The sequence below is a fragment of the Parambassis ranga genome, unplaced genomic scaffold (genome assembly GCF_900634625.1).
Source record: "Parambassis ranga unplaced genomic scaffold, fParRan2.1 scaffold_27_arrow_ctg1, whole genome shotgun sequence".
NCBI lineage: Eukaryota > Metazoa > Chordata > Actinopteri > Ambassidae > Parambassis > Parambassis ranga.
This window is the reverse complement of record NW_021144800.1, coordinates 803,586-947,764: the sequence shown is the minus strand read 5'-3', so window position 1 is coordinate 947,764 and position 144,179 is coordinate 803,586. Positions and strand designations below refer to the sequence as shown.

The window sequence follows — 144,179 nt, the reverse complement described above, 5'->3', positions numbered from 1 at the left end:
TGAGAGCATCCTGTCCAGCTGCATCACTGTGGTACGGAGCCTGCACCACCACCTGCAGGAAGACGCTTCATTGCATAGTGCTGCTCATAGCTGAGAGGATCATCAGCGTCCCTCTCCCCTCCCTCCAGCCGTCTCATCCGAAAGGCCCTCCGCATCACAGGAGACCCCACCCACCCTTTACACCGCTTCTTTAGTCTGCTGCCATCAGGAAAGAGACTGCGCAGCCTCCGGGCCAGGACCAGCAGACTGAGGGACAGCTTCATCCACCAGGCTGTCAGGAAGCTGAACTCTCTCCCTGCTGTGCCCCACTTTCTCCCCCTTCCCTCTACAAAAGAACCCCCCCAAGTTAGGAACTCTGTGCACCAGCCACTTTACCCTGTGCATTCTCTTGCACCCTAGTCATGTCATCCAGTCTCATATAAGCTGCTATAACTTAAACCATTCCTGGACTGTTTACATTATGCCAACTGCACTGTCTTGCACTATACATCTTCTGCACTCTTACTGCATTGTGCCTTCATTTTTGTGCCTTGTATTTTGTGTGTGCCTCATTGTAGGTACATTTTTTTACACTTACACAAGTTTTTAGTTACATGTTATATATGGAGTGAAGAGTAACGCAATTTCAATTCTCTGTATGTCCAGCACATATAGCAGATTTGACAATAAAGCTGACTTTGAATTAAAACAAGTGATTTGTAAAAAAAAATTCACCCCCCATACAATTGACACTAGAAGAGAACCTATCATTTGAGACCAGAATGTTTTTTTGTACCAGGCTGTAAACATGTTCATTTCTGCTGTGAAGTTGGACATTTTAACATGGGAGTCTATGGGTAATAACACACGTGAATTACAATTTTTCACACATGTCGTAAACATTCCAGACTAGCGGTTAAGACCTTCAAAACTCAGTGTGTAACATTGTTGGTAAAAACTGTTTGCTTTGGCATGTTTGTAGAGAAGATTGAAGTAAGGCGTCTGGACTTGTAGAGTTTTCCTGAAGAGGTTTCGCTGCTCATCCAAGCAGCTTCATCAGTTGTTGATCTGTTGGTGGGGAAACATGGTTTATATGTGGTTGCAGACCTCAGTGGGTGGTCTGGATAAAACTCACAAACAATAGCACTAAATGTTTCCATAATTACCTGTGATGATCTGGCTGCCTGTGCCAGGTGTGTCTAATGACTGGCTAACGACTATGAGACTGCTGGTAGACAGCCCATTGTTCTTGCTGTTAGCATGTGACTTGGAGTGAAACTTCCTGGGAATGGATGAAATAACTGCTTTGTATGTGGTAGAAAGATGAGGCCACCACCTCGAGAAGGTTTTACCAGCTTAACATAGATGGCTTCCTTGACTTCCTCTCTGTCTAAAATGTGAACATTGTTGTCCTCAAAGGAGTGTCCTTTGTCTTTGAGGTGGAGGTGAACAGCTGAGTCTTGTCCTGAGGAGGTGGCTCTCCTGTGCTGAGCCATTCTTCTGTGGAGTGGTTGTTTAGTTTCTCCAATGTACAGATCAGAGCATTCCTCACTGCACTGGACTGCATATATGATATTGCTGTGTTTCTCCCTGGGAGTTTTATCCTTTGGGTGTACCAGTTTCTGTCTCAGGATTGTCCTGCAGTGGAGACTGCAACCTTAACACAGCGCCTTGGACGAAAAGCAGACTTGCAGAATGAAAGGCAGCATTTCGGAATGAAAAGCATTCCAGAATGAAATTCAAATTTCCGGAATGAAAGGCAGTAATCCAGAATAAGTGGCAGCATTCCAGAATAGACATCAGTATTCTGGAATGATAGGCAGAATTCCCGAATAACACTGTATAGTGGAACAGAAGTCAGCAAGACATCATTCTGGAATGAAAAGCATCCCAGAATGGAAGAAAGCATTCCCAAATGAAAGGCAGAAATCTAGAATGAGAGCATCCTGGAATAGACATCCATCCACCCACTCCAGAATGATAGGCAGGATCCTGGAATGGTAGACAAAATTCTGGGATTAAACCCCTAACCCAACAGCGGCCTGTGATGTCATGGAAGCGTGCGTTCCAAAATGGAAGGCAACATTCCAGGACAAAAGTCAGCTAACAGAATGAAAAGCAGATTTGCGGAATGAAAGACACCATTCCAGAATGAAAAGCAGTCCATAATGAAAGACAAAATTTTGGAATGAAATGCAGAAATCCAGAATAAACAGTAGCATTCCAGTATAGACATCAGTATTCCGGAATGATAGGCAGAATTCCCGAATAACATCATAACGTCATTTAATCAATAGGGCTCGACCGATTAGCTCGATCCCCATACGGCCAATCTGTGTTTTCATTGTTGAAGCGTGGACATGCCTGTTTCACTTACTGTGTGCTGGTTGGTACATTGGACTCAAGGATTGGTTTTTGAAGACACTCCTCCAAGTGGTGTCTTCAGTTCTGCTACTATTCTGGTTGGGAATCTGAGTTTTATGTGTTCAGGATCTCTGTGGGTGGATCTTGCAGGAAATCAGACTTTTAATCTGAGGGCCCAGGGTTCAAGTCCCTCTTCAGGAGCAACACTATATATTCCTAACCAGAAATCTTTGTACATATCTTAACCAATGTCAAACTAAGAAAAACATGTGCTTTGTGTTGTTCTTCCACCAACTGAAACATGAAAAGCAAGAAGTCACATGTGGCTCGTTGGTCTAGGGGTATGATTCTCGCTTTGGGTGCGAGAGGTCCCAGGTTCAAATCCCGGACGAGCCCTGATGTGTAACTTTATTTCATTGGAGACAACTCCTTGTTGTTGACTCTTTACAGTTCCTCTCTAAACTACCACACAGCTTTGCAAAGCTAACAAAGTTCTATTCTATTCAGACTCATCCCAATCCAGAGCAGTTGTTCCACAGTAACACCTGCAGGAGGACGTCATCACCCAGTATGTGACCTGCTCTGTGAGCTGTAAGGTCTTATACAGACAGGTGTGTGTCTGTCCTCATCAAGTCCAATCAGTATCATCAAAGACAGCTGGACTCAGATGAAGGTTAGAACCATCTGAAGGACGATCAGAAGAAATGGACACACCTGAGTTCAATATATGAGAGTCACAGCAAAGGCTCTGATACTTAGGACCATGTCATATTTCACTTTGTCTTTTTAATACATCTGCAAACATGTCAACAACTCTGTGTGTTTCTGTCAGTATGGGGAGCTGTGTGGACATTAATGAGGAAAAATGAACTTCAATGATTTTAGCAAATGGCTGCAATATAACAAAGTGAAACATTTAAGGGGGTCTGAATACTTCCTGCACCCACTGTACACATAACAAATGAATGTGACTGAAACAACAGCTCTGTGTGTAATATAAATATACAAACTAATGTGATTTGATCAGAACATTTTAAAAGACAGTGATGATCTGTTCTTATTGTCTAAACAGGAACAGTTGAAGCACAGCTTGCAGCCCCTGTATCTCAGGCTTCTCAGCTTCTCTTCAGATGTTTGGACGTTTCTGCTGGAACCTCTCATTTAATGACTCACATTTAGAACTTCTGACTTTATGGGGAGGAGGGATTGATTTTGGAACGAGGAGGCTGCAGCCTGCGATTCCACCACTAGATGTCAGCATTGCACAGCATTGGTGGTTCAGTTCAGATTGAGAGAATGCAAAGAGTGTGCAAAGCTGTCATCAAAGCAAAAGCTGGCTGCTTGGAAGAATGTCAAACATCAAACATATTCTGCTTGGTTTAACACTGTTTGTTCACTACATCATTCCACATGTGTTCCTTCATAGCTCTGATGTCTTCAGGATGAAGCTACAATGTAGAAAGTCATAAAAACAAAGACAAACCACTGAGTGACTTTTGACTGGTACATTTAAAATGTCATCATATGTCCTAACCAGCAGGGGGAGCACTGATCATAAACTCTCTGTTATTGTCATGTGTTTTTATGGACGATGATGCTGGCTGTTGTTTTCTTGCTTCTCTCTGTAAACCAGCTACACCAGTATTACTGTCTTAAGTTGGAATGTTTATGACACCATCAAGTGATGATCCTGTGTCAGGACCTTAAACGACGAGGATGGGATTCGAACCCACGCGTGCAGAGCACAATGGATTAGCAGTCCATCGCCTTAACCACTCGGCCAAAGCTGGGGAACAATAGTCTGTCATGGGGGGGGAAGAAAGGAAAGAAGGGGGGAAGAAGGGGGAAGAGGGAAAAAGAAGGAAAAAGAAGGAAAAAATGAGGAAAAAATGAGGAAAAAGAAGGAAGAAGAGGAGAAAAATGAGAAAAAACGTGAGAGAAGGGAAGAGATGATTTTTATTTGGACATAAATGATTTTAAACCTGTTTTTCATTTTTATATTAATTTATGCTTCGACCCCAAGGTTCCCGGTTCGAGTCCCACAAACGCCAAATATTAATGCATTAGATTTGGACTGATTTAAAAAAATGTGTAACTGGAAGTGCTGTGTACATGAGAAGTCTTTGCTTAATGCTGTTGTGTGACAACACAACAACACACTTTAACACCGATTTTGCCGATTATTAACCTTACGTTACTGATACATTGATATTTTTATGTCTGCATTTGTGGTGTGTGGTGAGATCCATCATCGCCCTCTACACGCCCACACAACAGCATTAAGCAAAGACTTCTCATGTACACAGCACTTAACAGACTCTAATCTCAACACAAAAACACACAGAAAACAATACATTACTCACTTTACCAAACTTTATTTATAGTTGTCACAAGCATTTTACAGAGTAATAAATTATAACAAAAACAATTATTTATAAAAATAGGTCTGGCACAGTGCTGAGGGTATTTGTCCGAGGGGTCATCTATGCCTCTCTCATATTATTTTTTTTGTTTTATGTTGTCCAGCCACTGCTCTTTTGGGACAGTCTGCTGTTCTGTACTGTCCACACTTCTTACACGTGTTGTGCAGTACTTTACGCTGCAGTGTACGTGCAGGAGCAGCAGTAGTCACAGGGGCAGGAGAAGGACAGGCTGGGGCAGATGCTGGGGGCACATTTGCATGGGGCAGAGGGTCAGCTGCCACGACTGGGGAGGTCCAGCACCTGCATCAGTACCATACTGTCCTGCCTCTTCACCCTCTTGTTGTGCCACTGCACCAGAGTAGTGTGGTTAACGTCCACCAGCTGCATACTAGTCTGCTGCATGACAGCCCCATTACACAGAATAAGCTGCCTTATTTTACGGTAATCCTCCAAGATGTGGTCCCATCTGGAAAATGTGCTTGTCCCCCTTTTCTTGGGACTACGGTGGATAGCACAGAGCCTAATGAAGATCATTTCCACTAGACGACAGCAATCTGGCCACTGAGCCAGTGGTGCAGTAGTGGTGAGCGCTTGTCGCTCTCCACCCCGGGTGTAAAGTCCTGCCTCTTCTTTGGCGACCTAAACCTGCCTGTATTCAGCCTGCTCTGGTGCCTGGCAGCAAACACCACCCTTTGCTTGCTGTAGTCCAGAAGGTTCTGCCACGACGCAACAATGGTGCTGACCTGAGGGAGAGCAGAATGACAACACAGGCACATGAGAAAAGAAAATATAAGCGTGGACATGTATGACAGGCGCAGAAGCACACACAAACATCTGACCTGCTGACTGGTGAGGGCTAGAGAGGACTGCTTCCTCAGCTCCACCAGATACTCTGCCAAGCTGTCAACTCTGTCTATGCCTGGCACACCAGCATCAACCACAGCCTGGGGGAAAAACAGAGATGAGAAATATAAGAACCCAGAAAGCACAAATCACACAATAATATTTCTTAATAGCAACTAATGTTACTACACATACATGTGCTTTGACATACCCAGATGCTGAGGATACACCAGGCTGTGGCATGGAGGTGGTGGTAGCCTCCTCCTCACAGAGGATGAGGACTGGTGGTCCTCCTAGCCACCAAGCTGGGCTTTAATGCAGCAGAGTGCACCCCACCAAAGGGAGATTTAGTGAACTGGAGAGAGAGGAGCAGGACACTGAGTGGCAGGCTGGTAAAGCAACATTACATGATGTAACAGACACAGCATTTGATGTTATCTGTGTGTATTGAAGCAACTGTCACTCATTAAACTGCATGATGCTATATAATAATGTCCATAGTAAGTAACAGGCTAACACTTTACCTTCTCATAGAGGTCATGCCACCTCTGCTGCCTAGGAGCTGGCCTGCAGCCTCCAGCAGGGCAAACACCTGAGCTGGCAGCCTGCTCATCCACTCATCTTCTCCCATAGCCGTGTGGTTATTGCTCATCTAAAGACACTGACAACAATAAAAAACGCTGAGCATGCAATAATGAACAACGCGCTGTGACGCCGCTGCACTAAATAAACAGTTAATATGCGAATACATACGCGTCCACAGCGATCATGTAATATAAAGAACACGTGCTCCTGGTTTTCAAATAATGTACGGAAGCGCTGAACTGAATTATGTTTTCTTTATGTCACTATAACGTGATCTTATCACGTTATAACAAGCTAGCGGCTCATCGCGTCCTGTCATGCTATAACGGGATGAGCCGCTGTTTTACAACGTGACAGCGTCTTATCACGTTATAACGATACAAGACGCTGTTGTAATCCGCACGTTTGCAGTATTTACTTACTTTTTAGACGCGTCGAATCCTTCGTCGTAGACGACCGACTGACTGGAAGCGGTTGCTATGGACTCGCTACGTCATCCAATGTAGAATGGAAATGCGCGCCGCCATTGGCGCTGTCGAGCGTCGTCGCGCCGCGCGATTGGATGAAATCCAATCTTACATTGGACGGCGGCGTACGCGATAGGCCGAGGAGATTGGAATTGGACAGACTGTCGTGAGCCAGGTATCGGCCACCTCGTCTGTCTGATTAATATGTGTTCACAGCTTCGAGCGAAAATACGCTGCAAAACTTGAAAGAGGTCACAGCTTTTGCCTTAAACATAAGCATCTTGACAAACTTTGACAAACATTGAAGGCCAGTTTTTGGAGTAGTTGTTTGGTTTCTCCATTGTACAGATCAGAGCATGCCTCACTGCACTGGACTGCATATATCCAGGGGTGGACTGCATGTTTCCAGGGGTGGACTGCATGTGTCCAGGGGTGGACTGCAAATATCCAAGGGTGGCAGTAACTGATTACAAATACTCAAGTTACTGTAATTAAGTAGTTTTTCTGGGTACTTGTACTTTATTTTTAAGCCAGCACTTTTACTTGTACTTAAGTACAAATGTAACAAAATAATGTACTTTTACTATTTACTTACTGTCAGCCATTTTGTGTCTGTTAAAACAGTGGGTGTTGTGGCTAACAAAATCTAAACCGGTAGATAATTAGCTGCCCCTTTGTAATAATATTGACACTTTTTCTGCTAATTGCATTATGTAATTGTTGATCACAATGAGAGGTTAACAGGAGTACAGGATTACTAATGAATTTTGAGTTCATTTGGATTTACAGCTGTATCATTCTGCACCAGATGAAGCACATGATCTGAATCAGGTTGTGTCAGAGAAAGGCTGAAACCCTGCAGCACCTGTTTCTGTCTGCTCTGACCATGCTGCCTTCTTCTCCAGTCTGCTCTCCAGTGATGTTGCTCCTTCTTCTTTCCCTCCGATTGAGCTCTGTGCTGCAGCCATTGCGACAGCCATCGCACCTCAGAGTGATCCAGCAGTGCCTCATGTTCAGCAGCATACAGTGAGCTTTAATCTCTGGATTGACAGACTTTATCTGCGCAATAACTTGCAGAACAGAAAGTCTTCCAAAATATCTCACCAGTCAGATCTCTGTCCACCTGTACGGTCACAAAGCCAGGGGCAGTGACGCTGTTTTCCGGGATGTCTGAGTGCAGTCCTTTTTTTCTAGCTCTCAGGACAGGAGCTGTATCCACCCTGAAGGACGGCGCCACAGGAAGTTAAAAGGCACTATGACTCTGGTGGGACTCGAACCCACAACCTTTGAATCACTTCTCCTGTGTTTAACTAGAAGTCCAATGCGCAGTGGGATAGCAGGGTTGTCCAATAACCGGAAGGTTGGTGGTTCGATCCCAACTCCTCCCTAGTCACTGTTGTGTGTTCTTGGGCAAGACACTTCACCCTAGCCTGTGGCGCGCCTTGCTAGTCATTGTATGACACTGCTTGTGCAGCAGCCGTAACGAATTTCCCTCTGGGATTAATACAGTATCTAAAATAAATAAAAAAAAAAAATAATAAAAAAAAATTTACTGCTGTGAGAGCCGACAGAGACACGAACACTTGTGGGAAGAGCAGAGGTGGGGGGCTCAGTGTACTGTGTTGTTGTCAGGACTTGGAACTGTTAGCCTGCGGCCATATTACTTGCCGAGGGAGCTAAGTCATGTGATCGTGCTCTGTGTTTACGCCCCACCGAGCGCGGACGCATCAGCTGCCTGTGAGAAGATACACACAGTAACAGCAAGGCTGCAGACAAAGCACCCCGAGGCGTTTATGGTCCTGGTTCACCTGCAGCCACAGTACACCCCCCTGGTCAAAAGGATGTCTAAAACCACACGTTCAATCAGGAAGTGGTCACCTGAGGCAGAGGATGGTCTGAGGGACTGCTTTGACACCACTGACTGGGATGTAATGCTAAAAACACATGTTGAGGACATAGGGGAGCAGACTCACTGCACTCAAAAAACTGATTCAAGCCCCTCTTAGAGGTGAAACATTATTATTTTGTTTGTCTTATGAAAATGTTATTAATTCCAACAATACCCAAATATGTTTAGCAGATGTAACATAAATATATATTTGCTTTGACTCCCGTGGCCCTCTCAAACCAAATGAGTTCAACTAGCAGAGCAAGAGCATGAGCAGGAGATCAGCCTCTGTCCTACCCGCCATCTGCCTCTGCTTGAAACTACTGTTGGTAAGTTTTCTGTCTTCTATTTAGTAAGTTTATTATCTTTATGTGAAACAATGTGCATGCCTTAAGATAAATGGACCTTGAGTTTAGGAAGAAGTGTCAGTCATTGTTCATGTTGGGGTAGACAGGCTACAAACAGCTAAGATTAGTTAGCATTCGTTGTAGCTAACGTCTATGGCCGCGTCATATAGCTGTCAGAGGTAAGTGGTGAACACGGTTAGTACTTGGAGTTTTCTACACAGGCACGTTGAATTCATCCTTAACACACTGAGAGCGCAGCTCGCCGCCAGCTAACACAATCCAAAAGTGCTTGGCTTTACTTTTGTAGTGTAGCTGGCAGGCTAACGTTAGCCCAGAGCTAACGCTCTGTGTTAGCCTAAGCAGCACTTGTATGCAGGGGTACAGCCAGTGCTTAAGTGTAGTTAATGTGAAACAATACAGTCGCGATTTATTGAAGTGAAGCAGTCGGCATATTTTCACGATATATTTTATTTTTTATATCGTTTTTGTCTGCTGGTGGGTGCCTGCTCCCCTGCGTGTGTGTCTGTGCTGCTGGGTGTGCATCGGGCTGGAACTGTGCCGTACGTGACAGACAGCAGGGGAGACCTGTAAACGTGCTGAAATGACTTTGTTTAGTAAAAGGAAAAGGTATAAACGTGTTCTATTGTAAGGGGACCACCTGCATGCAGATGTACTTTAATACGTGGATTAGGCTACTACTAAATCCATAGGCGTCGCTACCATTATATCAGAGGGGGATGTGTCCCCCCCACATTTTAAAACGGCCCGTTTGGACCCCCCCACATTTAGTGAGTAGGAAACTCCACCTAATGCTGTCTCGATTGCTCGTGAAAAACTCTGTTCCACTAAGTTCGTAAGAGAATAACCTCACCACTGAAATCCACTCCATGTTTTCCTGGTTACCACAGCGCTGCAATACCGTTACTATAGTAACGGACCTAACAAAGCCAGTGGCTTTCTTCGAGCGAGCGTAAAACACCGTAAAGAGAACCGTCAGTGCTGGTCGACGCTGGAGGAGGTAACGTCAGTGTCATCCCACAAAGTCCAGCTCATGCTGAAGCCTGACTGTTTGTCACATGGCCCCAGGTGACATTAGGTTGATGTTAAAGAAACTTAGAAAAGTTGGGAGGAAGCTGCTGTTTACTTCCAGTTACAGTAGATGGTATTATTTGTCTGATGACATGTTGTTGCCTTTTCTGCTGCCTCCCCACACACAATGGACATGAGGAGATTCTAACAAAGACACGGAGAGTTAGAGTTGTTTTCAGCATTAACCCATGTTGTAATGAGGCCATGTTAGCTCCTGTTAGCCTGCTAGCTTCAGCCTCGCCGAGCCAGTGCACAGCCACCTGCTCATATTCTTATCAGCAAGAATAAAACACATGTGATGGACCGTCAGGACACAGTGGAGCATTATATGAACAGGGAAACACTGATGTAGCAGATGAGGCAGGGCATCATTATAAACACATCCACAAGGTTTGTTGTGAATTCAGCAGTTTTATAAGCAAATAAAAATAAGGACATGCATCTTTTTGTAAGTTAGTATTTTTAGTGTTTCAGTATTATCTGCATTAAGCAGTTTGGTTCATTTTTCTATGGGATTTGCCAGTTTTTTGTCTCTGTAAATGAGAGAAGGCCTCAGATATGGAGGCTGTTAGTGTAGCAGCACCAGTATGTTTGACAAAACTGTTGTTTCACTTGTAATTAGTTTGTCACCGAGTTTTTGTTGAATCTGTCTCTGAAATAGTCATTAAGTGTTTACTTCTGTAGGTAAAATAGTTTAACAACCTGTTAAAATCCACAGGAAATCTCAACTACTTCATATTATTACTATATATACTGATTAGGGTTGGGCGATATTGGCAAAAAAATTAATCACGATTAATTGTGGCATTTAGCCGATAACGATTAATTTCACGATTAATTGATGACAGTTGCACTTACATGTTTTTGACTCTAAATTGGCACAGTGTTCTAGCATGATACCGACAAATCATCAGTCAAGTTAACTACTTCATTCTAACAGGCTAAGCTGGTGATTAGGCACCAACCAGCCATGGAAATATGTATTGATAATATTGAGGCACAAACTGCTTCAAAATAATAATGAAGCAAACATTTAAAGTAACTTTGTCCTTCAAATGTTTTTATCTTAAGGTCACAAAGCATGTCAACATTAAAATTAAACAGACAAATAGACAAACAAAGTTCAGAAAAGTCACATCAGTGATTATTAAAGTTAAAACATGTGTCTGCGCAAATGAACCTGTGACTGGAATATGTCCCACACTAGTGCATGTTTTCACTCAGACTGTAGAACAGCAGCAGAAAAAACAAACAAATAAACAAACCGGACAATTTCACATTTAAATGTGTGTCTGTGCAAATCAACCTACGTTACGTTCTTCCAGCGCTTCGTTTGGTCGTAAGCAGCACAATGACTAAACGTACCGCGGATTCTCGGCTGAGTGGAAGTCTTTCCAATATCTGCTGGAGGAGACTTCGCTGTTGTAATGTTTCCTATCTTGCCTGTGGAGTCCGTAAATAAAGATCGGAGTTTATTCATTTGATACGAGCAAAAATTCAGTTACTATAGCAACAACTAACGCTCCACGCTTCACCTAATGCATGTCGCGGCACTATATACAGCTGTAGTGTAGTGTTGTGTCCTCGTTGCGCTTTCTTCGTGCTCGGGCTTATGGTGACAGACGTTGAACTTATGTTAGAAACGTGCTGCTCCGCATTATTTAACTGAACACCACTGCCTTCCACCATTATTGTTATTGTGGGCTCACATGTGCGCGGGTGATGGTGAGACTACGCCGCACAAAAATGCATCATCATGACGAGGCACTAATCGCCGTAATCGATAAGTGGCAAATATTAATCGATTACAGTTTTTCTGACGATTAATTGCACACGATACGATTTTGCACAAGCCTAATACTGATGTACTTTTTTTCACCACCCACCCACAGAAGGTCCCCCCCCCCCCACATTTTTAATGCTTCCTACGCCACTGACTAAATCATATTTTTACTTGTCAACAGTAATTAATTAATTGGTAATTAATTAATGTAAAATGAAAACTCACATTTCTTTATAGCCATTCAATTCTGTGTGAGAGTAACTACAACTAACAATACTGTTTTGTGCTACTACTGTTTTCAAGGTGAATGATGACTTCTTGCAGATCACCACAAAGCCGCTGCATTGAAGTTCATGGCCCAGCTGAGTTGACATTCCTTATTATTGCCGAGGGGATCACTGGCTTAAAATGTCTACATGCAGCCTCTACTTTCACTCCTGCCTTACAGCCCCTGTACTTCTTCCTCAGCTCTCCCTGGACATTGGTCCTCAGTGCAGTGCAGTTCTAGAATGATTGCTTCTAAGAGTTTGAGCAGACAGCTGTTTACAGGGACTAAGTTGGAATATGAACTTATGTGCTGTAAATGTAAACATGAAGCAGCCATCCTATCTACTGAAGTTCAAAGATGAGGGCTCGTCCGGGATTTGAACCCGGGACCTCTCGCACCCAAAGCGAGAATCATACCCCTAGACCAACGAGCCATGTGTGACAGCTTTTTTTTCATGTTTCAGTCAGTGGAAGAACAACACAAAGCACATGTTCTTCTTAGTTTGACATTGGTAAAGTTATGAACAAAGATGTCTTTTAGGAATATAAAGCCGCTGCATTGAAGTTCATGGCCCAGCTGAACCACTTCTCAAAGAAGCTTCTGTAAGTTTCCCAGAACAAAGGAGGAACTTCAATATTAATGAAAGATTCACATGTTTATGTGATGCTCAGGATCAACATGAGTGTTGTGTGTTTGTGTTTTTTAACCCTATAGGAGGACAGCTTACACGTTCTGAAGACAGGAGCCCAGCGATGTGGGGGTTTCATCCAACTTAATTTGGTATATTGAAATGCAAAGGTTTATGTCCTGGAGGAATGTTATGCACCTTACTGTTTCTATTTCTGCTGCATTTATTGGATGGAAAATTCAATTTAATTGAGTTCAGCTGATACATGACCTCATCAGGTGACTGCTGCTATGACCTAAGATAAGATAAGAGATAAGATAAGATAAAACTTTATTAATCCCGAAGGAAATTCTTGTGCCAGAGGTATCAAGTTACATTAAATGCAGTTAAGTACAGAGTATAAGTGTCACTATAATCCAAAATAAGAGTACAGTACGCAGTATGAGCACAATATATGATACATGGATACAAATATGGAGATGTAAGGTGCTAAGTAAACATAAATATAGACCAGTGGAGGGAATGACAGTGATGCCTGACATGATTATCTAGCGCTTCTCCCTACAGAAAGGGGAGGAGTTATACAGTCTGATGGCCACTGGCAGGAAGGACCTCCTGTGGCGTTCTGTGCTGCTCCTCGGTAGTCTCAGTCTACCGCTGAATGTGCTCCTGTAGGACAGCAGTGTGTCGTGCAGGGGGTGAGACGTGTTGTTACGAATACTGAGGAGTTTCCTCAGTATCCTCCTCTCTGTCACCTCCACCACAGACTCCAGCTCCACTCCCAGCACCGAGCCAGCCTTCCTAATGAGCTTGTTGAGTCTGTTGGTGTCGGCCGTCTTCATCCTGCTGCCCCAGCACACTACAGCGTAGAAGATGACGCTGGAGACCACCGAGTGGTAAAACATCTGCAGCATGGTCTGGCAGACGTTAAAGGACCTGAGTCTCCTCAGTAGATACAGGCGACTCTGTCCCTTCCTGTATATTGCCTCTGCGTTTGTGGACCAGTCCAGTTTGTGGTCAATGTGGACACCCAGGTATTTGTAGCTGTCCACAATGTCCACGTTGGTACCCTTGATGCTGACCGGGTTTGGGAGTGTCTGGTGCTTCCTGAAGTCCACCACCAGCTCTCTTGTCTTTGTGACATTCAGTTGCAGGTGGTTCTGTCCGCACCACTCCACGAAGCTGTCCACCACACTCATATACTCCGCCTCCCGACCTCTGCTGGTACAGCCCACAATGGCAGAATCATCCGAGAACTTCTGCAGGTGGCAGGACTGTGAGCAGTGTCTGAAGTCCGATGTATAGAGTGTGAACAGGAATGGAGACAGTACCGTGCCCTGGGGTGCCCCCGTGCTGCTCACTATCGTGTCCGAGACGGTGTTCCTCAGCCTCACAAATTGTGGTCGACCTGTAAGATAGTTAGTGATCCAGGTGACCAGTGGGGTCTCTACCTGCATGTCCAGGAGCTTCATATTCAAAAGGGCAGGCTGCACGGTGTTAAACGCACTGGAAAAATCAAAGAACATGATTCTAACAGTGTTACCTGCCTCCTCCAAGTAGGTGTGTGCTCTGTGCAGCAGGTAGATGATGGCGTCCTCCACTCCAATACGGGGCTGGTAAGCAAACTGCAGGGGGTCCAGCGATGGTTCCACAACAGCACGCAGGTGTTTCAGGACCAGCCTCTCCAGAGACTTCATCACATGTGAAGTCAGAGCAACTGGTCTGTAGTCGCTGTGTGTGCTTGGATGTTTGGTCTTGGGCACAGGAACAAGGCATGTTGTCTTCCACAGGGCAGGGACAGTCATCAGGCCCAGACTCAGGGAGAAGATGTGCTGGAAGACCCCACACAGCTGTGTGGCACAGTCCCTGAGAACTCTGGGGCTGAGTCCATCCGGTCCTGCAGCTTTTCCCGGTCGTAGGCGACTGAACTCCCTCCTCACATCTTCTGTGGTGATGGTAACTGTGGACACAGAAGAGCAGAGAGAGAGATCTGATGGGGGAGGGTGGGGGGTTGTTAATGGAAGGTGGGGTAAGGGGGGCAGGGTGATGTTATTGATGGGAAGGTGAAACTGGTTAGTATGGTTAGGGGGAGGGGGAGGAGGAGGAGGTACATTGTTGTTATAGACAGGTGTTAATGGTGCATCACAGGGAGGGGGAGGGTGGTCAGGGAGTGGACTATCAAACCTGTTGAAAAACAGGTTCAGCTGGTTGGCCTCCTGCAGATCTCCATCCATCAGCTGGTCAGAGATCCTATTGTGGCCGGTGATGGTTCGCATGCCACTCCATACCTCCCTCAAGTTGTTCCGGGCAAGTTGGCTCTCCAGCTTCCTCCTGTAGCTCTCCTTGCCCTCTCCAATCTTCTCCCTCACCTCTGCCTGGGCCCTCCTCATCTCCTCTCTGTCTCCACTCAAGAAGGCTGTCTTCTTTCTGTTGAGTGATGCCTTGATGTCCTTTGTTGGTTGTCAGCGTTCCTTCCATTCCATTGCAGCAGCATGAAAACAAGGTCCTGAGCAGCATAACAATAGATAAAGTAGAAATAAAGACTATGTACAGAGCAACCATAAGATATGCAGATATACAGATGAGAAATGTACAGAGATGTATTATGTCCTGTTATGATATCATGAAAAACTCTGAGTATTACACTGTAGGTGAGGATGTTATTGTCAACTATGCCTGTTGACATGACAAAAACTGAAAGAAAACTAGAAAGTGGTAAGTGCTCTTGTTTCAAATGTGATGTGCACTGTACCACTGAAGCTCGTCTGTGAAGTGTAGTGCCTCTGTGTGTATGTCACAGTGATGTTAACAGAAGTCAGATAGGTCTGTTAACACATATAAAACAACTTACTGAACAACAGCATAGATATGAAGGTGAATACATGTCCCCTCACATGTTCCTGACATCTAGTGGTGCCATCGCAGGTTGCAGCCTCCTCATTCCAAAATCAATCCCTCCACATAAAGTCAAAAGTTATAAATTCACCTCATTACATGAGCGGTTGTGTGTAATGACGCGGCTCACCAGCAGAGGGCGTGTGACGGAGCAACAAGCAGAAACTACAGAGGAGAAGAGACACAACAAAGATCGGAACAGACACACTCAGCTCTTCTCTCTGAGACCATGATGATACCGTCACATATCATCACTGCACATGTTTTTGGCTGCACGTCTGGAAATGAGAGGAGACAGAACATTATCATACATGTTGCATAAGTAAAGTCACATGACATGCACCACTGTAAATAAAGGAAACCACATATTTTTAAGACACTTAGAGCATAGAGCCCAAGAAATAATATAATCTAAAGCTCACAAGACACAAGTCGAACAGAACAGAACAGAACAAATACTTTATTTATCCCAAACTGGGAAATGTTTTCTATTGCAGCAGCAATGTACAGGGTCAGTATCATCCTATCTGGTGGTAAAAGTCTTTCTCCCCGTCGGGGAATCGAACCCCGGTCTTCCGCGTGACAGGCGGAGATACTATCCACTATACTAACGAGGAATGCTGACAACCACCATGTGTCACAGCAGCAGCCACCTGGTGCGGTCATGTGTCAGCTGGGGTGTGACGGAGTGGCTACGTCAGTAACTGTGGGCAGACTGCAGGTGTGTGTGCACCCAGACACACACAGGTCCCAGCTGAGAGCAGCCGGACCTTCCTGTCCTCCTGTCTATCGCTGTCCAAGGTGAACCGACACCACCAGACCACAGGGCCATTATTTATTTAGCAGGAAAGAAGAAGATGCTCTGCAGCATTCAGGTGTGTTAACACAGTGCAGAGAGAGGAAGACATGAACAATGGTGTCAGAGCAGCAGCTGTTGCTGCATCAACCTGGAAATCAAACTGTTTATATATATGCACAAACTGTACGTTCATAAGTCACATGACATGCACACTGTAAATAAAAAGGAAACCACATATTTTAAGACTCTTAGAACACAGACAGAAGTATGAATTATATATGGTTACAATCAAAAATAATTGAATGCAAATAAATGATTTTGTGGAATTTAAATCAAAACCTAAAAACACCAGAATCAGCAAATCACATGTTTGCATTACAGTGGTCCCTCCTATAACCAGTTCACCTCTCACCTTGTTTTTCTCTTACAGCTCATTGAGTTCTGGTCCGGATAGTCCGTAGACCAGTGTCAGTCCATCTCCAGAATGCAGAATGCTGCTGAAAACAGGTTTGATCTTTGGTTTCATTCTGTAATACTGGACTTATTTCCTACGAAGGTTTGAACTCTGACAGTGTTTAAACAGAGAGAACGGAGTTTAAAGTGTGCAGTGAGGGGTTCACAGCCTTAAAGCATCTAGAATAATCAAACATGGAGCTGACTACTTCCAGAGCTCCGCTGTCATGGCTCTGCAGGAGGCCAGCACCTGGTCGGCCTGTTCGAGGACACCAACCTGTGCGCCATCCACGCCAAGAGGCTCACCATCACGCCCAAAGACATCCAGCTGGCCCGCTGCATCCACGGAGAGAGAGCTTGAAGTGTCCGCGGCTCCTCAAACCACAGCGGCTCTTTAAGAGCCACCTCAGTGTCCTCTAAAGAGCGGCTCCTCATCCTCTGCCTCTGCTGCTCATCACTCTGTCTGATGCACAGAATAATCAGTCTCTTCTGAAATAAATATCATCTTTTATCTTTTGTAAGATGCAGTGTAATAATACACATGTTGAACTCTTCAAGATGAATAATGGTCCGTCTCAGGGACATTTATTTATTGGTTGGTTCAAGGATGTAATATCAAACTGACACCGAGGAATATTTAACAGGAAACTATAATAAATGTTTTACAATAAATACATAATATCATTTATAAATAGCTTTAATAAGTATAGGTTTATTATGTGTAAAAGCATGATGACCTATGGAATGATAACACTAAAAAACTCTGCTGCTCCAGGAACGGTACAGGCGGTGACTCCTGCAGTCCGCCATCAGACTCATCATGTAATTTAACCACAGGGATTAATAAAGTCATTCTTGAAAATATTCATGTATTGTTTCTATAGTTTTATATGTTTAGTAAATATAGGTTTATCACTGCTTTAGTATATAAGTAAACACATGAACTAACACTAACAAAACAAACCCCAGTGAACCAGGTGGAGCTGTGCAGTGTGCAGCAGCATGATCACAGAGGTCCTGTTTGAACGGGCAGTGAGGATGAGCTCTCTGAGTGGGGGCTCTGGGCTCTTGACGCGGGTTCTTCTCCACATCGTATCCTCCGGCAGCCAGAGCCTTCTGGAGGGCGGCTGCAGACACGCCGCTCCGCTCCTTGGAAGCGGCCACAGCTTTCACGATGAGCTCGCTGACGCTGGGGCCGGACTTGTTCGGCTTGGAGACCTTCTTCTTCTGCGCTTCGGCCGGAGCGGCGGCTGGAGCTGGAGCTTCTTCTGCCATGTTCAGTTCGTAGCTGCAACACAAGCACAGTCAGAGTGTAGTTATGATCAGCTGAGAGCGGGAGGCGGTCCTTGAACACACCATGAGAACCGCGGAGACTCAATCCAAGGCACCAGAGAAGTAATAAGCGTCAGTGCTGAGTTACAGCGAGACTCAACTGGTGAAAACACCGAATACGGCGCAATATGGCAGAGAAATTACCAGTGAGTCGGAAAAGCCACAACCAGAAAATGTCTTGATGCAGAAAGATGTGAGACAAGAGTGGTTATCGGTACGACTTCACCTGGCGACGACTGACCGAGCAGAAGCGGCTACATGCTACGCAGCGGTGGCCACAGTACTTCCAGACAGGTAGGTATTACTATTACTATAAACACATTACATTACTGTAATGTGTTTATAAGTACTTATGTGTTAAGTAAGTTTTACAGAAGATCAAAGGAAGACAGGTTTACTGAATGTATTGAGAAGTGTGTCATTTCCCTACTTCTCATAGACTTTTGTAATTCATTTCCTCTGTTAGCTGTTGTCTGCTCTTTGGAGACAGCTCTGGTTGATATCAAGCTAAGGTTGTAAATCTAGATCTTGATTGAAAGGATGTGTTCATCCCCTATGACCCCATTTTATGACCCACCCTTCCTGTGAGTTTGTCTTCCTGGTCACCTCCAGAGCAGCGTCTTCTGTCATAGACCTGCTGCTGTTTTCATTGTTCAGTTTACTGCTGCTCTCTTTATGCTGTAATTACTGCACATTGTGTAATTGTGATATTCTCTCCACAGCTCTGTGATCTTATGGCCAGACGCTGCACCAGACCAGTCTTCACCTGCCTGAGGACAGCACGTGATAATAATGATCACTGATTTTGTTCATATATATGTAATGTATTTTATTTAAATCCAAATACAGTAAACTGTTGCCAACATATCTGGTTTTCATTATTTGTGCAGCTTTTTAAAATAACAAAGATTTAATATTTTCTGTAATAGACAACAAACACAGTTGTTAAATGAACAGATATTTATTTTAATTTTTTTAATTTTAGATACTGTATTAATCCCAGAGGGGCGCCACAGGCTAGGGTGAAGTGTCTTGCCCAAGAACATACAACACTGCTGTCCCCAACATGTCCTCATGTATGATCAACAAAAAAAGAACAGAAGCACCAAACATGTTAGAACCTGAAGAGATAACAGGCCAGTTCTAGGTGTGGGGCGCCTTCCTTCTATACAGGCCTGTGTGTGTCAGCATGAGGATGCACCAGTCACCAGGTTGTCCACAGCATCATCTGAGCCTGCAGCTCCCTCAGAAACAACAGCTGGCTGCACCTGCTGCAGGAGGACCATGGTGAGGAGGTCTGAGGTCAGACTTGGTTCAGACGGAGCTCCAGCAGCTGGTGGATCTGCTCCAGGCTCAGGATTTGAATTCTGACCTGTCAATCAGTAAACAATAAACATTTATATGTTGTCAATAAACAGAGCTTTACTGTCCTTGACCAGGTCTTACATACAGTATGATTGGTGTTCAGACTAAAGTAGAGCAGGCAGGTGTCTGGTGATGTGAAGTAGCTGAATATCTGTAGGGAGCACAGACTGCTCTGTAAACACCAGAGGAAATGCACTGAAGAGTCATAATAAAGATTCAGTGCTAACTGGCTGTGTAGCATCGCTGCCCTTGTTGGTTTTAGCAAATCTAACCTGCAGTAATTGCCACGTTTGATGATGTTATGTATTTATTCTTGCTGTAACTCAGCACTGACGCTTATTACTTCTCTGGTGCACAGAGCAGGAAGAGAGTGACAGCCAGCCGATAGTTCCGCCAGGAGGCCTGCATGATGTGTTTAGCGTCTTATCGCTTCCACAAATTATTAATATTCTCCCTTTTGATGCGACACTGTCTACAACTTTGCCTGGTGTCAGTGTTTTGCAGCCAGTCACGTCAATACGATAGATAGCGCATGTTGAGTTTAACGGACACACGTCCGACGTTCCCTGAAGGCACCATGGCCGAGCTAAGGCCTCAGCCCAGAGCGCGCTCTGCCTCAGCATCATTGTCCTGCTGTCACTCAGGCTGCCAGGTGGTGAAGAGGCTCTGTCACTGGGATCCAGCCTGGATGACGTTAGCCTATATGCCGGCTCCCAGGAGCTTGGGCAAAGCACCATGAAAGACAGTTTTGTGAAGCTCACCCTTCGCTCCAGTAAGTCCCTGCTGGCTGAAAAAGCCAGGGCAAGAGGAGCCGTCTCTGTGCCCGCCTTCCTGGGACATAGGGTGATCTGGACCCTCTCTGGCAGCGGACGCTGCTGTGCGGATCAAACCGGGCCTCCCTCACGATGTGGCCTGTGTGCACACCGACGGCGGGGGCCGGTTGGTCATGGTGGACCTGAAAGAAGGCAGCAAGGATCTAAGAGTAATGAATATATATGGAAACAATGATGAAAAGGGAAGGAAAGATTTACTATGGGAAAAACTAAGTAAATGGGTATCGGGGAATTGCATCATAATTGGGGATTTTAATATAATAATGACAACAGAAGATACAGTAAATATAAATAACAACAAATTAAAGAGTGACATGAGCAGACAAGAATTACTAAAGTTAATGTCGGAATATAATTTAATAGATTTATGCTAAACCCGGGAGGTCGGGACTACTCCAGGAGACAGCTGGTGCGGGGGAAGCTGAGACAATCCCGAATAGACTTGGTACTGGCGTCTCCTGGAGTAGTCACAGAGGTGGACACCGTGGATTACATGCCTAACAGGTGGAGCGATCATTCCCTGCTTCAGGTTCGCATGAGAGGAGCGGGCAGGCCCAGAAACGGCGGTCTGTGGGTTCTAAACAATAAAATCTGAGAAAATGAACATTTCAAAATAAAGATTAATTCTTTTCTAAACGAATAAAATATGAAATAACGGAAACCGAAGACTTATTGAAATGGTGGGAGGGTGTAAAAAATAGGATAAAAAAAACTGTGGTAGGAACAACAGGAAGAGAACGAATTATTAGAAATAATAAAAATCGAAACGAAAAAAATGGAAGAAAATCCGGATCGAAACACAATCATACTCGCAATAGCGCAGGCAAAATTGCACAATTTAACGGTCAACAAATGCAAAGCAGCGGCAATAAGAGCAAAAGCAAAATATCTAGTGGAAGGGGAAAAATCTACAAGTTACTTTCTGGGGTTGGAAAAACGAAAACAGGAAAACTCTTTTATAAAATCGATAGTAAACAGTGAGGGGGAAATAATAACGGACCTGGGAGGGATTTTACAAACGGCGCAGAATTTCTATAGCAAATTATTCCAAACTGAAGAAACAGATCAGGACGAAAGGGAAAAAATATAAATTACCTGGAGAAAAAGCTAGACGAAGCAGACAGGGCCTTCTGTGACTCCGACCTGACAATACAACAAATCACAACAGCCATAAAATCACTGAATACGGGGAAAAGCCCAGGATGGGACGGACTGACAGCTGAATTTTACCAAGCGTTCAGTCCTAACCTGGCCCCCATCCTATTTCAACGAAATAGAAAGAAGAAAAACGGAGAATTTTGCAAAAGGAATAATAACAATAGTGTATAAAAAGAAAGGGGATAAAACAAACTAGAAAACTACAGACCGATAAGTCTTTTAAATACGGATTATAAAATAATGGCGAACATTTTAGCAAACAGGCTGAAAGGGTCATTGAGGAGGTGGTGGGTGAGACACAGGCACATGGCGTGCCGGGCAGAGACATTTCTGACTCTGTCCTGGCCGTCAGATGCCTGGTCAAACACATGTGCACAACGGGGGTTTTTATTGAGTGTAGATTTTGAAAAAGCTTTTGATCGTGTGGAGCACACCTTTCTATGGCGAGTCCTAGAGAGGCTGGGCTTTGGAGAGCGGTACATTAACTGGATCAAAACACTGTACAGCGGAGCCACTAGCTGCGTCAAAATAAACGGCGCGTGCACGGGCGCGTTTCCGCTGAGCAGATCGATCAGACAGGGCTGTCCGCTGTCTGCCATGCTCTTCACCCTGGTGACAGAGCCTCTGGCAGAAGCGCTCAGACGAAATATTAGAGGGATTAGAGTGGGAGAGTCTGCGTGCTGCAAGACTGTGCAGTACGCAGACGACACAAATGCCACGGTGGTAGATAAAGATAGTGTTAATGAGGTGATGGGCACGATAGATTCTTTTTGTAAAGCATCGGGTGCAAAAATGAATATTAATAAAACACAAATAATGATGTGTGGGGGAGCACAAAGCACACGCAACACATGGGGGTTTCAGAATGCGGGAGAGGAAATAAAGATACTGGGGGTGTGGGTGGGGAAAGATGAAGGGAGAGCAAATCAAAAACATTGGGACATTTTAACAGGAAAAATCAAGAACATAATTAACCTGTGGAGGCAGAGACAGCTGGGGATAAAGGGAAAAATAACTGTAATCAATTCACTAATGATGTCTACCATGAATCATGTCCTGGCTGTTTGTCCTCTGTCCCCACAGCAGGAGAGCAACATTAACAAAGCCATCAGCAGCTTCCTGTGGAGGTCTAACATGAACCAGGTCGCCCATGACGTCATGATACTTAGTCCGGTTCGGGGACATTGTCGACCCGGCCGGTGGCATAGAAGCTGCGGGGATCCTGGCCATCCTAAGGAGGGGGAGAATAGTTTTCAGAAAAGGCAACATTGTTGATGTATGTGATAAACTGGCTGCCTCTGTCCCTCAGCGCTGGTTACGGTTGCTGAGGGAGGGAAGGCAGCCAGGAACAACTAATCCACTCTGTTGTGAGTTTTATACCCGACAGGACCAGAAAAACCTACAAGACATCCCCACAAAAGGGTTGTATCACATCTTCGTCTGGAACAAGAGGAGACCACCAGCGGCTGACCAGGCGTGGAGGAGGGTTTTCCCTGGCCTCCGGGGGGACAGGATCTGGGCCACACTCAGGAGCGGCATGGCCCCTGGGAATGTGCTCACAATGGACGTTAGATTAAGGCACAGAAAGATACACCCTGGAATAGTGCTACATCAAATAAACAAAGAGGCATTCAGCAGGGGCTGCGCCATCTGCGGGGCAGCCGAGGTGTTGTCTCATCGGGAGCTTTATCAGGAATGGATAAACTATTCCCCACCAGGGTCTATATCAGGCAGAAGCAATCCATATCAGAATGGTACATTAAGGCTGTTCTAGTCGAACACTGAGTGCAGTGTGGTGTCAGGATGTCAGCTAAGTGCTTAACCACATTCTGTGTGACTGAGTTTGTACTGCTGATGATGGGTCTGAGGGAGACTCCTTCTTGGTGTATCTTGGAGTCCATACAGGCCTGGATAAAGCTGGAAGCAGAGCTGACAGCTGATTATTTGATCCCTCTCCAGTTTCTGTAGGTAGCTGACTATCTGTTTCTTAGTTGCTAGTGGGATCTCTCTTCTACTGTGTGTTGAGGACTCCACCTCATGATAAGTTCCACCAATGGAATCTGCTCCGGCAATTTGGCAAAGTTTAGTCCTTCAGCCAGTGCTTGTTTTTCCAGCTGGCTGACATCCTGTTCCTCGCCCAAGCAGCCAATGGTGTCCAGCCTCAGCTTCAGGTTGCAGCACTTGGATGAGTGGCTTCAGACAGCCAAATATATCTTTGTCGTGGTGGCACTCACAACGGGCCAAGTGTGTGTCGATCAGCAGTCCACTCTTTCATGTAAAAGAACATGTAGCCGGTCTCCTACCTGCTTGCAGTCTCATGTATCTGCTGGCCCTCTGCAGCGGTGACCACCTCACCAACGCTGCCTGCACATCTTTGTGTTGGAGCCGTAGGCAGCTCGACTGGGGCCTTCATCCGCAGAGTCAGCACTACATTAAAGACATATAAAGATCGTTCCAAATATAAAACAGGTTTACCTTCAGCAATCTTTGTCAGATGAGCAGGCCCAGTTCCTCACATTACAGTTACTGTTGCTGTGGCCTTGATGGTATCAGTCTAGTCCATAGAGGACAGTGGTCCTATCTTTGCCAACAGCTTATGGCAGTAAAAGTACCTGAATGAAGGGTTGGCTGGAGGGAAGAGAAGGTTCAGCAAGAAAAGTTCAGCCTTTTATAGGTCTGTCATTCTTTATCTAATGACCAGCAACAACCAATAAGAGGCTGGCATTAATGAACCACATGAAGTTCAGCTTTGCTGTATTGATGATGTCACTGATTGATCAATGAATCAATGGACAACAAGAATCAATAAGAAGTTAATAATTGGTGAGGATCAATGAGAGTGGAAAAGGTGTTCCAAATTTGTTGTTGATAGTGTGGGTTCAAATCCCACTAACAGTTCAGTGTGTTGTGAGGTCATGTGACAAGATGGATGACTATAGTAAGGATCTACTGTAGTGCTGTGTGAGTCCTCAGAGGACACTTCTGTCTCATTTGAAGCTGGTAGGTACAAACTGTACCACTGCTAGCAGGAGCTCCTTTGTTCTACACCTGGACATCAGCTCACTCATTTTAACCAATGACAGACTCCGTTTCTGGAAAGACAGACCATCTGGACAAGACATGTCTCTGGTTCTCTTCCAGGCAGGTTTACGTAAAGAGGAGGTTCCATGGTGTAATGGTTAGCACTCTAATGAATGAAAAAAAGAGAACAATGAAGAGAAGAAATCTTTGTAACAATGTAACTCCAAGTCAGTCACACTTGTGTGAAATCAGCCTGTCCAGTTAGGATCAACACTGACTGACACTGTCCTCCATGTCTAGATAAGGCTGTCTTTATGCAGTGCTGTTTAATTTTATTGTATAATATTTGACCTGTATATGTTGTATATATTTTCACATGGGTGAATGGGCTGAATAGTATGTTATAGTCCTGTATGCAGTGTGTGTGTGTATTCACTTGTATTTGTTTTATATTTGTTCTGACAAATCTGATAAATCATATGAACATTTAAGACTCACTCTGATCTTCATCAAAAAAGCTCCCACACAAAAACACGTTTGAATGCTCATTGTTCATATTATTAAACCATAAACAGGTAAAATTACGGCCGATGTTGTCAAATGCAGATCTAGAGCTGATTATCCATGCTTTTATCTGGTTTCGTTTAGATTACTTCAATTAACTTTTTATTTGTTTTTTTACAATTCTGGACTCAAACGCCTGAAATTGGTTTGGAATGCTGCTGCAAGGCTTTTAACAGGATCAAACAGATGGTCACACATTACCACAAATTTATCTTCCTTACACTGGCTCCCCATTAAATTCAGAATTGATTTTAAAATTTTAACCCAAACTTTCAGAGCTTTAAATAGGCAAGCCCCCCAGTACATCACAGACACGCTGGTGTGTTACTCCCCTAGACGCACTCTTCGATCCTCCTGCCAGCACCTACATGAGGTTCCAAAAACCCACTTTAAAACCCAGGGAGACCGATCCTTTCAGGCAGTGGCACCCAGACTATGGAACGCTCTGCCCCTCCCTATCCCTGTGGCTGAGTCTGTTCATTCTTTTAAACGCCAGCTGAAAAAACTTTTATTCAGACAGGCTTTTAGTTTACTGGGTTTTTTTGTGCTGTTTTGTTGATGAAGATTCTCAGTCATCCAGGTCATCATACATAGAGAAGATTGAAGCAAGGCGTCTGGACTTGTAGAGTTTTCTTGAAGATGTTTCGCTGCTCATCCAAGCAGCTTCATCAGTTCTAACTGTTCTAACAGTAAGAACTAGAATTAAAACTAGAATCAGAACTAGAACTAACAGTTAGAACTGATGATCGACATACACACAAATTAACATGACAGATCTCAGTCAGATCTCAGATCTCTTCACATTCAATAGTACACAGAAATAAAACCTACCAAGGAACATTTTCAAACAAATGGTTCAGTTGGTCACACCTGTTTGGCAAACACTTGATTTATTTGTGTGGGTTCTCTTGTGGACAGTTAAAACACTATTTTGTCTAAGACATTTCCACCATAATTTGCAAGAAAATGGCTTCTTATCTGTGAGTTCTCATATGGACATTTAAGTTACTTTTATGACTGAAACATTTGTCACATGTTTTGCAAGAAAATGGTTTCTCACCTTTGTGGGTTCTCATGTGGGCAGTTAAAGTACCATTTTGAGTAAAACATTTCCCACACGTTTTGCAAGAATATGGTTTCTCACCTGTGTGGGTTCTCATGTGAGTAGTTAAATGGCTATATCGACTAAAACACCTGCCACATGTTTTGCAAGAAAATGGCTTTTCACCTGTGTGGGTTCTCATGTGGGCAGTTAAAGTACCATTTTGAGTAAAACATTTCCCACACGTTTTGCAAGAATATGGTTTCTCACCTGTGTGGGTTCTCATGTGAGTAGTTAAATGGTTATATTGACTAAAACACTTGCCACATGTTTTGCAAGAATGTGGTTTCTCACCTGTGTGGGTTCTCATGTGAATAGTTAAATCATGATTTCGACAAAAGCATTTTCCACATGTGCTGCAAGAAAATGGCTTCTCACCTTTTCTACCAGGTTTACATTTTACAGATTTTTTTCCTGGAGGAGAGTTGTGAGAGACAATCCTGTCACAGCTTGGTTCTAGTTCAACATAGTTCCTTTCATTAGCAACAGTCAATATAGAGGGCTCAGTCTCCTCTCTCAGTTCATGCTGCTCTTCCTCATGACTGCTGCAGAGAACATGCGGTTCCTTTCTAACCTGTGGGAGTTCTGGTTCCTCCCAATCCAGGCTGCTGTTCCTGTTCTGGTTACAGAGCTGCTGGTCAGCCAGAATCAGCTCTTTCTCCTTAAAATTGTGAGTGAGATCTAAAGGGTTAGAAGAAACAAGAAAACATGTTTCACAGTTTTGATCATTGAGCTTAATATAAACGTTGCACAGAACTGAGTAAGATCCCGCATGAGTCACTGGATTCACTGCTTGTTTGCAGTTTCACATACCTGTTCTGTGTAACTTTATCTCAGGTGTCAGCAGTGGGTCCTGATGGTTGATCTCTTCTTTGTATTGGATGACAATCGGTTCAAAATGGTCCAGACTGGATTTTTTTTCCTGATTACAGAGCTGCTGGTCAGACAGGATCTCTTCCTCCTTACAGTCATGTTGTTGAGGGAGAACTGGAGGAACAAATGGACACAAAGCAGAGCTCTCAAGTTTTCCAGTTCAAGCTTAGAGTGAGTTTCCCAGTACCCCTTTGGTATACTGCTGTATCAACATTGTTATTTAATACTAACACTAACACCTCAAATACCATTGTGGTTGATAGAAAATATCTATGATGTACTTTTTTTAGGGCTGTAACGATTACTCGAGTACTCGAGTAATATTCGAACTTATTTAGCATTCGACAACTCGTTAGTGACATCATTGAGAATGATTCTCTTGTGGCGCAGCGGGATGATCAGTGTTTTGAGTGCAAGAGGTCCTGGATTCGAAACGTGAGTGAGCAGTTTGCAGATCAGACACATAGACACGTGGTTTTGGCGCCGGGTATGGAGGAGGTCGCGGATTGAAGTAGGACTGAGCGATATGGCAAAAAATGTATCATGATAATTTATTTCCATATCAGTCGATATTGATAATTAACAGGATATGTAAAATCTATATTTATTTCACATTTAGAGGAGAACAGTTTGTAGAAACCAGATGGTTAATTGTGGTGTTAAGCTTCTCTTTATTTGTCAAAACATGACATGACCAATTCTTCAAAAAAACTAAGGTGTATATCTCTTAATAAAAATCTCCATAAAATCAATATTACAATCTATATCTTTGTACTAAAATGTAGAACCATAACCCATACAAATTTATTACACTATAAGTAAAAAATGTGCCATTCGCTCTATTGACTTTGATGACATTCCAGCTGAGATGACATTCCAGCTGAGATAACGGTCCGCTACGCGTCGACCCAGCTAGTCAGGGGTGATACGTCTCTTGTTGAATCAACCATATTTGATATACCACGTGAGAGCAGAAAGCTCTACAATTGGATTTTGTTGATCTCGTTCGATCGTCCGATTGGACACTGACTTTCCCATAGACACAGCCTGTAAACAAGACAGAGACATGGCGGAGTATACTAATAGAAAGCCTAAAGTGTCGTTTTTTTCAGAGAAAAAAAAAAAAAGTTGAACTGTAAGCGACTTTGTAAAACATGCGTTTGTCGACTCCGAAGGGGCAATATTATAAAACACAAGTAACGTGGCTGCATGTGCAAGTTCTAAGTGCTTTAGGTATAATTTCAACAAACAAAAACAAAATAGCCAAAATATCTCCACACTACAGACGTTTTGTGACCTTTCCTTCCACGTTGTCTGTGCCGTTTTTTTCTCTCACCACTCCTCCAAGTCTCAACTCCTCACAGTGACGGTACAGCTCCACATGTAGCACTCGAGAGCCCAGCATGCAATACGCATGTGCAGCGTCACACAACGTGTACACATTTATTGAGCATTATCGAACTTTTGTCATGTTGTTATTGAAAAAAGTTATATCGCGATAATTGTCATTTTTATCGCCAAGCCCTAGACTTAAGAAATGCCGCTGCAGCCGTATCTATGAGAAAACTATGGCATTTACGCATGATCCGAGTACTTGAATAATCACAAAAATAATCGGCGAGTATCCGAGTACCAAAATACTGGTTTGTTTCAGCCCTAACCTTTGATTACATTATGCCATCCCCAACCCAAAAATGTGTTCCGGTCCACTGGGCAATAATAATTTTAATTCCCATTGGCAGATCTTATCTGTCCTTCAAGGAGTGCAGACGTGTTTCTGACTGCTCCCGCTCTGCTCTGCTCTGCTCTGCTCTCTTTTGTCCTGTCCTGTGATTTTTGTGACTTTTTTATTCCCTGAACACCCTGCTTTGCTATCCTTGGGATAATTTTTTGACATGGAGCTAATAAATTGGTCGCTCAGTGCATTGGACAGCGTTTTCTCACAAAGGAAGACATCACCGGGAGAACCCCTCTGCCCTGAAGGGACATTCGCTGGTGGATATGTCCGTGATTCCTGGGAAACCTGGCGTCTGGTATGTCTCCAGCCACTGACCCTGGAAGATGTGGAGGATCTATTCATCTATTGGACATTGATAGTAGGCATACTTCTGAATTGCGTGGGAGCTGTCCTGCTGTACTGAAAAGTTGGAAAAGCTGCTGCTGGCAAATTGGCACTACCGCTAAGCGTGGACACAAAACAAGACCCTGGGCTCATGGGACCTCGGAACTCGGAATTACATCAGAAGATGGACCGGATGGATGGGCTGATTTGCAACATCTCAGCCCGCTCCGGAGAGGGCTGGAAGCAGGTGGACAACATCGGAAGACAGTCCGACCAGTTGAGGATCTCAATGGAAGGAATATCTGTCAAGCTGGAAGAGATGTCGAAGGTTCTCCATGCACCTGCGAGGGACGAATGAGCACTGAGGCCGGACTGACCTATTGATCACTGATCTGGGCAAATTAATTACAGATCGAAAATTGTTGTTGATTTTGGTTGATTTTCTGTCTGTCCCTCTCCCCTCCCTCCCTCTCCCGGCCCTGAAGTATAGCCCAGCAGCTGTGCTCCTATCTGTCTCCTGTGCAACTCCTATCTCCCGTCAAGGACAACTGGTGATCTGCCTGTAAACATCTTGGCGGTCTCAGTCATACTATCGCACACACTTCTCATGGAACTGACGCACATACATTCCCCTCCCTACCCCTCCCTTCCTTCTCGTCTGCCTCCGTATCTGTTGTTTTCTCCCCCCATCCTCTATGTCTAAGAAAAAATCCCATCACGTTACCACGTGTACTGTAATCAAAGGTCAATGTCATTATGTGATTGTATTGTCTGTATGTACCGCAATCTGCAAATTTATTTTCGAGAGCCAAAAGGGCGCCTTGAACGGTCGCTCTGGTGCTTTTAGTGCACTGTTGCACTAGACACTAAGGCAAATTCCTAGTAATGTGTTTTTCACTTACATGGCAATAAACTCGATTCTGATTCTGATTCTGATTCTGAGATAGATAAGTGAGGAGCGACAGCCAGAAAATACAGAGAGAAATCAAACAGAGTGCTGTATGAACTTTGACTCTTCATTATGGATTTCTGACAGGCAGACTTGTTGGTTAGTTTGTCCATAATTCGAATGAGTACTATCAGCATTAAAATATTTTTATATAACTGTTCATTATACAAGGTCCAAATTCATTTCAGGATGAGATGTGATTATTAAGCCTGTTCATATAGAATTTACTGATGTGTATGTGTGTGGGTGTTAAGATGCGGTGCACCTTCTTAGGTGCACCAGTGCAACCAGTGCAAAAAGTTAGTGTAGAGCCCTGCCCATACTAGGCACATGTCCAAAATTTTGATCATGATGTAATAAGTTCTTGTTCCCCTGAAAAGGACACAAACTCCCCTGAAAGCCTACTTTGAGACATTTAGGGGAGCTCTGAGATACTGTCGATTCTTGGGATTTTCTGTAGAGTCGGGTTCCTGAAATAAATATAGTAAAACATGCCAGTGTGTGTTTATTCGCTGTCTAATTACCACAATGCAGTTTGTTGCCAACCATGAGAGGCGGGTCTATGTTTTTAGCGTTACGTTACCTCTTTAATTTCTCGGCTCACGCATTGAGAGCGAGACCCACACAACTCAACAGGCTCACACGGCACACATGGCTTCACCGCACATAAACTCCTATAAACGAGTCAAAGGCAGACTACTGTGCACTTCCAATAGCTGTCTGGACATTGCTTTTGAAATCTTGTTCAACATAATCATTTAATGAAACAAACTACTGAAACAGGCCTGGACAACAATGATGGTACCCAAGAAAAGATTGAAAATAATTTGACCATAGGGACATGTTAAACTAAGGTGTGTCTGCATAAGACTGAATCTTAACGGGGCTTAACGGCTATAAATCAGATAAACGTGCTTAAATATAATCTAACATTACAATGCTAACAGTAACTTCATCTGTGAAATGTTTAACGATGAACATTAGCAAACCATAAACAGCAACTATAGGCTACTCACCTCACGTCGACAGGAGAAGTGACGCTGCTTAGCTGATTTAGTCATGACGGTGTGACTGTGCCCTGGAAAGGTTTATATGATTAAAAAGATAAGAAAGCTTCATAATATATATATTTATATTAAAGGTAGGGCAGGAGATCAGAATTTGGTATAATAATTTGATAATACACACCCCCCTCCTTCTCTCTGAGCCCACCCTGAAGCCACGCCTCCAAATCACATGGATGCGCAGTATGTGTTCACAGAAGACGACTGTGGTCGTAACATCATCATAACAAATATAAACAATGAATGTGGCAGTTATTGCAAGCTAGAGCTGCCAAGTGAAAATGTTAGTGTATGAAAACAGTGTGTAATACTATTTATATAATAATGAGTGCGGTGCTAACTAGCCACAGCAGTCGTGTAAAGCTAGTCACCATGTTAGCCATGATGCTACACCGTCTTTGCTTTGAATGCTCAGCACATTGTGATCTTGTGCAGTCAGTTTATGTTATGGTGATATCCACACCAAGTTTGTCTGATCATCAGAGAGAAGCTCAGAAAAACCAGTAAATGGAATCAAACCTGCTTCAAAATGCAGAAAGCTGCCGACCAGAGCCTGGTAGCATCATGTTAGCATCATGTTAGCAAACGTAGCCTGGTGAAAGCTGACAGCGTCACTAACATCTCCGCTCTTCTCGTACTGGCAAAACATTCATCTCAACAAGTAACTGAACGCTGGTTACGCAGTGATAAAAGATAACACATGTTGTAAAAACAAAAACTCACACATGATCAGCCTACCTGTCTGGAAGAACTGTGCCCACCACAGCATCACTTTGCAGCTGCTTCTGCTCCCTCAGTTGTTGCAACACTGTAAAAAGGGATTAAAGCAATTTACTTCTTCATCATTCCAATACTCACCTGTAAAGAAACAGTAAAGAAAACTGTCGCCTGGTCTGCAGGCTGCAGCCTCTTCCTCGTGCTCCACCGGCGGTAGCAGCACCGGAGCCTGCCGCTGTCAGGGTGGCCCTCGTGAATGCTAGATCGCTAGCCAACAAGACTTTCATTCTAAAGGATTTCTTTACTAGAAATGAGTTGGACAACTCCCCTCGGACAACTGGCCGCGGGGGTTTACAAAGATAAACACATCTGTAAACAACTCACTCCGACATCGTCTTACTCCAGCTTTGAAGTCGATGCGTTCGAGCTTGGTACGTCTCTCCCAGTGCTATGCGCTATTATTTACAGACCACCAAAATGTAGCAAAGACTTCTTGGGAGAATTCTCTGATTTCTGATCTCTTGGCTGAAATTATGCCAAATTACGACCGTGTTTTAATTCTTGGTGATTTTAATATTCATGTCTGCTGTCCGGATAAACCACTGACCAAAGACTTTTTAAATATCATTGACCCTTTTAATCTTGTACAGCGTGAAGTTGGTCCCACTCAAGAGCATGGACACACTCTGGACTTAGTTCTGACTCAGAGGGGTGTACGATGGATCGTTTTCAGATCATATGCCTGTGGTCTTTGACTTTCTGCTTCCATGTCCTGTGGTCAAAAAGCTGTGCGCTCCTGCGCAGCGCCACCGTGTCGTTACGTCCTCCACTGCTTCTCAGTTCTCCGCTTCATTCAGTCAAACCTCCGCTGCTGATCCTTGTACCGCAGACGTAGAGGCACTCTTTTCCTGTTTTAATTCTAAATGCCTGTCTATCTTAGACTCTGTGACTCCGGTGAAAACTAGGCATCCAAAACCTAGTCCTGAGCCGTGGCTGAATGACGTCACACGCGCAGCCAGGCGTGAAAGTAGAAGAGCAGAGAGAAAGTGGAAAAAGGACATGTTACAGGTGTCTTTTCAAATTTTAAAGGACAGCTGGCGCAACTATCAGAAAACTGTACAAAAAGAAAGAACTAAATATTTCTCTGACATTATTGCTTTCATCTGTGACACTCCCCGTGTTCTGTTTACAACCATCAACAATGTTATCATTGCTCCCAAAACAGCCTGCTTGGAAGCTTCAGATGATCTATGTGAGACATTTTTGCACTTTTTTTATTAGCAAGGTTGCAAGCACCAGAGCCCTCATACACCCCCCTCTATCTAACCCATCAAACCCGATCACTCCCCCTGCTGTATTAGACCAATTTGAGCCTTTTGGTCTGCATCTGTTAAAGAACATTGTTGGTCATATGAAGCCCTCTGGTTCCCCTAAGGATCTTCTTCCACCCTGTCTCTTTAAAGAGGTTTTTCCAACAGTATCCCTCCAGATGTGCTCAATATTATAAACAGCAGTCTGAGAAATGGTACGGTCCCTGATGGTTTTAAGCATGCTGTGGTGCAGCCTTTAATCAAGAAGCCTGGTCTTGACATTTCTGTCCTCTCAAAATTTAGGCCAATTTCAAAACTTCCTTTTATCTCAAAGATTTTAGAAAAAGTTGTTTTTAGTCAGTTGAATGTGTTTTTAGATGAACATAAAATCTTTGAGGTGTTCCAGTCAGGTTTTAAAACCCAGCACAGCACAGAAACTGCACTACTGAAGGTTTTTAATGATGTTCTTTTAGCCACAGACTCTGGCCACTGTGTCATCCTGGTCCTGCTCGACCTCACTGTGGCCTTCGACACAGTGGACATGACATCTTCCTGTCTCGACTGAAAGACTGTGTGGGACTCCAGGGCAGAGCGTTACAGTGGTTTAGGTCATACTTGACGGGGAGAAGTTTTAATGTCCGTGTGGGGTCTGCTGAGTCCTCTGCTGCCCCTCTCACCTGTGGAGTGGCCCAAGGCTCTATTCTGGCCCCACTCCTCTTCTCCCTATACTGCCTCCCTCTCGGGTCCATTCTCCGCAAACATGGTGTCTCTTTCCATTTTTATGTGGATGATTCACAAATTTACATGCCCTTAAAACGAAAGGAACCTCATTCTGTTCAACAACTCTTAGACTGTGTTGAGGAAATTAAATCCTGGCTGTCAGCAAATTGCTACATTTTAATGACACTAAGACAGAGGTCACACTGTTTGGGCCCAGTGATGCCTCTGCTGCTGTTGTAGATTTGGGTGTCCTGAAAAGTCCACAGTGACAAATCTTGGCATGAAATTGGAGTCCAATCTGAAACTTGATGCTCAGATCAGTGCAGTTGTCAAAGCGAGCTTTTTTCAATTGAGACAACTGGCCCAGCCAAACCGTTCCTTTCTCGGCATCACTTTGAGATTTTAATTCATGCTTTTAATACGAATCGGTTAGATTATTGCAACGCACTTTATTTTGGGCTCAGCCAGGCTTCACTTGGATGACTGCAGCTTGTACAGAATGCTGCTGCACGGCTTTTAACTGGGACTAAGAAACAAGAGCACATTACTCTGATTTTAAGTCATTGCACTGGCTCCTGATTCGTTTACTTATTGATTTTAAAATTCTCTTATTTGTTTTTAAATCCGTTCATGGTCTTGCCCCTCAGTACATGTCGGACATGCTCCAGCTCTACTGCCCTGCTCGCTTTCTCAGGTCAGCTGACCAGTTTCTTTTGGTCGTCCCAAAAACGCAGTGAAAACTCAGGGGGGACCGTTCCTTCTCTGTCGCGGGTCCTAAACTGTGGAACGAACTGCCTCTGCACCTTAGACAGATGGATTCTTTTATGTGTTTTAAGCCATCACTTAAAACACATCTTTTTACTCTGGCTTTTAACTCTGTTTGAGTTGTTGACTTTTATTTGTTTTATTGTTCTTACCCCTGACTGGTGTTTTTTGTTGTATTGTTTTATATTCCTGTGCTTTATCAAATTTATATTTATTTTATTTCATTTTATTTTATTTTATTAGTCATTTATTCTACACTTGATAGGCTGTGCACAGCACTTTGGCTGACCTTGTTGTTTTTAAAAGTGCTCTATAAATAAAGATGGATTGGATTGAAGACTGAATAAGCTGTAGCATTCCAGAATAGACTGTATTTCAGAATAATAGGCAGAATTCCAGAATAACAGTCAGTATTCTGGAACAGAAGTCAGCAAGACAGCATTCTGGAATGAAAAGCATTCCAGAATGAAAGAAAGCATTCCCAAATGAAAGGCAGAAATCTAGAATGAGAGGCAGCATTCCGGAATAGACATCCATCCACCCATTCCAGAATGATAGGTAGGATTCCGGAATGGTAACAAAATTCTGGAATTAAACCCCTAACCCGGCAGCGGCCTGTGATGTCATCTGATTGGAGCCAGAGAATGACCCTCCTTAAGAGTAACAGTGGCAAGAAACAACAGGAGGAACCCCTGAAAGTTTTGTGTAATGTCTCAGCTGTTACCTTTAATATTATCATAACAGATGAAATCATTCAATTGACTTCAATTGGCAGTGTTTTAAATGACTTAACTTATTTCTCCTCCAACACTAGCATTCCTGTGGTCGCTGGTTCGAATCCAAGCTGTGGTCCAAAGGAAAATCCTAAAAGTGTCAATTTGAGTTTCTGCATCCTGAAATACGTACATAAATTAGATATGTTCACAAAGTTTCCACAACTTTCCTTTCTTTTTTCATTTTTTCATCACTTCTGCTTTCCAGCAGTGGTGCATTGACAGGAGTGTGGATCCCACCAGCTGCCCCCTGCCTCTTCTGTTGTCTTTTCTCCAGCTGTTGCTGGATAGAGGCTTGGCTTTTAGTACAATTAAAGCCTACGCGGCTGTGGTGTCTGCCTGTCATGAGGGTTTTGGTGACAGAACAGTTTTTAGCCATCCTTTAACAAAGCGTTTTTTGAAGGGAGTGCGGAGACACAGGCCTGTGTCCCGCTCCTTTGCTCCTCAGTGGGATTTGGCGTTAGTTTTACGCGCACTAACCAGGGCGCCCTTTGAGCCCCTGGATACAGTTTCACTGAAGTTTGTGTCTATTAAACCTGCTTTGTTGTTGGCTTTAACATCTGCAAAGAGAGTCAGTGATTTATCTGCCCTCTCTGTGGCCCCCTCCTGCCTCAGGATTCAGGGGGATTGCAGTTCAGCTGTGTTGCGTCCTTATCCGACTTTTATACCTAAGAGCATCACTAGCTCTTTCAGATCCAGGGTGATAACATTGGATGGTTTTTTCCCTCCTCCTCACAGTTCTGATGAGGAGAGGACATCTCATCTTCTCTGTCCGGTGCGCGCGTTGTCCTGTTATGTGGCGCGCACAGCTGCTGTGCACCGCACGCAGCGTCTGTTTGTGCATTACAGAGTTCAGTCTTTGTGGTTTCCTTTGTCTGCTCAGCGCCTGTCACACTGGCTGTGTGAGGCGATCTCACAGGCATATCTGTCATCTGATGCTGTCCCTCCAGGGCCTCACTGGTTCCTATTTTTGGCTGAAGAAAAAGACGTTTTTTATTTGGGAGCCGATTGTCCGGTCTCAGTCCAATTTATACTCGAGGTGAGACCAAGGTGAGGCCCACGTAGTAGGTGGGCGGTGATTAAATCTTTCAGTGCTGCGCATGCGTGCGAAGGGATGAACCCATTAGCGATAGCCTTAAAGGGCTGCGCCTATACTCATAGAATCTGGGGTTACAATACGTAACCAACATCTTCTATTGGGTAAGTGAGTCGCTCTGTGGAGTAGTTTTCAGTTTGTTTGGGCCTTGTGTATGTTTCGCTCTGTTAGAGTAGGTTTTTGTTTGTTGTATAGTTCTGAAAATCCCTTGAGTTGGATAGTTTTGTGTTCTCCTTAGTTTGCCCTGTTCTAAACTGTTAATTGCCCAGCAGGGTTCCTGCTTGATTTTTCTTTTCACAACTTTTGTAGTTTTATTTTCTTGGTTACTGGATACAGACCAATAAACAGATGCAACTGGGTCATTAAAATGCTATTGTTTGTGAGTTTTACCCAGACCCACCCACTGAGGTCTGTAACCACATATAAACCATGTTTCCCCACCAAACTGAAGCTGCTTGGATGAGCAACGAAACGTCTTCAAGAAAACTCTACAAGTCCAGACGCCTTGCTCTATTCTATTCCATTCTATTCTATTCTATTCTATTCTATTCTAGTATGGTCAAGATGTAAAGTGGTCGTACTACCACAAAGTCTTAGCTGCTGTCGTGACCTTCCCTGGTCACCCCGGATTGTCAGATTCCGTCTCCTGTATTCAGAACATTGAGTGAAAGAAAATACCCTGGGTTTTGTAGTTTCACCTTTTGCAAAAGGGAGAACACCTAGTGAACACAGGCCTTTCAGTCTGCTTCACTCCCGTCCATAAGTGTTCTGCCCTTCCCCTGGACACAGGCTTGTTTTATTGAAAGTTGAGGTACATTTGCATAATAGATAAACAGTTCTTCAAGACCCTCGTAGGTATTCCCATATTGGGACATGTTGCCCCTTTATCTCCACCTACTAATTATCATAATTGGTCTAACATATTTATGACTATGAAACCCTTTGTCCCTTCTATGTTGGATGATTTATCTTAGTCCATGCCTCCTAGTGCTTCGGCCTTCACCGCATCAAAGAGTTCCTCCCTAACTCTGTGTAAGAGTTATAGATGTGTTTTTCTCTAAGTGTAAGCTTATATAATCAAATACATACATGGTCTGTATCATGTCATTGCGTAAATAACCTTGTATACTTCACAATTCCCCCTTTTGGACTCTACTAGAGTCCAACACCCAAAGAAAACCGTGACAAAGGTTATATGTATCAAAAATATAAGTAAAAGCTCATGAACAATCAAACAGTAAACATGTGTTCAAAGCTAATAAAAAGTTAGTGAAAAGTTAGTGATCATTCACCATGTCTCCTTGATCTGTCCTAAGCTTGCACCTGTAACAGTAAGGTTTCCACAAGAAAAATCTCCAGAGGCCACATTTGTGGAAAACAGGATGTTTCTCAGATAGCTTGGTGATGGGGAATATAACATCCCATTCCATGCATTTTTTAGGGGGAACCGAGCAAGTCATAACTGGTATAAAACAATCGGTGGTCAGAGAAGCTGGCACCACCTGTAACAAAGGTCTGGGTCCCAAGCAGACCACACAATCAACGTGTGATGCATTAGCTGACTATTCAGCTAATAAAAGCCAATTATTCCTGTAGCAACCTGAAACCATTGAGCAGTAGACAATCCTTCTGTTCCTGATACAATAACAACCCCTCCTGAATTAGCATTATTCTTACCAGTCACTAAGCTCCCCTGTACTGCTGAACTCTGGGATTGTGGAGGTGGTTGTATTAGGCAGACTATGTGTTCATGCCAAAATCCCACCTTCCAACAGGGGTCATGACCTACAAACACAGCACAGACAAGGAACCATGTGCCATTCTGTGTTTCGGGAAGTATTAGTGGAGTTAGTGCATGGATCAAATATTACAGTGTGTTGACCTATCTGTAACAACACATAGACCGTCAGGAGGAATAGAACCACAACCATGATTATAACCAATAGGATAATATAAAAATAATATAAGTGACGAGTAGAACAGTATAAAGATTAATATAAAAATGAATATGTAGTTTTATACCTCTGTCCAGGGAACTCGCAGTGTAACCAGTAGATCAAAGAAATTATGAACAACCCTAATATGGTTATCCCAACAAGAAAACAAATACATGTTATACATCATAGTATGTGGGGGTATTTTAATCGGTCGGTCTTTCACCGTTCCCGCCCCCAGATACTCCTAACAGCTCAAATGTAATGAAAATTATCCTACAGTAAGAATGTTCAAAATTGTGTTTTATCAGTTCATGTATGTGTTCCTGTCCGTCTGCCTCATCGTCCAGCGCCCCGCCTGGTTCTCTGGTCCTCTCATCCTCAGGATGTGTCTTCTTTCTTCGGATCCCTGGGGTTAGACTACCCGGGATCCTGGATTCCTGTCAGGGGATTATTCTGCCCCTTTTGTGACAGGATCCGTATCTGAATCAGCCGATTCAGACTTCTGCGCCCTCAAATCAGCGTGGACGTCCTGTAGAGATCATTGAGGCTCCTCTGCAGCTGTGCACTGGCTCCAGTGGAACCAGGTGTCCCCCTTTCCTCTCAGCCGAACTGCGTGTGAGGTGCGTTCCGTCACCTGATAGGGACCTGTCCACCTTGGCTCCGACCACTTCCTTTTGATGACCCTCAGGAGTACCCACTCGGCTAAATACTAACACCAAAGCTTTAAATTCATTATGGTTTATATTAATATCATACTACATACTCTTTCAGTCTCAGCCGGCCAGCTGGTCCAGGAAACTGTCGACCTGTAAGAGGCTCATAAGGTGTAGATTATATGTCGTTATTACCAGAACATCAATACAATAGATAATACTTGAACCCATATAAATTTGGTCTGTGCACAGATTTTAGCCAATTTTTGTTTTAGGTTTGATTCATCCTTTCCACCTTTCCTTGCGACTGTGAATGTTAAACAGTACCAAAAGCATGCTTCAGTCCCAACATAGCCTCCACCTGCTGGAGGTCTTTATTTTTGAAATGTGTTCCATTGTCAGATCTGATTTTTTCAGGAAAACCATGTCTAGGAATGTAGGTGTTAATCAGAAATTTAATGACAGTTTGTCACTACACCCCACATGGCCTACCCCATGTGCTTCTTCCATGGCAGTTTGTCTCAATCCAGGTGGCAGTATGGATCGTCCATCCTCCATACTCCTCCTGTGTCAGTTGCCCCCCTCGCTTTCCACAAAGTCTTTTCCTGTGGAGAGGCTTTGTGTTGTAGTTGTGTTAAGTCATTCCAGTCAACAGGGGGAGGTAAGTCCGTTTCTGAACACATCAAAATCATCTGTTCAACATAGCCTGCTGCCTGCTTTGCTGCCTGATCTGCTGCATTATTTCCTCTGGTGATCCTGTCAGCGCCTGTTCCATGACCTTTGCATTTTATTACAGCTACCTTGCTAGGCAACAACAGGACTTCTGCAAGTTCTCTCATTTCTGCCTCATGTTTTATGGGTTTGTTATCTGCAGTGAGAAATCCTACTCTCAGCCACTGGCCCAACTCCACATGCGCTGCTCCTGCTGCATATGCTGAATCAGAGAAAACATTGATGTGTTGTCGTTTCCCTATTTTGAGTGCTTCAATCACTGCTCTCACCTCTGCTCTCTGTGCTGACTGCTGTCCCTCCAGTCTTTCTGCTTTTAGTGTTCTCATCTCTTCCTGTGTGTCTTCAACAACTGCGTATGCCGCTCTGAGTCCTTCTGTGTCATGTCTGAAACAGCACCCGTCTGTGAACAGATTTCTAGCCTCTGTTAGTGGTGTGGCCTGTAAATCCATTCTGACTTTTTCGTCTCTAATTACCCTTTCTGCACATGTGTGTGGCTCTCCAGCTCCTATCTGCTCTGCCATGTTTATACCATCATGTGTGAAGGTAATGTTTGGTGCTTCCAAAATCTTGCTCATTCTCCTTTGTCTCAGTGGGTGTGTGAGTGTGAATGTCTCTGAGTTTACATATGCGACTACACTATGTGTTGTGAGTACGTACAGCTGGTGTCCCATGACCATGTGTTCAGTTTTCTGATTCCTGCTGCATGTTGTGTGCACTGAGGGTGTCTTTTTTTCCATGTACATCAGTATTACTCTCTCTCCCCCTTTTCTCTGGAACAGGATGCCGTTCGCACAGGTATCCGTTCCAGAGACATCTAAATAGAATGGTAAAGTGTAGTCTGGTGTGGCTAGTTCTGCTGCTGTAGCCAAAGATTGTTTCAGTTCAATAATAGAGCGTTCAGCTTCCTGTGTCCAATTTAGGTGGGCTGTTAAATTACACATGCCATGTTCTCTAACTAGGTCTCTAAGTGGCTGTATGAGACCAGTGTAGTTTGCAACGTAGTTTAAAAAATATCTCTACATTCATGAGCCAGAGGAAGACAAAAGAAAGCATTAGCCAAATCTAATCCACCAAGATTCAGATGTGTAAACCCGGAATGTCACAGGCTCACAGTTCACTAAGCCTACATCAGTGGGGCCCTCTGCCCATAAATGTGTCGGTAAGTCATTAATCAAAGCCTGAGCAAGAGGGTGGTCTGTTTTTTCTCTTCCATGATATCTGGCAAGCTGTTCGTGTGCTAATGTAACAGTGTTAGTAGCTGAAACTGTATTCTATATGCTTTGGCAAATGGAGAGTACATGATTTGTGCTATAGGTGTAGGTTGCCAATCTGTTTGAGCTATGGCACGTTTAACCATGCCACCTAATTCTTTTGCCTGATGTTTTGGATGTACAGCTAATGAGACGTGGGAATGCCCTTCGTCACTGATCATATACCAAGCCTGTTGTTCTAGTGTAAAATCCACACCAGCTGCTACGCCCTCAGATGTCACAAAAATATCTCAGACTAAAATCAACCAGTTTTTCTCCTCTAGGGAGCATGTGATGTTATCATGATACCAATCAGTTTGCCGCCTGTCATAAAACAAAGTCACATGAGGGGGGTCAGGGGGAGTGACATGTGGCTCGAGCTGGGCTATCCAGGGCTTCCACTGCAGGTAGGCAGAGAGGATTCCTGGTCGTGTGGCGTTTCTGCATGTAACAGACCCCAGTAGATGTCCGCACAAGGGTCAGCTACAGGTTTCACAAGATACTGTCCACCTATGTCAGAGGCATTACAGTGGAACATGGTGCCGTCCGGCAGTGTCACTGTCAACCCGTCAGGGCTGCATAAAATAGATGCTCCAAGCTTAATCAGCAAGTCCTTTCCCAGTATATCCAGAGGCACTGTGGGTGAATATACAAAACAGTGTGACACAGTCTGATGTCCCAGCTGAGCAGTCATTGGAGTGGTTATAGGCAGAGTCTGTTTCTCCCCAGAGAAGCCCATCACTGTGATAGAGTCATTTGACAGTTTCTTAGAAGATGTATGAATCAGAGTAGAACAGGTGGCCCCTGTGTCTACCAAAAAAGGCAGTGTCTCATCTTCTACTCGCATAGACAACATCGGATCTACCGTAACGATGTCATCAGAGCTGCTCTGTGGGGAGTGTCATTGTCGGGAGGTGTTTTCCCCTCCCTGTTCCCAGCCGGAAACAGAAAACTGCCCCTTCCATGGAGCTCCAGCAGGGCGGAAAGAAGCCCCTTATGGACCAGATGCTGCACGCCCTCGACTGTGCTGTCCCTCTCAGCTGTACTGCCCCATAATGTATGGACAGTCCTTTGTCCAGTGTCCGAGCTCCTCACAGTAGTAGCAGCGGTCACGACTGAAGTCTCCCCTCTGCTGTCCCCTAGGCGGTCTACCCCTTCTGCGCCGGCCTCCCCAGCTGCCCCTCCCTGGTCCCTTGCCCCTGTATGACCCTGTGGGCGGCTGATCATAATTAGGATAAAATAGCTGTGGCACCCAAGGTGTGTCAGGTGGTATAGTGGAGCCCTCAGTGGCCACCGTGACTTTATTAGTTTTGTCTTTCTTTTTGTCATTAGCTTTTTGTCTGGCCTCAGCCAGTTGCATTTTTAATAATTGAGTCTATAATTCCTGTACATCCTTACTTTGTGTGTGTGCTGCATCCTGGGAACGAGTCAAATGATGCACTAAAAATCCATGTATCATATATTGTCCCCATACTGCGTACTATACTCTGATTTGGATTATAGTGACACGTATACACTCATACTCTGTACTTAACTACATTTAATGTAACTTGATTCCTCTGGCACAAGAATTTTCTTCGGGATTAATAAAGTTTTATCTTATCTTAGATGTCTCTCCCACACATTGGAATCACAATCTGCCATGTCTAGTTTACTTTCCATGGCATTTTTCACATTCTCTGGGACCCCGTTTAGGACGGCGGTCCTGTACCACACCCTCTGAATGCCTGATTTAGCTGGATGACAACCTGTGTGTCTAATCCATGCGTCTTTGCTTTGATTAATATATTCTCTTGGACTCTGTTTCAGATCCCATTTTAAGGTGGGGCAGGCTGCTCCTCTAGGCAAAGGATATAAAGGGGAGTATATTAGATTGTGTGTAGGGGGGAGGGTCGCTACTCTTTTCTGTTTTCCCTTTCTTTGGTTTGGGCTTTCCTGTCATGAGGTGATTTACACCCTGACATACCAAAGCCCATCTTGCCCACTGAGTTCTTCGCTCCTCCGCCTTCTCCTGCTCCTTTCTAAATTTTCCTCTATCTTTCACCATCAACTTTCACAACATCTTTCTGCCAACAACTTAACTACAGCATCCTTTATAAGAATCACTTCTGCCGCTGCAGTCTTAGAGTCATAAGTCTGGTTCAGTATGTCGCCTAAGACCGTCAGCTGTTCTTCTACCGTCTTTAGTGGGCTGTGCGAACCCCACCCATCGTCAGTCATGTCTCTGTGCACACTTAAGTCCATGTCGTCAGTCATTAAAGTCTTAATCTCGTAGTCACGTAGGAATTACAAAACTATAGTTCAAATTCAAATTTACAAAACTGCAGTTACAAGGTTTCTATGTCGTCTACCAAACTGTGTACACATCAGAAAAAAACTAATCCAGTTCGTGAGTGAACCTACTTCAACAGACCACTGCTTTACGTTAACACCGGTTAGGTTTCCAGCAGTGCTGCTGCTTCAGCTCACACGTCCCTGGCACTCATCCACATTTCTCATTCATGCATTACCCGAGCGCTCAATATGTGTGTGTGTGTTACAGCTTCACTCTCAGCTGTGTGTCTCAGTAAGGGGTGCTTTTGAACTCACAGGACTTTCCTCTGTTCTTGTAGCCGGTCCGACTACTCACAGTTCATCTGTTCTTGCCGTCTCTCTTTTAGAGAGGCTCACAGTTATAACAGTGTCCTGCACTGTCTGGATTCCGGCCGACTGAGAAATATGGCACGCTATGTCCCTAGTACTCAGTCCAGTGGATTTGAGACTAGCCTCTCTTCCACGACACCAGAATCTTATACGTCTGTAATTTGGAAGCCTGCAGACTTACTACAACTTCCGCCTAACTAGTGCGGTCGTTGTTTCAGTTTCCAGTCGTTCCAACATCCATACCATGTGTTTGCCTGTTGTTCCTCTTTTCCTCTCTCTTTTTTAGTGATTTAGGGTTCCTCAAGCCCCGGGACTCAAACCCAGCTTTTCCGGCCTCTCGTCAGAGCACCGGTGGAGTCGCCACACTCAGGATTCTGCAACCCCTTTTTCCTTTTTCATTTCTCTTATTCTTTATCTTTACTCTTACAAGAATTCTTTAACCTCTTTTTTCCATTTCTCTTATTCTTTTGTTTCAGTCAATGTTCGTATAATTTACAGGCAGATTACTACTAAGGCTCGGGACACGTTACACTTTAGAGTAGTCAATGCAGATATAAAAGGTCTGCTCACCTTATTGTTGGCGCGCCACGTGTCCTCTGTCTGTTCGTAATCAACCCCTGTGTTCAATTGACGGATCTGAGAAAAATATAATTACCTTTAATCCCCGTACGGGCCACCAAATTGTCGTGACCTTCCCTGGTCACCCCGGATTGTCAGATTCCGTCTCCTGTATTCAGAACATTGAGTGAAAGAAAATACCCTGGGTTTTGTAGTTTCGCCTTTTGCAAAAGGGAGAACACCTAGTGAACACAGGCCTTTCAGTCTGCTTCACTCCCGTCCATAAGTGTTCTGCCCTTCCCCTGGACACAGGCTTGTTTTATTGAAAGTTGAGGTACATTTGCATAATAGATAAACAGTTCTTCAAGACCCTCGTAGGTATTCCCATATTGGGACATGTTACCCGTTATCCACACCTACTTATTATAATAATGTTATTTATGACTGTGAAACACTCTGTTTCCCTCCTATGTTGGATGATTTATCTTACGTCCACCTTCACCACAAAAAGGGCTCCAGTAATGTAAACATCCTCCCTAACTCTCTGTAAGGGTGTATGTGTATGTGTATGTGTGTGTGTGTGTGTGTGTGTGGAGAGTCCCCCTTTTTCTCTGAGTGAAAGCATACATACGAGTAAATATGTGCTCTGTATCATGTCAGCGCGTAGGTAACCTTTATATACTTCCACAGTGTGCATGTCTGTAAGAGTGTGTGTATGATTGTGTGTGTGTGTGTGTGTGTGTGTGTGTGGTCAGCCTTCATCCTTCCTGTCAGCAGAGCAAAGCTGTATCAGTGTCTCATCCAGGTCTCAGCTCCTCAGGCTTTCTTTAGAAGAGCTGTCACTGTTGGAGTATCTGTTGCACAAGTGCTGCACATATCTGATCTAAGTTCTTTCTGAATCCTCACATCTAAAGTTACAGAGAACTTTTACAAACTCCCTTCTTGTTGGCTGCTACAAGCCGACAGCCTCCACACATCAGAGGCCTGCACACCATGAGCTTCCTGCACTTCCTGCTGTTGATGACAGCTCTCTCTCAGATTGGGAGATTAGACTGATGTGACTGTGACATCATGACGTCACTATTCAGAGCCTGCTGTTTAACATGGTGCTCACAGAGAGACAGAAACAGCAGCAGCACTCTGTGAGCCAGGTCCACTCTACTTGGAGGAAGTAAAACGCCTCATTTCATCAAGATGGAGACACTGAAAGAACACAACCAGCAGCTGTGACACATCAGCTTTTCCTCTTAATCTACTCAGTTCATGGATGTTCTGACACACGTCCTGCCTCGTGCTTCAACAGGAAGACTCATCAAGTTGATAGCAGCTTCAGTGAGTGACTTCAGTGAGTCTCCTTTATTTGAACTGATTCATAAAATGATCATAAACACATGACAAATGAAATCTATTCAAACTCTGAAGTTCACCTCATCATATCCCAGTGGCAGACAGAACAGGCCCCCTGAGTGACAGCAAAGCAGTGAGCCCCCTGCTGGTGATCAGCTGCATGTACCAGAAGCAGACAGAGATTTCTGATATGATGTTAAAGGTGTCACAGAGGAGGATCCGACTGTCTGACCTCTGATTCTTCTGTCAGCATCAGACACATCACAGTTTGATCAGTTTTCAGATCACACACAGCAGCATCAGTAACACTGAGCAGACATTACACACTCCATCAAACACACACACACACTGCTCACTTATAACAGGGATAATAAGTAAAGTTCTTTACAATAAATTCACATTCACATTTTATTATCACTTCACACATGGCACAGTATATATGGCAGAGAGTTAAAGGTGGAATATGTAGTCAGAGTTAATACCAAATATTGACACTAGGTGGCAGCACTTCAGCCTCCAGCCACTGCTGCACTACCAGCACCACTCTCAGTGCTTTTTGTTTCCATTGACTGTACAACATGATTCAATCCATGTTATTTATATGACAAACTATGTGTAGTGTTTCTATGTGTGTAGCTGACATGTTGCTCAGCTTCCATTGGACACATATACTAGATGGAAGCTGCAGCAGGATTGGCTGATGACTGATCACAGGTGTGAACAATCAAACCTGCGAATGAAATGGAAAACAAGTAAAGGAGCACCAACACCAAACTGGAAAATTCATTGGGGTTTCCCCGCGCAGGTTCAAATCCTGCCAACAACGGTTCTTTTCATCTCCAAGATCACTTTATGCCCCTCCATCGTTTACACGTAACAAGTCTGATGTGTTAACAACGAGCTCTATGAAAAAGGTCATCTTGACCAGTCAGAGTGCTGCCATTTATATTGACTGTCTGAGGACCAAACCCTGGCACAGTCCATCTGACACTTCCAAAAACTATCATTTTAAAAACGCTGGACGGAGAGCAACTGGTGTGCAATGAGGAGGCAAAGGATAAAACGTTCCAGCACATTTCAAACCCAGTTTCACCCTGAGGCAGAGACTGCTTCACCTTAAGGACAAAACACCTGGGAAAGGCAGATCTCAAGGTACTACAATAGTCAGAATGATTCATCATGTGGTGACCAGATGAAAAATCTCATCTCTGGCTCAAGACTTGTTGAGATAGCATAGACAGACACACTCTCAGTCTGTCCACATCAGTGTCAGTGAAGATTTCAGATTGTTTATTAAGTGTTCATCCTTGAGCTTTTCCAAACTTGTTGTGGACAGCACGCTTTTCATGTCAGGATGGCCGAGCGGTCCAAGGCGCTGCGTTCAGGTCGCAGTCTCCACTGGAGGCGTGGGTTCAAATCCCACTCCTGACAGTTCTGTTTATTTCCTCTGAAGGGAAAAATAAGTAATCATTTAAATAATTTATCCTCTGGAGGGGAAATAACTAATCATTTAAGACATTGACTGACTTAGATTCTAACCCAGACCACAGAAGCCAATTGGATGATTTCATCTAATATGATGAGACATTACACCAAACCTACAGGGGTTCTTCCTGTTTTTTTTTGCCACTGTTGCCCTTAAGGAGGTTCAGTCTCTGGCTCTGATTGGATGACGTCACAGGCTGCTGTCAGGTTAGGGATTTAAGTCCGGAATTTTGTCTACCATTCTGGAATCCTGTCTACCATTCTGGCATGGATGGATGTCTATTCTGGTATGCTGCCGCTCGTTCTAGATTTCTGCCTTTCAATCTGGAATGCTTTTCATTCCAGAATGCTGTCTTGCTGACTTTTGTCCCGGAATGTTGCCTTCCATGTCGAAATGCTGACTTCCATGACGTCACAGGCCGCTGTCGGGTTAGGGGTTTAATTCCGGAATTTTGTCTACCATTCCGGAATCCTGCCTATTATTCTGGAGTGGGTGGATGTCTATTATGGTATGCTGCCACTCATTCTAGATTTCTGCCTTTCATTTGGGAATACTTTCTTTTATTCTGGAATGCTTTTCATTCCAGAATGCTGTCTTGCTGACTTCTGTTACGGAATACTGATCTCTGTTCCAGAATACTGACTGTTATTCGGGAATTCTGCCTATCGCTACGTTACTGCCTCTGACAATAACGTGCCACCCCACCCCATGCGCACCAGCTCTGTTGACGTGATTAAGTATCACTTGAATGTTAGCACAAGCTAGCTGCTAGCCAAAAGAATTTGGTCTTATGAATAGTATTTAAAAAAATATTAATTAATTTTTAAACTTGTAATTAATTTGAGATTTTTTTTAATCTATTGACAGCACTAATTTAATCTGTAATCTGTGTTTGTGTCAACAGAGAGCTGAATAGCACCCTTTTGTAAAACATTGTCATTCAGGTAGGTGGAAATCGGCTTGTGTTTGTAATATTGTTAAAACACACATGTGGTGTTTGTTCATTTACAAGATGATGTCTTTTCTAACACAAGTCTAGGCAGTGGACAGCTGAGGTCTTGGGAGGACAGGCTGACTGGTTTCTGGTGTCTGCAGTGGTCTTACTGATCTTTGCAAATGTATGCTCTTCTCTTCACATTTGACAGTTCATGGCATATAAATAATGGTTTAATATTGACACAAACGTCTGTTCACAGCCCCAGAGGATTGAGATGAGACATGAGTCTGCTCTCTGGGGCCTCAGACTGTACCCTGGTGTAAAAGAAGAGGAACTTTTTAAAGATTGCCTGGTAAGTAAAGTGTTTAATGTTCCCAAACTGTCAGACATGATTTTCAAAAGCTGTTTTATTTTGGGTGCAAGTACAATCTTAGTTACATAGAAATCTTCTAATCTCATCACTGTCCAGCTGTTTGCAATTTTTCCCCAACTCTTTGTAATAGCTTTATTAACATTTTTCCACACGTATCTTTTGTAATGTGCAAGAGATCTGCATCCTTGATCCACACACCCTCCAATGGTGTTGTGTATCAAGATGTTCTGTTTTTATAGGGCCAGCTCATTGGAAAATAATTTTGACTTTGTTTAGTGTGATCTAATCTTTATTCAATGATGCATGGATGGTTCCTGTCTGAAGAACAATAAGTTCTATTTTTAAATGTATGCATTTTAATTTGTGTTGTACATTGTATGCAGGTGGGCTGCTGGGTGGAAGACATGGAACACATCCTGAAGATCTTCATGTACCATGAAGCGGAAGCAGAGGATCCAGTGGAGGCCTCCATCCTTCTTGAAGGCAGGGGTGTAGTGGCGTGCATGTGTGCTCCTCATTGGGACTTATTTAAGCACTTAAGGTTGCCTACGCTCAACCACTCCCCTACACATTTGAAGTCTTGCAGAACTGTCTTTAAGCAAGGTACTAATAGACTTATGTATTGTTACTGTTTTCAATCAGATATGTCTCATGTCATACACACCATTTCATACTTTATGCTGAGGTCAAAACCAGTGATATCTAATTATTTTTGGTAACTTTATGTTATTACAAGGAAACTGAAACATCAGCAGCCTTCAGTACCATTGTCCTTTTTCTATGACCAGTCTAAATCAGTGGGTAAATGTTTTATAAATTGATATAAGTCATGCCACTGTGGCCACTGTTACAATTATGGATCTGCTTAGATCTAATTGTTCAACACAAAAGTTTGGCCGTGTTTGTGTGTTGTGATTTGTCATTTACATTTATCAAATTCCTGCATCATTTTTTAATTACAGTGAGTAGAATTTGTAATTAATAAAATAAGAGAGAAAGAAATAAATTCTACTTAGTTCTTTCATAACTAGAAGGTAAAATTTACTTACGGTTTTGATTAGATTAATCAAATAAATAATACTCAATTTTTTGAATAAAAATAACATATCAACTTAAATGCAATTACGTAACATTTACTTAATATCTTCACAAAAGTAGGTTCTAAACTTACCAGTATTGAGTAAACTGTCCTTAAATCTACAAAGTAAGTCTTACTTATTATTGCAGCATTAAAATGTACTTGCAGATTTTTTTTTAGTAAATCTTACAAGTCATTTCTTTCAGTGTAAAGACCATTTTTTGCTATTAAGATTAAACAAAGTAAATGGGGCATTGTTTTGTCATTGCAGAAAATGTACCACATTGTCGTTTTGACAACACGGCAGAGGTAGAGGTGGTGCCCAGTTCATGGATTAAGGATGGGGTCTGTTGGCAGGCCTCCATACAGGGCAGACGGTATCAACAAAGCTGTCAAAAACATGGAGGAGCCCCATAACACCTGGGATACATATAATGCCGGAGTGTTTTACACAGCAAGTATGTATAACTCGTAATAATAAACCAACGGTTATAAATCAGCAACATAATACTGAAGTTGAACTCCATTCTAAACAGATGATTACCATGAATCTGATCTGCAGTCAGAGGCAGAAGACGTCTCTGGCAGGCCAGTGAAAAGAAAGATCCGGTAGGAATTTTGAGAATTTGTTTTGTTTAAATTTGTTGTGCATATTTTATGAGCAACAGTTTCCTTTGGTTAAATTAATAACTTATTCATTTCTTTAAATACATCTACATTTTTTGGATTCCTCAAAATGTATGAATTGAAGCCTTCCAAACCTGAGGGACACATACAATCAATTACTCTGCTAAATCAATGTCACAGCTGCTTTTCATTAAACATGATTATGTAAACTTTGTCTTTGTTTCATTTTTTGTATCCAAAGACCAAGCAGACAAATAATTGAAGAAGATAGTGAAGGGGAAATGGTTACTCCTAAAAGGAGACCTCTTCCCAAACCTCCCACTATTCAGAAGTCCCTTCAGCGGTACCGGGTGAGTGGAGGAGGGTGTACGATCCTACCAAATGGTGGATCCTCCACTGACATCCCTGAATACCAGGTAAAGTTTAAATTCCACAATTCTTAGACTCATGTCATTCTTAAACTTTGATCCATATTTATTACTTTGTAACAAATAATTGATACTTACGCTAAATGTTTTTATTATTCCAGTTTTAGTTAAATTGTAATGTGATTAAAAATAACATAATAAAGCAACTTAGTGTTTATGGTCACTTGTAAGCAGCCAAAACATGATTTTATATGAAAAGGAATATCAGTTGTCAGAGTTTAAAACCAATCAGATAAAAGGATTTATATCATGACTTGTATATTTGACTCTTAGCATGGCAGTTCTCTGGGATCTTCAATACACCACATTTCCCAGAAGCACACATTGACAGGGAGCTGATGGCAGGGCGATTGAGGCAGATAGGCCAGGGAAATGTGAGAGAGCTGTCAGGGCCACTCACAGAGGTAGATGCACCATCCATCTCATGTGCGGAGCACCTCAAAACTTCCACCGTGTGTAGTGGAATGTGTGGATGTAAGAATTATTGAAATACATAGGAGGTGTCACTCAATGGATCAGTCAATAAATATATAAATAAATGCACATACATACATGAACAAACCTATGACTCGTGGCTTATGTGTTTTGCTTGTTTCTGTCTGATATGTTTCAGCTGTTCTGCATGACATACTAGTGAAGCAGGAGATCATAATGGAGCAGCAGAAAAACATAGTGCCCATTTCCCTCTGCAGAATGTGGAGGCCTTAATGGCCCTGGAGAGGGAAATGGACACCTGTCCACAAATACAGACCGAATTGGTGAGTTACGTTTGAGCTCTTTAAGGTGAAGTAATACAATAATGTGTGATTTCAAAATAATTCTAGTAATTTTCCATTGCTCTCCTTAGGCTACAACCCTTGGATTGGTTGGGGGTGCCAGCCTCAAAGACACAGTTTTTCAAATTTTAAAGAGGGGCCATGAAAAATGACCTTGCCAAAATGGTCAGCTGGAGGGGGGCTAATGGCAAGACTGCATTTGAAAAACTTCAGCTGAAAGCTGTTATCATTGGTGAGTTCATCACTGTAATAGTTTCACTGCTGCCCTGCACTCTGATGCTCCTTCTTTTTATAGCTTCTTTATAGCTCAAAGAAGCATGGAGTTGTAAAATACTTCTTTAAAGATTATAGTCACTGTTGCATAAAGAATATGAATTTAAAAAAGATTCGATTACCTTTTATTCCTAATATTTTAGGGGTCCCAATAGTTATGGCATATTTTGTTAAAATATTTTTCCCTTACAGTGCATTTTTCTCCCCAAATTAATTTGCTTACCTTGAATGATATAATTATATTTAAATTGTGGGACTAAGATAAACTCAGAAGATATTTTGCTAGTATCTGGGAGAATATTTAACACTGTAGGTTCATTACTGTATTATTACTGAACCCTAGGTCCATTGTCCTAGTTGGTCTGTGAATATTTCTAGGACACTTTATCAGTAGTGCGTCTCAAGATCACCAGTGTTTCAGGCATTTAGTACACACTTACACCCTTATGTTTACTTCCACTTTTCATCTTTTTTAAACAAGTGTGCCGCTAATTCGGGATGGTGTTGTAGCTACTTATATAACAAATTGAGTCATTCAGTTTGTTTTGTCTTTGTGTGTTGTCACTTTCAGATGCTGTGAGAAGAAACCCCACCTGCGCTGCTGCCACGGATGCAGACATCACAGCAGCAATCAAGCGCTGGTTTTACTGGGCTAGGGATAGGGAGGGAGGGAGGGAGGGAAGAAAGGATGCAGTCTACTCAGAGTGAGGTTTAAAAAAGTGCTGAAGTGTAAACAAACAAATCTTCCAGCTGATAGAGAACTATAATGTTCCTGTGGAGATGCTGGGGATTGAACCCAGGACCTCATACATGCGAAGCATGCACTCTACCACTGAGCTACATCCCCCATGTTTGATGCACCAACAGCAGCTTGTCTTAAGATATCTCCACTCAGAGTCTGATGTGTATTTCTTAGATCAGCACGGCTCCAGTGACAGTGAGAGTTGTGTTTTCATTCATCAGCCCCAGCCCTGAGCTCTGTAGGCCAGAGAAGTCCTCCTGCAGCCTGAACATAAACGGGGTCTGCTCGTACAGTTGATGGCTGTATGCACAGATTTTGAACCAGGTGTCGTGTTGGATTGTAAACATGTGTACAAAAATAAAAACACTTTCATTTCAGTTTTTATTGGACCAGTGTTTCCAGAGGTTAAAGTGGTCTGTGGGGGGTACTTCCTGTGGCTGCCTCTGTTTTTTCTAGTGTCACCACCTTATGGGTTTATAGCATAGGTACTCAATGTGCGGCCCGCGGGCCAATGGCAGCCCGCAGAAACATTTATGGCGGCCCGCAATGAATTATGTGAATTTGCGTTATGATATGAATTTTTCATATACCTACAACACCGGTTTAAATGGCCTAAAATGTCTGGAACTCAGCGCGGTGGTAAATTGTTTCACATGGGACGTTTTTCATTGTTGCACCGCTGCACACACATGAAGCAGAGCACAGGTATTAGTGGAGTTGTTGGTGAGAATGGACAGGGGACGTTCTGAAGCTTGTAATTATTTTTAAACAATAAAAATGATCGTTCATTAATCGGAATTGAGGAAAAACCCTCAAGTAATCACCTGGATATTAAATAAGGTTTTTACAATTCTCATGTCTGTGGAATAGAGTAACCACTCTACTGCAGTAATTCTTCTCAATCAATGCAGTTAGTCAGAATTAAAGACCATTATAAAGAAGCACTGCAACAAATCAGAGCATCACTGAGGACTGCTGCTGTGCTCTTCTTCCTCTGCCCCCCATACCACCACCTGTGTTTTAAATGTCTCTGTACCACTGTGTTCCATAGTGTTATTTTATGACACTAACAACAGTACAGTTCCTCTTGTGCAGCACTATAACCAACAGTATAATACTCCTGTTGGAGTTGTTAGTTTTTTATTTCATGACATTCATGATGCAGGATGCAAATACAGCACTCTACATATCTCAGCTGTATGTCTCATGGTTATTCTTAATTTTCCATTTTTATTCTTTTATTTTAATGAAAAGATAAAATAGTGAATAGTGAAGGTGGACGTAAGATAAAGCATCCAACAGAGGGGGGATAGAGAGTGTTTCACAGTCATAAATAACAGTTAGACCAAGTATTATAATTGGTAGGTGGGAATAACAGGGCAACATGTCCCAATATGGGAATACCAACGAAGGTCTTGAAAAACTGTTAAATAAAACGAGCCTGTGTCCAGGGAGGGGCAGAACACTTATGGACGGGAGTGAAGCAGACTGAGAGGCCTGTGGTCACTAGGTGTTCTCCCTTTTGCAAAAGGTGAAACTACAAAACCCAGGGTATTTTCTTTCACTCAATGTTCTGATTACAGAAGACGGAGTCTGACAATCCGGGGTGACCAGGGAAGGTCACAACATTTTGGGGGCCCGTCCAGGATAGAAGGTAATTATATTCTTCTCAGATCCGTCAATTGAACACAGGGGTTGATTACGAACAGACAGAGGACACGTGGCGCGCCAACAATAAGGTGAGCAGACCTTTTATATCTGCATTGACTACTCTAAAGTGTAACATGTCCCGAGTCTTAGTAGTAATCTGCCTGTAAATTATACGAACATTGACTGAAACAAAAAAAAAAAAAAGAGGTTAAAGAATTCTTGTAAGAGTAAAGATAAAGAATAAGAGAAAGGAAAAAGGGGTTGCAAAATCCTGAGTGTGGCGACTCCACCGGTGCTCTGACGAGAGGCCCGAAAAGCTGGGTTTGAGTCCCGGGGCTTGAGGAACCCTAAATCACTAAAAAAAGAGAGAGGAAAAGGAACAACAGGCAAACACATGGTATGAATGTTGGAATGACTGGAAACTGAAACAATGACCGCACTAGTTAGGCGGATGTTGTAGTAAGTCTGCAGGCTTCCAAATTACAGACATATAAGATTCTGGTGTCGTGGAAGAGAGGCTAGTCTCAAATCCACTGGACTGAGTACTAGGGACATAGCGTGCCATATTTCTCAGTCGGCCTGAATCTAGACAGTGAAGAACACTGTTATAACTGTGAGCCGTCTAAAAGAGAGACGGCAAGAACAGATGAACTGTGAGTAGTCGGACCGGCTACAAGAACAGAGGAAAGTCCTGTGAGTTCAAAAGCACCCCTTACTGAGACACACAGCTGAGAGTGAAGCTGTAACACACACACATATTGAGCGCTCATATTACGGGTAATGCATGAATGAGAAATGTGGATGAGTGCCAGGGACGTGTGAGCTGAAGCAGCAGCACTGCTGGAAACCTAACTGGTGCTAACGTAAAGCAGTGGTCTGTTGAAGTAGGTTCACTCACGAACTGGATTAGTTTTTTCTTCTGATGTGGTTTGGTAGAGGACATAGAAACATTGTAACTGCAGTTTTGTAAATTTGAACTTAAACTATAGTTTTGTAATTCCTACGTGAGCACGAGATTAAGACTTTAATGACTGACGACATGGACTTAAGTGTGCACAGAGACATGACTGACGACGGGTGGGGTCCGCACAGCCCACTAAAGACGGTAGAAGAACAGCTGACGGTCTTAGGCGAAATATTGAACCAGACTTATGACTCTAAGACTGCAGCGGCAGAAGTGATTCTTATGAAGGATGCTGTAGATAAGTTGTTGGCAGAAAGATGTTGTGAAAGTTGATGGTGAAAGATAGAGGAAGTTTGCAGAAGGAGTTCCAGAGAAAAGGGGGAGAGAGAGTAATACTGATGTACATCAGTGTCCTCTTAGACAACATGGAAAAAAGACACCCGCAGTGCACACAACATGCAGGAATAGCTAAGCTAATTCAGAAAACTGAACACATGGTCATGGGACACCAGCTGTATGTACTCACAACACATAGTGTAGTAGCATATGTAAACTCAGAGACATTCACACTCACCCCACTGAGACAGGAGGCGTATGGAGGGGACCGGATGGACGACCCATACTGCCACCTGGATTGAGACAAACTGCCATGGAAGAAGCACATGGGCTAGGCCATGTGGGGGTAGCTCAGATGTTAAGAAATCTGGAGCACTGGTGGCACCCCTACATGAAAGACATGGCTCAGTATGTAATTTGAACATGTGATCAGTGTAATAAATACAATCCGAGACCAACCATCAAACCAGAAGCAGGACACTACCCACTAGAGGCCAAGACGGGCAAAGAAATCATCATTGACTACACTGACATGATTAACTCTGTGTTGATGCATACTCAGGATGGCCAGAAGCCTGTCCTGCGAAAAGGGAGGACAGCAAAACTGTCATTAAATTTCTGATTAACACCTACATTCCTAGACATGGTTTTCCTGAAAAAATCAGATCTGACAATGGAACACATTTCAAAAACAAAGACCTCCAGCAGGTGGAGGCTATGTTGGGACTGAAGCATGCTTTTGGTACTGTTTATCATCCACAGTCTCAAGGAAAGGTGGAAAGGATGAATCAAACCTAAAACAAAAATTGGCTAAAATCTGTGCACAGACCAAATTTATATGGGTTCATGTATTAGTATTGTATTGATGTTCTGGTAATAACGCCATATAATCTACACCCTATGAGCTTCTTACAGGTCGACAGTTTCCTGGACCAGCTGGCCGGCTGACACTGAAAGAGTATGTAGTATGATATTAATATAAACCATAATATAATGAATTTAAAGCTTTGGTGTTAGTATTTAGCCGAGTGGGTACTCCTGAGGGTCATCAAAAGGAAGTCGGAGCCAAGGTGGACAGGTCCCTATCAGGTAACGCAACGCACCTCACACGCAGTTCGGCTGAGAGGAAAGGGGGACACCTGGTTCCACTGGAGCCAGTGCGCAGCTGCAGAGGAGCCTCAACGATCTCTACAGGACGTCCATGCTGATCTGAGGGCGCAGAAGTCTGAATCGGCTCATTCAGATACGGATCCTGTCACAAAAGGGGCAGAATAATCCCCTGACAGGAATCCAGGATCCCGGGTAGTCTAACCCCAGGGATCCGAGGAAAGAAAACACATCCTGCGGGACGAGAGGACCAGAGAATCAGGCGGGGCGCTGGACGACGAGGCAGACGGACAGGAACACATACATGAACTGATTAAAAAAAAAAAAAAAAAAAAACACAATTTTGAACATTCTCACTGTCGGACAATTTTCATTACATTTGAGCTGTTAGGAGTATCTGGGGGCGGGAACAGGGAAAGACCGACCGATTAAAATACCCCCACATACTACCATGTTTCCCACCAAACAGGTAGAACTGATGAAGCTGCTTGGAGGAGCAGAGAAACGTCTTCAAGAAAACTCTACAAGTCCAGACGCCTTGCTTCAATCTTCTCTATGAATATGAGCTGGATGACATGTAAACATACAGTGTGCTCTTTGTAATCTGTATTCTGGCTCTAAAACAAGTGCCCCTTGTGAGAGTTGAAGTCACAATCTTCAGATGATGAGACCGACTCGCTGCCTACTGCACTAATGAGGCTCAGAAAGAGGTGAAACATGGTCTTTTCTCTTTTTCTTCTTTAAATAAAGACATCTACAGTGCTCATGCTGGCTACTGCACCAACAAACATTCTTAATTTAAATCAAATGAATGTGTTCTATAAAAAGGCTCTAAAGGTAAAACATCACAGTAATTCTTCCTGTGACACCTTCACTACCAGTGATGGTAAGTGCTCTTGTTTCAAATGTGATGTGCACTGTACCACTGAAGCTCGTCTGTGAAGTGTAGAGCCTCTGTGTGCATGTCACAGTGATGTTAACAGAAGTCAGATAGGTCTGTTAACACATATAAAAACAACATGCTGAACAACAGCATAGATGTGAAGGTGAATATATGTCCCCTCACATGTTCCTCAGTTAAAAGGGTCATTGCATTGGCCGGGAATCGAACCCAGGCCTCCCACGTGGCAGGCAAGAATTCTACCACTGACCCACCAATGCTGTGAAAAGCTAACATCTAGTGGTGCCATGGGAGGTTGCAGCCTCCTCATTCCAAAATCAATCCCTCCTCCACATAAAGTCAAAATTTATAAATTCGCCTCATTACATGAGCGGTTGTGTGTAATGACGCGGCTCCGGCAGCCAGAGCCTTCTGGAGGGCGGCTGCAAACGCTCCTTGGAAGTGGCCACAGCTTTCACGATGAGCTCGCTGACACTGGGGCCGGACTTGTTCTGGACCTGGACCTGGACCTGCCAGCTGTGTGTCCATGAAGAGTGATTGGTCAAAGGATCATCCCATTGATTTCAAAGATGTTGATCCATCTGAGGGTCAAAGGTCAGAGTTAATGTCACAGCTGCAGTTTGTTTCCATCATTATTAAACATTTAAAGTGTAACATGATGTTCAGCATCATTTTTCCAGAAGAAGCTCAGAGTCAGTGTTTGTGATTCTATCAGGATCCAGGATGTGAGAGCAGACTCTGCTGGACCTGGACCCAGCTGTGTGTCCATGAAAAGTGATTGGTCGATGATTGAGCCCATTGATTTCAAAGCTGATCAGCCATCTGATGATCAAAGGTAAGAATCACTCTGGAAGTGTCTCCATGCTGTGATGAGCTCTGCTGGACTCTTGGGGTTGTATGTGTCTGTTTGCTCTGCAGGTGGTTGATGGTTTGGAGCATCTGTAGCACAGAGTAATGCATATTTACAGTGCTGCTTCAAAGTGTATGAATCATTTGAAATCTTCTATATGTCTGCATAAATATGACTTAAACATCTGCCTCACTGTACTAGAAAGGCAGCCCACTGAAACAAAGTATGGAAAGACATTTCAGTAATAAAACATTTAACCTTTGGGGACTTTTTTGTCCATTTGGGTAATTTTTGCCTCTTTACCTGGCCACCATTTTATCTGTGTTGGTGCATATGGCACAATTTTTTGTAACAAAGACTCTCTCTAGACACATTTTAGAATTCCAATTTAAATTTTTCAAATACATCACCAGAACATGGTGAAACAAATTTACTACCCCTTTGTGTCATTAGGGGACACTTAAGTCCACTTCCAAAAAACTGCTATAAAAATTAACAGATTAATATTTTTTCTTACTTTTTTCTGCATAAATATGTTAAACAACTTTAGCCCTGCTCAAAACTACCAAACATTAAATCATTTTGAGGAATTTAACCCTTTAAATGCCAGTTTGATTACTTGATGTGGTAGTTTTGAGCAGGGCTGAAGTTGTTTAATATATTTATGCAGAAAAAAGTAAGAAAAAATATTAATCTGTTAATTTTTTATAGCAGTTTTCTGGAAGTGGACTTTTTTGTCCCCTAATGACACAAAAGGGTAGTAAATTAAAGTGACGCCTGAGGGTTAAAGTTACAGTACACGGTATTATTTGGCTGATGATACATTGTTGTCAAATCTGCAGATCAGATCTGATGCCAGGTGTCACACAGGTGTCTTAATTAGGGCTTAATTAGGCAGCCAGGGCTGTTACCATGGTGACAGGCTGACACACAGAGGCATACAAACTATATACTACTAAACTACTACTACTACTTTTCCACATTCAAATCACACAGTCTGTGTTTTTTATAGTCTTATGGTTTTATTCCAGCATCTGACCTTTCATATGGTGTATTCACAGACTATTCTTTAAGGTCATGACTTCATACCGTCATTCAGCTGTTTCTTTTTCATTAGTGGGCCAATGCACTAGAGCATTGCCCTGTTGCACTGTTCTAGTGCATTGTTCCACTATTGTTATTGCTCATACTTCTTTATTGTTCTCCTTCTTCCAGACACAATTTGGCGCGTAACTAGCCCCACAGCTTTGACGTGAGTGACCTGAAACTTTTACAGGACGTCCAGCTATATCGGGACACCTGTGCTATTTTTTCCAATTCGACGTACGGTTTTCGCATAATTTGCAAAAAACACATGGGCGAATGACATAGACGGTGACTGGGTCTCTTTGTGGCACTCTGACTCAGCCACACTTTCACCTACAGACATGGGTCTGTCTCAGCCGTGGGGGATGTGGGGGATGTAACACCCACACTTTTTCTAAAATCACATTTCATCCCCCACAGTTTTTGGAGAGGTAACGTAACTAAACAGCTGATGTATGACGTCTGCGAAAGGGAATGAACGGTCCCACAGAGCGGTAGATAAGACTCTCTCTCTGTCTGATTGTACACACATACAGGAGACAACACACATTGGTCAAGTTAGCTTGAGTGACAGACCTTACAGCCAATCACAGCGAACCTGCAAGTTAGTGGGGTAAGATCGAAACATAAATCACTAGGCCAACATCTAGGAGGACTGGAGACAGCTGAGGATCTGGTGTAGAGAATGTTAACTGGGAAAGAGCAGGTCTGAAGGTGAGGCAGTAAATGGAAGAACACTGACTCACATTGAGTTAGTGAAATATCAGTGGATTAACAGTTTGCTAGCACCAGTGGGCTATCTTTGTAGCAGTCTCACAATCCTGTGATCCAGCTGCGCTCACCACCACTGCTGTTCTTACCATGCAGTGTTAAGATGCAGAAAAAAGTCTGTTTTTCAGAATAACTGAATACAGTGAATATATTTATTCAACTTATGAATCAGGGGTGTACTGAAAAAATGTGGGTGAACTGTAACAATATGAGTGACATGAATGTCTTACAGTGTTGATCAGGGTCGGGCATATTGGAAGGTGCAGATATCTGTAGATAATGCAGTGTGATTCAGAAACAATAAGCTATAGCTGTACACACTGACAGTGATAGCAAGCAGAACATGGAATGTCCTGGTGAAGTCTGTATGTCATAAACATATGTGTCAAACACATTTAGTTATGTTCAGCTTCAGTCTTGCTCAGATACGAAAACCGAACCCTCATCCCCCACACTTTTATAAAGCTTGCTACACCCCTGCCTACAGACATGATTTAAAGTTTAAACAGGTCAGCTATGGCAGTTTACGTTTTGTCGAAACTTTAAACACCCTTTTCTCTCTCAGCAGTGTGATGATGTCACGCACTGTAAATCTCCCTCCTTTTTCCAAAAGAGGGAAAAAAGGCAAACCTTGGAACCTCCACAGGGAGGGGGCTGAGGGGGCCGTTTCCATGGTAACCTCCACAGGTGCTCTGACTGATTACATCAGCTAAGATGGCCGCTCCCATTAACAATGAATTGGCCTCATTTAAACCAATGTAACTTCACTGTGTGGATCAGTAGCAGTTTTACCTTTTGTAAAGCTGTGTGGTAGTTAGAGAGGAACTGAAAAGGGTCAACAACAAGGAGTTAGCTTCCAATGGAATAAAGTTAAACATCAGGGCTCATCCGGGATTTGAACCCGGGACCTCTCGCACCCTAAGCGAGAATCATACCCCTAGACCAACGAGCCATGTGTGACCTCTTATTTTTTATGTTTCAGTCGGTGGAAGAACAACACAAAGCACATGTTCTTCTTAGTTTGACATTGGTAAAGATATGAACAAAGATTTCTTCTAACTGTGTCAACAAAGACTGAACACTTTGCATATCACTGTCCTCTGTCTTTCTGTGGCTGTGGCATTAGCTCAACATTGAATCATAAAGTTTGTTGCATAACAGGAAGTGGTCTTGTATTAGGGTGTGACCCTCCTGAGAAGCAGAACCTCTCCTTTATAGGGGCTGTCTTGATAACTGCCTCTCATTTCCACCTGTTGTCTGTTCCATTTGCACAACAACAGCTGAAACTGATTCACAATCAGTGTTGATCCTAACTGGACAGGCTGGTTTCACACAAGTGTGGCCAGATCAACCTGTCTCTGGCAACAGGTTAAGTACCACAGGCTTCTGAACTGCTGTGATCTCCAACCTCACCTTTATTTCTAAGATATTTGAAAGGGTGGCTGCAAGTCAGTCCACCTACAGCACCGGTCTGTTTGAGGCAGAAATAAGCCCCTGGACTCACTGTGGGGCCACAGTCACTTTTTGGCAGATGAAAACACCAGTTTTTGAGGTTTATTATTTTAAAGGGGTCTTCATGGTATAAATGTGCTGGCTGCATCATAAGTTCTTGTTATTTAATGATAGTTAATTATAACTTCCTGGACCTGCAGACTCTTTGTCTTCATATGGGCTGAATGAAGGGAGACTAGCACAGATTTGACATGTGTGACTTCCACATGCTTTCCTACCATGAATGGAACAAGTCAAGCAGCACATGATGTGTTTGTATAACACTGGAGATGTTAGCTGTACATGTGCAGAACAAAGACATGACCCACAGCAGACCATCATGTTTAAGGAGCAGCAGGAAGTCCTCTTCTTAAGTAACATTTAGGTGAATGGGACAGCACATTTGATGTTTGACTTCATCTATGAACACATGTCTGCAGCATGTTTACTGCATTTGAACTGTTACTAATGTCATGATGCCAGCTGTGTCAGCTTTGTTTCCCTTTAAGTCCTCCATCTTCCTGCTTCATGTACTTTGTTGTTTTGGATATCCTGTTTTATTGTGAAAAGGACTCTTCCATGGACCGCCACCTTACTGTGGTGGAGGGGTTTGAGTGCCCAGATGATCCTAGGAGCTATGTTGTCGGGGGCTTAATGCCCCCAGCAGGGTCTCCCAAGGCAAACAGGTCCTGGGTGATGGGCCAGACTAAGAGCGGTCCAAAAACCCCCTTATGAGGCAAATAAAATCAAGGACCGTGACGTCGCCCGGTATGGCGCAGCCGGCCTTTCCCCACGGGGCCCGGCCGGGCTTAGCCCGAAGGAGCGACGTGGGGCCGACCTCCCATGGGCCCACCACCGGTGGGAGGAACCGTAAGGGGCCGGTGCAGAGTGGATTTGGTGGCAGTCGAAGGCGGGGGCCTCGGCGACCTGATCACCGGACACAGAAACTGGCTCTGGGGACATGGAATGTCACCTCGCTGGGGGGGAAGGAGCCTGAGCTTGTGCGGGAGGCCGAGCGGTACCGACTAGATATAGTCGGGCTCGCCTCCACGCACAGCTTGGGTTCTGGAACTCAACTCCTTGAGAGGGGTTGGACTCTCTTCTATTCTGGAGTTGCCCATGGTGAGAGGCGGCGGGCTGGTGTGGGCTTGCTTATAGCCCCACAGCTTAGCTGCCATGTGTTGGAGTTTTCCCCAGTATGTGAGAGGGTCGCCTCCCTGCGCCTCCGGGTTGGGGAGAGGTCTCTCACTGTGGTTTCGGCGTATGCGCCGAACAGCAGTGTAGAGTACTTGACCTTCTTACAGTCTCTGGGAGGGGTGCTGGATGGCACCCCAACCGGGGACTCTGTCATCTTGCTGGGAGACTTCAACGCCCACGTGGGCAGTGACAGTAACACCTGGAGAGGCGTGATTGGGAGGAACGGCCTCCCCGATCTGAACCCGAGTGGTGTTTTGTTATTGGACTTCTGTGCTGGGCATGGTTTGTCCATAACGAACACCATGTTCGAGCACAAGGTTGTCCATCGGTGCACCTGGCACCAGGACACCCTAGGCCGGAGGTCAATGATCGATTTTGTAATCGTGTCAGCTGACCTTCGACCTTGTGTTTTGGACACTCGGGTGAAGAGAGGGGCTGAGCTGTCAACTGATCACTACCTGGTGGTGAGTTGGATCCGTTGGCGGGGGAAGAGGCTAGACGGGCCCGGCAGGCCCAAACGTACTGTGCGGGTCTGCTGGGAGCGTTTGGCCGAACCCTCCGCTAGGGAGATCTTCAACTCCCACCTCCGGGAGAGCTTCACCCAGATTCCGAGGGAGGCTGGAGACATTGAGTCAGAGTGGACTATGTTTTCCACCTCCATTGTCGATGCAGCTGTCCGAAGCTGCGGCCGCAAGGCCTCTGGTGCCTGTCGTGGCGGCAATCCCCGGACCCGGTGGTGGACACCGGAGGTCAGGGATGCCGTCAAGCTGAAGAAGGAGTCCTATCGGGCCTGGTTGGCTTGTGGGACTCCTGAAGCAGCTGATAGGTATCAGCAGGCCAAGCGTGCTGCAGCAAGGGCAGTTGTAGAGGCAAAAACTCGGGCCTGGGAGGAGTTCGGGGAGGCCATGGAGGAGGACTATCGGTCAGCCTCAAAGAGATTCTGGCAAACCGTCCGGCGCCTCAGGAGGGGGAAGCAGTACTCTGCCAACACTGTATTCAGTGGAGGTGGGGAGCTGTTGACCTCGACTGAGGGGGTGGTTGGACGGTAGAAAGAGTACTTTGAGGGTCTCCTCAATCCCACCAACACGCCTTCCATTATGGAAGCAGAGGCTGATGACTCAGTGGTGGACTCGTTCATCACCTGTGCTGAAGTTGCCGAGGTAGTCAAAAAGCTCCCCGGCGGCAAGGCACCGGGGGTGGACGAGATTCGCCCTGGGTACCTTAAGTCTCTGGATGTTGTGGGGCTGTCTTGGCTGACACGCCTCTGCAACATCGCGTGGCAATCGGGGGCAGTGCCGCTGGACTGGCAGACCGGGGTGGTGGTCCCTCTTTTTAAAAAGGGGGACCGGAGGGTGTGCTCCAACTACAGAGGGATCACACTCCTCAGCCTCCCTGGGAAAGTCTACGCCAGGGTACTGGAGAGGAGAATTAGGCCTATAGTCGAACCTCGGATTAAGGAGGAGCAATGTAGTTTTCGTCCTGGCCGCGGAACACTGGACCAGCTCTATACCCTCCGCAGGGTGCTGGAGGGTTCATGGGAGTTCGCCCAACCAGTCCACATGTGTTTTGTGGACTTGGAGAAGGCGTTCGACCGTGTCCCTTGCGGCATCTTGTGGGAGGTGCTCTGGGAGTATGGGGTCCGTGGCCCTCTGCTGAGGGCCGTTAGGTCCCTGTATGGCCGGAGCAGGAGTTTGGTTCGCATTGCCGGCAGTAAGTCAGACCTGTTCCCAGTGCATGTTGGGCCCTTTGTCACCGGTTCTGTTCATAATTTTTATGGACAGAATTTCTAGGCGCAGCGAGGGACCGGAGGGGATCTGGTTCGGGAACCATAGGATTTCATCTCTGCTTTTTGCAGATGATGTTGTCCTGTTGGCTTCATCGAGCCGGGACCTCCAGTGTGGACTGGGACGGTTTGCAGCCGAGTGTGAAGCGGCTGGGATGAGAATCAGCACCTCCAAGTCTGAGGCCATGGTTCTTGACCGGAAAAAGGTAGTTTGTCCTCTCTGGGTCGGAGGAGAGTTCCTGCCCCAAGTGGAGGAGTTTGTGTATCTCGGGGTCTCGTTCACGAGTGAGGGGAAAATGGAGCGGGAGATTGACAGACGGATCGGTGCAGCTTCCGCAGTAATGCGGTCGCTGTACCGGTCTGTTGTGGTGAAGAAGGAGCTGAGCCGGAAGGCGAAGCTCTCGATTTACTGGTCAATCTACGTTCCTACCCTCACCTATGGTCATGAGCTTTGGGTAGTGACCGAAAGAATGAGATCGCGAATACAGGCGGCCGAAATGAGTTTCCTTCGAAGGGTGGCTGGGCGCTCCCTTAGAGATAGGGTGAGAAGCTCAGTCACCTGAGAGGAGCTCGGAGTAGAGCCGCTGCTCCTCCACATCGAGAGGAGCCAGCTGAGGTGGCTCGGGCATCTGGTTCGGATGCCTCCTGGACGCCTCCCTGGGGAGGTGTTCCGGGCATGTCCCACTGGGAGGAGGCCCCGGGGAAGACCCAGGACGCGGTGGAGAGACTATGTCTCTCGGCTGGCCTGGGAACGCCTCGGGATTCCCCCAGAGGAGCTGGAGGAAGTGTCTGGTGAGAGGGAAGTCTGGGTGTCCCTGCTTAGACTGCTGCCCCCGCGACCCGGCCCCGGATAAGCGGTAGAAGATGGATGGATGGATGGACTCTTTCCTTCCTCTTGTGTTTCCCTCCTTGTTGGTCAGCTGCTCCGACATGATTGTTGTCACCTGTGTCTTGTTAACTCTTGAACACTATGCTCAGGGCTCTTGGTAGTTGCTGCTTCTTCTCCTGTGCTCCTCCAGACACTCCCAGTCCTCCTCTCTGACTGAGCTCACCTGCTTCCACTTGCTGATCAGGAGACAAAGTACAAAGGACATTTGTAGAGGGACATTTGTCCTTTTGTTAATAGGGCTGCTGCTTGTTGTTGCTCCTTTAGAAAACCTGATGTGTTTTCTTGTTCCTTTAGTAGAAAATAATGAGTCTCTTTTGCTTCTTTGTCTCCTAGTTCAGCTTTTGTTCCTCTCCTTGTCCTCTGACCTGCTGAGTCTGTTCCACTCTGTGTGTCCTCTTTGTTCCTGTCTTACTCTGTGTGTCTTCGTTTGTTTCTGTTTCATTTCTTTAATTTGTATTTTTTAGTTCAGTTACTCTTTTTGTTTGTTGTAAATGTTTCAGGAGATACAAATGTGATAATCATATTGGCCTCAACAAAACTGCAACAGCAAATAAATAGACTGAAGTCTTAGCTGTGGGTATTAGAAATCAGTAGAGTTCCTTCAGGTGTCCCAGTGTCCTTGGGGTCCACAGAAACACATGTTGTGAATTAAACCATGTTCCTGGATGGATTGACCTGATGTGACAGTCCACCCAGTGATGTCCAGGATGTCCCTCCATTTTCCAGTCTTGCAGATGAACACCCATCCATCACCTTCAGCTCCAGAGCTGGTCTCCCCACATGCCCTGCACAGCTCAGACAGGTCCTCTGGAAGACAGAAACAATGGGGGCACATAATGCACATGTAAACATGTTTAATACAGATGCATTCATGGTCTTTAAGTATACCTGTTTTATACTTATATATGTATATAGTATAGTATAACCTTAGTTGTGACACACCCTCTGGCTCGACACGGTAATGTATGGAGGTGTCGCACAGTATTTTGTTTTGTATGAATATGAATGAATAAATGAAGATGTTGTTGAGATACTACCCATATATTTAAATATAGTAAGTATAGTAAGAAAGCCTTCTTTTATTAACTACTTCTGAAACCTGAGCAGACATGGAAACTCCCTCACCTTTTGGTGAAATTCAACGTTTTGAAACCAAAATAGGTGACTTGTAACTCACTCCTCTGGCAAGAACAGGAAAAAAGTTTGTTTCGGCACGGAGTATTCACACCCCCCGAGAAGCGTGTGTACAGAACTCCTCATACGGCCCTCCCACTGCAACGCACGTCACACACAGAAGGTTGACAATGCAATTGTATTGCAAATTGTGTGTACAGTCATGGTTACCTGGCCTAATGAGCTGATAATGCTCAGGAAAAAGGGCGTATAGCATGACAATAGATAGAAGATCAGTGTAGCTGACTGTAGCAGACCTCTGGTCTGTGTGAGTTTAATTCTGTGAATGTGTGGATGACTGTCTGCTGTGAAGTTATAAGTTATATTTATACATTTGCAAATTGTGTGTTACAAAAGTGCAAATTAAGTGTAAAGCAGCATTTTTGCTTTTAGTTTTGAAAACTCTGTGAGTGATTTTACTATAACTCCTAGTAAAACTACACACATTCATGGCTAGTATTTACACAACTGTCTGGCTACACTGTCACATGTGAGAACTGTTTTACATCATTAGTTCACTTTGCAATCAGCATGAGCTCTGTGAATAAGACACAGGTAAGCTTCAGTGTGGAGAACAATGGAGGTAGAAGAAGACTGAGAAGAGTGAGAATTAGAGGAGGATGAGGACATGAGGAAGCAGGAGGAAGAGGAGGAGGACGAAGACTAGGAGGTGAATTTAGAGGAAGAGGACGAGGAGGTGAAGAGGAAGGAGGAAGGGTAAGAAGAAATAGAATTACTGACGTCATCAGAGCTACAATAGTGGATCATGTGATCAACCATGGATTGACCCTGAGGGAAGCTGGACACCGGGTTCAGCTGTTCACGCTGTAGCAAGCATCATAAGGACATATTGATGAGAATGGGTTAGTACAGTTCCCTCACAGAATTACTAGACATCCAGCATCTGGAAGGAGGCATTTTTTTTTTTTTTAGATACTTTATTAATCTGACTAGATTAATTTGACTAGCAAGGCCCGCCACAGGCTAGGGTGAAGTGTCTTGCCCAAGAACACACAACAGTGACTAGGGAGGAGTTGGGATTGAACCACCAACCTTCCGGTTACTGGACAAGTAGAAGTACAAGAAGTACTGCAATACCAGGTCGATGCGTGGAGTGGACGGAGCAAGCCCCTATTCCATCTCCCTGATCCAAAAATCAATTTAATATATGGTCCCCGGGTAGGGGACGTATCAGATATTAAACAGATAAGAACAGATACTACACTTGATCTTAGCCAAAAGGCCGAGAAGCGATGCGAGGATATGGACCAGGCATCATGTCAGGCCTGGATACGGCACTCCAGGAGACATGTTCCCTGGTGCCTTGGACTAGAAGACATTGCATGTGACGTTGATGAAATTCTGTGGCCGGACCCAGAGAGACGACAAGACTGATTTTCTCTCTCTTTCAGTGAAATTGTTTGTTTTCTTGTGATTGTTTTGATGTGTGTGAATAAACATTCATACTTAAAATTTGAATCCCTGTGTGTTTATATATTTATGACAAAGGTTTGACCTCACATGGACAGACCTTGTGCACAGAGAAAGCAAAAGCCAGATGTGTTTTCAGTTAATACCATCAGTGTGTAGTTGGCACATTGTGTGCTTAGTAATATGATGGTTTGTGTTAACTGTGTGGTACAAAAATAGTTTGAAAAAAAGGTTTGAAGAGTTAAGCAAGATGTATTAGCTTTTGCAAGAGGCCTACAATGTTTTGCTGATTTGGTGTAAGGTTTTTTTATTTGTGTGTAGAGTTTTGCACAAATAGCCAATAGTTACAGAAATGTGCTTAAGCAATCAGAAAAAAACTGATTATTAGTCCCACAATGGGGAAATTGCATTTTTGCAACGGCAGATACAGAAAGCAAAAGATAAGAGAAGCTATATAAACATTACAGTTTTTCTGAATGAATTTCTTGGACCCCCCTTCATCTGAGCCTTTTCGTTGCTGTTTTTTGTGTGTTTATTCAGAATGCTCTTTTATGTTTAAGCACTAAAACATTTTCTGTTCTATCATAAACAATATTTCTACTGTGTGTCCTGTTGTATACAGTAAAAAAAACTTTTTACTGGAATGCTTTACAATGTGAACATTACATGTGGACATACAGTTCCCAACCAAGACATGTAGTGTCTTGATTGGCATGTTTTGCATGCAAATACCTGTAAAACTGAAACATGGAAGTCTATGCAGGTTTTGTAATGCTAACAGTTGCCAGTGTTTTTAAGCCTGGTGCACCTTGATTGACTGCATGTACCTTGTGAACTGAAAACAGTTCATGTCTAAGTCGGTCTATGTTTATGTCTGATGGACATAGTGAAGGTGAGGCGGCGTCACAGCAGGGCAAGATCCCAAAGTGCCATGTCTGGCTGTGTCGGTGCTGTGCCGCTCTGTGGCTCTAATGCTGCAGCGTCGTACTCTCTGCCCCATCAACACGCTGTTATTCTCCGCTTCACCTTCATATATCTCCTTTGTCCTGTTGGCCGTTCAACAGGTGTGCCTGTCTGTGCTTGTGTATTCTTCACTATAAGTTTACATGGGCGTGTTACAACCACCACATTGAACCAGTGGCATGCTGCTTAAAAACAGACATGAGAGCCACAGAGCGGCACAGCGCCGACACAGCCAGACATGGCACTTTGGAACCTCGCCCTGCTGTGATGCCGCCTCACCTTCACTATGTCCATCAGACACTCCTTGGCGCAGGCGACGTAGATCAGCACCGTGCATTCTGTTTGTGTCAGTCATTGGTGCAGCTCGCTGTCAGTCCCACCTCACCTTATGTGTGATTGGACTGTACTTCGATAGAAGAACGACAGAACCTCCCTCAAGGAGCCGCTTTTTTTCTAACTTTTCAGAGCACGGGTTTCAGAGTTTCAGATCGAAGCAGCGAGAGAACGCTGCCAAAAATCACGTGATCGCAAGGCCGCAACTGTGAGGACGAAACTGCGAGGACGAAACTGCCAACAACAAAAGCGAGTGTTGCAAAGTTAGCTCTGAAACAGCAGCGCAAAATTACATTTGCCCACACTTCAAAATAAAAAGCCTTTTCAACCCTCAAGTTTCAAGCATTCAGCACCTGAACTGCACATGTAATGGAGAGGGAGAACAGCGACACATCTGAAACTGTGAGGGTGAAAAACAGCACGGGCGCAATGAGAGGTTTGAAACTGAAAATTAAACCCAAAACCCACATACAAACTGATGTTTGCAGAGATTTAAAACATGCAAAACTCAAGTTTCAAGGTTTCAAACCTTTTTTGCAAGAATGCGCACTGTAGTTTTCAGATCTCATATTGCAAGGTTTCAAAACGTTTTTGCAAACTAAATGTGGTGGGAGAACAATGCCAAATTTGAACCTCTGAAAATGTATATTCGAAAAACAGGAAGGGTGCAACGAGAGGTTCGAATCTGCAGATGTGATGATGAAACTCTGTAATAAGCATGTTGCACTTATGAAAAATAAAAATTCAAATACAAAATTATGTTTGCAGAGATTCAAAACTTTTTTTCAACCTTTCAAAAAATTATTCAAGGTTTCAAAACTTTTTTTTTGTTGTGCAAAAAAAAATTTAGGCTTTCAATTTTCAAACATTGCATTTCAAGGTTTCAAAACCTTTTTTTTCAGGTTCAGATTATGGCAGGATTATAATCCCATATGCTTGCATATGTTTTATCTGTTATCTAATATGATACATAAACAACCTTTTTGTAGATGGTGATTTTTGAACTTCTAAAATGATTTTCTTTCTTCTTCTTCTCCAAGAGTGGAACAAGCATTGCATCCCTCTGCAGCAATACCGAGTCAGATGTAAGGACGCAACCACAGCTGATCTGTATTGGCAGTCTGAAAAGTGCAACAAGACAATACATCATTGTTGGAAGGAATGACGGAGTGACCTCCCTCTTGATGATGGCCTGACATGCGCAGTGGACAAACTGTTCAAGCTCTACTGGGTTTGTAATTTGTCCTATCCACCACAGCCCAGCTCGGTATTCACCTTCTTTGAATTCATCTACAAAGTGACCATCTCAACTAACAGGAGTGCCAAGGTACTGGAACTTATTTCTAAGCTTCACACACTGTACATCTGTCCAAAGTGCAGAAAAGCAGTATCTACAGAAATAAAGAAAGTGATTTGGCACCTGCGAGAGATACATGCAATGTCAGATGGACAGGACTGGACTATAATTTGCAGCCAAGATGGATGCCCAAGGATGTACCTGTCAGGGTTTGTGGTGTGGAAGGACACAGTTGCAGAGAGCAGAGCGGTGTAAAGTCCAAGAGTCTTTATTTAAAGGCCAGGAGGGCAAAACAATACAAAACTAAAAATCACACTCGTAGTGGCAAAACTGGGTGAGGTGAGAACAAAACACTTACTAGGAGAACAGGATCAAAAACAAGACAAAACCTGGATCACGTGGCGTAGCGTAGCGTAGCATGGCATGGCATGGCAAAAATGGAGACAAGACCTAAACACAAGCCCCTTGAGTGATGACGAGACAAACTGACAAGGACAAAGGGGAAGACACAGACTATATACAAAGGGACCAGGGAAGACAACGAGTTCAAGAAGGCCCGGCCATGGGCCAACAGGGGCAACAGAGACAGAGGTCCCATAAAACAAAGTCTGGGGTGCTTGGGGGGCAGAGTCAGAAATAGAGGGGACAGGGACCCTCCAGGGTCCGGGCGAAAGCCCAGCATGGACAGGGGTGAGGGCCCACCGGGGCCCGGGCGGAAGCCCAGCATGGACATGGCTGAGGACCTACCAGGGTCCGGGCGGAAGCCCAGCATGGACATGGCTGAGGACCCTCCAGGGTCCGGGCGGAACACCAGCGCCGAAGACGAAGCAGAAGACCCTCCAGGGTCCAGACAGGAAGCCAGAGCCGAAGACGAAGCAGAAGACCCTCCAGGGTCCAGACAGGAAGCCAGGGCCGAGGACGAAGCAGAAGACCCTCCAGGGTCCAGACAGGAAGCCCGAGCCACCACCAGAGCAGGGGGCCCTCCAGGGTCCCGACAGGAAACCAGAGCAGGGGACCCTCCAGGGACCCGACAGGAAACCAGAGCAGGGGACCCTCCAGGGTCCCGACAGGAACCAAAGGCTGGGGGCCCCTCAGGATCAGGGCTGGAAGCCAGAGTTGGGGGTTCCCCAGTGACTGGAACAGTCGCTGGGGCTGAGAGTCCTTCTGGGTCAGGGCGTGGACCCAGATCTGATGACGTTCCAGGGTCAAGGCTGGATGCACCCCCCTGTCTAGTAATAGCCGATAAGGCCGCCTCTGCCTCTGCTGCGTCCATGTTGGCCAGTTTGTTCTGTCAGGGTTTGTGGTGTGGGAGGACACAGTTGCAGAGAGCAGAGCGGTGTAAAGTCCAAGAGTCTTTATTTAAAGGCCAGGAGGGCAAAACAATACAAAACTAAAAATCACACTCGTAGTGGCAAAACTGGGTGAGGCGAGAACAAAACACTTACTAGGAGAACAGGATCAAAAACAAGACAAAACCTGGATCACGTGGCGTAGCGTGGCATGGCATGGCAAAAATGGAGACAAGACCTAAACACAAGCCCCTTGAGTGATGACGAGACAAACTGGCAAGGACAAAGGGGAAGACACAGACTATATACAAAGGGACCAGGGAAGACAACGAGGCACAGGTGACACACATAAGGGCAGGGCAGGTAATCATACAAGGAGGGAAAACACAGGAAGCAAAACTCAAGACAATACACAGGGAGGACAGGGCTACCAAAGTAAAACAGGAAACACAAGACAAGACTAGACACCTAAACACAAACCCAGGAAAACAAAACACCAGAGCTACAGGAAACAATAACTAAGCACGGATTAAACTAAAAACCCAAAACAAGGAAAACAAAACCATAAATGACACCAGGTCGACAGTACCATACATTTAATTCTTTTTCCAAACACCTTCCCAGAGACCACCAGTCTGTAACAACATTAATGGACATTAATGTGTGATTTGATAATCCAGTTTTGTCAGAAACAGCTAACAATGACAGAACTAATTTTGAGGAGATGTCACCTGTACTCTGTGTAAAACCACAGCTCACAGTGACTGCGTTGCCTCTTTTGTGGCACAACTGTACAGTTCATCAAACACAACTTTGATGGATGTCTCACGGAGTATTGCCTGTACAAAAGAAGTACTAGAGAGGACTATAGACAGTCTGCAACACTCAACAGCTACGGTGTTGAATAATCTGCAGGTGAGTTTGAAAAGGCTAAAGACATGTTCAAAGATGTAGACACACCTTTCAAAATGAACAAATATTTTTCAGAGAACTTTGGTCTTGTGAAGCCAAAGGAAATATTTCTTGGTCACAGGGCAGAAACCTTGAGGAAGAAATGACAAATGTTGGCATGTGACACATGTCAATACATATCAATATTTGAAACATTAAAATTTTTGTTCAGTAATGACCAGATGCAAAAAGTTTACTTTCAGTGTACAAATCAGTCTGAGGGGAAAATGCACAGCTATTGCGGTGGCCCTCAATTTTCATCTCACCCTTTGTTTGGAAAATGTCCTCAACCTTTTCAAATACAGCTGTATTTTGATGACTTGGAAACAACAAACCCTTTGGTTACTAAAACAAAAGTTCATAAAATGGGAGCTGTTTATTTTTCCTTGAGGAATCTGCCACAAGAATATAACTCCTCTCTTAACAATATTCACAATATTCACTTGTGTCTGTTGTTTATAGCATGGACAGAGTTTTATGGCTTTGGTAAGATTTTTGAAGCACTGTTAGATGACCTCAAAATCCTTGAAACTTCTGGTGTACAAGTGGAAATTCAAGGACAAAAACATCTGCTGTATGGGACAAACTGTGTCTAAACTGCAGACAACTTAGCTATCCATTTCCTATGTGGTTATGTTGAGAGCTTTTCAGCAAACATGTTTTGTCACTTTTGCATGGCTGAAAAAAACTGTTGCTCAGTGTGTTTATGATGAAGACAAATTTTAGAAACGTACAAGGGAAAACTATCAGGAGCATGTCAGACACAATGATCCAAGATCCACTGGAATTAAACAAGATTCCTGTTCGAATAACCTGCAGTATTTTCATGTTACAGAAAACACGTGTTGACATTATGCATGATATCCTTGAAGGTGTAGCCCCTTTAGAGGTGAGACTAATGTTACATCATTTCATTTATGATGAAAAACATTTCACCCTAGAACTGTTGAATGAAAGAATTTCCAGTTTTGACTATGGGTATGGAAATGAGAAAAACAAGCCCAGTGTTATTCTTAATCTGAAAATGTCTAATAATGCAGTGAAACAGAGTGCCTCTCAAATGTGGTGCCTGCTGCAAGTGTTACCCTTTTTAGTTGGCGATCTTGTTGACAGGAGAAGTCAGCATTGGCATTTATTCACTTTGCTGAAAGAAATATGCAGTGTTGTCTTTGCTCCTGTTGTCACACACAGGCTTGATGTATATCTTAAACAACTGGTTATAGACCACCACACTTTATTCAAGGAACTGTATGATCGAAATCTGACTCCTAAATACCATTTTATGATCCACTATCCAAGGATGATTGGGATGTTTGGACCCATTTCTTAGCTTTGGTGTATGAGATTTGAGGCAAAACACAATCCGTTAAAAAGACATGCTCATGTGGTTGGCATGAAATGATCCGCCTGACTGATGCTTTAGATTTCAGGCCTTTGGACATACTGCTTGGTTTCAGTACAGATGAACTGTACTGAACTTTGTGTAAAATTACCTGACACAATTTCTGTGTTGAAATGAAAAAAAAGTGTTGAAAAATTCAACACTTCTGTTGTGTTGAAGTCAACACAAGATGTGTTGTCCCTGATCACACACGGCCCATGTGTTAAAATTCTGCACAGCATGTGTTATTTTTGACACATCCGTTTTTGCAGTGAAGGAGCGGAGTGGCATGTCTGCAGCCACCCTCCAGAGGGCTCTGTCAAGGCTGATACAAGATGGAGGACACAAATGCAGCAGAGCCTGAAGTATAAGGCAAATCTCAGTGTTTAATTCAGGCCAAAGTTCGGTACACGGGTAATCAGTCAGCGTGGCAGAAGTGTCCAAAAGGGCAAAAGGCAAAAAACAGTGGTCAAAGTCCAAAGCAGGGATCGGTACACAGTAGTTCAGTCCACGAGGCAAAGGTATCACAAAGGGTGAAGGCAACAAACAGTAGTCAGATCCAAAACAGGTCATACACAAGAAAATCCAAAACTCACTCGAAAAACTCACTGGGAAAATCACAAGAGCGGAAGGCTACTTGTACGGCTGTGTCGCTAGCATAACTCACAAGACGAACTGGCAACGAGAGGGAGGAAACACACAGACTTTAAACACAAGAGGGCGGGAAGACCCAGGTGAGGCACATTAGGGCGGAGCAGGTAATCACGGGAGGGGGGAAGGGTGCACACAAGGGGAAGTCAACAAACAGGGGAAAAGAGTACAAAATAAGACAGGAAGTGACTAGTAAACCTCGAGTTAATGCAACCAGAAAATAAACTATCAAAATAAGAGCCCTGGCTCAAACCCTGACAGGCTCTGGCTGCCGGAGGATACGATGTGGAGAAGAACAAGTCCCGCGTCAAGACCGCCATCAAGAGCCTGGTGGCTAAAGGGACCCCCTCCAGACCAAGGGGACCGGGGCCTCTGGCTCCTTCAAGATGAACAAGGTGGAGACCAAGGCCAAGAAGCCCGCAAAGAAAGCTGCACCTAAAGCCAAGAAGGCCGCAGCTGCTAAGAAACCCGCCAAGAGCCCCAAGAAGGTGGCTGCTAAAAAGGCCCCAGCAGCCAAGAAGAAAGCCCCCGCAAAGAAGGCAGCCAAGCCCAAAGTGAACCAGGCAGCAGCCAAGAAGAAGTGAGCTGTGGTCACTGCAGACACACAAAGGCTCCTTTAAGAGCCCCCACAGAGTCCTCAGAGAGCTCATCCTCACTGCCCGTTCAAACAGGACTTCTGTGATCATGCTGCTGTACACTGCACAGCTCCACCTGGTTCAGTTGGGTTTGTTTTGTTAGTGTTAAAGCAATAATAAACCTGTATTTATTAAACATATAAAACTATAGAAACATATTTATAAACAATACATTAATATTTTCAAAGAAATTAAGCTGTGGCAGCAGCACAAAATATATACAACAAAAAACTCTTACACACACACACACCTAGAAGCAGATCACAGTGAAGATGAGTCTGATGGCGGACTGCAGGAGTCACCGCCTGTACCGTTCCTGGAGCAGCAGAGTTTTTTAGTGTTATCATTCCATAGGTCATCATGCTTTTACACATAATAAACCTATACTTATTAAAGCTATTTATAAATGATATTATGTATTTATTGTAAAACATTTATTATAGTTTTCTGTTAAATATTCCTCGGTGTCAGTTTGATATTACATCCTTGAACCAACCAAGTTATTATATTATGATAAATAAATGTCCATGAGATGGACCATTATTTATATTGAAGAGTTAATCGTGTGTATTATTACACTGCATCTTAAAATCTTATATTTATTTCAGAAGAGACTGATTATTCTGTGCATCAGACAGAGTGATGAGGAGGGAGGGGACTTTTTAGACTTGTGTTCATTTAGTAATGATAACACACTGATTCTACATCTTTCATCATCTACATCAGTAAGCAGCAGCTGTACAATGACACACACCTGCTGTCAGGGTTTCAGGTTTGAGCCAGGGCTTTTGTGTTGAAGTTGGTTTGTGTTACTTCCTGTTTTATTTTGGTATTTCCTGTTAAGTTCTGTATCACTGACTCTCCTCTCGTTTCAGGTGTCTTGACTTCCCCCTCCTTGTGTTCTCCCTCCTCCTCCTGGTGATTACCTGATCCTCCCTCATGTGTCACACCTGTATTAATGTATTAATAAAGACTCTGCTCAGAGCACTGCACCGCATTCTGCGCCTGTGTCCTCTTTTTCGCTAAGCCCTGACACCTGCACTGCTTCCTGAACCAAAGTGTAACCAAAGTACCTAAATATTCTCCACTAACTAATGCAAATATGCTGCTTATGAGCTGACATATTTGTATGGAACATATACATACTGTTACTGCAAATATGAAGCGTCGACATACTGTATTTACAGTCCATTATAAAATGTGTATGTACATATATACAATAAATGTCTCTGAATAATCTTTTTGATGTTGTAACAGTATAGTCAGCCTGTCACCATGGTAACAGCAGAGGAGACCTCAAAAATCACTTTGAACTGTGGCGTGAACTGAGAGCCTGGCGTGCGGAAACGATTCGGAATTAGAAAATTCTGAATACAAGTTTGATAGAGCAGCATCTAATGAGCGTTTTAAGACTAAAATGGAGTCTGTAGCTTGAAATTTGTAGGAGGAGATACATTTGGCAGATGACACCGAAATTGCCTAATATTTGAAAAACTACAATTTTTTAAAAAATCTTGAAGTTGACCCGGAATGTCCTCTGTGAGATGAACAACAGATAAGCAACAGCAATCAAACTAAAAAGAAGAAGAAAGAGGGTGAAAACAAGAGTTTGATTGCCTAGCAACAGCAAGTTGCCTAGCAACGGCAGTCAAACTAAAAAGATGAAAGAGGGTGAATAACAAGATTGCCTAGCAACAGCAGTGAGTGTTTTATTACATCTGAATGGCTGCTGCGGAGTCTCTGAGAGCTTTTATCAGCGAGCGGCTAACTGCTGCTGCTGCTGAAATATTGGGAGTGTTTGAACAAACTATCGTCCAGTACGAGGGAGAGCTGGACCGTCAGCGCAAACTGCTGGATCTGCTCCTGAAGCCTGAGATCAAGCTACACAGAACAGGTATGTAAACATGACAATGTCACTGAACAACAACGGCTCTGTGTGAAAAGAGTGACATTCAGCACATAGTGTTTCTGACAGGAGGACACTGACTTCATGACTTGAAGCTACAGATGTGTCCCTCCAGCTGTTCTGTCTCTGCTTTAGCTCCTCAGAGCTCTGTGCTTTGTTTATTTACTGTTGAAAACTACGGAGCAGCTGCTGTTATTTCTCTGTTAGCATCAGAGATGCACCGATTGATCGGCCATGACCGGCGTCCGCACATCAGACTGAGATATGCTGATTTTATGCCGGTCAAATGCACTCGTGCGCCACATGATCTGTCGTGTCACAACCGTTAGTTTAGCTTAGCTTAGCTTATTTCAATCTATCCAAGTGAGCAAAACGGCACGCGCTCTATATCCACTGGTGGAAGTGTGCTCACCTGTATGTGCGCATGTGTCTGCGTCCTATGTGCAGACTGTGTGAAGTTACATTAATCAGTGAATTAGTTAATGATTTGCTGCCTGTCAAATAAGATAAATAACATAAGGCTGTTTAGTTTGTTTAATTAGTTAGCAGCACAAACATGTTCATCTCTCCGGTTTCAGACTGCATGGTCTCCTAAATATACACATTGTGCTTCTGATCAACAGTAATCTGTTAATCTGTTAATCTCGGTATTATTTGTCTGTGCTTAATGCTAACTAGGAATGCCGATTCTGATTTCCAGTTTTTGATTGAGTTTGACCTGCTGTTGATTTTAGCTGATTACGATTTCATTTTTTCAAACCACTTTACAGTAGAGCTGCCGGACCCGAGCCTGTGTGCCCCAGTGTGGGCTTCACACACTAATAACTCTACTGTAATTGTTATAAAACAGACCATACACATCATGAAAGTGCAGTTATGGAACAACATATTGCAAACTTACCAGTGTTTCCCCTGCCATTATATATGGGAGCAGCTATTTTCTATATATCAGCATTAAATTAAAATGGGCTCCAGCCACAATAAATTACATTTGCATGCTTGTTTGCTGGTGGCGTTTTTAAAATTCACTGCAGCTGTCGGCACACAGCGGCCTGATGCGCACACACGCTGATACATTGACATCAAAGTTTAGTGTTTTTTTTTCTCACACACACTTATTTGCTGAGGCTCGCCCTGTGCGTTTTATTTTTATTAATTGCCCCGTCAGTATTTCTCTGATATTTAGTTTGAATTTTTTTTTAGGAGTGGCAGCCTCCGTTCTGCTCGGCGTGTCGTTTTTGTCTCTGCATGCTTGCTCATTTCTCCGCTGCAGAGGAGTTCCGCCCCCCGACACACACACACAGGTGTGCTCACACACGTGAGTGTGCACACGTGTGAGACTGCCGCGTGTTAATCAGCATTTCCATTTGTGCTCGCTGTGAATACTCAGCTCACATGAAGTACTTGGAGTTTCTTTCTTTCTTTTTGCTAGTTGAATGGAACACATGTTCACAGTAGCTGCCCTCACCGTAAACAAGCTGCGCACACGCCTGACTCCTGGACATGTGTCTGTGTGAGGAGCCAGTGAACAACTTATTTTCATGTTAAAGCAGCTGGACATATTTTATTTAATTTCTATTCACAATAGATTTGTTATACTAGCCTACATAAATGTCATTGTCTGTACTGTATCCCCAATACAGCAAATCACTCCAATAGGAGCAGCTAAACATCTTCAAGGAACTCTAACATTTCCAGTTGTCCTGCTTCAAGCTTTTCAAAGGAGATGACCTGGATGAATCATTGAGGTTCAGCTTTTGACAAATGAGCTACTATCATGGAGATCACATAAACTCTCTGTTTTCTTCTGTCCCTTTGCCCTGCAGATCTCCCTCAACAACACAGTTCACAAGTGGAGGATGTTCTGGCTGACCAGCAGCTCTGTAACCAGAAGAAGAACTCCATTCTGGACCAGGAGGAACCAGAACCTCCACAGGTTAAAGAGGAACAGCAGGAAGTCTGCACCAGTCATGAAGGAGAGCAGCATGTACTGAAAGAGGAGACTGATCCCTCTATAGTAACTGCTACTTATGATGGACCAGAACCAAACCATGACATGGTTCTCTCTCACAACGCTCCTCAAGGTAAAACGTCTCTAAAATGACAAACTTGTGGAAAATATTGTCCATAACCAGATTAAAAGTGTTTTTTTCTTTGTCAGAACCTGAAAGGTTTATTATTATTTCTGTTTATTAGAACTTTAATGTTGGTTTAGGTCGTTTGGTTGTTCCAGGGTTTAGATCTTTCCATCAACACATTAGTCAGGGCTCTTGAGAGCAGGTATGGACTGGCCATCTGGCATACCGGGCAATGCCCAGTGGACCGGAACACATTTTTGGGTTGGGGATGGCATAATGTAATCAAAGGTTAGGGCTGAAACAAACCAGTATTTTGGTACTCAGATACTCGCCGATTATTTTTGCGATTATTCAAGTACTCGGATCACGCGTAAATGTCATAGTTTTCCCATAGAAACAGCTGCAGCGTCAATGCTTCAGTCTAGGGCTGGGCGATAAAAATGATAACGATAATTATCGTGATATAACTTTTTTCAATAACAATATGACAAAAGTTCGATAATGCTCAATAAATGTGTACACGTTGTGTGACGCTGCACATACGCATTGCATGCTGGGCTCTCGATTGCTACATGTGGAGCTGTACCGTCACTGTGAGGAGCTGTGACTTGGAGGAGTGGTGAGAGAAAAATTAACGGCACAGACAACGTGGAAGGAAAGGTCACAAAACGTCTATAGTGTGGAGATATTTTGGCTATTTTGTTTTTGTTTGTTTAAATTATACCTAAAGCACTTAGACCTTGCACATGCAGCCACGCTACTTGTGTTTTATAATATTGCCCCTCCGGAGTCGACAAAAGCATGTTTTACAAAGTCGCCAACGGTTCAACTTTAGGCTGTCTATTAGTATACTCCGCCATGTCTCTGTCTTGTTTACAGGCTGTGTCTATGGGAAAGTCAGTGTCCAATCGGACGATAGAACAAGATCACAAGGTGCTCAAACTCCAATTGTAGAGCTTTCTGCTCTCACATGGTATATCAAAGATGGTTGATTCGACAGGAGATGTATCACCCCTGACTAGCTGGGTCGTCTACACGGCTGAAAAGCAGCTCTGAATGCAATAATAGACGTGTAGCCAACCGTTATCTCAGCTGGAATGTCATCAAAGTCAATAGAGCGAATCGCACATTTTTTACTTATAGTGTAATAAATTTGTATGGGTTATGGTTCTACATTTTAGTACAAAGATATAGATTGTAATATTGATTTTATGGAGATTTTATTAAGAGATATACACCTTAGTTTTTTGAAGAATTGGTCATGTCATGTTTTGACAAATAAAGAGAAGCTTAACACCACAATTAACCATCTGGTTTCTACAAACTGTTCTCCTCTAAATGTGAAATAAATATAGATTTTACATATCGTGTTACATATCGATATCGACTGATATGGAAATAAATGATCATGATACATTTTTTGCCATATCACTCAGTCCGCGACCTCCTCCATACCCGGCACCAAAGCCGTGTGTCTATGTGTCCGACCTGCAAACTGCTCGCTTGCGTTTCGAACCCAGGACCTCTTGAACCCAAAACACTGATCATCCCGCTGCGCCACAAGAGAATCATTCTCAATGATGTCACTAACGAGTCGTCGAATGCTAAATTGGTTATCAATGCATTTTGCGTTCGAATATTACTCGAGTACTCGAGTAATCGTTGCAGCCCTAAAAAAAGTACATCATAGATATTTTCTATCAACCACAATGGTATTTGAGATGTTAGTAATAGTATTAAATAACAACGTTGGTGATACAGCAGTATACCAAAGGGGTACTGGGAAACTCACTCTAAGCTTGAACTTGAGAGCTCTGCTTTGTGTCCATTTGTCTCTCCAGTTCTCCCTCAACAACATGACTGTAAGGAGGAAGAGATCCTGTCTGACCAGCAGCTCTGTAACCAGGAAAAAAAATCCAGTCTGGACCATTTTGAACCGACTGTCATCCAATACAAAGAAGAGATCAACCATCAGGACCCACTGCTGACACCTGAGATAAAGTTACACAGAGCAGGTATGTGAAACTGCAAACAAGCAGTGAATCCAGTGACTCATGCAGGATCCTACTCAGTTCTGTGCAACGTTTATATTAAGCTCAATGATCAAAACTGTGAAACATGTTTTCTTGTTTCTTCTAACCCTTTAGATCTCACTCAACAACACAATTTTAAGGAGAAAGAGCTGATTCTAGCTGACCAGCAGCTCTGTAACCAGAACAGGAACAGCAGCCTGGATTGGGAGGAACCAGAACTCCCACAGGTTAGAAAGGAACCGCATGTTCTCTGCAGCAGTCATGAGGAAGAGCAGCATGAACTGAGAGAGGAGACTGAGCCCTCTATATTGACTGTTGCTAATGAAAGGAACTATATTGAAATAGAACCAAGCTGTGACAGGATTGTCTCTCACAACTCTCCTCCGGGAAAAAAATCTGTAAAATGTAAACCTGGTAGAAAAGGTGAGAAGCCATTTTCTTGCAGCACATGTGGCAAATGGTTTTGTCGAAATCATGATTTAACTATTCGCATGAGAACCCACACAGGTGAGAAACCATATTTTTGCAAAACATGTGGCAGGTGTTTTAGTCAACATAGCAATTTAACTATTCACATGAGAACCCACACAGGTGAGAAACCACATTCTTGCAAAACATGTGGCAAATGCTTTTGTCGAAATCATGATTTAACTATTCACATGAGAACCCACACAGGTGAGAAACCACATTCTTGCAAAACATGTGGCAGGTGTTTTAGTCAACATAGCCATTTAACTACTCACATGAGAACCCACACAGGTGAGAAACCACATTCTTGCAAAACATGTGGCAGGTGTTTTAGTCGATATAGCCATTTAACTATTCACATGAGAACCCACACAGGTGAGAAACCACATTCTTGCAGAACATGTGGGAAATGTTTTACTCAAAATGGTAGTTTAACTGCCCACATGAGAACCCACATAGGTGAGAAACCATTTTCTTGCAAAACATGTGGCAAATGTTTCAGTCAAAAAAGTAAATTAACTTTCCATATGAGAACTCACAGATGAGAAGCCATTTTCTTGCAAATTATGGTGGAAATGTTTTAGACAAAATAGTGCAAAATAGTGTTTTAACTGTCCACAAGAGAACCCACACAAATAAGTCAAGTGTTTGCCAAACAGGTTGACAAACTGAGCCATTTGTTTAATGTTCCTTGGTAGGTTTTATTTCTGTGTACTATTGAATGTGAACTGACAGCTGACACTGAGATCTGTCATGTTGATTTGTGTGTATGTCGAAAAAACTTTTTTTTTTTTATGCAACAGGTTCAATGAATTTGTTTCCTGAATGAATTGTTAAACAATTTCTTTAAAACTATACCAGCTGTCTCTCAGAATGTGATGGAGGTAAAGCATGCTGGGACATGTTCAATCAATTGTACTGCGTTTCTGCAGTATCATTTCCTTAACATAGCATGTAACACTTAAGGCTGTTCCATACTCCGCGAGACAAAGAGCGGAGAACGCACTCCACGGGTGGTAAGAGATACAAAAAAAAGGTCTTTTCCGCACTGAGGTACCATACTCCGCGAGACGTGTGTGTGCAGAACTCCTCATACGGCCCGCCCACTAAACTATAAGGAAAGACTTTACTGAGTTTTTTAACACACCACAAGGACGTGTGCCATGGCAAGAGGGCATTATACAGAGAGGGTGCCTGCAACAGCGTGAGATGTCCGGCGATGAGTTGTGAAAATGCGACATTAAAAGTAACAATAGCAAAGATTCAGTGTTTGTGCCTTTATGACCACATTTGCACATCTACTGTGTTCCAATGTGCCTGCGATACTTCAAACTGTCCGGTGATGAGCTGTGAAGATGCGACATTAAAAGTAACAATAGCAAAGATATACAGACATTGTTAACGAGCCTATTATGCCCGGGTATGTAGGAGTATATAGAATGGTAATAACAGTCACCATCTGGTATGTGTGTGCTGTCTGGAGTTATTGGTGACAAATCACCCTGACTTGCCTTTCTTTCTTTCTTTTATTGCTCATCATGCAAAACCGGTATGGTCTTCCCAACGGGAAATCTGTCATTTTTATAGTGTGCACACTATTTCTTTTTCTTTTCCTAACTCTTTGAGTTATTTTATATTTTTGTACCAACCAGACAAATGATCTTGTCATTTGTAATAATATAAGAGTGGCTACTCAACTGTTCCTCTTGTGTCTGCCTCATTATTGCTGCTCAGCACAGTGGCTCCTGTCCAATTTGGTTTCTTCTGATTCTGGTCCAGATTTCATCATTATTATACTGTAATTCACTTTTATACTGGTAAAACTGGTTACACATGACGTGTTAACTGCATTGATTTTGAGAAGAATTACTGCAGAGTGGTTACCCTGTTCCACAGTCATCAGAACTGTGCAAAAAAATCCACATTAGTATAATATGTAATACATTAATACAGCAGGGCCGTGGGTTATTATTTAATATCCAAAAAAATAATTACAAATAATTTGGGGGGGGGGGGGGGGGTAGTTAAATTATACTCAGCTTCACTCGTGGCTTCGAGTGAACGCAGACTAGATGAAGGAGGCGGAGTGACGTGACAGAAGCCTGAAAGACTCCACGAGGACAGAGAAATCTGTTCGTGTTCCTGAGGTGGCAGAAATAAGAACAAGATCCGTTTGGACCGGACTTTTCATACTTACTAAAGTAGAGCAGGTAGGTGTCTGGTGATGTGAGGTAGCTGAATATCTGTAGGGAGCACAGACCGCTCTGTAAACACCAGAGGAAATGCACTGAAGAGTCATAATAAAGATTCAGTGCTAACTGGCTGTGTAGCATCGCTGCCCTTGTTGGTTTTAGCAAATCTAACCTGCAGTAATTGCCATGTTTGATGATGTTATGTATTTATTCTTGCTGTAACAGCACTGACGCTTATTACTTCTCTGGTGCACAGAGCAGGAAGAGAGTGACAGCCAGCCGATAGTTCCTTTCAGGGTCCGCCAGGAGGCCTGCATGATGTGTTTAGCGTCTTATCGCTTCCACAAATGATTAATATTCTCCCTTTTGATGCGACACTGTCTACAATTTTGCCTGGTGTCAGTGTTTTGCAGCCAGTCACGTCAATACGATAGATAGCGCATGTTGAGTTTAACTGACCACACGTCCGATGTTCCCTGAAGGCACCATGGCCGAGCTAAGGCCTCAGCCCAGAGCGCGCTCTGCCTCAGCATCATTGTCATGCTGTCACTCAGCAGGCCACACCCATGTCCCACCCCCTGCAAAATTGGAGTCAAAACCTCAAAGGTGAAAAAAGGAGAGGCGAAAGCGCAAAAAAGATTTGAACCTGAAAAGTAAATCTGAAGCTGAAAAAAAGATTTGAACCTGAAAAGTAAATCTGAAGCTGAAAAAAAGATTTGAACCTGAAAAGTAAATCTGAAGCTGAAAAAAAGATCTGAACCTGAAGAAACAAGATGTGAAACTGTAAAAAATTAAGATTTGAATCTGAAAAAAAACTCTGAAACTTAAAAAATAAAATGGTAAATATGAAAATAATGATTGACATGAAACCTGAAAATAAACTATTTATTCAAAAGAATTTCAAAGTTGATTCCAAAAACATTTTGAACTGAAAAAAATCAACATCAAAACATAAATTTTCAGTTTCAAATTTTAGTGTTTGAATGAATTTTATTTTTTCAGGTTAACAAAACTTATGACCCCGATTTGGCTCCATAGTCACGCCCCCTCCCTGAACATGACCGGCTCGTTATCGTCACTCATTCAGGTCAACAGCAACAACAGGTCAACAGCCCTTCACCGTCTCTGATTGGTTCAGACCATGATATGAGCCTGATGTGTGTCTGTTGTTGGACACAGGGAGAGTCACAGAGAATGTATTTCCCTCTAACAGCGGGTCGCACCGGCACGAACTCAGATATTTTTTCCCCATCGGGTGACATTGCAAAGAGGAAAATAAATATTCATGGAACTTTCTGGAGTCAAAGCTTGAATCACAATAAAATTGAATACCTCATGAAATGGGGATTAAGACTTTTCAATATTTTTTAAGGGCCTTCAGTTTCCCACAGTTAATTCATCAACTTTTAATACTTTTTAAGACCCTGCGGACACCCTGACTTCAAATGTCACTTTGTATGAAACTGAAACTTTTATGTTGTTCTGCCTCACTAAGAGGCTTTATTTTAAGGTAATTGAGGTAATATAGTGACACCTATTGGCCTTTCGGTGTAACGACATGCAGTAGTAGGGGATTTCCACAGCAGGCACGGTGCACTTCTCATTGGTAGAGCAGACAGCGACAAATGATCATGCTACTGTGGAATATCTGTTTCATTGATGCCTGAGACAGTATTTGTCTGTAAGTACAGCAAAGTTTTATCTTTAAGTATATTAAATAATGTACTGTTGTTTTGAGTTAAGCTAGGAGCTTAAGCTAAGATGGATGACTTAGCATTTTTCTTCTCTCTTTTTAAATGTTCATTTGATGTTTAAGTTATGTTAACATGGTTAAGACAGTGTTTTAGCATACTAATTTGGATTGTTGTATGTTCTGTTTACAGTTTTACAAGTAATGTGAGCATATCCACATGACCAACAATAAAACAAGAAAAGTCACGCCTTGTTTTTATTGGAGGACTTGTTAGCTATCTGTCTAGCTCTGAACTGGTACTCACTGCGAGGACAGAATAGTAAAAAGACAAGAGCGCAGTAGGCACAATTCAACAAGATATCACAGAAACTATTCATTATTGAGTCTGTCAATGGGAAAGTGAAAATGCCACTGCCAACCTTGATCGAATGTGATGCAATTCCTGATGATCGGAGAGAGATTCCATCACCAGAAGTAGCACTTCATCATCCTCACCTACAACAAGTTGCAAATAAAATCCCCCCGGTAGACCCAGATGCCCCCATACTCTTGCTCCTAGGAAGAGATATCCTGCAAGCGCACAAGGTTAGGGAGCAAATCAATGGACCACACAATACACCCTATGCACAACGGTTGGATTTAGGATGGGTTATTGTTGGTGATGCTTGTCTGGGAACAGTTCATAAACCCTTCAGAGTTAATGTGACAAAAACACATGTGCTCCATAACGGCCGCACATCATTTCTCAGCTCGTGTCCAAACACACTATTGGTCAAGGAGTCTTCAACATCTCATCCTAACTGTACGTCCACTTTTCCTTCTCAACAAAGCATAGATAAGTTAGGTTCAACAGTTTTCAACAGGACCAAGCATGATGAGAAACCAGCGCTATCAAGGGATGATCAGATGTTTCTCAATATAATGGAAAAGGAAGTGTATCAAGACGAAGAAAACAGCTGGGTGGCTCCATTGCCATTTCGCTCTCCCAGACAGCCTCTTCCTAGTAATAGAGAGCAAGCTATGAAGCGTCTTTTGTCTCTTAAGAGAACTCTGGACAAAAAACCTGAAATGAAGAGTCAATATATTGACTTTATGCAGAAAATGCTGGACAACGATCATGCAGAACTTGCTCCTCCATTAGAGGAAAACAAAGAACACTGGTACTTGCCATCATTTGGTGTTTATCACCCTCAAAAACCTGACGAGCTGCGAATAGTGTTTGATTCAAGTGCTGAATATGAAGGAGTGTCCTTGAACAAAGTTCTGTTGAGTGGACCTGACTTAAATAACACACTTATAGGGGTGCTGATGCGTTTCAGAAAGGAACCTGTAGCATTTACAGCTGATGTACAACAAATGTTTTATTGTTTTGTTGTAAAGGAAGAGCACAGAGATTATCTCAGGTTTCTTTGGTACAAGAACAATGATCCCAGCAAGAGCGTGTGTGACTACAGGATGAAAGTCCATGTATTTGGAAATAGTCCCTCACCAGCAGTGGCTATTTACTGCATGAGACGTGCTGCAGAAGAGGGTGAGAAAGAACATGGATTCGATGCCAAACAGTTTATTGTGAGACATTTTTATGTTGACGATGGGCTTGCATCCTCACCCACCCAGAAAGAAGCTGTTGACATCTTGACAGAAGCACAAAAGATGTTAGCTGAATCCAACTTGAAACTACACAAAATAGCATCCAACTGTCCTGAAGTTATGGAGGCTTTCCCTGCTGAAGAACGAGCCAAGGATCTCAAAGACTTAGACCTACGACTAGATTATCTTCCCTTACAGCGTAGCCTTGGAGTCCTATGGGATCTTGAAACAGACAGTTTTACATTCCAGGTGCAGTCAGAGGACAGACCATTCACTCGCAGAGGTGTTTTAGCAACTGTTAACAGTTTGTATGATCCTTCAGGCTTTGTGGCACCTATTACAATGCAGGGAAAAGCACTTTTTCGTGGACTAGCAGCTGTTCAAACAGACTGGGATGAACCTCTCCCTTCAGAAAAACAAGAGGAGTGGAACAAGTGGAAAGAGTCATTAAAGAACCTCAAAAAGCTACAGATACCAAGGTGCTATGTCCCATTTTCACACTCTTTTGCCCAGAGAAGAGAGCTGTGTATCTTTTGTGATGCATCCACAATGGCAATCGCAGCTGTGGCCTACTTGAGGGCTGTTGACAGTGAAGGTCAGTGCCATGTAGGATTCATTATGGGCAAGTCAAAACTAGCTCCAAAACCTGCACACACTGTTCCACGACTGGAGTTATGTGCTGCAGTACTGTCTGTGGAACTGTATGAGTTAGTCAGAGATGAGATGGACATTGAGATGGATGCTGTCAGGTTCTACACTGATAGTAAGATAGTCCTTGGATATATACACAACTCCACCAGAAGGTTCCACACATATGTTGCAAACCGAGTGATTCGTATCCACCAATCTACTCATCCTGAACAGTGGCACTACATATCCTCAAAGGATAATCCAGCAGATAATGCTACCAGACCTATTCCTGCTTCTGACCTTCCATCCACTAACTGGTTTCATGGACCAGAGTTTTTGACACAGCCTAATGTGGAGCCATCACAGTCAGATACTTTTGAACTTGTGGAACCAGACTCAGATGCAGAAATACAACCAGATGTTAAAGCGCTAGCCACTAATACTTCAGAACCCCAGCTGAAGTCTCATCGGTTTGAAAGATTTTCTGATTGGATGAAGTTATGCCGCACCATTGCATCGCTCATTCGTGTAGCAGGTTCATTCAAAAAGACATCTGCACAGACAAACTGTCGTCGATGGAAATGTTACGGAACAGGATGTTCTGTAAGTGAACTCTCCCGTGCAAAACAAGTGATTATTGCCACAGTTCAGCATGAGGTCTTCAAGGAAGAATACAAATGCATCAAAACACAACACGCATTGCCAAGGCATAGCTGTTTAAAAAGGCTGAATCCTCTGATTGATGAAAATGGCCTACTGCGGATTGGAGGACGCTTGGCACCTGCAGATCTGACAAGAGAAGAAAAGCACCCAGTTATCATTCCTCATGGCCACCATATTGCCACCTTGATGGTCAGATACTATCACGAGAAGGTAGCACATCAAGGTCGTCACATAACTGAGGGTGCTATCAGAGCGGCAGGCTTGTGGATCACGGGGAGCAAACGTCTGGTATCATCCATTCTATACAAGTGTGTGATCTGTCGCAAATTAAGGGGAGCACTACAAGTCCAAAAGATGTCAGACTTACCGGCTGACAGGCTGTCTCAAATGCCACCGTTCACCAATGTGGGATTAGATGTTTTTGGTCCATGGATGGTGGTGACACGTCGCACAAGAGGTGGCTGTGCAGAAAACAAACGCTGGGCGGTGCTTTTCACCTGTATGTCGACAAGGGCAGTGCATATCGAGGTCATTGAATCAATGTCAACATCCAGCTTCATCAATGCACTAAGAAGATTTTTCGCTGTCCGTGGTCCTGCAAAGCTTCTCCGCTCTGACAGGGGAACCAATTTTGTGGGTGCTTCCAAAGAGTTAGGAATCCACTACAATGATGCATCGCTCACCAACTACCTTCAAGACAAAGGCTGCTCATGGGAATTCAATCCCCCACATTCTTCACACATGGGCGGTTCATGGGAAAGACTCATTGGTATTGCCAGACGGATTCTGGATGCAATACTTCTCCAGTCTGCAAACACTCGACTCACACATGAAGTGTTGAGTACATTCATGGCAGAAGTTATGGCAATAATGAATGCCAGGCCATTAGTGCCAGTGTCTACTGATCCAGATGTGCCAACTGTTCTCACTCCAGCTATGCTGCTAACCCAAAAGACAAGTGCATTAACAGCACCTGCAGGTGATTTCTCTACCACAAACCTTCACACAAAACAATGGAAACAGGTTCAGTGTCTTGCAGATACTTTCTGGAAATCCTGGAAAAGAGAATACCTTGTCACACTACAACACCGCAGAAAATGGACAGACGACAAACCAAACATCGCTGTTGGAGATGTTGTTATGCTCAGAGAGAGTCAAGCCCACAGAAATGACTGGCCTGTGGGGCGAGTTCTAAAGACATTTCCTGGCAGGGACAACAAAGTTCGTAAAGCAGAAGTAAAGACTATGAAAGATGGAACTGTTAAGAGCTTTTTGAGACCAGTTACAGAGATGGTAGTACTTGTCTCAGATGGACAGTAAAGAAAAGGATCTGACTTTGATGTTCTGTAATGTTATTCTGTTTAGTGGTACAAAAGTATTGAACCAGGCGGGGAGTGTTCTGCCTCACTAAGAGGCTTTATTTTAAGGTAATTGAGGTAATATAGTGACACCTATTGGCCTTTCGGTGTAACGACATGCAGTAGTAGGGGATTTCCACAGCAGGCACGGTGCACTTCTCATTGGTAGAGCAGACAGCGACAAATGATCATGCTACTGTGGAATATCTGTTTCATTGATGCCTGAGACAGTATTTGTCTGTAAGTACAGCAAAGTTTTATCTTTAAGTATATTAAATAATGTACTGTTGTTTTGAGTTAAGCTAGGAGCTTAAGCTAAGATGGATGACTTAGCATTTTTCTTCTCTCTTTTTAAATGTTCATTTGATGTTTAAGTTATGTTAACATGGTTAAGACAGTGTTTTAGCATACTAATTTGGATTGTTGTATGTTCTGTTTACAGTTTTACAAGTAATGTGAGCATATCCACATGACCAACAATAAAACAAGAAAAGTCACGCCTTGTTTTTATTGGAGGACTTGTTAGCTATCTGTCTAGCTCTGAACTGGTACTCACTGCGAGGACAGAATATATGTATTTTATTGTGTCAGCCTGAAACCATTCAACCATGTAGTGTGGTCGAACGAGACTACACTAGTGTGCATGTGCATGGAGATTCAAATCCCAAACAATCCATGAACCAATAACACACACCGCAATTCATTTTATTCACCACATAATTTTAGTTATGAGTTTTAAACCAGCTTTTAGCTTTTAATAAAAAGGAATTCCATGTATTTATTGTACATATGTAATGCATTTGGTGTGAGGTGTATGGTGGGGTAAGTGTAAAATGGAGGGAGAAGGAGAGGCAGCAGCTGTTTAAGCTATTTAATTTTGAATGAATGTGTGCACTTCCACCTCCTTCTCAAGCCTCCTTCTTGCTGCTACACACCAAGCTTTCCGCCCAAACAGGGGACTTGAACCCTGGACCCTCAGATTAAAAGTCTGATGCTCTACCGACTGAGCTATCCGGGCTCTACATGTTGTTTCAGAGACTAATTCTGTGCGGACAGGTTAACTGAAACAGAGAGCAATCATTAAGGATGAACTTCCTGTGTGTGCAGAACATTGACAGTAAAAACTATGGACAGAGCTTCCGTGACATCACCCGTTTGTTTCTGAAGAGCCGTTCTGAGGCTCGGTGGGAGGTTCCAGGACGTTGATGACCGCCGCCATGTTGGCAGCGTCATGTCCACCAAAACTCCAAATATGGACAAAAAGGGAGAGCACGAGCGGGGTTTAGGGGGGCGGGCGATCGTGGAAGCAGGAAACTCACGTTGTGATACGTCAACTGTCTGTCACTCAAAGCAGCAACGCCCATAATTAGGCGTAATTTTAAGTCAAAATACCCCCCCCACCCCCCCCCCCCCCCCCCCCCCCCACCCCCGTACAATTGACACTAGAAGAAGATAATGATCAGGGACGTCTATCTGAAACAGCCAGTCCTTGCTACATCCATCCCAGCGGTGCCTCCAAAATGTTATGCCTGAAAAGGGAAGAGCTGTCAATAATAACACTGACACGCGATTCTTCCTGTCTGGCAGCTTTATGCAGAATTCAGCAAAAATAATTATGTACAGAGGTACAAGTGCTGGAAGTACATGAAATGTACATATACACATGTTCGGTTTTATCTTCATCTGTCTTAAACAGGTTACTTCAAAATAATGTGTTCAAATCAGTAAAATAAAGGTTTAGCTGAAAATGCGGCACTAATATAAATAGAATAACATTCCGTTCAGAAATAAACAAATGCATTTTCATTTCACAGTCACACATGTAACCAACTTAACCTCATAACTTCATATAAGCGTACTTACTCTCTGGTTATGAGTCTAGCTTTAAGGTAACACAGACAACATGGAATTAGCGTCTGTTAGCAACATGCTATTACGTGTTTCTCTCGCTTTGTGAACACTTGTAAAACATAAACAAATCTAACAACACTGTCTGCAGTCACTTAAGATACTAACAGAACTAACAAAAGTGTTTAATCATATAAGGCCACAGTTACAAGAGTTTCTTTACCTGAAAAGGGAAGAGCTGTCAATAATAACACTGACATGCGATTCTTCCTGTCTGGCAGCTTTATGCAGAATGAAGAATCGCCTGTGAGCTCCCCTTTCCTGTCTCTGCAGGCATGAGCAATCGATCAGGACCAGGCCAAGTGAGCCGAATGTTTTTACAACTCACTCGTTTTAATTGTATTCAAACTTAAAATTACGCATAATTATGGGCGTTGCCGCTTGAGTGACAGGTGTATCACAGTGTGAGTTTCCTGCTTCCACGATCGCCCGCCCCCCTAAACCCCGCTCGTGCTCACCCTCTTTGTCCATATTTGGAGTTTTGGTGGACATGACGCTGCCAACATGGCGGTGGTCATCAACGTCCTGGAAACAAACAGGTGACGTCACGGAAGCTCTGTCCATAGTTTTTACTGTCAATGGGGTGCACACACACCTGCAGTCTGCCCACAGTTACTGATGTAGCCACTCCGTCACACCCCAGCTGACACATGACCGCACCAGGTGGCTGCTGCTATGACACATGGAGGTTGTCACCATTCCTCGTTAGTATAGTGGATAGTATCTCCGCCTGTCACGCGGAAGACCGGGGTTCGATTCCCCGACGGGGAGAAAGACTTTTACCACCAGATAGGATGATACTGACCCTGTACATTGCTGCTGCAATAGAAAACATTTCCCAGTTTGGGATAAATAAAGTATTTGTTCTGTTCTGTTCTGTCCTCTTGTGTCTTGTGAGCTTTAGATTATATTATTTCTTGGGCTCTATGCTCTAAGTGTCCAGTGTACAGTGATGATATGTGACGGTATCATCATGGTCTCAGAGAGAAGAGTTGAGTGTGTCTGTTCTGATCTTTGTTGTGTCTCTTCTCCTCTGTAGTTTCTGCTTGTTGCTCCGTCACACGCCCTCTGCTGGTCATTACACACAACCTCTGCTGCTGTCAGACTGTATAATAACCACTTCTGATAGGAGCAATATTCACACACCACAGTGTACAACACATTATTTATTTAGTTTCTGATGCACTATGTACAGTTTTCTTACAGACCACTTCTCCCTCCACTCACCTGTGCAACAACTGTTCATATGTAAACTGTTGATGATTCTATTCTATATTTTATCATATATATCTTTTCTTAACTTATCCTTTGCTGTCTGTACCTGCTGTTGCAAAAATGCAATTTCCCCATTGTGGGACTAATAAAGGTTTCTTAATCTTAATCTTAAGACTGTCTGGAGGACACAGAGTGGACATGGGTCACAGAGTGCTGCTGCTGTTTGTGTCTCTGCAGCATGGGCAGCTGCTCCTGCTCCACTCGTCACCGGCTGATTGTTCACACCTGTGATCAGTCATCAGCCAATCCTGCTGCAGCTTCCATCTAGTATATGTGTCCAATGGAAGCTGAGCAACATGTCAGCTACACACATAGAAACACTACACATAGTTTGTCATATAAATAACATGGATTGAATCATGTTGTACAGTCAATGGAAACAAAAAGCACTGAGAGTGGTGCTGGTAGTGCAGCAGTGGATGGAGGCTGAAGTGCTGCCACCTAGTGTCAATATTTGGTATTAACTCTGACTACATATTCCACCTTTAACTCTCTGCCATATATACTGTGCCATGTGTGAAGTGATAATAAAATGTGAATGTGAATTTATTGTAAAGAACTTTACTTATTATCCCTGTTATAAGTGAGCAGTGTGTGTGTGTGTGTTTGATGGAGTGTGTAATGTCTGCTCAGTGTTACTGATGCTGCTGTGTGTGATCTGAAAACTGATCAAACTGTGATGTGTCTGATGCTGACAGAAGAATCAGAGGTCAGACAGTCGGATCCTCCTCTGTGACACCTTTAACATCATATCAGAAATCTCTGTCTGCTTCTGGTACATGCAGCTGATCACCAGCAGGGGGCTCACTGCTTTGCTGTCACTCGGGGCCTGTTCTGTCTGCCACTGGGATATGATGAGTTGAACTTCAGAGTTTGAATAGATTTCATTTGTCATGTGTTTATGATCATTTTATGAATCAGCTCAAATAAAGGAGACTCACTGAAGTCACAGTTTAGTGTTTTAATACTTATACACACTTATTTTGAAGCTGCTATCAACTTGATGAGTCTTCCTGTTGAAGCACGAGGCAGAACGTGTGTCAGAACATCCATGAACTGAGTAGATTAAGAGGAAAAGCTGATGTGTCACAGCTGCTGGTTGTGTTCTTTCAGTGTCTCCATCTTGATGAAATGAGGCGTTTTACTTCCTCCAAGTAGAGTGGACCTGGCTCACAGAGTGCTGCTGCTGTTTCTGTCTCTCTGTGAGCAGCATGTTAAACAGCAGGCTCTGAATAGTGACGTCATGATGTCACAGTCACATCAGTCTAATCTCCCAATCTGAGAGAGAGCTGTCATCAACAGCAGGAAGTGCAGGAAGCTCATGGTGTGCAGGCCTCTGATGTGTGGAGGCTGTCGGCTTGTAGCAGCCAACAAGAAGGGAGTTTGTAAAAGTTCTCTGTAACTTTAAATGTGAGGATTCAGAAAGAACTTAGATCAGACATGTGCAGCACTTGTGCAACAGATACTCCAACAGTGACAGCTCTTCTGAAGAAAGCCTGAGGAGCTGAGACCTGGATGAGACACTGATACAGCTTTGCTCTGCTGACAGGAAGGATGAAGGCTGACCACACACACACACACACACACACACACGCACACGCACATACATAACACAAACATATAGACACACACACGCACGCTCTTACAGACACACCACACAAACACACATACAGAAACACACACATAACACATTCTTACACACACACACACACATATAGACGCAACACACACCAACACACACAATCATACACACACTCTTACAGACATGCACACACATTTATTGTCACACCGGCTCAGAAAGTGTGACAAATTGGGGAGGACAAACACAACCTTAACCATTTTATTGAAGAAAGAACAGTAGTTGTACACCAACAATTGACTAACAAGGAAATGTGCAAACAAAATACACCGCCATGCCTGCAGCAGGCTGGAGAGAGAGCAGCCCTCCTAGTAGGCCAGACGGGGAGAGAGAGAGTGAAGCAAACAGACTGGGAACTCTTAAACCGTCTCCAGCTCGTCAGCACAGGAGAGCTGCATAAGCTCAGGATCAGCTCCACCCAGCAACCTCCTGCACACACAGGGGAGAGACAGCAGCAACAACACAACACTCCCTGAGAGGCCAACACAGGGCCACAATATAGACACTGACACACACTAACACACAGACACATGCACACAAACATATACAGACACACACACATACACACAATACACTGCTTCAGACACACACACTGCCTGCTTCAACTGTGGAAAGGCTTGCATCAGTGCAACAGGCTGTTGGGCCTTTGCAGGATCCTGCAGGGTCGACCCCAAAGTTCAGACTCACAGTTCATAGCAGGACTGAGCTGGATGCAGTCACAGCTCCTCACTGTGTGCAGCAGCTGGACTGAGCTGAACACTGGACTCAGACAGATTCAACATCCACACGTCAGTCACTGGAAGCCTTCAGAATGCTTCTCTCCTCACTCAGCTTCCAGTCCAGATCCAATACCTTACTGCAGGTGAGTGACGGACCTGTCAGCTGTGTGTTAGAAATGCATGAATAAACAGCAGCTTCATGTTGATGCAGGACGTATGAGGGCGGAACACTGATGAGATGAAAAGATTCAGAGGAAAAGGCAGAAAGAGCAGAGCTGATAAGTCACATGACTGATGCACTGACACGCTCTCTAGTCAGCTCCTCCACCAATCAGGCGCTGCCTCGCTGCTCATGCAGCCAATCAGGTTGTAGCAGTACATTTAAAGCTCTCCTCTCTTCACTGTCGGCTCACATATGGCTCGTTGGTCTAGGGGTATGATTCTCGCTTCATGTGCGAGAGGTCCCGGGTTCCAATCCTGGACGAGCCCTGATGTTTAACTGTATTCCATTGGAGACCAACTCCTTGTTGTTGACTCTTTTCAGTTCCTCTCTAACTACCACACAGCTTTACAAAGCTAACAAAGTTCTATTCAGACTCATCCCAATCCAGAGCAGTTGTTCCACAGTAACACCTGCAGGAGGACGTCATCACCCAGTATGTGACCTGCACTGTGAGCTGTAAGGTCTTATACAGACAGGTGTGTGTCTGTCCTCATCAAGTCCAATCAGTATCATCAAAGACAGCTGGACTCAGATGAAGGTGTAGAACCGGACGATCAGAAGAAATGGACGCAGCTGAGTTCAATATATGAGAGTCACAGCAAAGGCTCTGATACTTAGGACCATGTCATATTTCACTTTGTCTTTTTAATACATCTGCAAACATGTCAACAACTCTGTGTGTTTCTGTCAGTATGGGGAGCTGTGTGGACATTAATGAGGAAAAATGAACTTCAATGATTTTAGCAAATGGCTGCAATATAACAAAGTGAAACATTTAAGGGGGTCTGAATACTTCCTGCACCCACTGTACACATTAAAAGACATTGATGATCTGTTCTTATTGTCTAAACAGGAACAGTTGAAGCTCAGCTTGCAGCCCCTGTATCTCAGGCTTCTCAGCTTCTCTTCAGATGTTTGGACGTTTCTGCTGGAACCTCTCATTTAATGACTCACATTTAGAACTTTTGACTTTATGTGGAGGAGGGATTGATTTTGGAATGAGGAGGCTGCAGCCTGCGATTTCACCACTAGATGTCAGCATTGCACAGCATTGGTGGTTCAGTTCAGATTGAGAGAATGCAAAGAGTGTGCAAAGCTGTCATCAAAGCAAAAGCTGGCTGCTTGGAAGAATGTCAAACATCAAACATATTCTGCTTGGTTTAACACTGTTTGTTCACTACATCATTCCACATGTGTTCCTTCATAGCTCTGATGTCTTCAGGATGAATCTACAATGTAGAAAGTCATAAAAACAAAGACAAACCACTGAGTGACTTTTGACTGGTACATTTAAAATGTCTGCATATGTCCTAACCAGCAGGGGGAGCACTGATCATAAACTCTCTGTCTCACATGTTATTGTCATGTGTTTTTATGGAAGATGATGCTGACTGTTGTTTTCTTGCTTCTCTCTGTAAACAGCAGCTTCCCTGAGGGGAAACTCAGCTAATAAATGATGCTGTAACCTCTGGGACTTGATCTGCTGGGTGGGAGTCCACTACATTATCCATCCTCATCCATCCAGCTACACCCTCCGTCCTAAAATGCAGGCTGGAGGATGCAGGCATCGATCCCGCTACCTCTCACATGCTAAGCAAGCGCTCTACCATTTGAGCTAATCCCCCTTGTATAAAGAATCAATTGCAAGTCAATCAGGACTCACTGCACTACATGAAGTGTACTAGTGAAGTATTGGAAGCATCAGACTTTTAATCTGAGGGTCCAGGGTTCAAGTCCCTGTTTGGGCAGAACACTTTGTACTCCCTCTTGCTTGTACTCCCCTTCCCTCTCTGTTAATGTGCTTGGACAGAGCTCTGTGAACAGCCAGCCTCTTTGTGTCTTGCCCTCCTTGTGCAAGGTGTCAATGGTCGTCTTTTGGGCAACTGTCAAGTCAGCAGTCTTCGTGGTTGTGCAGCCCACAGAACTAGACTGAGACCATTTAAAGGTCTTTGCAGGTGTTTTGAGTTCATTATCTGGTTAGAGTGGCTCCAGGTGTCTTCAATATTGAACCTTTTCACATATTCTCATTTCCTGACCTACTGAATGTGGGTTTTCCATTAATGACTACAGCTGGACCAATGCACAGACTGTGGACTTCTCCATAGACTGATCTGTGTAGATAGGACACCAGTATTACTGTCTTAAGTTGGAATGTTTATGACACCATCAACTGATGATCCTGTGTCAGGACGTTGACCTTAAAATATGAAACGACGAGGATGGGATTCGAACCCACGCGTGCAGAGCACAATGGATTAGCAGTCCATCGCCTTAACCACTCGGCCACCTCGTCTGTCTGATTAGCATGTGTTCACGGCTTCGAGCGAAAATACGCTGCAAAACTTGAAAGAGGTCACAGCTTTTGCCTTAAACATAAGCATCTTGACAAACTTTGACAAACATTGAAGGCCAGTTTTTGGAGTAGTTGTTTGGTTTCTCCATTGTGCAGAACAGAGCATGCCTCACTGCACTGGACTGCATATATCCAGGGGTGGACTGCATATATCCAGGGGTGGACTGCATGTGTCCAGGGGTGGACTGCACGTGTCCAGGGGTGGACTGCACGTGTCCAGGGGTGGACTGCAAATATCCAAGGGTGGCAGTAACTGATTACAAATACTCAAGTTACTGTAATTAAGTAGTTTTTCTGGGTACTTGTACTTTATTTTTAAGCCAGTACTTTTACTTGTACTTAAGTACAAATGTAACAAAATAATGTACTTTTACTATTTACTTACTGTCAGCCATTTTGTCTCTGTTAAAACAGTGGGTGTTGTGGCTAACAAAATCTAAACCTGTAGATAATTAGCTGCCCCTTTGTAATAATATTGACACTTTTTCTGCTAATTGCATTATGTAATTGTTGATCACAATGAGAGGTTAACAGGAGTACAGGATTACTAATGAATTTTGAGTTCATTCGGATTTACAGCTGTATCATTCTGCACCAGATGAAGCACATGATCTGAATCAGGTTGTGTCAGAGAAAGGCTGAAACCCTGCAGCACCTGTTTCTGACTGCTCTGACCACGCTGCCTTCTTCTCCAGTCTGCTCTCCAGTGATGTTGCTCCTTTTTCTTTCCCTCTGATTGAGCGCTGTGCTGCAGCCATTGCGACAGCCATCGCACCTCAGAGTGATCCAGCAGTGCCTCATGTTCAGCAGCATACAGTGAGCAGCTTTAATCTCTGGATTGACAGACTTTATCTGCGCAATAACTTGCAGAACAGAAAGTCTTCCAAAATATCTCCTTTCCAGGGATAGCACACCAAAACTATCAACTGAGCAGCACTGGAGATGCTCTGCTCTGTCGATTCATCCAACTGAAAGGAACATTTCTTACATGATCGCAGTCTATCCAGCAGCTGTGCCTGAATGTCAGCTGAGAGATCTTCTGTTCTCCTCCTCACCATGTCATTTGAAAAAGGTACAACTTTCAGTTTATTAGCTGCCTCTGTGCCAAGCAAAAGCTCACACCAGTCAGATCTCTGTCCACCTGTACAGTCACAAAGCCGGGGGCAGCGCCGCTGTTTTCCGGGATGTCTGAGTGCAGTCCTTTTTTTCTAGCTCTCAGGACGGGAGCTGTATCCACCCTGAAGGAAGGCGCCACAGGAAGTTAAAAGGCACTTTGACTCTGGTGGGACTCGAAGAGCAGTCCATTTGTTTGTCCTAGAATGAAAGGCAGAAATCCGGAATAAGCAGCAGCATTCCAGAATAGTCAACAGAATTCCGGAATTATACGTAGAATTCAGGAGTAACAGTCAGTATTCTGGCAAGTCAGCAGTCCAGAAGGGAAGGCAACATCAGCAGTGGCTCAGTGGTAGAGCAGGGTTGTGTGTCCTTGACCCACATTGCCTCCAGTGCTGGTCATTGTATGACACTGCTTGGCAGCAGCCTTAAGCAATTTCCCTTCTGGGATTATTAAAGTATTTTTTTAAAAAAGTCAGCATAACAGAGGTTACAGCATCACTGAGTTTCCCCTCAGGGAAGCTGCATTTTACTGCCACCCCTGGATATATGCAGTCCAGTGCAGTGCGGCATGCTCTGTTCTGTACAATGGAGAAACCAAACAAGTACTCCAAAATCTGGCCTTCAATGTTTGTCAAAGTTTGTCTTCAAACAAGATGCTTATGTTTAAGGCAAAAGCTGTGACAGAAACAAGTTCTTCTTCAAAGATACACAACTCCAACATCTTTGTGAAGTTTGTGGACAACACAACTGTGGTGGGTCTCATCTCCGGTGGAGATGAAACAAACTACAGGAATGAGGTGCACCTTCTGGCCGAGTGGTGCAGAGACCACAACCTCTCCCTGAATGTGGAGAAGACAAAGGAGATGGTTGTGGACTACAGGAGAGCACACAGTCAGCACACCCCTCTGACCATCGATGGGGTTCCTGGGTGTGCACATCACTGAGGACCTCTCCTGGACTAACAACACTGCATTCCTGACCAAGAAGGCACAGCAGCGCCTCTACTTCCTCCGCAAGCTCAAAAGAGCCAGAGCCCCTCCCTCCATCCTGTGCACCTTCTACAGAGGGGCTGTTGAGAGCATCCTGTCCAGCTGCATCACTGTGGTACGGAGCCTGCACCACCACCTGCAGGAAGACGCTTCATCGCATAGCTGAGAGGATCATCGGCGTCCCTCTCCCCTCCCTCCAAGACCTCTATGACAGCTGTCTCACCCGAAAGGCCCTCCGCATCACAGGAGACCCCACCCACCCTTCACACCGCTTCTTTAGTCTGCAACTCCCTCCGGGTAATGTGAGCACTGAGTGCCTTTTCTGAGAGGTGGCCGGTCTTCTTTGCTGCTAGCTCCCCCTCCTTTGCACGGCGAAGAGCAGCGACATCCTCTGGATCCCATTCAAAGATGCACGTGGACAGACGTGCCATGAAGACTCCATAGAGTGGATGAGCCTCTGTTGTGACACCTGCAGCAAATCGCCGCATAAAATGCCAGATGTCAAGGCGCACTTCGAGGTCATCCCACTCTGAAAACATGGCCTTAACACGAGACTGGCCATGCTGACTGCAGCAGTCTCTGTCCACATACTTCACTTTTGGGGGCATCTGTCCTGCCTCCCGATAGCGCTTCATCAGGCCAGCTGCCATGGCATCCAATCCATGTCCCTCGGCAGCTGTGAGCACAGAGACAAGGACTTGGCCGTGCTCATTTCCCACATTTGTGCACCAAGCAGCTGTCCCTGAAGCAGCCCCAGCAAGTTTCTTTGTGAGCTATTTGGAAAAGGTCAAACAGAGTGTTCATTATGCACGCAAACATATTTATATCTGGCCAACATTCTGTATAGGTAAAATGCTGTGATACCTTTTTTGTGGAGTCAATCTTGAGCACAGACCCAAAGACAGATTTTGGCCTTGACCTCATGCAGTCGCCCCAGAACATCCCTGGCATATACAGCTAACAGCCACTTAGGTTTAGGTATGGCAGGTAAGGGAGGAGGCTCAAGGAACACAGGAGGCTGCACAAGGGAGGACTTTGCAAATGGCTCACAGGCAGTGAGGTACTGCAGTACACGCTGCGACCATGCCTCACCATGTTGCTCCATCAACTTCTTGTGAAGCTGAGTCACACTGTTGCCCAATGTCCTCTCCCTCATCATCCTCACCACCCGGTTGTCACATGAGTATCTAATGAAAGACCAGTGTAATAACACAAATGCAGTTTGTGGTTAAACAATAACACAAATCAAAGCACCTAATAATGTTTGATCTTAATTATGACTTACCTGTATGTCAATAAAGCGGGAAACTGACTGCGGTGGCCCATATCCAGTTGTCCTAAGATGTCTTCAGACCAGGCTGGATACTTTTTTGTGCAGCGTTTGCACTCCAAGTACTCTGTTGCAAGGTCATACCACCCGTCGATGTCTAAGACCTTGCGCACAGTACGATACAGTCCTGCCGCTGTTAGTCTGTGTTTACCACAGTCTGGGCGAACACAGACAAGAGGGAACTGCCACATCTTCAGCGGCATCTATAAAAAAAAGGGGCCGACAGAAGAAGAGGTCAGGTGAGGTGGGCAGCTGACTGTGAATGAGAGGGGGCTGAGGAGGATGCCACCAAAGCTTCAGCTGGGGCACTAGCTCTGGCTTGCCAGTGTGTAGGTTGGCCTTGAAGAGGGTCTTACGGATCCACTCCTGCTGGAAAGGTGGAAGCTGATCCTTCCAGTGACGAGGGAGCTCAGTAGGTGGCTGATGATGTGGAGGGTCTGGTATTTTTACCACTAGAGGCGGACCAACACAGGCCTCTGAATGAGCCATGGCTGGAGCTTTTGAAGGAGAAATGCAGAAAAAAATAATATAAGGATGACTGTTGCATTTGATCGCAGTCCACATTCTGCCTGCACAGCATACATTTGGACAAGCATTAATAGATTACGATTATAATTAATAGTTAGACATAAAAAAATAAGAGACCACTGTGGTTTCTTATTTTTTCCAGAGCTGTATTTGAAAAGGATTAGATGGAATAGAGCAAAGAAAATAAGTTGTGATGAATTTAGTATAAAGTAGTGATGCCCACAGACATGAAGCGTGCACACAGTTGCAGTGATGAAAAACAGACTGTGATCATTAAAAAAATTAATCTCCTCCGTCCTGTTCAGGGGATTAGACAGTGAGTGAGAAAAGCAAGTGATGTTAGTGAAAATGTTATCCAATGATTGTTTCTCAACGGGAAACACAAATGAAAACACCAACACCTTTGGATATCCTTAAGGTTTTGAAGAGGTGCACTCAAAGAATGCATCCCGCTTGAAGCTTGATGCGACATAATCCTGTACTGTAAACAAAAATATTTGAAAAAACAGTGATTTTTTATTCCTCAAAAATAATACTTCACAGTGTGTTTTCACTAAACATTTTCATAATATTTGCATTTGTGTCGTATGCCACACCTGTATTCTGCTGTGCTTCATATTGTGACACTGCAGATACCAGCTCCTCATCATCGTCTTCAGCAAAGTCACCCGCTCCAGAAGGGGCAACAGAAGTGCCTGCAGCACAAATAAAAAATGTTATTAGCATTTATTAATAGGTTAATAAAATTATTACTGTTGACAAGACACAAGGACAAACAATGTACGATGTTACTTACCAGTAGGGAAGAGCTGCCTTTGTGCCAAATGTTTGGCTGGGGTTCTGTTGGCAGAGTGCACTGCGGTACTGGGGCTGGAAACAGCAAGTGGATAAGTCTGTGTAGTCTGCCATAATGATAACTGAATACATATACAGTACATGTTGCACAGTTACACTCACAGGGTTTAACTGGTGACATCAGTTTTTTAGCCAGCTGTGAAGGAGACAAATGTTTGCCACGCGCCAACAGTGCTTTCACAGTGCCAGTCTTCCACACACCAGTTTGGATGGCAGCAGGTGAAGGAGCAGACATGTGGGAGGCTGCAGGGGTAGGTGCAGAGGCACTGGAGGCTGCAGGGGTAGGTGCAGAGGCACTGGAGGCTGCAGGTGTAGGTGCAGAGGCACTGGAGGCTGCAGGTGTAGGTGCAGGCTGACATGTTCCAGCAGAAGCCCTTCTTTTCAAGACGTATGTCTTGAAAATAGCCATGTTGGTTTTGGGCCTGGCATCTGCCTTGATCAGGTACTTGATGAGAGCCTGGGCCTCCTTGCTCTGGTCTTCATAGACGTCCTTCATGGACCGGCCCTTGAAGTCTCCAAACTCTACCATCAAACATCCCTGGTCTCCAGTTTCCCGGGCTTCTGCTTGCAATTGCTGCTTTCTTTTAAACTTCTCCAGTTCCTCTGCCATCTCTCTAATAAGAGATGTGTACTGAATGAACAGCTGCTTATTTTGTGACAGGGGGTTTGCCTGCACCGTCTCTTTAGATATGCTGTCCATCAAATACAATGCATACCCCAGAGAGTTTTCCAGGAGCCATATAAATCTCTGGCCCTGGTACTTCCCAAACTGGAGCTTGCAGTGAGCAAGCACCAAAAAGTGGTCACTGGGGTCTCCACCGTTTACACTCACAAAAGTTCTGGCCTCCGCCAGCACTTCCTCTTCAGGTTTGGCCCTTCCAGATTCCACATTTTGCATTCGCATCGCCTCCTCTGATGGCGCCATGAGGAGACGCTGTGATGTAGCCGACTGCCGCTTAAAAACTGGATAAGCATACATTTTCTGAAATGAAAACACAATTACCACTGAAAGATACCTGTACTTTTAGAGTGTGATCATTTAACAAGCTACTTCATTTCCCCACAGGGATTGATAAAGTAATTCACATTACTATGATAATGTGTACTACTGTGTCTCCTACTAAAGCAAAACCATGTTATTTTCATTGAGCTATTGTATTGTACCTTTATTTAAATATTTGTAGAGGTAAGTTGTTAAAGGGGAGGGATTGTAATAAAACACCCACCTGAAAACAAACCATTTTAACATCATAACATAACTTAATTTGTAAGAGTAAAAAGTATTCTATTTTGATTTATTATATTAATGTTAAAACTGGAATTTCTGAACTGATCAATATCCTACGTTTATAGTTTATAGAGATAGTGAATGACCTCCTGGATTAGCCTACATGTAGGCTACTTTACATCTACAAAAAGCGGTTTACACCATTACAAGGTATTACATGCATATTAGTATGTTATGTGTACATTACATAAAACGAACAATAGAGCAATATCTACCAGTTTACAGAGAATCAATTGCACGTATAGCCTGTTAGCGGGTGGCCATGATAGCGATAGCGATCAATGGTAGTGACATTTTTTGGTCGGTATTTAGAGGTTGACGGGTACGTCGAAGAAAACGTGTGCTATATAATGTCCAATCGCTATATCGCTATGTCGGCCTGTTTTGTTTTCTTAAGGTACAGACTGTATCTGAACAGACAATGGCCGATTTATAGTAAATTAAATAAGGTGAAGTAAACTTCATCTTACCGTTTTCACGAGGAAGGGTCAAAAGTAAGCCACAGTGAAGGAACGCGATTGGTTGGTCAAAAGTAAGCCCAGGGAAAGGAACGTGATTGGTCAAAAGTAAGCCCAGGGAAAGGAACGTGATTGGCTAATGTGGGCTTACTTTGGGCTTACTTTGGCTCGACTAGCGCGATGCAGTAAGCGCAAGCGAGAGGTAGCGGGATCGATGCCCGCATCCTCCAGCCTGCATTTTAGGAGGGAGGGTGTAGCTGGATGGATGAGGATGGATGGATAATGTAGTGGACTCCCACCCAGCAGATCAAGTCCCAGAGGTTACAGCATCATTTATTAGCTGAGTTTCCCTCAGGGAAGCTGCTGTTTACAAGCTGTTTACAGAGAGAAGCAAGAACACAACAGTCAGCATCATCTTCCATAAAAACACATGACAATAACATGTGAGACACAGAGTTTATGATTAGTGCTCCCCCTGCTGGTTAGGACATATGATGACATTTTAAATGTACCAGTCAAAAGTCACTCAGTGGTTTGTCTTTGTTTTTATGACTTTCTACATTGTAGATCCATCCTGAAGACATCAGAGCTATGAAGGAACACATGTGGAATGATGTAGTGAACAAACAGTGTTAAACCAAGCAGAATATGTTTGATGTTTGACATTCTTCCAAGCAGCCAGCTTTTGCTTTGATGACAGCTTTGCACACTCTTTGCATTCTCTCAATCTGAACTGAACCACCAATGCTGTGCAATGCTGACATCTAGTGGTGGAATCGCAGGCTGCAGCCTCCTCATTCCAAAATCAATCCCTCCTCCACATAAAGTCAAAAGTTCTAAATGTGAGTCATTAAATGAGAGGTTCCAGCAGAAACGTCCAAACATCTGAAGAGAAGCTGAGAAGCCTGAGATACAGGGGCTGCAAGCTGTGCTTCAACTGTTCCTGTTTAGACAATAAGAACAGATCATCAATGTCTTTTAAAATGTTCTGATCAAATCACATTAGTTTGTATATTTATATTACACACAGAGCTGTTGTTTCAGTCACATTCATTTGTTATGTGTACAGTGGGTGCAGGAAGTATTCAGACCGCCTTAAATGTTTCACTTTGTTATATTGCAGCCATTTGCTAAAATCATTGAAGTTCATTTTTCCTCATTAATGTCCACACAGCTCCCCATACTGACAGAAACACACAGAGTTGTTGACATGTTTGCAGATGTATTAAAAAGACAAAGTGAAATATGACATGGTCCTAAGTATCAGAGCCTTTGCTGTGACTCTCATATATTGAACTCAGCTGCGTCCATTTCTTCTGATCGTCCGGTTCTACACCTTCATCTGAGTCCAGCTGTCTTTGATGATACTGATTGGACTTGATGAGGACAGACACACACCTGTCTGTATAAGACCTTACAGCTCACAGTGCAGGTCACATACTGGGTGATGACGTCCTCCTGCAGGTGTTACTGTAGCTGTGTCTCATTTCAGGGTCTGCATGGGAGGCCGCGTCCTCCTGAGGATCCTCCGGAGGCCGGGTCCTCCGGAGGATCCTCAACCGTTGGTAAATGGGACGGTCTGGCCTTCAAAGCACTTCCTGATTGTGGCGCGACGTCATAAATTTTGCCCCGGGAAAAACAAAAGCAGCGACAAAAAAACACATTTACTACCACTATTAAATGCCAGTTAGATTGCATGATGCAAATATTTCATGTAAAAATGCACAAAACAAGTTATTTTACAAGTTGGGAGGCTCAGGCATTATTTTATATCTGTCATGTCAAAGTTCAAAATATTGAGTTGGAGTTATTAGTGTTTGTATTGCAGCAGTTTTAAATGGTGTTTTCCACTTAGGTCCATTAACTCCTATTATAATACTACATTTTAATATCAGAGCCATAACAACATGGAATCATGCATTTCTTAATGTAAGGGTTTCATTTGTGAGGACATGTCAAAGTTCATGATCATAAATTCAGCTTCACATTCTTCATTTCACTGCTTCTAAGACAAAAACATGTTCTGACCTGAAATCACAGTCAGTGATTCAAATGAAAGTGAAACATCATCAACATTTAAAGCACAAAGTTGAAGCTGCTGTCACTTCCACACACTCTGCTTCTACACACAGCACAGACTCACTGAGGAACCAGAACCCAACCAGAACCCAGCATGTAGAGGCTGAGTGAATGTGGTGCTGAAGGTGTGGAGGTGGATCAGTGTGTCAGAGGAGACTCTGTAGAAGGACAGAGTGCCAGCAGGACAGTCCACATACACTGCTGCTCTGTGAGAGACAGAGGAGGAGGAGATGGATGTTCCTCTGTTATTGTGACAGACATAGTAACCACGATCAGAGCAGATCAGACTCCAGGACTGATTGTTTCTTCCAAACATGCAGTCATCACTGTTTCCTTTCCTTCTGATTCTTCTGTAACTCACTGATATATAAACCCTTCCTCTCCACTCGACCTCCCAGTAACAGCGACCAGTCAGAACATTTCTACACAGCAGCTGAGGAAACCAGTCAAATCTGTCTGGATGATCAGGATATGGCTGCTTCTCTCTCACATGTGTCACCTTCCTGTTGTTGTCAGACAGTTTGAGCTTTGTGTTCACTGAGTTTGTGTCGACTTCAAGTTGACAGAAATCTGATGGAGAGAAAAAGACACAGCTGCAGTTTATCATCTGACACATCTGATGGCTTCATTCTGTCTTTACTGACTGATGTGTTGTTCATTCATACAAAGTTTATCATCAGACTTTTTGTCACTAATGTTTGAATGAACAAACACACAACTATCAGCTTTGTGTTCAAACACAAACTGGATATTTGCAGCAATGTGAGTAAAGACAGACACACACTATACACACCTGACAACACACAGACACACAAACATGGATTTTCAAAATAAAAGACCCTGCACAATAACAGGATATGGCTGACGTGTAGATTTTCAAAATAAAACACTTAAACATGTTTTAACATGCATTAGGGAGTGTCCCCAACCCACCCCCCCCACACACACACACACACACTTGCACAGACACACAATGATTTTCAAAATAAAAGCCTCTAATTCATTACACAGCTAACTAGCGCTAGCCACCCCTACAAATTATACATCAAATCGACCGGCTCGGTCAGGACTACGACCCTCTGAGGTTTGGTAGCGATCGGATAAACAGTGTTCGAAAAAATCCAGAAAAACTGCGATCGACTCTCCCCACAGGCATCAAATCACTGTCAAAACTTTGAAGGCATGGCGTTTGGGCATGCTTTCACACAGAACCTTCATTCAAAATGTAAAATGTAGATAAACATTAGACCTCTGACATATTGAGTCCCCATGTCTGTGCCACTTTTTGTTTTGACAGGCAAGCCACTTAAGCTGACCTAACCCCCCTCATAGGAAATAATGGGAAACTGGTGAGATCCCTGACAAAACCCAGCTAACTTTGGAAGCCTATCAGTCTGGCATGCCTCTACACAGAATATTCACTGCAAACCGCTCATAAGGAGTTGGACTTTATCATATTGAGTCCTCATGTTCATGTCTTTTACCAAACTTCATAAAATAGCAGCCAAAGTCACATCCACATCTTTAGGATTCCTCCATTCAGAATGAATGGAGAAGCTTGGGGCCTATTAAACCTTATATAAAACCAATCAGAAACACTGTAAAAGCATGAAATGTCATCAGTGGCATCTTTCACATATGCGGTGATCAGGAATGAGGTTTGGTGGTATATAATGGGGCGGACCGGCAGCAGAGTGTGGGTGAGCGTGCATTGGCCCACTCAAAATTTCTTGTGAAATTTTCTAGGTTATATATACAATAGTTATTTCTATTTTCTTTCCTGTTTGGTTCTTCTGTCCTTATGTTCCTTTCTTTGGTTGGGATTGTTGGTGCATTATCATTTAGGGTTTTTCCTGTAGAACAGACCAAAAGGCCAGTTCATATGTTCACTGGGCCGAAGCCTCTGTCATAAAATCAATAATGTCATAATATGCCACCAGTACTGTTGTCCACAGGATGAAATCACACGTTTAAAAATTATTATTATTTATATATATTTAACATTTCACCACAAGATGGCAGCAAACATGGTCAAACTCTCACCACCCTGTTTTGCCAGTGATCTGTGTTTTTTTATTGCCCATTTCTAAAATGGCAAGTGTGAGTAAGAAAAGGAAGGTTGACAGCGAAGGCCGAAGTTTCAGGACAAGTGGAAATGGAAGAAGAATGTGAGGGCAAGACATCTTGCACATTGAAACCTGTGTTGGAGCCAGACCTGCCCCCTTTACTGCAGCTGAGAGCCCAGTCTCTTCCTTCTCATCAGAGGTCCCTTGTTAATCGCGGGGTTACGTTCCAAAAATAACCCGCAAAAGGTGAAATCCGTGAAGTGATGGGCTTTATTTTTTACAGTTATTCTAGATGCTTTAAGGCTGTGAACCCCTCACTACACACTTTATACTCCTTTCTCTCCTGTTCAAACACTGTCAGAGTTCAAACCTTCATAAAAATAAGTCCAGTGTTACAGAATGAAACCAAAGCACAAAGCAAAATAAAAGGAAATATAATAACTGAAGATTAAAAAATGGTTTGTGAAATGGAAGTTGTGGCGGCTGCACTAAATGAATGATAAGTTAATGTGGTCTGTTCAGAGCTGTCAGTAAAAGCTTGTTTAACTGGTTTCGGCTGTCCCGCCTAACAAATGAAGAGATTGCTTCCAAAACGCTATAAATCCAGAAAAAAGTGTTTTCTTTCCCAAAAAGGGTTTATATGAAACTTCTAGTTTTCATATAAACCCTCCGCCATGACGGTTGGAAAGCTGCCCCGTGATTGGTTGAATGGAAATGCTGCATTGTGCTGAAAATCAGGGCGTTTGTAGCTGATTGGGAAAAAGGGAAGAAGCGGTGCAGGGAAACATGGCGGATAACGTGTTTTGTTACTAACTGATTACAAACTTTAAACAGAGACCCCGTGTGAAACTTATTGTGGTGGTAACTCGTTTTCTTAAACAGTGGCGTTTCTCGCCCTAACCCTAACCCTAATAATGCTGCTCACAGCTCAGTGTCTCAGTGTCTTCACTCTTCAGTCCATCAGTCCAGTCTGACCCTTTGGATGAGATTCTTTGTGTCTGAGTCCTGCCTGCTTTTGGACTGTGGAGCTGTTTATTCCTGTGTTTGGACCTTTTCAACCCTTTGTGGTCTCTTATTGGATTTTGTCTTTTGTCTGCTTTGGTTGTCTCTGTTATGTCCCAGGCTGAGGGGAAACCCACACACAGCATGTCTGCACCTCCCCACTCGTCCCCACTCTCAGATCGGCAGCTACACAGGCTGGTTTCAGTGTTAGGCTGCAGTTCATGAACTCGGAGCTGAGCAGTGCCCAAACAAACACAGAGACACTACAACACACTAAAGCTCCCTAACAAGAGAAAAAGGGAAAACCAATGACAAAGCTGGAACCTAAAACTCCTGCTGGGGAGTAATAAACTCCAGTAAACACCAAAGAAATCCAACCGCCGAGGCTGCGCTACAACAGCTCTGATGGACTGATAGAACACTGACTCATGCACAACAACATGAGGAAAGACTGAGTCAAACTTACACTTCCTCAGCCCAGGTTTTAACCTCTGCTCTCCACCATGCTCCACCCTGCAGGAAGAAACACAGTCAGAATGATTTTCTAACCAACATGAGTCCAAACTGCTGATCAACATGAAGCAGAGTTCCTCAGTTTGTCAGAGACTGAAACTCATCTGTGTCGACTCCAGAAGAGTCTCTCCTGATCTGCTCTGTGTTTATTCATGTCCTCCATTCTGTGAAATATTGCTCTCTGTCAGTGCTTTACTGTAAAATCCTCTTCATGCAGCAACAGTGTAGGTTTGATCTCAGCATTGTGCATTTATCCAAAGCAGCAAACAAGCCACACTGTCTCTGACTGTTTGTTCCTTTCACTCTATATGCAAACACAAGCCTGGTTCACATGTGTCATGGATGGAAGAGCTTCTGACACACTTCAAATAAATACATTCACTCATGTCTGTGTGTAGTTTTTACAGTGATAATATTGTAGTGTCTCCCTGCTCTCTGTCTCCGACTGAAGGAACTCCTCCTTCTACCATTGTGTTGTTGTCTCCTCTGAAGCTTCACATATGGATTGTTTCAGGAACATTTGTTTGTGGAAATAATTCAGTGGTTCTTACAGCTGAGGACATTAATAAGTAGGGCATCATTTTGTATTTGATCTGCACTAAGTGTGACTGAAAATCAGTCTGTATGTATTTTGACATGAAGAACGTGTATAAAGAAAAGTGAAGTTAACATGATGGACACTTAATGATGGAGGAAGATGAACATCAGGGATCAGTGATTATTTCTTCTCTGCAGTTTCAGTCCATCCATCAACAGCTGTGGATATATGAGCTAAACTGACAGACTGAGGAGGACTCATGCTCTGTGGTCTCTGTGTACCTGAGAGTCTTCAGACTACAATCTGGACTGTTGAGTAAAGCAGACAGCAGCTCCACTCCTGAGTCTCCTGGATGATTGTAGCTCAGGTCCAGCTCTCTCAGATAGGAGGGGTTGGAGGTCAGAGCCGAGGCCAGAGAAGCACAGCCCTCCTGTGTGATCAGACAACCTGACAGACTGGAGGTACAAAACATGTCATGAACTCAAGAAGAAAGAAGGAAAAATCCAACAGATCTTCAACATGAACATGAAGCAGAATTTAACTGATGATCAAAAAGCTGGATCCTGACCTGAGAGCCTCCAGTCTCTCTAGTCCACAAGACAGCTGCTTCACCCCTGAGTCCTGCAGGTCATTATTATTCAGATCCAGCTCTCTCAGACTAGAGGACTGGGAGCTGAGAACTGAGGACAGAGCTTCACAGCTTCTCTCTGAGAGGTTACAGCTGCTCAGACTGAAAGAAATGCAAATTAGTTGTTATTAATGAATGAATGAATGACTGAATACAAACCAATTACACATTTTGTTGTAAATAATGACAATAAAGATCTTTTTACTTGTGTAGAATTCAGTGCACATTAGTGTCAATCTAAAAGCCTCCACATGTCAACACATGAACTGCATGTAGAAAAGCTTCAAACATAATGTTAAGGTATGCATTTAAATGATCAACAACCAGAACCTGACCTCAGTGATTTCAGACCACAGTGAGCACTCTCCAGTCCAGCACAAAGAAGCTTCACTCCTGAATCCTGCAGGTCATTGTTACTCAGATCCAGCTCTCTCAGACTAGAGGACTGGGAGCTGAGGACTGAGGACAGAGCTTCACAGCTTCTCTCTGAGAGGTTACAGCTGCTCAGTCTGAGAAAAAAAAGATTGAACACAAAGTCAATGTTTCATTGTTCATATAAAAATCAACCATGTTTGAAATGGTTCATAAATCCACCTACAGAACTTTGTTGGAGGCTTTGACCACTGGCAGCAGCCTCAGAAGAGCCTCCTCTGAAGCAGAGTATTTCTTCAGGTCAAACACCTCCAGATCTCCTTCTGATGACAGTAAGATGAAGCCCAGAGCTGACCACTGAGCAGGAGACAGTTTATCTGTGGAGAGACGTCCTGATCTCAGGGCCCGTTGGATCTTCTCCACTAGAGAACGATCATTCAGTTCATTCAGACAGTGGAACAGATTGATGCTTCTCTCTGCAGACACATTCTCACTGATCTTCTCCTTGATGTACTGGACTGTTTCCTGATTGGTCTGTGAGCTACTTCCTGTCTGTGTCAGCAGGCCCCGTAGAAGAGTCTGATTGGTCTCCAGTGAAAGGCCCAGGAGGAAGCAGAGGAACAAGTCCAGGTGTCCATTTGGACTCTGTAAGGACTTGTCCACAGCACTCTGGTGGAGGTGTTTTAGTTCAGGTTTGTCTCTAAAGCCTTCAGACTCCACAGATGTTGTTTGTTGTTGTTCCAGCAGGTTGACAGCAGAGCTGATGAAGGTCAGATGGACATGAAGAGCAGCCAGAAACTCCTGAACACTCAGATGGATGAAGCAGAACACCTTGTCCTGGTACAGGCCTCTCTCCTCTTTAAAGACCTGTGTGAACACTCCTGAGTACACTGAGGCTGCTCTGATATCGATGCCACACTCTGTCAGGTCTGACTCATAGAAGATCAGGTTTCCTTTCTGCAGCTGATCAAAAGCCAGTTTTCCCAGAGACTGGATCATCTTCCTGCTCTCTGGACTCCACTGTGGATCTGTCTGAGCTCCTCCATCATACTTGATCTTCTTCACTTTGGTCTGAACCACCAGGAAGTGGATGTACATCTCAGTCAAGGTCTTGGGCAGCTCCGCTCCCTCTCTGGTTTCCAACATGTCCTCCAGAACTGTAGCAGTGATCCAGCAGAAGACTGGGATGTGGCACATGATGTGGAGGCTTCGTGATGTCTTGATGTGGGAGATGATCCTGCTGGCCTGCTCCTCCCCTCTGAACCTCTTCCTGAAGTACTCCTCCTTCTGTGGGTCGGTGAACCCTCTGACCTCTGTCACCACATCCACACAGTCAGGAGGGATCTGATTGGCTGCTGCAGGTCGTGTGGTGATCCAGAGGCGAGCAGAGGGAAGCAGCTTCCCCCTGAGGAGGTTTGTCAGCAGCACATCCACTGAGGTGGACTCTGTGACATTAGTCAGGGTCTCATTGTTGTGGAAGTCCAGAGGAAGTCGACACTCATCCAGACCATCAAAGATGAAGACCACCTGGAGGTGCTGAAAGCTGCAGATTCCTGCCTCTTTGGTTTCAATGAAGAAGTGATGAACAAGTTCCACCAAGCTGAACTTTCTCTCTCTCAGCACATTCAGCTCTCTGAAAGTCAATGGAAATGTGAACTGGATGTCCTGGTTGGCTTTGTCTTCAGCCCAGTCCAGAGTGAACTTCTGTGTTAGGACTGTTTTCCCGATGCCAGCCACTCCCTTTGTCATCACTGTTCTGATTGGTTCCTGTCTTCCAGGTGAGCCTTTAAAGATGCCTTCTGGTCTGATGCTTGTTTCTGGTCTGTGTGCTTTCCTGGATGCTGCTTCAATCTGTCTGACCTCATGTTCCTCATTGACCTCTGCAGTCCCCCCCTCTGTGATGTAGAGCTCTGTGTAGATCTGGTTCAGAAGGGTCGGCTCTCCTGCTTTAGCGATCCCCTCAAACACACACTGGAACTTCTTCCTCAGGTTAGACTTGAGTTTACGTCCACACTCTGCAGCAGGAGTTCCTGAACAAACAATAAATGTCATTAATAAGTGAACGCTACAATAAATGTGTCAAATCAATATTTTCTGTCTCCATGAAATCTGTTCATCAGTTGTAGACAAACAGTTTGTGTTTTCAGTCAGAAGAATTCACAGATGTCTGCATCATATTAACAGCAGAGTGTGTAAATGTAAACTTCATTTCCTCTTTCCATCATGTTAAAGCTCTTCAAATCCTCTTACTGCTCTGCAGACACTCAGCCAGCTCCTCCTGCTTCATCCTCCTCAGGAAGTGCACTGTGATCTGCACTAATGACTCTCTGCTGCTCCTCTGCTCTTCATCCTCCTCATCCTCCCTCTGACTCTCTGAGCATTCTGGGTAATCTGGACTCAGGAGCTTCTGGATCTTCTTCAGCTCATCCTTCACAAACCTGACAATGTTCTCCTCCAGCAGCTGGAACAGAACAACAGAGTATAAACTCTCAGACTTTGAGGAGCAGAATAACAGTTTAGTGTTTCATGATATTACAGCTTATGTTCATACATGTATTACTTGAATCTACAACATTAGATATGAAGTGTTGTGTATGCACAGCTGCTGTAGTTATAAGTATTACTACCACAGTTCTGTCTCTGTGAATGCTTGTTCAGGGGTCAGGCTCTGGGTCTCTGTAGAGCACCAGGACTGTTGTGTTGTAGTTAGAAGCTGTTTGTAGTCACCATAAATATGGCGTCCTGAGCAGGAATCTGAACACTGGGTTGCTGCAGTCTGTGACAGAAACATCAGCATTTAACAACACAATCACTTCACACTTGTTGCATTAAAACATGAAAACTATCCCAACTCCACACATCCAGCTCATGTTGAACCTGTTGTTGCTGCTTTAATGACTGAAGCACAGCTTTAAGAGTTCCATTCCACTTCCACTGTCATCATATGTTCACATTGATTTAGACCAGGGGGGTTCAATTAAAGTCACTGAGGTCCAGTTGTTCACATTTCCTCCAAGTCAAAGGTCTGAACTGATGTCTAGCTTGTGTCTTATCAGCTTCCCCTATGTCCACATGTTCATGGGTCATTGACAAATCAAGCTTTTTTGAGTCCAGAATAATGTGTTTAAACAAATCTCATTCATGAAATAACATTTGTAACTGTTTTAACTCATATTTTAACAGTTTTTTTCAACGTCACAAGCAAGAAATGTCAGGTGGCGCAACCAAATATTTATAAATATATATATATATATTCCTAATATTTATTTCAAGATAAATCTTTGGCAAGTATCCATTAGGGTGTGTACACTTGGTAACACATTATTATTTGGTAGTTTTGTTTTGTTTATACAATAATTTAAGATTTTTCCCTTTTGTAGGTCAGGTTTTAACTATCGTTAGCATCCAATTTTGTATTTAAAGACAGAAGAAATATTTAAAAAAATACACAAATTCATATATTCAGTAAAATAAGTACACAGATTACATTTAGAAACCATTTGGCCACTTTAAGCTATTATTTATTAGTTTAAATTGGTTGCACCACCTGACGGTTATTAGTTGTACCACCTGACAACATTAGTAATGACATGAAATATTCTCAAAAAATGCATTTCATTTCAAATATTTACATGTGTTTTAGTAAATAGTCTCTATTTACATTTTTTTAAGTAAAATAAATCTTTTTTTTTTCAAGAATGCGAGTAGTAAACATCTCATCAAAACCACTTAATACAACATTACATTTGATACAACCCTATACTAAATGATAATTTAAAAAAGGGCATTTCCTGAAGAAAATGCAAATTTGATTGCTGCAGCTGAAGCATTGCTTTGAAGGCTGATGTGAAGGATAGCTCTGAATTGCTGGAGATTCAGAGAAATTCAGAGATTTGTATGCCTCTGTGTGTCAGCCTGTCACCATGGTAACAGCAGAGCACTCCAACTTTGAGAGCCTGGTGTGCAGAAACAATTCAGAATTAGAAAATGCTGAATACAAGTTTGATAGAGCAGCATCTAATGAGCGTTTTAAGACTAAAATGGAGTCTGTAGCTTGAAATTTGTAGGAGGAGATACATTTGGCAGATGACCCTCGTTGAAGGGCTCTCTCATAGACTCCCATGTTAAAAATGACATCGAAATTGCTTAATATTTAAAAAATTTTCATTTTTTTTAGAACGACTTAACGTTGACCCGGAATGTCCTCTGTGAGATGAACATTTTGATAGTTGAATGGCTGAAATCGGTTAATGTGTGCTGAAGATACGCTGCACCAAATAACGTACGGAAGAATAAGAAAGAAAGAAAGAAAGAGGGTGAAGAACAATAGTTTGATTGCCTAGCAGCAATCAAACTAACACTAAAGGGAAGTTTTAACAAAATTAAACCATTTTCAAATATGGAGTAATATTTGTACAGACCTACGGAGCCCCACTGATGACATGGTAAAAAATAAATAATTTGTGGCCACAAAATATGTATAATGTGCGCACGAAATACTAATTCATGGCCACTTAGTATTTCGTAGGAACTAATTAGTATTTCATGGGAACTAATTAGTATTTCGTGCGCGCATTATACATATTTCGTGGCCTACAAATTATTTTTTTTTTTTACCATGTCATCAGAGGGGCTCCGTACAGACCTTCTCAGGTCTGTGTAATAAAGAATTCCCAGTGTGAATGCATTAGCCATGTGTGCCATGAATTGAGAGGCTCTGGTTCTGATATCACTTTGAGAACTTCAGCTGAGTAGAAAATAATGACGTCAGCGTTGTGGGGCCAAGTGAAAGCATTTTTTCCTCCCAGTTACTTTATGCAGCTCACCTGAATCTCTTCACCAACTACTTGAAGAACTTGCCCTACAAAGCGGCATCTAAAATGTACATATTATTATGTAAAAATGTGTAATATCTTTGACTTAAAACTAGTAAACATTTTAAACATGTCACAGATATATTTAGAGCTTTTAATAACATTATATAGTGACATTCCTTGCAGTTGTGCCACCTGACTAACTGGTTGCACCACCGGACTTTTTCAACTTATCTTAAAATAAATAGGCTTATGTTTGGATGCTAGTATTAGCGTCTACCCATGTCATCATATTCATATAGATCAATTTTTATAAATAAAGTGTTTTATGATAATTTCTAGTTTTCCATTGGTTGTACCACCTGACATAGAAAGTGTACCAGTCTGTATATGAATTGAAAGTAGTTATTTTTATCAATATTTAAGAGAGAGCTACAAATCTTTTAGCTTAATCCCAAGGGTCCCTTGGGGTCCTCTGGCTGATACAACATCCTGTTTATGGCTATTGTCTCTTCACTTTAAAATAAAAGCCCATTGTTTATGGTTGCACCACCCTGACATTAAGTAAATGTAAATTGCGGGACAAACATTATCTCAACAGCTTTAAAACTGTTGATATGAGAAAAAAATAGATTATACAAAAGACTATAAACATAAAAGTATGCAGAGCATTTAATTTTGAATGTATTGTTATTAAAAGAGCATTTTTAATAGGTTTTTCGTCTGACCATTTGCTCGGACAGGTGCTCCACCTGACATTTTAGGGGTTTGAGAAGCCAAAACAGAAAAGAATATAATTATTTGAATGTACTGAAAAATTTATCAAAATAAATAGGTTTTATAGATAAAACTGACCAAAGTTATGAAAAAATTACATTATTTTGAAAGAAAATAGTGGACTCGGACTCAAAAATATGCATGTCATGTCATTGACCCTCATATGTTTCAGTAATATCTATTGTCAGTTTTCAATGCAGGAAATGTTTACCTGGGGCACAGCTAGCTCTGTTACCATGAATAAAAGTAGTCCCAGGCAAATACATTGAAGGCCTTTATTTCAGATTAAAGGAACTGAAACCTCAGACTGAAATAAATACAAAGTGCAACAGTCAATAGACTGGTGAAGAAAATTAATTAATACACAAAATGTGTGTATTAAAAATGAAAACTATCCTGACTCCACACTGTTCAGCTGCATCCAGCAGGTTTGTAATTTGATCTTCTTCACATATTCTGCTTTAATGGCTGCCAGCACAGCTGTAAGAGTTCAGTTAAATCTTCCACTCACCATGTTTCTCTTTCTTTAACATTAAACGATGTGCAGCAGGATGGGTTTGTAATGAATCACAGTCAGACAATGTTGCAGTGTGATGATATAGAGTCTATATCTTCACACTGCAGACCTTTGTTATTTCCTTTACTTAAAGCCTTCAGAAACCACCATGAGATGATAACATGACAACATAAATACATACTGATACTTTCTATTATACATCTACAAACACAGACCTGCTTATGGGTCTTTTACAGAGCCAAGCAGACCCACATGATCATTGAAGAACTCTGCTAAGTTACAGAAACAGGACTTAAAGTGGTATCAACATTTTTGAAATGTTCACTTTTCATGGACACAGAGCTGGATCAGTGTCCATGATGGCCACTACAAGAGACTGAAAAACTGTTATCACACAATTTATTTGATCACAATTTGACCAAATTCAACCAAAAACACCGAAGAACAGAAGCCACCTTAAAGTTCTGCACAGGCTGTGTTCAAGTCAGAATAATCAGCAGTGTGAGGTACGTGCAAAAATCCAAACCAGGACCCTGGGAATCTGAGGAGGAGGAGACTAGCTCCTAGCTACATATAGGCTGACAGCTACAGTCGTTTTGGGAAGTTGGTCAAACTTTCTATATTTCTGCATAAATATGACCCGAAACACGATCAATGCTGAATTCTGCAGGCCGACAAAACATAGCTGAGCTAGACAACAGAAAAATGCATAAACCGCTAGCGATTAGCACAATGCTAATTTGCATTGAAAACCCCATAAGGTCGCTAGCGCTATTAGCGTCACACTTTTAACCCGTTTTCTTAAACTTAAATAACTTAAAGTGCCTCCTATGAGCGCATGACGTAAGGTAAGGGCTTATGAAACATAATACTTACAGACAGATATTCTCAGACGACTAAAAAACATGTAGCAGGATGAAAAAACACAGCAGAAACTTTCCACTTGGCTCTGGAACCATTATGCTACTACGGAAGCCTCGTAGGACAATCTCAACTCAAACATAGGATTTTGGCTGACTATAGGGGGCAGCACAATAATATTTACATACAGTGTATGAATCTATCATTTATTTAAATGTTTTATTACTGAAATGTCTTTCCATACTTTGTTTCAGTGGGCTGCCTTTCTAGTACAGTGAGGCAGATGTTTAAGTCATGTTTATGCAGACATATAGAAGATTTTAAATGATTCATACACTTTGAAGCAGCACTGTAAATATGCATTACTCTGTGCTACAGATGCTCCAAACCATCAACCACCTGCAGAGCAAACAGACACATACAACCCCAAGAGTCCAGCAGAGCTCATCACAGCATGGAGACACTTCCAGAGTGATTCTTACCTTTGATCATCAGATGGCTGATCAGCTTTGAAATCAATGGGCTCAACCATCGACCGATCACTTTTCATGGACACACAGCTGGGTCCAGGTCCAGCAGAGTCTGCTCTCACATCCTGGATCCTGATAGAATCACAAACACTGACTCTGAGCTTCTTCTGGAAAAATGATGCTGAACATCATGTTACACTTTAAATGTTTAATAATGATGGAAACAAACTGCAGCTGTGACATTAACTCTGACCTTTGACCCTCAGATGGATCAACAGCTTTGAAAAGAGGGGGCTGATCCTTTGACCGATCACTCTTCATGGACACACAGCTGGCAGGTCCAGGTCCAGGCCCAGGCCCAGGTCCAGGTCCAGGTCCAGGTCCAGCAGAGTGTGCAGTGTGCTGCCCTGGTGGAGCGGAGGCCATGATGCGCCATGAGTACTGCGGGCACGCGACCACTGACAGATTTGTCAACTGTAAACTGTAGATTATTCCATAATGTGTTGACTCAATATAGTGATTGTTACCAGGTCTGCTTTGAAGCATCTTATACTTTGACTGGTGTCAATGTTTTGCAGCAGGTCACATCAATATGAAAGATAGCGCGTGTTGAGGTAACTCTTAGACATGTCCAATGTTCCCTGAATGCACCGTGGCTGAGCAAAGCCCTTAGCCTTCATTGTCATGCTGTCACTCAGCAGGCCACACCCATGTGTCCCCCCCCCCCCCCCCCCAAGCAAAATCGGGGTCAAAACCTCAAAGGTGAAAAAAGCAGAGGCGAAAGTGGAAAAAAGATTTGAACCTGAAAAGTAAATCTGAAGCTGAAAAAAGATCTAAACCTGAAGAAACAAGATGTGAAACTGTAAAAAATTAAGATTTGAATCTGAAAACAAAAAATCTGAAACTGAAAAAAATAAAATGGTAAATATGAAAATAATTATTGAAATGAAACCTGAAAATAAACTATTTATTCAAAAGAATTTCAAAGTTGATTCAAAAAAAAATTTTGAACAGAAAAAAATCAACATCAAAACATAAATTTTCAGTTTCAAGTTTTAGTGTTTGAATGAAATTTATTTTTTCAGGTGAACAAAACTTATGACCCCAATTTGGCTCCATACACTAGGGCCCTAATTACTCTCCCTTCTTATGATCCTTCCATCTCTGTCAAATGCTCGGCTGTGTTCAACCAGTTTGAGCATGTCAGCCTGCCCTTTCTGAGAGACATTCAATGTTTGTCAAAGTTTGTCTTCAAACAAGATGCTTATGTTTAAGGCAAAAGTTGCGACAGAAACAAGTTCTCCTTCAAAGACTGAGGAGGAAAGTTCATGACAGTCAGCGCTTCTATGACCTTGTTCAAGTTTTGCAGCGTGTGTTCGCTCGAAGCTGTGAAGACATAGTGATCTAACAGACGAGGTGGCCGAGTGGTTAAGGCGATGGACTGCTAATCCATTGTGCTCTGCACGCGTGGGTTCGAATCCCATCCTCGTCGTGTTGTGTTTTAAGTTCAACAGTAAAAACTATGGACAGAGTCCGCCAAAACTCAAAATACGGACAAAGAGGGGTAGCACTAGCTGAGTTTAGGGGAGAAACTTGTGCTGTGATATGGCAACCGTCTGTCGCTCAAGTGCCAACTCTCATAATTATGCGTAATTTTAAGTCTGAATACAATCCCACAGCAGCTCATCAACAAACTGAACCAGCTGGGGCTAACTACTTGCTGTGCAACTGGCTGCTGGACTTCCTCACCGGGAGACCTCAGACAGTGCGGGTCGGCAGAAACACATCCAGCACCATCACAATGAACACCGGGGCTCCCCAAGGATGTGTGCTGAGCCCCCTCATCTTCACTCTGCTGACCCATGACTGCACGCCAACACACAACTCCAACATCTTTGTGAAGTTTGTGGATGACACAACTGTGGTGGGTCTCATCTCCAGTGGAGATGAAACAAACTACAGGAATGAGATGCACCTTCTGGTCGAGTGGTGCAGAGACCACAACCTCTCCCTGAATGTGGAGAAGACAAAGGTTGTGGACTACAGGAGAGCACACAGTCAGCACACCCCTCTGACCATCGACGGTGCTGCTGTGGAGCAGGTGAGCCAGGACCAGCAGACTGAGGGACAGCTCAGTCAAACTGGGGTGTTCCTCTCTTTCATTCTCTTCATCTTCTGTGACATCAGAAAGATGAAGAGACCAAAAATGGCCTCAGCATTATGAAGAGCTAACTAACTAACAAGCTGGAAACTCTGCTCTGACACTCAGTGCCACTTACTGTCACGCAAAGGTACTCACTGACACTCACAGGCACTCACAGGAACTCGCTAAATATCACTGAAACTCACCAAGTTTCATCAACCAACTACTACCTCCACAAAAGTCGACGCCCACCCACGTTAGCTAGCGTTGGCGTCATCGCTCTGTTTGTGTCATCACAGGGCAGCTTTCCAACTAGAAATGAACTGAACTGGCTTTCCATACAACACTGTCATGAGGTCCACATTGTCCTGTAATGGAATCCAGAGTCTGAGAGTGTATGACTGGCAACAAATAACAATTTCACTTTGTAGATTAAAGCAACATGTGCTTACACCAGAATCAGTCCTGTCAGCTGATATGAACAGGACTTCCTCCTCCTCCTCCTCAGGTTCAGACAATATGAAGAAGTCCTCTATAAAAACACATACATTCATTAAGTATGTATTCTTTATGTGTATAGGACCACTGTCCCCTATGGACTAGCAGAAGTGAGCATATGAGGAACTGGAACCGCTTCTTCATCTGGACCATGGGGATGCCAATTTATAACACCTGAACCCCCCTCCACTGTCTGCACACACAGGAAGTTCACCCTTAATCAATGCTCTCTGTTTCAGTTAACCTGTCTGAATTAGTCTCTGAAACAACATGTAGAGCCCGTATGGCGCCTCCGGCCGCCCGTGTGTCGAGCAAGCCGCCTCCTCCTACAGCCAATCGCGAGGCCGAGTGCTACCACGAATTTACCACGAATTGACCAATGACAGAGTCGCCCTCTACCACGATTTGCTAGCCCCACCTCCGCCGACAGCCAATCACGAGGCCGAGTGCTACCACGAATTGACCATGAATCGACCAATGACAGAGCTGTCCTCTACCACAATTTGCCAGCTCCCGCCTACATCCGTGGCAACGAGCTGGCCAATCTCAGCTCGGACCGCTGCTGGAGGTGGAGAATGACCCAGTCACTGCGCTGTTGCTATGGTCAACGTCATTCCATTTTCCGAGCTACATCGCTGTTGGACGGCTATCCGCAGGATAATTTACTCCGCTAACTGTCTGCAATTTTAATTTCTGCCGGCGAGTACGACTGTATTGTTTGAGTGTTTGTGTTGTATTTTAATGTTGGTATTTGATTGTAAAGTGTTATGTTTGTGTAGTAACATAAATAACCTAGCCTACATAGCGGCTGCTCTTTACCGGCCGGTTAAGTTCAGATTCAGAATCAGAATTCCTTTGTTTATCCCCGAGGGGAAATTCTTTTTTGTTACAGACAATAGAAATTAAAGATAAATTGAGTAAGTGAAAGTATGAAATTCAAATATATAATAAATATCTAAATACCTGGATAGCATTTACATCCCTGAGTTGTATCTAAAAGTTATTAGCCGAGGGTGCCGAGCAACTTAGCCAACTCCGGCTAAGTTGCTCGGCTAATAACTTCACGTCGTGTCACGTGGTTCAAGCCTAGTGCTATTTTTAACTTTAGTAACCGTTACATTTAATGGGCTTTTATTACTATGGCATAGTATTACTATGTCATAGCATCACGCTGTTTTCAATAGCCTATGATAATATATTTGTTATAAACACTTATAATTTACAGTTGTTTAAACAACAAACAATAAGCTATTATGTTACATTAGGCTAATGGTCTGATAGGTGCTTAGTTAAACATTATGCTTGGCCTCCTTGTTCTTGTTCTTCTCTAATTGTTGTTCTTTTATGACTTTTTACTGGCAGACATGGACCCTGTCTTCAGGAAGAGACCCGATGGGACCATAATCCTAAATGACTCCCATGATGCTGGCCGGGTGAAGAGCAGGGCCCAGCCATGGTCTCGTCCTCTTTCACCAGAGTAGGTGCTGGAGTCGGCCAGACAGGCTGCAGTTGCACAAGGCCTCGACCCAGACAACAAGGTGTGTGTGCTGGGTCTACATAAGCTGCAGGTCGGAATGTTTAGGGGGCAGACATTCAAGTGGGTGCTGGAAAATGCTCTGGGGTATGGTGGTTACCTGGTGGCCTCAATGATCAGGGAGAGTGAGAAGGGTGAGGTGAAGGACTCCATTAACAACAGGGCCAATAAGGAAGCCTTCCGCCGCTACATGGAGCTGTTTCCTACCATCAGTGTTGCCTCAGCCTCTGCAGTGCCAACCCCTGGTGGTGCTTCTGCCACGCCGTCCACCAGCCAGCCCCCTGCTTCTACTGCAACAACTGTAAGCCAGTCCCCACTCTCCGCCAGCAGTGCCTCTGCTACACCACCCACCAGCCGAGCCCCTTCAACAGTGCGTGTGCCAGTCACATCACTGCATGCTTTGCTGGCGGGAAAGAACCTCACCCAAAGGAGCCTTGACATGTCTGTCAAAAGACTAGTCTCTTTTTCTACCTCCAGGTTTCAGCCTAGTAAGTATGATGTAATTATAGTTGTGTGATCTCAATAATATCTGAGTACACAGTATATATATATTTTTTTTACTTATTCATTAATGTTTTCTCCAGCCATTCCAACGCGAGGCTCATCAGAGCTCATCCTCCCAGTCCCTGCACCAGCAGTGCCATGTGCCACGGAGCCACCATGTGACGTGGACGACAGGGACCTGGTCATGGCAGCAGAGCAAGTGGAGGAGTCAGTAGCAACACGTGAGTTCCAATTCAACAATAAATAGAAAGCATTCAGCAAATAAATAAACAAAGCAAAATTCTTACACTGCACATCTTGTATTCTGTTTAACAGAGAGCAGACTTTGTCTCCCTGCTGGCTGGATACCAGCCTTGCCAGTGCTAGACCAGCAGTGGATTTCAAAAACTTTGTTTAAGTGGTCCAGAACTGGACAACCCGAGCTGGACTTCACCAGGGTGGACAGAATGTGGTGGTACCCACCACAGCCATCACTTGCTCCCACTGGCATTCCACCAATGGAGCAGTACTTTGGCCACCCACTGTTCTTGTGGATGCCAAGGAAGCTGTGGCGCATGAAGATACTCTGCCCTCATAAAGACTGTGGGAAGGAGGAACTAACATCAGCTGGACTGCATCAAAGGGTACGCCAGGTTGTTGGTGTCAGTGGCACATATTTCATGGTGGCGGAGTATCTTTCATGTAAGGGGTGCAAGCGGAAAGTCATAAGCTGGGCGAGCAACATCATCCACCAGTTAGACATCGGCCATCGCATGCAGTTCCCCTGTTTGCTCACAGCCAAGCTGGGATGTGATATGCACGTTATGCGGCAGAGAGGCCTGGGGAACAGAAACAGCCAGGTCCAGAGACAGCTGGAAGAGCAGCATGTTGAGGTCTGGCTGCAGAAGCAGCTCCAGTTCCTGACAGACTGCAGTGGAGTTGCTAGAGCCGTATCTGCAGGGCTTGTTGCTCCAGTGGCCATTGGGAACATGCCAGCAATGATACCTGTGCCAAAACATCGATGGCTAATGCAGGTATAGTGTCAGGATGTGCTTGGCAGGTTAGGGGAGATCAAGGCATCCATCACCTCGCTTTTTGGCAGAGTCTTAAAGATGGACTCCACTAAGAAAATTGTCAAGAAGCTGGCAGGTGAAAGTCGCTCCACAGCATCATGGGCCACCAACATTGGCAATGAGCATGGCCAGGTCATCATGTCTGTGCTGACAGCCAGTGAGGGCTATGGCCTCGGCAAAATGATTGGTGGCCTAATCTGCTGCTTCCAGGATGCAGGAGTACCACCTCCTGAGGTGCTGTATGTGGACCGGGACTGCTGTGGGTCCACACATCTTCACAGCATGTTTAGACCATGGGGCTGCATGCAGATACGACTCGATGTGTGGCACTTCATGCGGAGGATTGCCGTGGGATGCACCACAGACTCACACTCCCTTTATGCTGGCTTCATGAACCAGCTGAGCCAGTGTATTTTCATCTGGGATGAGGATGATGTGCGTGCCCTGAGGGAGGCCAAGTGCGCTGAGCTGGCAGCAAGACACCTACACCCCTCCACCACTGCTGCTGTCATGCGGCACATCTCCAGAGCAGAGATGGCGCTGCACTGCAGACGGACCACCAGGAGTAGCACTGAGATAGAGGCACTCATCACCCAGCTCTTGGTGGCCTATGATGGGGACAGGGGGTGCAACACCCTTGGTGTGCCCCTCATCAACAGCGAGCGGATGGTGGAGATCTGGAAGGTGCAGAAAAAACACCTCCGTTGCCTCCAGGACCCCCCTGGCGTGCAGCTGTACATGCAGACAGGGACCCTGCAGAAGGGGGGGCACACACTGCCAACATACAGATGCGCCAGGGGATCAACATCTCTGGAGAGCTTTCATCTCCACATGAATAGATTCATCCCAGGTGAAACTTCTTCCCAACTTTTGCACAGCTAAAATGTAGTTTGATGTAGAGAATTAAGCACAATTTAATAACAGAGATATATTTTCTCTTTAGGAACTCTGGCCGGTGCCAACTTATTCCAGGCCTATCTGGTGGATGGACTTGCCAGGTGGAATGAGGACAGAGGCAGGGCAGCTGAAGGAAGAGTGGAGCCCCATTCTTACAGTGGCCTTCTCCGGCATGCAGTCAACCAGCTTGCAGAGAATGTCATGGGACTGAAGCTGGTGAACTACACACCACCAAGAAAATATACTGGTACAGTTTCTTAATGTCTGAAAAAGCTCATCTGTATTATTAAGTTTATTGCATCTGTTTGTACATGACATATAATTTGATGTGTTTGTGTATGTTTGTGTGATTTTCAGGAGAGCTTATTGGGGTGGAATATTTGTATGACCAGACAGGCACTGCACTAGAGGACTACAAGCACACATTGGCTGCCATGGAGACAGACACTGTGACTGTGGCTGATGATGAGGGCTATGTTGAGCAGGCGCCAGAGGAGTTTGAGGACTTCACTGTACCCTTGCCGGAAGATCCTCTACTCACAGGTCCCACTGCCACAGCTTCTCCACTCACCACAGACGTGTCTCCAGCTCCTGTTCCTGCTCCTCCTGCTCCTGCTAGCTCAGGAGATTCGCTTACTGGGGCCTCTCCACTTGCCACAGACGTGTCTCCCGCTCCTGTTCCTCCTGCTCCTGCTAGCTCGGGAGATTTGCTTACTGGGGCCTCTCCACTTGCCACAGACGTGTCTCCCGCTCCTGTTCTTGCTCCTCCTGCTCCTGCTAGCTCAGGAGATTTGCTTACTGGGGCCTCTCCACTTGCCACAGACGCATCTGCTGCTGTGTCTGCATCTACAGTAAGTTTTCACCTTTTTGCAAATGATTTTGGCTAGAGCAGAACCTCCTACAACTAACGTAAGACCTCACACCACTGCAGGCTTTATAATTGCACATTAGACGTCTGTGTACTGCAACATTTGGTCATTACTTTTTCAAAATAACATGTAAAAATGTAGTTAAATAACATAGGAATGTTATTAAGTTTAGAATTTGATTAATTTTAACAATATACATTCACAATCAGTGGAAAAAATACATGAAATATTAGAAAGCTGTTACAAGAATCAATCAGATATTTTGTTGAAGTTTGTCAATGCATTTCATTCATTTAGGACTCTGTTGGGCCAGACAACATCCCCGGCTATGCAGCAGTCCAGGAGTTGGCACGCTGCCTTGTGTCTCTGAAGGACCACAGCCTTGCCCTAACACAGGAGGAGGCACGACACATCATAGACCTCTGGCATGTGCTGTCAGACTTTGACAAGGCTAGAACTAAATACCCTCCTCGGCATCAGGATAGCCTTACCAAGGGTCGGTTTAGGGCCACAAAAAATTTGGTGGCACCAGGGGTGGAGTCCACCAAATGGTATGTTCAATTAATTTTTGTGTTTGTTTCTTTATTGACTTGTTTTGTTTAAAGCAGGTGTGACCCATTATTGCTAAGTTTTACACTGCCTTAAATTTCCAGGTCTTTTGTCGGGTCACATGCTCCGGCCCAGTGGCCAAACTGCAACCGGCTGGTGGAAGCCATCTTTATCCACCTCTGCATGACTATCACTGGCCGAAAAAAGAGTCCCACAGGCAGCCAGAGCCGATGGACTCAGATTATTCATGCATACAGCAACATACGCCAGTGTGTTATCAACAACGCCTGTGTGATGTCTGAGACCACCATCCAGCTGCCTGAGGTGAACACAGCAACACTGGCACAGTGGTGAGTAAATCATGAAATATGTGTACCATGTCAGTTTTGTTTGGCCTACACCCTTCTTTAAAACTCTGCCCTTTTGTTGTTGTTTTGTTGTTCCAGGTACAACAAGCGGAGCCGATCTCAGGAGACCGAGGTGCTTCAGCAAGGCATTCAGTCTCCAAAAGCTCCAATTGCAGGAGCGGTGCAGCAGCCATCCACACCTCAAAAAGAAGCTCTCCTAACCATGGCTGTGGGGGATAACCCACATATCTTTACCTTGCCAGCCAATACAGCAGGCATGGCCAAACTTAAAAGGCGGCTGTGTTTTGGTGAGTCAGGCCCCCCATCCTCCTATCTGCATCCTGTGGCCAACCAGGCATCCACTTCACTGCAGCGTCCAGAGGCCAGTGTGGCATCCACTTCACTGCAGCGTCCAGAGGCCAGTGTGGCATCTACTTCGCTGCAGCGTCCAGAGGCCAGTGTGGCATCCACTTCGCTGCAGCGTCCAGAGGCCAGTGTGGCATCCACTTCACTGCAGCATCCTGCCACCAACACATCTCTGCTGTATATGCCTGTGGTGTTTCAGCCCCCACATCTGCCAGGTCCCAGGTCCCATCAACAGCTGATCCTGCCAGCTGGCACATCTCAACCACTGGTGGAAGATGTGCCATATACAACACAGAGGAACAGGAAAAGGAGGCAGGAGAGGGAACAGGCAGGTGTACAACACAGGAAATACACAAAAAAACTGATGTGGTGGTATGCAAAAGTTGCCAGAAAGACTGCCGGCTTCCAGGGCACCACCAATACTTTGGAAACTGGTACTGTGCAGAGACAGCAACAGAGCCATTGGCTGAATGGAGGGAGCACCTAGCAGCCAAAGGCTATGGAAAGAGAAACAAAGAGCAGGGTCTGCTCCTTGTTCCTCAGTGGAGAGCGAGGGAGGCGTCAGGGATGAGGAGCAGAGAGAAAGTGAGAAATAAAGAGAGAGAAAGTGCACTTTCATGTATGTGTATATTGTTATTTTGTAAATAAACATTTTTGGTATAAATTTCTCCCTCTGTGTAATTAATTTCTATCTTTTTGAGGATAAATAATGTGTTTTTTTTTAGATTTCTGTAGCACAGTTTGAAAAATCTTAAATTGCTGCTCCTGTTTTCAGGGTTTTGCTTGCTTGCCTAAATGTCTGTCGAATGGGAGATGATAACGAGCCGATAATGTTGGGAGGTAGCCATGTAAGGGCTCATAGCATGACAATGGATTGAACAATAGGTCTCCCAGACAGTATTGTTAGACCTCTAGAATGTGTGGATTCTTGAAAAGGTGTGACTGCCTTTAAGAGTATCACAATTGAATGAGGCAAGCTTTCATTCAGAATTCAAGATTTACCATTTAATTCCATGAAATACTTTTTGTAGAAAGGTTCAAATGAAATGATAAAAACAACACAAACCTAATTTGCGTTTTGGGGGTTAATCAAGAGTCTGTAGCCATTGATGAGCCTTTTATTGCAGACAAGGTAGGTATACAAAAAAGGATGTTAAGAAAAATGCAGATTAACATTAACATTGTTATTAAGGATAAAATTTTATACAATCCATATTAGCTAAATAGCGAGCAGATTGCATTTATTCCACTCAATGCATGCATGTGCAATTGGACTATTACAGCAAATGACACGTGAAATTTGTCACATACAAACGGTGTGCATCACTCCTTTCGCTTTGTTTTTAATTATAACCTCGGTAAATGGCCTACCTGGCTCACGACAGTCTGTCCAATTCCAATCTCCTCGGCCTATCGCGTACGCCGCCGTCCAATGTAAGATTGGATTTCATCCAATCGCGCGGCGCGACGACGCTCGACAGCGCCAATGGCAGCGCGCATTTCCATTCTACATTGGATGACGTAGCGAGTCCATAGCAACCGTTTCCAGTCAGTCAGTCATCTACGACGAAGGATTCAACACGTCTAAAAAGTAAGTAAATACTGCAAACATGTGGTTTACAATAGCGTCTTATCGTTATAACGTGATAAGACGCTGTCACGTTGTAAAACAGCGGCTCATCCCGTTATAGCATGACAGGACGCGATGAGCCGCTAGCTTGTTATAACGTGATAAGATCACGTTATAGTGACATAAAGAAAACATAATTCAGTTCAGCGCTTCCGTACATTATTTGAAAACCAGGAGCACGTGTTCTTTATATTACACGATCGCTGTGGACGCGTATTTATTCGCATATTAACTGTTTATTTAGTGCAGCGGCGTCACAGCGCGTTGTTCATTATTGCATGCTCAGCGTTTTTTTATTGTTGCCAGTATCTTTAGATGAGCAATAAGCCTAAGAGCCACACGGCTATGGGAGAAGATGAGTGGATGAGCAGGCTGCCAGCTCAGGTGTTTGCCCCGCTGGAGGCTGCAGGCCAGCTCCTAGGCAGCAGAGGTGGCATGACCTCTATGAGAAGGTAAAGTGTTAGCCTGTTACTTACTATGGACATTATTATATAGCATCATGCAGTTTAATGAGTGACAGTTGCTTCAATACACACAGATAACATCAAATGCTGTGTCTGTTACATCATGTAATGTTGCTTTACCAGCCTGCCACTCAGTGTCCTGCTCCTTTCTCTCCAGTTCACTAAATCTCCCTTTGGTGGGGTGCACTCTGCTGCATTAAAGCCCAGCTTGGTGGCTAGGAGGACCACCAGTCCTCATCCTCTGTGAGGAGGAGGCTACCACCACCTCCATGCCACAGCCTGGTGTATCCTCAGCATCTGGGTATGTCAAAGCACATGTATGTGTAGTAACATTAGTTGCTATTAAGAAATATTATTGTGTGATTTGTGCTTTCTGGGTTCTTATATTTCTCATCTCTGTTTTTCCCCCAGGCTGTGGTTGATGCTGGTGTGGCAGGCATAGACAGAGTTGACAGCTTGGCAGAGTATCTGGTGGAGCTGAGGAAGCAGTCCTCTCTAGCCCTCACTAGTCAGCAGGTCAGATGTTTGTGTGTGCTTCTGCGCCTGTCACACATGTCCACGCTTATATTTTCTTTTCTCATGTGCCTGTGTTGTCATTCTGCTCTCCCTCAGGTCAGCACCATTGTTGCGTCGTGGCAGAACCTTCTGGACTACGGCAAGCAAAGGGTGGTGTTTGCTGCCAGGCACCAGAGCAGGCTGAATACAGGCAGGTTTAGGTCGCCAAAGAAGAGGCAGGACTTTACACCCGGGGTGGAGAGCGACAAGCGCTCACCACTACTGCACCACTGGCTCACTGGCCAGATTGCTGTCGTCTAGTGGAAATGATCTTCATTAGGCTCTGTGCTATCCACCGTAGTCCCAAGAAAAGGGGGACAAGCACATTTTCCAGATGGGACCTCATCTTGGAGGATTACCGTAAAATAAGGCAGCTTATTCTGTGTAATGGGGCTGTCATGCAGCAGACTAGTATGCAGCTGGTGGACGTTAACCACACTACTCTGGTGCAGTGGCACAACAAGAGGGTGAAGAGGCAGGACAGTATGGTACTGATGCAGGTGCTGGACCTCCCCAGTCGTGGCAGCTGGCCCTCTGCCCCATGCAAATGTGCCCCCAGTATCTGCCCCAGCCTGTCCTTCTCCTGCCCCTGTGACTACTGCTGCTCCTACACGTACACTGCAGCGTGAAGTACTGCACAACACGTGTAAGAAGTGTGGACAGTACAGAACAGCAGACTGTCCCAAAAGAGCAGTGGCTGGACAACATAAAACAAAAAAAGTAATATGAGAGAGGCATAGATGACCCCTCGGACAAATACCCTCAGCACTGTGCCAGACCTATTTTTATAAATAATTGTTTTTGTATTATTTATTACTCTGTAAAATGCTTGTGACAACTATAAATAAAGTTTGGTAAAGTGAGTAATGTATTGTTTTCTGTGTGTTTTGTGTTGAGATTAGAGTCTGTTAAGTGCTGTGTACATGAGAAGTCTTTGCTTAATGCTGTTGTGTGGGCGTGTAGAGGGCGATGATGGATCTCACCACACACCACAAATGCAGACATAAAAATATCAATGTATCAGTAACGTAAGGTTAATAATCGGCAAAATCGGTGTTAAAGTGATGTCCAGTTACACATTTTTTTAAATCAGTCCAAATCTAATGCATTAATATTTGGCGTTTGTGGGACTCGAACCGGGAACCTTGGGGTCGAAGCATAAATTAATATAAAAATGAAAAACAGGTTTAAAATCATTTATGTCCAAATAAAAATCATCTCTTCCCTTCTCTCACGTTTTTTCTCATTTTTCTCCTCTTCTTCCTTCTTTTTCCTCATTTTTTCCTTCTTTTTCCCTCTTCCCCCTTCTTCCCCCCTTCTTTCCTTTCTTCCCCCCCCATGACAGACTATTCAAACATTCAAAAATCAACATTACATCACAGGAATGTGAGGCTTTGATGATGTCATCAGCACACTGACTAGATAGTGCCAATCATTTTAAAACATGCAAGTGAACTCCACCTGACGGAGATACATCTCTACACATTTGCGCCATCAATTCTGAGAGAAATCAAACTTCTCACCCGTCCTACAAGGATTGTTTATCCAGACAAGAGCTCAGCAGAGACTGAACCCCAGCACAGCTACAAAGCTTCCAGCATGGACAATGTGAGATTATCTTTGATAGTCAGTTATCTTGTATGTACTTTAGCTCTGAAAGTGCACTACTGCTAACACTATATATATTCATGATAAAATAAAAACATGTAAATATGAATGTGTATATAAGATATGTAAACAAGTGGTGAAAAGTGGCAGCTGGGAAACATTAGACTTTTGAATGCATTATATTTGTTTACTTTTAAGATGGAGAGTTGGTGGCTTCCAACCTTTCTGTAAGTCTCAGTAACTCTTTAACACTTCTGTTAACTCTTGCATGTGCACCTTGAGGAACTGTTAGCGTTTTGGTACCTTACAAGTGTATTTAAGCAGTTTAGTGACAATATTACTGTATTTTAGCCAGCTTTTGTTGTTGTTAAGTTATGGCCCTGTTGCCATAACAACACAGCTAATGGGTAATGGCATCATTACAGAGTAAGTGTCCCTGCTAGCTAGTGAGTCCCTGCTGCAGAATGAAGGTGGACCTACGATGACACACTGAGACATGGTTGAAGTAAAAGTGTGGAAGCTGTTGCACTAGACATTGTTATGTTCGTGTCTAGAATTATAATGCCCTCCCAGTGTTCTTCATCAAGGGATTGTAAAATGACACATGGCTCATCAATCAAAACAAACATATTGCTTTATTTGTAGCTGCTATCACAGCACTGAAAACCAAGACTTTAAATAATTCATCATGAAATCAGTTTTGGTTAATGACAGTGTGATTATTGTTTTATTGTACTTTAATTATTTTAACATATTTTAAATTTGTTTTAATTTATTCTTTCATTTATTATTTTTAGTTTATTCTATTGTGCTTTCATATGTTGTAGCACTTTGGTCAATGAGGTTGTTTTTAAAGTGTGTTATAAATAAAGTTGCAGTTGCAGTTTTGTGGTTATACAGTGCTAGAACACACTATAGTTGTCATTTAATTTAATGTAATTTAATTTGGCACACATTTTGACAGATTGCTATTCTCAATTAGGCCACATTTACTAGACTCCAATCATTTAAAGAGAAGAAGGAGACTCTCAACACTGTAGTAAGTCAGGGTAAGGCATGTTGATAGTTGTGTAAAGAAACACATCAAGGCCCTCCTTCATCGTTTTAAAGGACAGTTTTGAACAGGAGGCACTGGAGCTGGTGATGGCTGCAACAAGCTGTAAACAGCAGCTTGAACTGCAGCTGCTCTGCCTGACAGCTGCTGTACAACTGAAGCTTGATTGATTGACTGATTGTTCATGAGCTTCAGTCTTGTTGAGTGTACAGTCTCCAAAATCAGCTCATTAGCTTCTGCTTGCTTCAAGCTGTAAATCATGAGTGTGGTTAGTGCTTGCAGCAGCCACACTCATGATTTCCGGCTGCTTCTAAACTAAAAGCATCATATCTGATGTCATGTTTAGCTCACACTGTGTCAATGATACATCACAACTATATTCAGAGACAAACAGACAAATATGGGTCAAAGAAGAAACAGCTGTTCCGAACTTTGCTCAGATTATTGTTAAGAGCAGGATGATGGTCAAGCTGACATTAACTGTTCGGAGCTAGCTTGTTTTCTGGTCATTCGTATCAATGTAAAGTAGAAGTGGCACATGGATGAACGCTGGCTTTCAATCTGAAAACCTGCGTTTCATTCTGTTATGCTGACTTTCATTCCAGAAATGTTGCCTTCCATTCAGGGGGAGCTGAATTCTGTTCCACAGTAATGACTGTTATTCTTTATAAAGCTCTGCATGGACTTGCAGCAGACTAGAACGCCAGCATTCCAATTCCTGTCATATTCACTCGTTCAAAAATCAGCATGGTCCAACAACGGATCCACTCCTGGTCCCGTGTGTTTTGCTGCTTCCTCTCTGCTCTCCCACCTCTGTGTGCTTGTCCCCCGCTGATTAGCTGCCCTGCCCTAACGTGCTGCACCTGTGTCTGATTGTAGACAGGCCCTGCGCTCTTCACATGATTTGTTTGTGTGTGCAGGTATGTTCAGCACAGTTAGGTCAGGCATTGCTGTGTGTCTGAACCTGTTTGACCCAGACTTGCCTCTCAGAACTGTTTTTAGACCATGAAGCACAAAGGCCCCTCAGATCCTCCAGCTCCTCTCCGTGATGTGTCCTGACATACCAAAAGTAGGTCATATATCACATCATCAGAAGTCTGTGGAACAACTGCTGAAACCAACTCAGTATCCCTGGTTGTCTAGTGGTTAGGATTCGGCGCTTTCACCACCGTGCCCCGGGTTCGATTCCCAGTCAGGCAATTTTTAAAATTGTGCCTAATTTCCTTCCAGTCCTTAATACAGTCCTACCTTGTGTCAATGAAGATTCTCAGTCACCCAGGTCATCATACGTAGAGAAGATTGAAGCAAGGCGTCTGGACTTGTAGAGTTTTCTTGAAGACGTTTCGCAGCTCATCCAAGCAGCTTCATCAGTTCTAACTGTTGGTGGGGAAACAATGGTTTATATGTGGTTGTAGACCTCAGTGGGTGGTTGCAGACCTCAGTGGGTGGGTCTGGGTAAAACTTACAAACAATGGCGCTAAATGTTTCCATGATTACCTGTGATGGTCTGGCTGCCTGTGACAGGTGTGTCTCACAGTCGTTAGCCTGTGAGACTGCCGGAGGGGGACTGGTTGACAGCCCTTTGTTCTTGCTGTGAGTATGTGACTTGGAGGAAAACTTCCTGGAATGGATGGAATCGCTGCATTGTATGTCAGATGACGTCTGAGACCACCACCTCTGTTAAGGGAAGGTTTTTCCAGCTTAACATAGATGCTTCATTGACTCCTCTTTCAAACCACCTTTCCTCTCTGTCTAAAATGTGAAAATTGTTGTCCTCAAAGGAGTGTCACAGATACTTCTCAGAGACAGAGTAAGCACACCCTTCCAGCGTGGCTTGCGTAAGGTGTGTTCATACTAAAGTCTGTTTCTCAGCATAAATCACAGAACCCGCGACCTTGGCGTTATTAGCACCACGCTCTAACCAACTGAGCTAACTGGCCCTGGAAAAGTTTAACACACCTGTCATTTTGTCGGAAAACAAAAAAATGATAACCCTAGACTAACAGACTTCAACAGGAGCACTGAACTATTTCAGACGTGAAATCGCTGACACCAAGGTCACCCTATTGTCTGAAGTAAACATATTCAGAGTCTTTCTTCCTGTAGGGATATAGTAAGACTGATGAAGAAAGAAGTGCATTCAGACTGAAAAGGGGGCTGCAGGAGGAGAGCTGGCCCAGTTTGGTTCAGGAAGCAGTGCAGCTGTGTTCATTGATCAGCTGCTGCACGTTGGTTAGCTGAGAACAACTCCTCTTCCTCATCATCAATGTTACGGCACCATGGCTTTTGGTTAGGGTGGAGAAGTTTTTGTCTTAGGCTTGACTTGACATGTAGCAGTGCTCCGTCAGAATATGTGAATATATTCTGTGAATACTCAGGTCACATGAAGTACTTGTACTTGGAATGTCTTTCTTTCTTTTTAATCAGGATGCTAGTTGAATAGAACACATGTTCTCAGTAGCTGCCCTCACCGTAAACAAGCTGTGCACACGCCTGACTCCTGGACATGTGTCTGTATGAGGAGCGCCAGTGAACAACTTATATTAATGTTAAAGCACCTTGACATATTTGATTTAATTTCTATTCACAATTGATTTTGTTATTCTAGCTTACATAAATGTCATTGTCTGTACTGTATCCCCAATGGTACAGCAAATCATACAGTTGTTGTGCCCGAGTGGTTAAGGCGATGGACTTGAAATCCATTGGCGTTTCCCTGCGCAGGTTCAAATCCTGCCAACAACGGATCTTTTCATCTCCAAGATCACCTTATGCTCCTCCATGTCTGAGGACCAAAACGTGGCACAGTCAATCTGACACTTCTAAAAACTATCATTTTAAAATTGCTGGACCGAGAATGTTGCCTTCCATTTCAGAATGCTGACTTCCATGATGTCACAGGCCGCTGTCGGGTTAGGGGTTTAATTCCGGAATCCTGCCTATCATTCTGGAGTGGGTGGATGTCTATTCTGGTATGCTGCCACTCATTCTAGATTTCTGCCTTTCATTTGGGAATACTTTCTTTTATTCTGGAATGCTTTTCATTCCAGAATGCTGTCTTGCTGACTTCTGTTCCGGACCCAGAGGACCCAAAAAGAGACATAACAGTTCTGTCAGTGGCTCAATCCAAGCTACACAATATAACTGTAAACAAAAGCAAGGCAGCAGCGATCAGGGCGAAGGCGGAGTACTTAATAGAGGGCGAAAAATCCACAGCATTTTTTTTGGGCATGGAAAAACAAAAACAACAAAGGGCATATATAAAAGAGATTATCAACAAAGAGGGAAAAACTGTTAGTGAAATTGAAGATGTGCTTTTAGCAGCGCAGGATTTTTATAAAGAACTGTTCACCAGCCAAAATATCAGCTAAGAACACATGGACAGAAACATAGCTCACCTACACAGAACACTGGATGAAGCCGATAGAGGGATCTGTGACTCCGACCTCACCCTGCAGCAGCTCATGGTAGCCATTGATGGGCTTAACAGCAACAGAAGCCCAGGATGGGACGGCCTGACGGCCGAGTTTTATAAGGTCTTTAAACTACAACTGGCCCCTATCCTACTGGTGATCTACGCAGAAAAGAAGGGAAAAACAACTGAAAACTTTTCAAAAGGAGTTATAACAAAAAAAGAAAGGGGAGGAAAAATAAACTGGAAAACTACAGACCAATCAGCTTACTGAACACTGACTATAAAATTCTGGCGAAAACACTGGCAAATAGGTTAAAACAGGTGATAGAGGGGGTGGTGGGTCCTGGTCAGGCGTACGGCGTGCCGGGAAGAGACATCTCGGACTCTGTCCTGGCCGTCAGGTGCCTGATCAGACACGTGCACAACTGGGGGTTTTTTGATTAGCATTGACTTTGAAAAAGTGTTTGACCGTGTTGAACACGCCTTTTTGTGGTGAGTCCTGGAGAGGCTGGGGTTCGGAGAGCGGTACATTAAATGGATCAGGACTTTGTACAGCGGGGCCACCAGCTGCGTTAAAGTGAATGGCATGTGCAGCGGTGCATTCTCGCTGGGCAGGTCCATCCGACAGGGATGCCTGCAGTCTGCCATGCTCTTCACCCTGGTCACGGAGCCTATGGCGGCAGCGGTCAATGGTGACGAGGGCATCCAGGGTGTAGAGGTGGGTGATTCTGCTTACTGTAAAATAGTGCAGTATGCAGATGACACAAATATCACAGTGGTGGATAAAGATAGCGTTTAGCGGGTGGTGGGGAAAGTAAAATCATACTGTGAGGCATCGGGAGCTAAAATGAACACAAAAAAGACACAAATCATGAGGTCTGGGGCGGAGTAAAGCACGGTGAACATATGGGGGTTCCAGGACACAGGAGATATGGTTAAAATACTGGGAGTATGGATGGGGAAGAACGAAGAGAAGGCAAACGAAAAGAACTGGGAGGGAGTGCAGGGAAAAATGCAAAAGGTAATAAACATGTGGAAACAGAGAAGGATGGGGATAAAAGGGAAGGTCACCGTCATAAACTCACTAGTGCTCTCTTTGGTGAACCATGTGCTGGCTGTCTGTCCCCCGTCTCCGCAGCGGGAAAAGAACATCAACGAGGTCATCGGCAGCTTCCTGTGGGGGTCAAAGATGAACCAGGTAGCCCACGATGTCATGATCCAGCCGGAGGACAAAGGCGGCCTGAGGCCAGTCAGCTTAGACTGCAGAAAACACGCACTAAGAGTCAAACTGGTCAAAAAAATCATAACACCCGACAGCAACAGCTTTGTATGGAAACACTTTCTCATGCAGGACCTGCATCTCGGGCCACCCTCTGGCGGAGGAGATCATGACAGCGTGGGCTGGGTTGAGGCCTCTGCTGGAGGCTGGGGTGGACAACGTCCTCCAGGCGAGGGTGCAGCCCCTCTTTAAAAACCCAGAGATTACCTGGGGAGGGAAGGAGGTGGTCTGCGCCGTGATGGAGAGGGCTGGTTTGGTCAGGCGGAGGGACATTGTCACCCAAGCCGGTGGCCTCGATGCTGCGGAGATCCTGACCATCCTGAGGAAGAAGCGGGTGAGGCACGGGAAAGGTGCAATTCAGGAGGTGTGTGCTAAGCTGGCTGCCTCTATCCCTCAGCGGTGGCTTAAGCTGCTGTGGGAAAAGAGGCAGCCAGCACCAACTAAGAAGAGTGTGTGCAAGTTCTCTCTCCCGCAGGCCGGAGCCAATCTTAGTGACATCAAGACGAAGGCCCTCTAACAGATGTTTGTCCACGGCAGACGGAGAGCCCCAGCAGCTGACCGGGCATGGGGGAGGGCCTTCCCCGGCCTGCGGGGAGAAAGTATCTGGGCCACTATAACACCAACTTCAGACAAAGACACAGGAAGACACACCCTGGGATCATGCTGCACCAGATTAACAAGGAGGTCTTTGCCAGGGGCTGTGCTATCTGCGGAGCAACGGAGGAAACCATCGAGCACATGTTCCTGGACTGTCCGCCACTCACCCCCTTACTGAGAAGGCTGAGAACCCTCCTCAAGGATAGAACAGGCATGGCATGGGAGGGGGAGGAAGAGTGGAGACTGTTCCTCCTCTTTGGGGACACATCCAACTACAAGAACAATACAATAATCAACCTAACTGGACAATTCGCAAAACATGCAATATACATCACAAGAAACACAAAACTGAAGGAAAACCGGAAACTGAACACCTGGGATTTTTTCACACTGACACTAAAACAATATATAAGAGCACTGGTGGGAAGGGGAGCACGCCTTCGGGCAAAGATCTTGGATGGGCACAATTTATGAATGGGTATTGGGCAGCAGTGGCTCAGTGGTATAGCAGGGTTGTCCAATAACCGGAAGGTTGGTGGTTTGATCACAACTCCTCCCTAGTCAGTCTGTGTGGTCCAAAACAATAGTAAATGGACCGATATAATAACAACTTAGATCTATGTTGGTCGGTCACATGATGTGCCCTCTCTGCCCTGTAGCTGAACCAAGTTCATATTTGTTTCATTTTTGTTAATGGCTTTAAGGCAAAGAAAAAGGTGTGGAGTATAACTGATGACAACACAAAGTAAACTAAATGTCAAAGTTCATGATCATAAATTCAGCTTCACATTCTTCATGTCATGACTGCTGCTGTGTTGGTGCTGGAGGTCAGGTCATCACACAAGTGCTGCACAGATCACTGTCGCTTTGACTGATGGTACCATCACTCTGATCAATATCAAGCATCACTCTGAATGTGTGGTACCAGTATATATTTCATCATCACACAGAGACAGATGGAGGTCAGTGTTTGTTACAGGTGGAGCTCTGCTGCTTCCACCAATCAGGAACAGGAGAAGAGAAAAGCTGAACTCCATCTGTCCAGGATCATCCAGAACAAGAAGATCCATCAGTGCAGTTTTTACAGGAGTTCAGTGGTTAGGAGCTCATTTCACTGCTTCTAAGACAAAAACATGTTCTGACCTGAAATCACAGTCAGTGATTCAAATGAAAGTGAAACATCATCAACATTTAAAGCACAAAGTTGAAGCTGCTGTCACTTCCACACACTCTGCTTCTACACACAGCACAGACTCACTAAGGAACCAGGAGACCAGAACCCAAACCCAGCATGTAGAGGCTGAGTGAATGTGGTGCTGAAGGTGTGGAGGTGGATCAGTGTGTCAGAGGAGACTCTGTAGAAGGACAGAGTGCCAGCAGGACAGTCCACATACACTGCTGCTCTGTCAGAGACAGAGGAGGAGGAGATGGATGTTTCTCTGTTATTGTGCCAGACACAGTAACCATCATCAGAGCAGATCAGACTCCAGGACTGATTGTTTCTTCCAAACCAGCAGTCATTACTGGCTCCTTTCCTTCTGATTCTTCTGTAACTCACTGATATATAAACCCTTCCTCTCCACTCGACCTCCCAGTAACAGCGACCAGTCAGAACATTTCTACACAGCAGCTGATCACACCAGTCAAATCTGTCTGGATGATCAGGATATGGCTGCTCCTCCTCCACATGTGTCACCTTCCTGTTGTTGTCAGACAGTTTGAGCTTTGTGTTCACTGAGTTTGTGTCGACTTCAAGTTGACAGAAATCTGATGGAGAGAAAAAGACACAGCTGCAGTTTATCATCTGACACATCTGATGGCTTCATTCTGTCTTTACTGACTGATGTGTTGTTCATTCATACAAAGTTTATCATCAGACTTTTTGTCACTAATGTTTGAATGAACAAACACACAACTATCAGCTTTGTGTTCAAACACAAACTGGATAGGACTTCCACAGCTTGGAGCCTCTGAGGACAAACTCTCTGTCCTCTTTGTTTGGAATCTAGATTTGGATCCACCAGGAGAGCCACATCTGAGGGCCTCAGGGCCGTGAAGGTTCACAGTGTGTTCAAAGGTCAGAAATATAATGTGGCTTCAAAGCATTTAGCGCTTTAAAAGAAGAAATCAAATGTTGGAAGCAGCTGTAAAAGTCAGAGGCAGCCAGTGCAGGAAGAGAGTGTGGCATGAGAGATGTTTGAGGCATTGCTGTGATCACTGATTGTGTTTGCTTCATTAGCATAGGTGGGCGGGGCCTACATGTATTTAGGTGCCTGTCTTCGCCCCCCTCTTTCTCTCTTCCCACGCTGTGCGCCTCGTGTCCATTTCCTGTCTCCGGGTGCTCCAGGTGGGCTACATGTGGGCTAAGTGCTGTCCATCTCCTTATTCTTTTACTGTGGCTTTATGAAACACGCTGTTACACATCCCCTTGTCGCTCGTGCTGCCATTGGCCATGGCCGTCCAAACATCGTGCCCATAGTGTGGCTGCGGTGAACGCCACACACCAGTTCTTCCTCTGCCATCACGCTGCCTGTTTGGTATGTAGCCTTTCCAGCAGTACTTCCAGCGTAATGCCATGTAAACCATTGGATTCAGCCACAGCTAACTGTATCTGACACATGATAAAAGGCTCTTTTTGTGGCAGGGACGGTGGCCCTGCATCGGCCTAACTAGGCCTGTGGCGTGTGGCTGCACCCGCCCTGTGAGTCCATGTTGCTGCTGTTTTGCTTTAAGCTCAAAGCTAACCACTGCTTGGCCTCTCATCCTAGTGGAAAAAAAGGCAAAAAAGGAATCAAGATTATGAAGTTTGTTGTTCTTTGGTAATGGTTTACCTCTGCTTAGTATCTTTATTTCTTCATGATATGTTTGTCTCTGTAGAACTTTGATGATCACAAGTTCTGCTTATTGTCATTCGTTAACTGTAGAGTGTGTGTTTGACTTGTCGTTCAGTAGGCGGCATCTAAGACGTGCCACAGCACTAACTGCATGAGACCAGGATGAAAACTTTGCCAGATGATCAGTGAGGTTTGTATTTTCTGCAGTTTGTGTGTGTAATGTTTGCACCTTTCTCACCTCAGGATCTCCGACAGGAAGCTCTGAACCCAGAGGATCATATATCGCTGCAACTGTGGATAATATTCCACGACGTGTGGGAGGTTGGTCTTTCAGGGCAATATTGAAAGTAAAACAGTTCTTTTCTATGTTCCAATGAAGTCAAGTCAAAGTCAAAGTCAGCTTTATTGTCAAATCTGCTATATGTGCTGGACATACAGAGAATCGAAATTGCGTTACTCTTCACTCCGCAACATATAACATGTAACTAAAAACTAAAGATAAATACCTACAATGAGGCACACACAAAATACAAGGCACATAATGAAGGCACAATGCAGTAAGAGTGCAAAAGATGTATAGTGCAAGACAGTGCAGTTGGCATAATGTAAACAGTCCAGGAATAGTTTAAGTTATAGCAGCTTATATGAGACTGGTATGACATGACTAAGGTGCAAGAGAATGCACAGGGTAAAGTGGCTGGTGCACAGAGTTCCTTTGGTAAAGTGGCTGGTACAAAGAGTTCCTATCTTGGGTGGTGGGGTGGTGGTAGGGGTGGGGGGATGGTGGTAGGGGTAGGGGGTGGGGTGGGGTGGGGGGTGGTGTCAGGGAAGGGGGAGAAAGTGGGGCGCAGCAGGGAGAGAGTTCAGCTTCCTGACAGCCTGGTGGATGAAGCTGTCCCTCAGTCTGCTGGTCCTGGCCCGGAGGCTGCGCAGTCTCTTTCCTGATGGCAGCAGACTGAAGAAGCGGTGTGAAGGGTGGGTGGGGTCTCCTGTGATGCGGAGAGCCTTTCGGGTGAGACGGCTGTCGTAGAGGTCTTGGAGGGAGGGGAGAGGGACGCCGATGATCCTCTCAGCTGCTCTCACTATGCGATGAAGCGTCTTCCTGCAGGTGGCGGTGCAGGCTCCGTACCACACAGTGATGCAGCTGGACAGGATGCTCTCAACAGCCCCTCTGTAGAAGGTGCACAGGATGGAGGGAGGGGCTCTGGCTCTTTTGAGCTTGCGGAGGAAGTAGAGGCGCTGCTGTGCCTTCTTGGTCAGTGATGCAGTGTTGTTAGTCCAGGAGAGGTCCTCAGTGATGTGCACACCCAGGAACTTGGTGCTGCTCACCTGCTCCACAGCAGCACCGTCGATGGTCAGAGGGGTGTGCTGACTGTGTGCTCTCCTGTAGTCCACAACCATCTCCTTTGTCTTCTCCACATTCAGGGAGAGGTTGTGGTCTCTGCACCACTCGGCCAGAAGGTGCACCTCATTCCTGTATTGTGTTTCATCTCCACCGGAGATGAGACCCACCACAGTTGTGTCGTCCGCAAACTTCACAAAGATGTTGGTGTTGTGTGTTGGCGTGCAGTCATGGGTCAGCAGAGTGAAGAGGAGGGGGCTCAGCACACATCCTTGGGGAGCCCCGGTGTTCATTATGATGGTGCTGGATGTGTTTCTGCCGACCTGCACTGTCTGAGGTCTCCCGGTGAGGAAGTCCAGCAGCCAGTTGCACAGCAAGGAGTTCAGCCCCAGCTGGTCCAGTTTGTTGATGAGCTGCTGTGGGATGATGGTGTTGAATGCTGAGCTGAAGTCTATGAACAGCATTCGAACGTATGAGTCTTTATTTTCCAGGTGGGTGAGAGCTGTGTGGAGTGCTGTGGAAACGGCATCACTGGTTGACCAGTTGGGCCGATATGCAAACTGGAAGGGGTCCAGGGAGGGAGGGAGGGCCGTCTGGATGTGTTTCATGACTAACCGTTCAAAGCACTTCATGATGATGGGTGTGAGTGCTACTGGACGGTAGTCATTGAAGCAGGCGGGGGTGGACTTCTTCGGCACAGGGATGATTGTGGTGGCTTTGAAGCAGGTGGGGACAACAGCCTGGCTCAGTGAGATGTTGAAGATGTCTGTAAACACCTCAGCGAGCTCCTCAGCACAGTCTCTGAGCACACGGCCAGGTATGTTGTCAGGACCAGGAGCTTTGCCTGCGTTGATCTGGCTGAGAGATGTCTTCACGCTGGCTCGGGACAGGGAAAATACCTGGTCAGTGGGAGAGGATGTGATCTTTTGTGCAGGAGTGCTGTTGAGTGCTTCAAAGTGTCCGAAGAAGTCATTCAGCTGGTTCAGCAGAGAGCTGTTGCTGTCACAGGTCTGTGGTGGGGGCTTGTAGTCTGTGATGGTCTGTATCCCCCGCCACAGGCTCCGGGTGTCCCTGCTGTCGCTGAAGTGGTGGGCAACTCTACTGTCTCTTCGCCTTCCTGATGCCACGGGACAGGTCGGCTCTGGCTAACCTTAGGCTGGTGTCGTCGCCTCTTCTGAAGGCAGCGTTCCTGGCCCTCAGCAGCCTGTAGACCTCCCCTGTCAGCCATGGTTTCTGACTGGCCCGAATGCTGACAGTCCTGGTTTCAGTTACATCATCAATGCATTTGG

General features: G+C 44.0%; 2 protein-coding genes, 4 long non-coding RNA genes, 11 other non-coding genes and 1 pseudogene across 17 annotated transcripts; 8 read left to right on the top strand and 10 right to left on the bottom strand.

Moving 5' to 3' along the window:
• Nucleotides 1-2,667: 2,667 nt before the first annotated feature.
• trnap-ugg (transfer RNA proline (anticodon UGG)) lies at nucleotides 2,668-2,739 on the top strand. The gene has a single exon. It is a non-coding gene; the product is annotated as a tRNA-Pro (tRNA).
• A 9,658-nt stretch (nucleotides 2,740-12,397) lies between these two features.
• Nucleotides 12,398-12,469, bottom strand: trnap-ugg (transfer RNA proline (anticodon UGG)). Its single transcript has one exon. It is a non-coding gene; the product is annotated as a tRNA-Pro (tRNA).
• A 3,635-nt stretch (nucleotides 12,470-16,104) lies between these two features.
• Nucleotides 16,105-16,176, bottom strand: trnad-guc (transfer RNA aspartic acid (anticodon GUC)). The gene has a single exon. It is a non-coding gene; the product is annotated as a tRNA-Asp (tRNA).
• Nucleotides 16,177-46,983: 30,807 nt separating this feature from the next.
• Nucleotides 46,984-47,066, top strand: trnal-cag (transfer RNA leucine (anticodon CAG)). The gene has a single exon. It is a non-coding gene; the product is annotated as a tRNA-Leu (tRNA).
• A 5,322-nt stretch (nucleotides 47,067-52,388) lies between these two features.
• trnaa-cgc (transfer RNA alanine (anticodon CGC)) lies at nucleotides 52,389-52,460 on the bottom strand. Its single transcript has one exon. It is a non-coding gene; the product is annotated as a tRNA-Ala (tRNA).
• Nucleotides 52,461-60,840: 8,380 nt separating this feature from the next.
• On the bottom strand, nucleotides 60,841-60,912 carry trnap-agg (transfer RNA proline (anticodon AGG)). The gene has a single exon. It is a non-coding gene; the product is annotated as a tRNA-Pro (tRNA).
• A 6,645-nt stretch (nucleotides 60,913-67,557) lies between these two features.
• LOC114430745 (U2 spliceosomal RNA) lies at nucleotides 67,558-67,748 on the bottom strand. Its single transcript, XR_003670019.1, has one exon. It is a non-coding gene; the product is annotated as a U2 spliceosomal RNA (small nuclear RNA).
• A 5,983-nt stretch (nucleotides 67,749-73,731) lies between these two features.
• On the top strand, nucleotides 73,732-75,373 carry LOC114430715 (histone H1-like; annotated as a pseudogene).
• Nucleotides 75,374-85,648: 10,275 nt separating this feature from the next.
• On the top strand, nucleotides 85,649-89,660 carry LOC114430714 (uncharacterized). The gene is made up of 3 exons (XM_028398679.1): nucleotides 85,649-85,782; nucleotides 85,985-89,483; nucleotides 89,612-89,660. Exons 2-3 carry the CDS (start codon nucleotides 86,200-86,202, stop codon nucleotides 89,658-89,660), a joined length of 3,333 nt encoding a protein of 1,110 aa, XP_028254480.1. The 5' UTR covers nucleotides 85,649-85,782; nucleotides 85,985-86,199.
• A 2,428-nt stretch (nucleotides 89,661-92,088) lies between these two features.
• On the bottom strand, nucleotides 92,089-117,020 carry LOC114430713 (NACHT, LRR and PYD domains-containing protein 12-like). The gene is made up of 9 exons (XM_028398678.1): nucleotides 117,009-117,020; nucleotides 114,165-114,366; nucleotides 112,141-113,944; nucleotides 111,878-112,051; nucleotides 111,527-111,644; nucleotides 111,196-111,245; nucleotides 110,330-110,376; nucleotides 106,860-107,365; nucleotides 92,089-92,106 (listed from the first exon to the last, which is right to left on the bottom strand). Exons 1-9 carry the CDS (start codon nucleotides 117,018-117,020, stop codon nucleotides 92,089-92,091), a joined length of 2,931 nt encoding a protein of 976 aa, XP_028254479.1.
• On the top strand, nucleotides 92,643-92,714 carry trnad-guc (transfer RNA aspartic acid (anticodon GUC)). Its single transcript has one exon. It is a non-coding gene; the product is annotated as a tRNA-Asp (tRNA).
• trnas-gcu (transfer RNA serine (anticodon GCU)) lies at nucleotides 98,011-98,092 on the bottom strand. Its single transcript has one exon. It is a non-coding gene; the product is annotated as a tRNA-Ser (tRNA).
• Nucleotides 117,021-119,427: 2,407 nt separating the features above from the next.
• LOC114430734 (uncharacterized) lies at nucleotides 119,428-134,704 on the bottom strand. The gene is made up of 3 exons (XR_003670008.1): nucleotides 134,672-134,704; nucleotides 119,607-119,760; nucleotides 119,428-119,485 (listed from the first exon to the last, which is right to left on the bottom strand). It is a non-coding gene; the product is annotated as an uncharacterized LOC114430734 (long non-coding RNA).
• On the top strand, nucleotides 120,764-120,845 carry trnas-gcu (transfer RNA serine (anticodon GCU)). Its single transcript has one exon. It is a non-coding gene; the product is annotated as a tRNA-Ser (tRNA).
• LOC114430736 (uncharacterized) lies at nucleotides 123,111-134,471 on the bottom strand. Its single transcript, XR_003670011.1, has 3 exons — nucleotides 134,403-134,471; nucleotides 129,695-129,696; nucleotides 123,111-123,122 (listed from the first exon to the last, which is right to left on the bottom strand). It is a non-coding gene; the product is annotated as an uncharacterized LOC114430736 (long non-coding RNA).
• Nucleotides 130,147-130,629, top strand: LOC114430735 (uncharacterized). Its single transcript, XR_003670009.1, has 3 exons — nucleotides 130,147-130,194; nucleotides 130,330-130,507; nucleotides 130,618-130,629. It is a non-coding gene; the product is annotated as an uncharacterized LOC114430735 (long non-coding RNA).
• A 40-nt stretch (nucleotides 134,705-134,744) lies between the features above and the next one.
• LOC114430741 (uncharacterized) lies at nucleotides 134,745-139,934 on the bottom strand. The gene is made up of 4 exons (XR_003670016.1): nucleotides 137,924-139,934; nucleotides 136,822-136,997; nucleotides 134,921-135,100; nucleotides 134,745-134,800 (listed from the first exon to the last, which is right to left on the bottom strand). It is a non-coding gene; the product is annotated as an uncharacterized LOC114430741 (long non-coding RNA).
• Nucleotides 136,087-136,168, top strand: trnas-uga (transfer RNA serine (anticodon UGA)). Its single transcript has one exon. It is a non-coding gene; the product is annotated as a tRNA-Ser (tRNA).
• Nucleotides 139,935-144,179: the final 4,245 nt, after the last annotated feature.

Excerpts from the sequence above, each read along its gene's own strand:
- LOC114430713 (XM_028398678.1), bottom strand. Across the intron at positions 113,945-114,164 it reads GGCTGAGTGTCTGCAGAGCA|GAACTCCTGCTGCAGAGTGT; the intron begins GTAAGAGGATTT and ends TTGTTTGTTCAG. Across the intron at positions 111,645-111,877 it reads TGTGGTCTGAAATCACTGAG|TCTGAGCAGCTGTAACCTCT; the intron begins GTCAGGTTCTGG and ends CATTTCTTTCAG.
- LOC114430714 (XM_028398679.1), top strand. The coding sequence starts at position 86,200 with ATGCCACTGCCAACCTTGATCGAATGTGATGCAATTCCTGATGATCGG. Across the intron at positions 89,484-89,611 it reads CTGGATGCAATACTTCTCCA|CTATGCTGCTAACCCAAAAG; the intron begins GTCTGCAAACAC and ends TTCTCACTCCAG.